Source organism: Mizuhopecten yessoensis, unplaced genomic scaffold (assembly GCF_002113885.1).
Source record: "Mizuhopecten yessoensis strain PY_sf001 unplaced genomic scaffold, ASM211388v2 scaffold4701, whole genome shotgun sequence".
Taxonomy (NCBI): Eukaryota; Metazoa; Mollusca; class Bivalvia; order Pectinida; family Pectinidae; genus Mizuhopecten; species Mizuhopecten yessoensis.
The window spans coordinates 470,971-615,149 of NW_018405678.1; the positions used below are offsets into that span (position 1 = coordinate 470,971).

Sequence of the window (144,179 nt, forward strand, 5' to 3'; positions counted from 1 at the left end):
GGAATGTTGTCTTTCCATAATTTCGAGAACCAAATAGTTTCGTCATTCCTGTTAAATATTGCATGGTTTTCGAGTAACAAGAGATTTATTACACCCGAGTGACAAGAAATTATGCAATAACTATCTTACTTTATACTTACCGACTCGAATGCTGAAACAATAAGTGAACCAACTCACCTAAACAACCTACTGTATGATTTATCTGTACCATAGTGAGTGAGTACTTATCAGTACCAGGTAAATTTGGGTCACTCCTTTAATATTTACATTTGCATGGCATCATCACAATATAAGCTATTTGAAAGTTGTTAATAGGACTTTAAATGCCATGCATCACGAGACACAGTCCATTTTGAGAAATGGTCCGCTGACACAATGTACGTATTTCCTTTGAACTCAATCAAATCAGTGGAAACTATTTCTCACGGGCGACTAGGCGTTTCTGTTTCAATCAACGGCTCCTTTCTATTACTGTTTTGCGTTATTAGCTCCTTAATTTCAGTGTTCATACATGGTCGGAACAAAGATTCTCGAGTGCGGCTTTTGCACCCGATCACTCCGAAGTGTGAGCTATGAATGCGGTTTAGCATTCGTCTCAATGCTTTGGTAACGATAATCTTTGGTCCTTTGAAGATTATTCTGTCGCTGCATGATATTTCCTCTCTAAACGGCAAGTAAGCTATAATGTCAGGTGGAACATTATGTTTCGATTCAGGCAGAACTTGGAGTTTTTCATCCATTTTTGTTGCTTGTTGGAATTCACTGTATTTTTCTGGCGACATCGGCAGATACGCGAGCGTGTTCACAACTAGATCGGGAATTAAATCGTCACCCGCTCGTTTATGAAAGCTCGGCTGAGTGTGTCCGCTAGAAACATCGTGTTCCCCGGTTTATAGGTAACGTTGAGATTATACTGTTGCAGCGAGAGCACGATTCTTTGTAACCTTGCCGGTGCTTGGTGAAGTGGCTTCCCGAATATGGATTCTACCTAACTACAGTCACAGTTCTACCTGGTTTCTGATTAGAATGTCTTCAATGATGGATTCACAGCCGATCAATGTAACGGCCCTTTCACTGATCCATACCATTAGGTATGCCCATTTGTCACTTTTGTCTTTGGATTTGAGGGGTCGAGAGATTATGAATTGCAGGTAATTTCTGAAGGCCTTCCAATCGCCCCCGAGATGTCATTTTCGAAGTTCATTTCCTGCATAGCGCTGGCCAGCGTTTCCGTTTTGTTTCTTATCCGTTAACCGTCCTTTTTACTTACTTTACCGGTTCATTCATGAGTCCATCCCACTTCTTAACACCATGTATGTTGTGTTTTGTATTCAAAGTACTCCCAAGATGGCTGACATTTTATAAATCACGTTTATTAATCTTCGTCCCATAGAGGTTTTACATACATTAGATTCAGAGCAGATACTATAGGGTGATGCTAAATACCTGTTAGCTAATATAAACAAAATGACCGTACATTACACGCCTATAAATAACCGCAACTCCTACCACTACACCCCCTCCTATTTATTATTAAGACGGTTTCCATATTGCAGTGAGTCATTCAATGTTAACTTTAGGTACTCAATACTTTAAAACAGTCTGCCGTTAGACGGAGTATTTTTCATGAGCATGCATTGTTGAATATAGATCAGATCCGCCTTGTTTGTTGGCTTGTGGCAAACCCTTCAATATTGACACAAAAATACAATACAAGTTAAAAAGGAAAATTTATTTGTAGACAATCAAAATTCAAGTGACAAAGAATATACTGAATAATACAAAAAGGACTAAAGTAGCCCGAGAGGTCACCTATACGATTGTCTATGTGTTGACAGGAGTTGTCTCCCTTCGACTGATTGACAATGTGTATATGAGCAGACTGTTTGAATTTTTTTTTAATACAGAATTTTAAAGACAAACAAGAAACATGTATTTTATTGTTCTCATATGTAAAACTGATATGTTATAGACATTTTAAAATGCTTCCGATAACAGGCCTTTATTCCGAATATTACTGAACGCAAAGCATAAAAACTGTTTATAAATTTTATAAAACTTAGATTTTTACCATAACAGATGATATTAATGACTTGAAAATGTAATTACTGATTGCAAAATCAGAACATATAACAGAATGAAATTTATATGTTTTGATAATAGTTAATGCTGTTGTCAACATTTCTTTACATTAAAGTTCATGTAACAAAATGATAACAAACTAAAAAGTGAAAATTGTAAAACTAACAAATGTCACATATATCAGAGTGACCTTCATTTGTTGAAGTAGTGGTTGACCTCGAACATCACACAAAGGTTGCTTAATGTGAAGTTCGTCAAAGGTCAATGGACGTCATCACGAATGAAGGAATGACTAATAATATATGTCCTTTTACGCTGCTGTTAGGAAATAAAAAAACAAAAATACAATAAATCTCAATTATAACCACAGTAGGTGACTTAAACTGATGATCTGTATACATATTAAAACAATGAACCAACCCGGTCTTTAAGTAAAACATAGATGGTCACGAGAATGAATTTATCAAAATAGTTATCCATTTGAGCATATGTATGAAGCAGTAACAGACATTTGTGTACATAATATAAAAATAATTCGTCATTAAAAAAACAATAAATAACAATCCTTATCACAGTAGGTTAAATAAACAGATGTATACACATTAAACCATTGAGGCGATTGTCATTTACTAAAACACATTAACAGAGAAAGTCACTATAATGACTACCAAAAGAGATGTCCATTTGAGCAAATGTGTGAAGCAGTAACAGGTTTTTGTGTATATACTATAAAAATAATTCGACATAAAAAAATACAATAAACCTCAATCCTAATCACAGTAGGTTACATACACTGATTGATCTGTATACATATTAAAACAATGATGCAACCCGGTCGTTAAGTAAAACATATTAAAGCCCGAGAGGTCACCTATACGAGTGTCTATATGTTGAGATGAGTTGTCTCCCTTCGACTGATTGACAATATGTATATGGGCAGACTGTTTGAATTTAATACGATTGTTTTGATAAAAAGGGGATGTAGTATTACTTCTTTATATTTCTACAAATATAAATAGCTTTAGAACAAAGCAACGAACGTTGCATTTATCATAAGACTGTCTATTCACAATTTGTTTAGTGCACAAATAAATGTCCAAAGTTAGACTTTTGTTTTTTTTGAATACAGAAACAAAAACATAAAAAATACTATCCACGTACAGTACCAATGGTTCTGATATCAATATTTACGGACAGTATTGACGCTTAATATGAAAACAACCATTGTGCTTGTAAACTGTTTTTAAAAACTGAATTCTAAGGAAAAAACAATTGTAGTCACACTTTTATTTGATAGTGCTTTTGTTCAGTGGACTCGTTATCTAAGAATCGAAATCCAGGAAATGTTCAAGTGTAGTAAAACAGTTTGTTAAAGTTTAAAATCATGACATTTTATTGAGAATATCATCAGAAGTTATACAAATCATTGGAAAAAGAAAAAGCAAATCAATCATTTCAAGTGAAATACAAACTCTGAAATCCTAATCAAAAATAAACAAAAATCAAAATAATATATTACATAAGTTCAATAATCCAGACTAATTTTAAAGACAAACAAAAAACATGTTTTTTTTTGTTCTCATATGTAAAACTGATATATTATGGACAAATTTTAAAATGCTTCCGATAACAGGCCTTTATTCCAAATATTACTGAACGCATAGAATAAAAAACTTGTTTATATATTTTATAAAACTTAGATTTTTACCATAACACATGAAATTAATGACTTGAAACAGTAAATACTGATTGCAAAATCAGAACATATAACAGAATGAAATTTATATGTTTTGATAATGCTGTTGTCAAAACTTCTTTACATTAAAGTTAATGTAACAAAATGATAACAAACTAAAAAGTGAAAATTGTAAAACTAACAAATGTCACATATGTCAGAGTGACCTTCATTTGTTTAAGTAGTGTTTGACCTCGAACATCACACACATGTTGCTAAATGTGAAGTTCATCAAAGGTCAACGGACGTCAGCACGAATGAAGGAATGACTAATAATAATTGTCCTTTTACTCTGCTGTTATGAAATAATAAAAAACTATAAATCTCAATCATAATCACAGTAGGTTAAATACACTGATTGATCTGTACACATATTAAACCATTGAGACAACCAGGTCGTTAAGTAAAACATATTAACAGAGATGGTCACGATGATGAGTTTCCCAAAATAGATATCCATTTGAGCATATGTGTAAAGCAGTAACAGAAATTTGTATATAATCTATTTGTATATATTCACGTAGATAAGCTATGGTATTGCTTATCTTGAATAATTTGAATATCTTTACATTTGTTATTACAGAGTTAATGACTTATTAGCGAATCTTTAGCTTTAAAATACGAACAAAATATGCCCTTTAATTCTTATATTTTAATGGAAAATTATTTTATGAGCATCTTGAGCACGTACACGTACCGATTGTTCTGATATGAATATTTACGACGCTAAATAGGAAAACAACCTTTGTACTTGCAAACTGTTTTTAAGAAGTGAATTCTAAGAAACCAAAATTTTAGTCACAGTTTCAGTTGGTAGTGGTTTTGCTCCGTGAACTCGTTATCTAACAATTGAAATCCAGGAAATGTTCAAGGGTCATAAAACAGTGTGTTAATGTTTAAAATAATGTAAATAAATAAATCAGAAGTTAAATAAATCATTGGAAAAAACATGGATAAAATCATGACTAAAAATAAACCAAAAAAGCAAATAGTTTTTATCACGTAAGTTCAATAATCCAGACAAACAAGAACCATATTCAAATTTCAATGGAAAATTTCTTCTTGAGCATCTTGAGCCACCATCTTGGATTGTTAAACAAGACATCTATTGCTATTAATTATTCGAAAATCTACGTTGTCTGTAAATGACCAATACATTTTTTTATGTAGACCTGAAGTTATGAGACTCTTTTATCGTTGAACTTCCCAAGACCTTCAATTGAAACTCCCATAGCTCATATATGCTATTTGCATGAAGGTCCCATAGTTCAAATATGCTAATTGAATACATGAAAATAATACATTCTAAAAGTGGCCCCAATGTTCGAGCTAGATAAGTTTCCTGTAAATGTTTCCTCATAAGTCGTACATGTTTACAGCATCAAGGTGTTGTTCAGATTCTAACTGTTGTAGAAGGACGTCGTGTGATATCTTTCACTGCAGCATTGCATGTTGTGCAAAATGATATTTTTGCCAAGTCCACCACAATGTTGTACATTTTTTCATATAGCGTCTTATCGTCTAGCTTGTGCACCAAATCTTTAGCAAACTTCACTGCTGGCAAGAAAAAATAATGAATGATTTTTTCTCACAAATATATTCATATCTATTTAGTATCAAAAGTTACTGTTTAAATATAAGCAATAGAGCAATATGATATTACCATCTGATGATCATATGTATATTGATATGTTATTCATTCCTAGTTTCCACTGCATACCAATCCATTACCCCATCAACTATTCCCGTAATTATTCTGTTGTACATATTACTTCATTCTTGTAGCTAGTGTTGAAAAGTTGATTATTAAGCAGGTAACAAATTTACATAAGTGTCACGACACTTGTTTTTTATTTCTATTCTATATAACATGTACTTCGATGTATTGTCAAACAAAATTTGAATAAAACAAAGATTAAACCAAATATAAGCAAGAGGTGGGAAAAAATGTGCCGTCTCCTGGAATATCCGTCTTGCCTTTTTCTTCAAGTTCAATTAATATAAAAGTACAGCTAAGTAAATACTGTAAACATGTTATTTCGCGTTATTATAAAACATACGGAAATACAAATAATTTTACAAATAAAATTAGCTTTATAATATATAATATAGTTTTATATTTTTAATGAGTAGGAAACATCAGTGTTTTAGACGTCTCAAATGAAGACAGTTGGAACATTAAACGAAATATTTGTACTCTCCTAACGATCTATTGAGATCCTTTGCGATCAAATGATATATATTTTATACAGTTAACGTAATTGTTTTTAATATCAGCTAATTTCGTTTTTTTATATGAATGCATAGTAAAATGCCTTGCCATATGAAAAGGGTGGGATTGATAAGTGTAAAAACTGTATTAATTGTGGTATATATGATTTTAAATTCCAGTTGCATCATAATTTTGTATTATTTACTTACATTCGTTGTTCTCCTGTTTTGGCGATTGTAGACGATACAGATTAAGCATAAACTGCTCGTTGCTATTTTTAGACACTCGTTCGTCTGTCTCGTTAATCCCCGATTGCCGTAGTAAACTCTTTCGTTGTGTAGGTTTTAACATTTTGGATATTTCTTCCAAAGCTTTTGTAACTAATAAAATAAATAAATAATATATACAATCTAGATGATAAAGTAATCGATTCATGGAGTTTGTAATTCTTACAGCATTAAATTACATACGAAATGCAATAACTTAATCAATAATTAGAGCTTGTTTCCGCACATTCTATTACACGTAAGCACTTCTCACCCTATTTCATATAAGGCATACAACACCAATAGTAGTATTGAATTTATAATTGGACAAGTCAATATTCCTTCAACATGAAACATTCCGGGCTTATTTTCATCCAACCATAACAATTACGATGAAAAATACCTGTATGAGCAATGTAAGAAACCTTTTATGTTTATTTATCCACTGCATTAAAACCCTTTGTACTTAGATCACGAATATGACCTACCTTTATTATGATGAGCATTTTCGGCTTGCACAATGGACATATCTGTGGCCATGTCTCCTGTCTGAACCTGTTGTGTTACCATCTTTACACTGACTTGGATTTTTGCGTTCTGTCGGGTTCCGTTACCATTCGATTTAGCCAGTCGTTGCTCTTCAGTTCTTTGCAGAAGTAAAGACTGTAGTCTCTCTACTTCGGTTCTCGAATACTTTTCATCTGCTTGTAGTTTTGAAATTGCTGTTATCTGCGATTTCGTTGTAGGCTTTTCCATTCTTTTACCTGTAAATTTATTATTTTATTTTCATATATTTTTAAATCAATCAAGTCATCAATTTCATACAAGGAAAGCAAAACACAAGTTATTGTACTTAATTCTGAAAAGAGAATGCCCATATATGTTTACGCGATGCTATTACACATTTCTAATTTTGGTGGCGAACTCTATTGGCGAGTATAACGTATAAATAACATCTAAATCGTATTGAGTATCTTTCCTCCGATGGTATAACAATATAGATGTTTATCAGTATGTCCACCAAATGGTTTTGTTTTCAGCAATATGTTAACATTTAAAAACATGCCAGAACATCTGACGTACTTTGACAACTGTTTTGACGGATTTGAAGGGGGAAGTACTATTAGGCTCGTTTAAGGAGTTTCCACCCTTCGTAATACACATGTTTTTCTTTTCGTATTTTCTTGTCGTCATTTCCGTATTGCGTATCGGGCATTCCATTACCGTGGTGTAAATTATAGTAACACCGGGTAAACAATAGTACACTTGCGTGACGATGATATGTCAACACCCGATATCGAGACTGAACTTGGAAATGTGTAATCACACGTACTTCAGAAATAAAACTTATGATACAAAGACATTAATTAACTCACGGGCAAACACTGACATATGATCAGACGACTTCCAAGAAGGTCGTATATGAGGCGCATGGAATGCAGACTGATGTGTTTTGTTTACCGACCTCACCTGTACGTATCACGTGCTAACAGTAGTTCACAAGCTCTAATTCGCTACGACTTTCGTTGTCGAGCGAGTTACGCTCTGGCAGATAAATCGGTTCACAAATGCAATTACAATAACTCTGTTAAAAAGTGGTTTGTAAAATATCAAGATCCCTATAAAATGCAAGTGCATGTGCGTGCACGTAATAACGGCATACCATGCGATAGCCTATGGTTACATATGTACCTGACATGTTAATATACCATGCGTAAGCAGGCTATGGAATGATGTCCAAAGTGTACATGATTGAGAGTAATTTTGTTCCATAAAAGAACAGTAAATTGACAATTAAATCTAGTAATTTAAATTACTTCCGTCGTTTTTTGGTATAGTAAAGAAAATAAGTGTCATTGTATAAATTCTATCCCTCTGCAAAAAGTTCCGTTTTTTTTCAAGGTAGACAACTCTCATCAGGATCAAAATTATTGTAAAATGTAAAATAAATTAATTATAAAGACTTTGTGTGCATTTGGTTCAATTTTTCAGTCTTTTTGTATGAAACTATGTGTCCTGTTTGCTTTTAGCTTGTATTTAGTAACTGTTATCCATACAATTTCAATAAAAAACGCTTTTTGTAACATGTTGTAGATATTTTATGATAAATAAAATATTTGTAGGGTTGATTAGCAATGTTTCTTTTCATTATTTTATTGTTGTTATAGTTTTGAACAATGCCACACGCTCAAAAAATGTAAAAGTGTTGAATTTGACAAAAATTCAATATTTCNAGACAACTCTCATCAGGATAAAAAAAAAATGTAAAATGTAAAATAAATTAATTATAAAGACTTTGTGTGCATTTGGTTCAATTTTTCAGACTTTTTGTATGAAACTATGTGTCCTGTTTACTTTTAGCTTGTATTTAGTAACTGTTATCCATACAATTTCAATAAAAAAAACGCTTTTTGTAACATGTTGTAGATATTTTATAATAAATAAAATATTTGTAGGGTTGATTAGCAATGTTTCTTTTCATTATTTAATTGTTGTTATAGTTTTGAACAATGCCACACGCTCAAAAAATATAAAAGTGTTGAATTTGACAAAAAATCAATATTTCGGTATTTTTTACAAAAAAAACCCAGGTTATCGGAATGCTTAGATTTTCATAAAATCATCTCTACATAGTGACATAACCATTATGTGAAACTTTCATTGAATTCTGCTGGCTAATTGCGAAAGGGTGGAGCCTCCTTAAATGATATTTTTTCTGATCCTTACAACCAGATACTAAATGAGTGTGTATAGGACAACTGTAGTTAATATTTTACTACATCATTATTATTCAAAAATAATTAATTATTACCAATTATACCAATTTTGATAGAGTCAAATTATATTGCATTAATATACAATATTTTATAGGCAGATTTATAGAAACTAATTAACTGTCATATACCATTGGCGATATTCCACAAATGTAGTAGGTCTTTTCCGTGTCTGCTTCCGCCAAATTGGGAAAAGACTTTTAAATAGATCATTTCTCTCGGACAATTTTTTAAATTGACATTAAATTTATTAAATTTGCATCACGGTTTTACCTACCAATCAAGGGTACTTTTTGTTCATCAACGACTATATAGTCAACTTTCATGGAATTCAGCACGCTTCTATCTTCTGGCGAGAGGTCATGCAGCGTTTCAATAGCCTCTTCGGGCAGCATAAAGGTGATGATTACACTGTTTGAAGGTTCAAAGCCAACTAGTGCCACATCTTCGTGCCTTACACACAGTAATTCTGCCACAACGCTTCTTAAGTTTTCAATTTCTCGTCTGTTTGTCTCGGAACCTTTGATGTGGAACTTCACATGTTTAAACCCATGAACTGAAATCAATTAGACACTTTTTAAATGTTACTGTTTTTGATTTTCTTAAATGATCTTATTCATTAAAATATTAATTAAATTCGTACAGTTTATAAGATTTTATATTTTTTTCATACCTGGCTTTGACTTTGACCTGAGGAAATGCAATGGATGTCTCCCACACTCTTTAGCAATCTTTACCATTTTCTTGTATAGATCTGTCCTGTTGATGTGCCATAACATGGCTTGTAAATGTAGGAGATTGTTGCAACTTAAAAATTCCGAATCCATCAGTAACTGAAAGAACATGAGTGGACTTTCGGCTTCTGTCAACGCATTTCGTCCGATAAGTCCGTCTTTAATTGAAAACAAAGTTGCTACATTGATAATGATAAATGTTACATCGCAAGAAAGTGACTCATTCTAGTTTACATTATTTGACTGTTTTGAAAACACATACACACCTTTATAGAGTTAACAATCTATTATTCATAGTATCAAACTGGGAAATAGGTAAGTGGATTTGACGAAATAAAGTAAGGAAAACATATACACGATCAAGTAAAGCCTCATTAACTTATCGTAATGTCAAAGATTGTTTAAAATTCTGTAATGCATTATCTTTAAATTTCAACTGATACAATAACAGTTGACTGAATGTTGTTTTTTTTCCTTTATTTTTATGGTTATGTCTGCAGAATTTCAATCTCAAACTGATTTTGTGTGGACCTGCAGTTTGTGATACCGTGTGACCGTCATGAAAACACAACTGGAAGTTTAGTATTTGTTATTTTCATTCGTTTTGATATATAGCTCCCCTTCACATGGTTTTCACACCTTGGCGAGTTACGTAAATGCCCCCGGGCGGGGGAAAACTACGGTCCTGGTACAAAGCGGCTATGTTCACCTGTGTTGCCGAGAATGTGTTCTAATTTTACATGTGTCGATTAAGGTCGTTTAAAAAACACCGAAAACAACATTTCTGAATTTAAGAAAGTATAGACAGAAAGATAAGCTTATAGATGTAGCTAGAATATAGAAACATACTAAAATATCAAGTTTATATGTTTAAACACGAAACCGTATATATTGTTAAGCCATTCCTCAATTTACACCAACCACGATTTTTATCGCACAACGTTCGTCGATCGTCCGCACAAATGTGAGCAAGCAATGATCGTTCAATATGTTACCGTTCGCACTTCGTGCACACATCGTGCGCACACCGCACATCGTGTAACGTTGTGCGATCCCACAACTGTAGCAAATCCTTTATCACCTAACTATAAACAAGGTGATTGTTACACCCGAGTAATGTTACGTTGTTAATTCATCTTAAGCTTTTATGTGCAGTTTAATTTCAGAACGTGTATTTTTTTGTGCTGATTATCCATCAATTTTCATGATACTAAAAGAAACAATACCGAAAGATTTTACATTAATATTGCCTTTAAATTTCCTCCAAACAATGCTACGATTAATGTTAGTAGAAAATTACTTACTTGTACAGTAAAATTTCATTCTTGTCAGATCTTTTTCTGTAAGTGACTCAGCGATTTCATCCAATGATTTATTAAATCTCCACTGGCGTGATATCAAAGAATCAGTCACGTCCATCTTTGTTTCTAAGTTTGTGTATGTAAAAGAGAATTATCAATTAAAGGTAATATTTTGTTGTTACCCTGGATCTTGTTTTGTAGATTACCTTGACTGTATGAAGGAACTGCTATTGTTAACTGCGGCATTGTTTTTGTTAGTGATTATTTTCTAACAATTAGGCATTTTTATATTAATAATGACATCCATCTCAACGTTGACATTTCGTAACTGTTATTTGTAGTAAATAGCTAGTAGAATGATTGCAAACAATTACTATGAGATAAATCTTGTAATTTGTGAGATTCTGATTTTGTGAAATAAACTAATAACTTAAATATGTGCAATTGAAATTGACTTGACTCACGACATTTGAAAAATATGTCTCGCGAAATTTTTATCAAATGTTTAGTTTTCATATTCAGCAAAATTACACATTGTACGTACCATTAAAAAAACAAGACTGCAATATACTATAATATTCACTAAAATTCATATTGACAATGATCATCACAATATTACCTGTATTATTTTTGAACATATATCCTGTTAAATTAAAAATGCAGAATTAAGCTTCTAGTAACATACATTCAGTTAATTTCCGCCAGTACCATTTAGAATGTTTTTGATTCGTAATGTATATTGGTAGTACTGTTATAATATGCTATAGATACTATTCTACAATTCCATAACTTTTTAATTCAAAATAATTTAACACGAAAACGACATTGTAGTATTTGCTTTATGCAATGCAGGAGCTTGGGTGCCTTTTAGACATTTAGCTTGATTTGGAAACATTCAAACATTGCTTTAGTATTAAAAAGACTTGATTTATTTGAGACCCTAGGCGAAATTCTTGTAAACTATACTAAAATGAAATATTTTTCATATGATATGGTTCAAAAATATACATGTATCAAAGTAAGATCCGGTCATCTCAGTCCATGGTTAAAACTATGATCCCTTCGAGGCAAAAGCCAGATATAGCCCGATCTCGCTCCGTTACATCTAGTGTATGTATTAGTCTTATCCAAGCAAACAAATATGTGATCGCAAAACTTATACCTTCATTAGGCTGGTTGTCTTCTGTACGTTCTCTATCTGTCGCCGATTCTTTCTTGTCATGTTTTTCATAGGGTTTGGCTCTTGCTTTGCCCGAGGAATGTCCTTTTTTTCTAGGCATTTTGAGGTGTTACTGCTTAAGTTAAACATATCAAGTTCATTCATTATTATGAATTACAATTGGTACTTGCGTTTAACGGAAGCTTGAATAGTGTTGACTACTCCTTGCGTTTGCTAAACCAAGTCAATGTTCACGTACAACAATACAAAAAATATATCTACACGTCAGATTTGCCTGAACTTAGGTACTATAATTCGACCTTAACATTTAAAAATGTAACTATGAAATCACTTTTAATCAATTTCCCGTTATGTTTTTAACCGTTAACTGACAAATGATTAATCAAATAGTACCTGCCTTATTTCCAAAACAATATTCACAAAGTATTATATATACTTACATTTGTATTGGTGTTCACAAAGTACTACCTACCAGAGCCCGAGTGTGGCAATACCAACATGAAGTAAATTTTGCCTCTATATACGTCATGTGACGTCACGTGCACCGTAACAGGAATGAGCAATGCAGTGGATATCATTTTTTAAATAATTTATGAAACACAAAATAAAAATATGTTTACATGTGCTTAAAATGCTATTTTTAGCACTTATGGAAGTACCTTTCCTAGGCTATAAAGTAATATAAACACCTGCTGGATTCGTAAAATAAGCCATAAAACATTTTCATTACATGTACCTGACCGTGTGGTTAAAATCCTGTATTAAACAAACACGTATGTACAATCCAGAGAGATAAATGCTCATGTAACCATAACAACACTCAGGCAAGTATAAACATGTTTATAGTTATCTGAAAGCAAGAAGTTAACTTACCTTTTCCAAAAACAGAAAAAAAATCAATATCACTTCAATTACTATATTTTTAATACGAATGTGATTCAACAAGAAGCTTGTTATAAAAAAAAAATCCTCAACAGAGTTTTGAAAAGACTGCAATATATTACATGGGAGATTGTGTAAACATTAGTCGTTTAGCTTAGGTAATATTTTACCGAACGTTCAGATTTTACAGACATATTTTTTCTTTTTTCTTTTAAGACATTACTCATTTTAAAGGAGCAAGACGTTATAACAGAAAGCTACCCTTTATGCTTTTCGATCTTTAAAAAAAGAAAATGTATTGAGCCGATACAACACTGCCTTTTATTTTAAAAAAAAAACAAAAAACTTTCTTTCGCCATTTTCAAATATTTAAATTCTTTATATCTTATAAGTTCTTAATCAAGATCTTAATAGGAAACATAGAAAAAAGGTAAGTTATTACATATTTTGAAACAAATTTGCACAAGCAAATCCTTTTTATCTTATAAGTACGTTAATGAGTAATAACCCCACTGAAACTGGTACAAATTATACTTTTCCATATAAATCAGTATGCGAAACATACAATCCGAACGGTGACGTCACGCGAAAGAGGGCATCATGTCATCAAGTGCATTTAGTAATCGCCCATAAATGCGAGTATACAAAATAAATGAAAACCACAATACAAAGAAAACATTGATAGATAATGATCAAATAGAAGCGAAGACAAGAATATTGCCAACAAAGGAAACAGAGTATTATCAAAGTTGGAAAAAGAAATATACAATGACACAAAGATTGTTGTTTTATGAATGAAGTTTACATGATTCCGATTTTAAGTCAACCTGCAATTTCCATTTCACCTTGTTTACGAGAGCTCGCGTCACCTGCTAAACATTTTAAGTACGGACAACTAAATGCCACAATTGATAGTAAGGTAAATGTAATATGATTTATAGGTACTAGTACTTGTATCGTACGAAACCAAGGACTGAAACAAATATTACTGAAAATCATAAAATCATGTTTAAATATCACACGTAGACATCCAGATATTTAAGTATTTCAGTGTGCAAATTCGCGCATGCGTACACAATATATGAGAGTCGAATAGTAATTGATCAGATTACAGATTTTCTACTTATATAAGTATTATAATTGGCCTGAAAAAAAAAATGTTTACTCGCTCTTCATTTAAATCTCCATATAACTGAATAATTGAATCGTTTTCTTATCGTATTTATCTATTTTGAAAATATGTCGATGGAACTTGAAACGACATGGAGTCGGCTATATGCTATAAGAAAAGCAAGCGTTTTATGAATGTATTCTAGTTAAAGGAAAGGTCTCTATAAGGCCCTTTTTTGGGCCCCGGTATATTCGGATTTTCACCTCCTTATTTTGTTCAAAGATGTCCTATTGTATGACATGCGGAAAAACTAAAGTAAAACTTTGACCGAAAGTGGGTTTCTGGGGGTACCAAAAGGGGTATGGTAAATCACAAATATAGTTTGCTGTTTTCAAAATGAGCTTAAAAACCAAAATAATACCATTTCTTTAAAACATGTATAAATTAGACAAGCATGTGTAACGGAATGAAAAATGACAGAAATTCAATCGTCACTTAAAGATTGCTTATATAAAACGAAGGATTACGTCAGGGGGGTCTTTTCGGTCATTTTCAATTGAAAAGTAATTTGTTTTCTCAATAATTTCCTTTCTAATTAATATTTTGACTTGAAATTTACAACTTCACTCATTTAAGTAGACTTACACAAATTGCATATTGACTACATACTTTCCTTTTGTTTTATACTGAGTTATGGCTTCTAGACACATCTCAAACTTGACTTTTTCAAATATCTCTCAATTTTAAGTGAATTAAAAGGTGCATGACACGCTTTATATGCTATAAGTATAAGATATCAATTGTTAGTGTTGTATATTATATATATCATATAATATTTGCGGAACACCTGGGGCTGAAGTGAGTTCCAGGTCCTGGTTTGTTTTTTTGCTTATCAAAGTTAACTTACAAATCAAAAATGGCATTTGTCACCACAACTACTGTAAAATTATTGATTTAATATATGAAGTTTGATTTGCTGGTAATTTTAAGTCTTCTAGCCTCAAGGAAAGTATCTGCTTAAATCGTTAAAGTTAACCGATTTCATTGTTTTATCAAATGTTCTGCCTACTTGCAATGTTTATCCGCTGATTGTACATAAAAGGCATTTGGGGATAAGCATGTAACTGGGCATACAGTTTAGTTATATGATGATATTTAATTTGTGAAAGTTTCATACTTATCCCACAAAGCCTTTTTACTTAAAAACACATTTTCCTGTGATTTAGAGTACAAGGACCAAAGTGCATCTCCTTGCCTAACACCAAATATTTCCTGACAATACTAGTCTATATGAATGTATGTAGATTAAACAGGCTCAGTAGAGTATTGATAGTAGTAAGAGGGGCGTTTGACATGCTACACTGACCAAAAGTCAGATAGTTTATGCTTTGAAAACGCAAAGAGAGACTAAGTTGTTCGTTCAAGTTAATGCTAGCAATTAACAGTTTATCCTTTTGTTGATTTCATACGGTTTATTTGTTACATTCAATGCTAGCTGCTACTCATATTATTTCTTAATTACTTTTCTTCCCTTTTTGTTACATTACATTAACCATGCCACCAGTGTATGTTGTAAAAAGAGCCAAACTGCCAACATTCCAAAAATATATGATGAACAACTTTTGACCTATCTGAAAGAAAAAGTGAGCTAAATAAAAACTAGTTACCCTGTGTTCAATGTATGTAGAAAACCCTTTTATGAGTTAAAAGATATTCCTACATGTACATCCCAGCCCGAAGTTACCGTTTCCACTGAAGTAAATAACACTCATTGTGACTTGTTACGTGTTCAAACCATAACTCTTCTAATTCCGTGGCAAAGCTATATTGATTGTTGACCGTGGTTTTTGTGACGTTACTGATNTCAGTTCTCGGGCTTATTGGTAGCAACGCAGGGATTGTCCGTGCAGTCAAACTTGCCGTTTGGAAGCGAATTCTCAAATGGACAAGCCGAATATGGTTTTCCTGTTGACGTGACGTCACACGTGGACGTCCCGCACGAGGTCGATCGCCGACGTGGCCAAACTGTTGATGTCGTCTCCACAAATCCCGGATTGTTTTTCGACGGACAAGAAAACGTGTAGAGACAACGGCTTGGCCCATACCAGCTTGAAGTATACCAATAATCCGGAGGCGGTCATTTTCATTGAGCCTCGGCATAGCATTAATCACAAATTAAAAAGTTATAATGCTGTTTTTACTGTTCACTGGTCTCAACAGAGTGACCCAACAGTTGAAAAATAAACTTTCATTGTCGAATTGGATGGCTGGTCAACTTCTATAGAGAGCAAACTGCACGGGAAAAACTGTCATTAACACACGGATAGTATGTATGTGTAAAACTCGGTCATGTGTGTGAATTTTTATTATATACAGTTGGTAATACATGTTCTATAACAATTCTCCGCATGCACAGTTTCTTAAATTGCGTTCGCAAAAATTATAATAAAATGGTGGTACGAACATAGCACCACTGGAAATAGCAGATTTAAAAGTAGTTAAAGATTGCAATGTTCTTATTGTATTGTTTAACGAATTCCGAAGACGTAAACTCGATGGCAAAAAAAGAGGAGTTGCTTGAGAAGAAGATATATTGTAATTATATTGGTTCCGTAAATTGTACCGATTGTTGTTACCCGCTGTGTTTGACAAAAGGGCCGATAAATAGCTGGGGGTTAAGTTGTTTTTCATTTTATATAAAATATTCAATTTTCGCCTTTTTCTCCTCTCTGATCATGTTTCTGAACCCGTTTCAAAATATAGTGAATCATTACTTGTATAAGAAGGAAAGGGCGATATATCAAATGATGTATATTTATTTATTTATCATTTATTGTTTTGTAAAACTTTGTTACACCAAATATTGTTTAATTTTGGGGCATGGAAATATTAATTGTGAGGATTTTTATCATTTCACAAAAATGATGATTTCCAATTCGTATATTTAAAGAGGGCACAGCAAAACACTGCATGGGCAAATATTACATGTAACTTAAGACTTTCAAACATAAATAAGCTATTGGATTTGGAGATGCCGCTGACTCTTGGGGTAAACAGTAATCAGTAGTCAAACATAAAGCCAATTAATTGTGTAGGTATTGCTATTATAAGGATGCAACACAGTAAAAGTGTATCCTCATCAATAAAAACCCAAAGATTGACGGACTTACGACGTGTTGTAATAGAAGCACCACAACAATATCACAGCGACAAGATAGCGGATAATTGAACTTTTAGTTATCTTCAAGCATAACTTCCGTCGACTTTGAATTTCATGCCAATGCTTTCCTTTTCAACTACGGAATCATTGCATAATCTACATGTACAAAGTGTTACTCGGGGATGAGGGGTAGTCTAGATCTCAGTGGTAGAGATCAGGTCGGTCGGGAACAGTTTCACAAAGCGGTACAACTATATCGGTACCAATCTTTCTAAAACAACCATTTTCTAACATACTTTCATAAAAATAAATCAATTACAAAAATATTTGCAACAGGTCGACCGAGGTTTGGTAATGTGAACTCTGGAATCCAAAGTCAGGACGGACGAAATGACACAGCAGTTCATGATTTTTTTGGGCAGATTATGATCAATTTCTTAATCTTTATTGATATTGTTTTAGGTTTAAACATATTTCATTGCTTCTAAATTCAAGCAAGAGGATTAGGCACAAGAAACGACAACTTATAGAAGCCCTCTCCTCAACAATTGTACCACAACAATGTGATAGCGACAATAGACATATATGTACATTTTTATACCATAAAACGAATTAGGAAATCGGAAAAAGGAAAGAAACAGGTTGAAAGTGCAGGGAAATCACAATAAAATATCATATAGCATTTCTTCTGATATACAACAATATAATGTATACGAATGTATAATATGTCTGCCTGGCACATACCGGCTACTTCTTCTGTTCAAATTGTCCATGTAAATATAACCTTGCAGTGTTGTACATTCAAGTTCCTTCTAAGTATCGTTTCATTGTGCCAGGCAAAAAAAAAAAAACATTTATTTTTATAGTTCATATTACAAAAAATTACTTATGGCATGGTGGTTCAGAAAAGGTAGTGATAGGATTGGGTAGGTTATAGAAGGACAAGAAATGAAAGGATAGACTAGACTAGACTTTAGTATACGTTAGTGACGCGTCATAAGCCTTTCATGTTACGTCATTCCTCCATTGCATCTATCAACATTTTTTCGATAAATTTCATGAATTTGTTTGACATCCTATTTTGATACTTTACGTACAAAATTCTCTACGGTTCTGTTATTGAGATATCAGTTGTCATCCCCGTATCAAATTTACTGTTGACGTCTTTCCTATAAGAAATGGGTTATAATATCGACTTAATCAAAGGAAGCTTTGGATAATTCTGCAGATGTACGCAAACTGTCGTTAAAATGGGACAAACAACGAATACAGGGAAATTTATTGAAAAAACCCTAATATACAATCCAAAGGGATATTGACGTGACGTTGAAGACTTATACTTGAATACATGTACGGCACGTCATTGTATAAAACATCTTTCATACATTTCTACATATTTTCTGCAAAACATATTAAAGTCAATCTGAAAGATTATAAAAACAAAATTTGATATACCGTGAAATAGAATTTCCCACATTTTTATTTGATATTACTTTTATATTTTATCTTAAAATAAATAGCAAATGCAGATTTTTTTTTTCAATACAATCAGGATACAATTAAACATCAACAAGAGGCCCAAGGGCCTTAGCGGTCACCTGAGTTATATCANCCTGCATAGATATTAAGCGAAATATTTTATCATTTCTTCATAATCAGCTAACAAAATATTATTGCAGTATTTTGAAATAAAAATGATTGTTTATGAAATCAATATTTCGTTCAATTTCATCACAAAGTTCTTCATAAAAAAAATCATAAAAAATATATCTAGAAATGCATAGAATATATCGCAATAAAAAGTCCGTCGCTGTTACCATCCAAGTAAAATATTGAGAAAATACTGTACTTTTGGCCCCTACTTGTATTTTGTTGGTTTAGACACACTCGTCCCCTACGTAATGCCCACTGGAGTTTATTTATTTTAAGTAAACACAATGCGGTAACCATTTGTTTCCTTTTATGATGTCTGAACCTAAACTTACGTGAGGTTTACGACAGGTATTTGTTGGCGTATGTTATGTTCGGTTTTGGCCGTAATTTACGGGTACCCATAAATTATTTACGTGCACTCGTAACTTACGTGTGCGTCGTTAAACGGACCACAAAACTTCCGTACGGTTTACGGGTACCCGTAAATTTACGTTTGATTTAAACATTAAAAATTTAAATAAATTAACTGGATATATATTCAACGAGTTTATGTTTCGGAATAGCGTAATTCGTGCTGTATTAAAAAGTTTACATTCTAAGAAAAAATGGCCAACATCCTCACAGGAATGTCCACAAGTGCATGATGGATTATCAACAATATTAACACAGAACAAATCATTTTTCAAAGAGCGCATTGATGTCTGAGTTTCGTACGTAATATGTACTAGCGGAAAAAAGAAACTGTGCATGACTAAAATGTGTTATAAAAATAAATGTGTATGACGTAGAACAACAAGGTTTTCATGGACAATTTATTTCTTATTTACTAACAGTTGCATTCCATTTTCCACGTTATGGAATCAATAAGTTCCGCTCAGGAGTGACGTAAACACAGGAGGGGTCAATACTGTGTTCACAAAGTTAATACGAGCTGTGTGTGGCCTGGCGTTGTCCTGCTGTAGCGTAATGGGACGTTGCTGCCCTTGCACGAATAGAACGACGTGGGTCCGGAGGATCTCGTCACGGTAACGTAGCGCGTTCAAATACCGTTAACAACCACCAGAGGCGTTCTCCCGTTGGCTGTGATGCCGCCCCAAATCGTAACGCTGCCTCCGCCGAAAGAACGTCGTTGTACCACACACACGTCACGGAAACGTTCTCCAACGCGACGATACACTCTGGAACGGCCGTCACTACTATCCAGGTGGACTTGCGNATTTACATGCGCGTCATGAAACGGCACCCAGGCATTAATGAAATTTAACACATTCAAAATATTTCTCGTTCGCGCTTATATTGATAAATAAAATATTTTTGTTATAACTATTATTGTAATTTGCGATGCATTCTATATTATAATATTTAACTAAAATATCAATTATTTAAATTAGTGGTTACTACTTTTACAATTTCCAGATTCCCTCTCCCCAATTTCGTTTACTTTATTGCTATACCTTACTGGCAGTTATTCTGCAGTGCCTATTTTCAAACCATCGGTCACCTGAGGTCTGACTGTTTGTCATCTTTTTTCAAATTACGAGCTTGCATTGTAATTGTCCCATACCAGATCACTTTCACTGTCATGTCGAAGGGAAGTGAGAGTTCGGGGCATATTGTCACACATTTCTCCATAGTTGATGAACTTTCTGTAGTTTCAGACTGTAACGGAGGATTTGTTAAAAAGAACCTGTATTTGGTTAAATGTCTTTAAGTGATTGAAGTACATCATTTGGCTGAAATCAGGCAAGATAAAGTTGGACAGTTATTCGGAATAACAAATACATTTCTAACTTTACTTTCCGGAGAGGGGGGCAAAGTAAAGTTAAAAAGGTATTTGTTATTTAAAATTTAAAAGAAATATAATGTAAAATGTATGCCGGTGCCCAACTTTTTAAAAAAAAAATGCACGTACAGGGGGTGCCACAGAGAGTATTCACACAGAGTTTGATTAAGATTGAAATATGCATTCAACCCAGGATCAGGAACATAGAATTTAAACGAAATTTCAATTTGACAATTTTCGGTATAGGGTCCCGGGGGTCTGGAAACCGTGCCGGTGCCCAACTTTTGAATAAAATTGCACGTACAGGGGATGCCTCAGAGAGTATACCGTGTTTAATTGGGATCGAAATAGGCAATCACCCCGAGCCAGGACAAGGAACATAGAATTGGAGTTTCTGTTAATTGTCAAGTAAATAATTTGTCTCTGGTTGGCAAAATTTAAATTCTTTAAGCTTTTCTTCTTCTAATGATTTAAAGATGAAGTTTGATATGTTGGTTATAAGTTCTGTATTGTCAAATGGTAATGTGTTCTTTCATAGGCTATAACTGGATGGCTTTTTTAACTTGTTATTGATCAGAAGGCTGTGTATGAGTTATATGTTAGTTTGGTCGAATTAACAAGTTTACATTTTACTGTGATCTGTGTGTTTTGTTCTGTTTTTATATTTCCTTTACTTTTGTTTTATTAGACATTGTACCCAATATTTTGGAATGGCTTTTTTAACAATTGATATTTCTGAAATCCATTTAGCTTTATTTTTCTGTTTATTTAATATGTATTGACTTACTAGCACATCCCCATTTTTATTGATTAAGTCATTCATAGTACGAAGTAAATTTGTTTCTTAATTTTATAATTTTAATTCCCCATATATACTGCTATTTCCTTATCCATGTATTTTTTTAGTAACAATCTTGTCTACTCCTACCTTATCCAGGATTCAACAATTTCCTGATAGAATGGGGGAATTTTTAGTTATTTTGTGTTGAGATTTTATGTTGTCTAAATTCATGCAAAATCATGTTTTGGCACCACCAAATGCTGTAAAATGGAGGTTTGGCAATATTTTCAAGTTAGCAGTAGTGTTAACTAATATTCGTTTAACCCACTTATTTTTCGAAGTTTCAAAATTGCATTCTAAATCTGGAATGTTCAATCCCCCCTTTTCGCATTAGCTTATTAAGGTATTGCGCTTTATTTTTTCCTCGCTTACCATTCCATATAAAAAAAAAATATTGAGTTCTTTAGTAACTTCATTGTTTGAATCTATCACTTTTGCCATGTATGTTATTTTCGGTATAATAAGAGGTTTTATAATCTGTATTCTTTTGATAATGGCTAATTTCCTTTTTTCCATTGATTCAATTTGATTTCTATGTATTTGTTTGTATCTTCCAAATTCTTATTGAATCAAATTTTTTTTTCTGTTCCAAAATATATCCCTAAAGGTTTTTTGGGCTTTTTTTTTGTCTTACGAACGATGTTGTATTTTCCGCTAACTGTGTAATTTTTTATGGGTTTTCTGTCCATTCTTATTCTGTTCGCTAATATTTCTACTGCTATCACAAAAATGTATGCTGACAATGGGCATCCCTGTCTTATTCCTCGTTGTATATTCAGTGGCTCAGTCAACCAACCATTATTAGTTACAAACTTACAATTTCCATGTACAAACATTTAAAGCAATCTATGATTGAGTTCCCAAAACAAAATTATTCTAGAGTACCCATTCAATTGTATCAAACGCTTCAGCGAAATCTAAAAAACTAATTCCTGCATTTATTTTACTTTGTTTCAGCATATTTAATTATATCTTCTATTTGTCTCATGTTACATCTAAAAAATACTTTTATAATACCGGTTTGCTCCATGTGTATAAATATGGCTGCGTTTTGGGTTTATCCGTGTTGCTAAGACATGTGCAGTGTTTTTGTAGTCTACGTTAAATTAAGTAATTAGACGCCAGTTGCTCAAACTTAATGGGTCTCCTTTTTTGTATGTAAGGGAGATCATTCCTGTACTCTGTGATACGAATAGCCTCCATTGATTGAAACCATCATTCAGAGAATTTAATACTTAACATCTCCAATATCACTCAAAAACTCCTTGTAGAATTCTACAGTTAATCCGTCACTTCCAAGAGATTAATTTCATTACGTTAATAGATTCAGTGCATTCTCTTAATGGTAACATGCATTTACATTTGTTCTTTTCTTCATTTGTCAGTGCTCATATATATTTTGTATTGATATAATCTGATACTTCATTACTTTTTTGTATTGGTTGATGTGTAAAGTCTTTTGTAAAATGTGTGTTCTATGTCCAGTATCTTTTTCTTTTTCAATAAGCTATTGTTTATTATCCAGCACCCTGATCCGTTATTTCAATTTCCTGTTTTTTATGTTATTGAGATTGACAGATGGTCTGTGTATTTCATTTATGCTGGTCGAATGTCTATCGATTTTATTCTGTAACTTAAGTTTTTTGTTGTTAACCAGTAATCAATTCTGCTTGCTTCTGTTTTGATTTTTATTCTCCATTTGTTCTGCATTGTGTTGGTGTAGCGTTCTCCAAATACCAACTAAATTGTGGTGTTTTATTAAATATTATAAATTACATACAATTTTGGGTGTTTATTTGCGTTTTTTTTCTATCAATTTTTGACCATGTTTTGTTGACGTCTCCACCTAATATACATGTATCTGTTGCATGTTTCAGCTAAAATTGTATGTTTGTTTGAAAAATGAAATCCTACGTACTTCATAATTTAATGTGTATATGTTTACTTCCATGGTATATATTTCTTCATTAATCTCAATATTGATCAATAATATTCTACCTACTTTATCATAATGGTGACTAATGATGTTATAATTTGTTTTTGAGCCAACAGCTATGGTCAACCCTCTACAGTCACTTTGTCCAAAGCTATTCTATACATTTTTTTCCCATTTTTCACCTAATTTCTTTAATAATGCTTCATCAAAATGAGTTTCTTGTAAAAATTAAAAAAATCTGCCTTCTGATGTTTAAACCATATATATATAAACGTTCCCTCCCTTCTTTGGACCTCGGGCCTTGACTATTCAAGCTCAATAAATGACTCTCACTGTTACTCATGTTAAGGTGTTATACACAAAAACTATGTTTGTCTTTATAACTATTTGGTAGTATTTCACATACTATAAAGGTTCTTTTTTCACATTTGATAAATTTTCCCTTGTTATGCACATGTACACACGTGGGTATATAATTAAACTATACTGCCCGATGTTTTTACTTTTGATTTGTACGTTCGCGATTATGACAAAACCAAATTGAATGAAAGTCTATACGTTCAATGTCTACGTGTTCTGTTTGTATGGTAAAACTTTCACTTTTAGACGTTGATGTGTGAATATGTAACTATGTGAGTTACATTGGGTATTGAGGAACACAAGCGATTTTTCGCCAAATTTCAGAACATTACAGAAGAATAAATTGCAAATATATGACTCTAAAAAGTCGCAATATCATTAAATGTGTTGTTACGTTATACTTATTTAATTTGTTCTAAATCATTTAATTTACGTCCCTGCCATATCGAATCATCCTCCGATGTCAATGATTACGCAGAGTGATTTGTGTTTGTCCTGTCTTCGGCTTAAATTAGTAAAGAATAATATTAAGTATGTACTTCATGCCAAGAATCACACTATCAGACGAGCCCATTGAAACAAATTGGAAATGTATAGGTGTTGCTCCTGAACCCTAGCTGCTGTTATATTGACTAGTGACATGTAATAAGTCAATACGAGTTACTTTCCTTAACGCTGTACTGTCTAACATCACGTAAGTAATTTAAACGGCAAATTGCGGTATTTTCCACAAATGCAAACGAATAAAACTTTGCTTATTATTAGAGAATGATATTTGCTGTATAAATCAGATGAAGTATCGCTTGGCTTGCGAAAACCTCGCCGGGCTCTCGCTTGGCACTCAACTCATTGCTGGGTCGAAATCTGTGTGATTTAATTGACAATATTTAATATTTTCCACAAAGGCAATCACGCTGAAATTTTGCATATAGTTAGACAATGGTATTTACTGTGTAAATTATAAGAAATAATAAGGAAAAATCACTTAACGAATTGCTTGGCGTGCGAAAACCTCGCTGGGCGCTCATTCCGCCGCTTGGCACTCATTAGGGTGACCCATATTGTCCATATGAACGCGCAACATTGTTCCTACCCGTTGTGGGCCTTTATTTTGTTCGACGAAAACTACGGTTACAAGAGCCTTATGCATCTCCACATGAGTAATCCATTCTTCTTTACTGGGTTCTGAGCTTCCAAAATATCATTGTTGAGTACGCTCACTGGTTTCACTAGAACAAAAATACAGGGTTTCTTATTAACAAAATAGAAAATAAGGTACTGTATATCCATAACAAAATATTCAGGAAAAGCTCAAAAGTAAATGGACCTTTTTTAATTAATCATCCGACTTCACTCTTTTTGTTCAAAATTTTATCTTGATAATTTCCCTTTAAATATATATATATAACAGTGTATTAAGTAATATATTTCACGCGTATAGTTAATATTTTGATACCTTTCAGGAGAGCGCAGGTCAGATCATTTTCATTTCATTTCATCATATTTTATTAAGTAAACAATAGGATTGAACAACAGGCTAGGCCTATATAAGTTCTCTCCTATGGTTGACATGACAAAGACATACTAAATTGTACCTTTAAAGTAAATATTATCAATATTTATCATTCCTGTAAGCTTGGTTGAAAACCAGATATAATTATGCAGTATTAGTATTATTTAATGCAGTCATTTCTAAATTATGACTGATGTACATGTGATTATCAATAAGATATTGTGAAGCACTATATATATAAAGTCATAATTGTATATAATTATACATGTAATTGTAATTTGGATTCTGCATACCAGGTTTTTGTTACAAATCATTAAATTTATTTTTCCTTTTTTTACAGGAATGTTCTAGGTCATGGATATTAAGCAGAAAGCCTTATGTAAGAAGACACCAGGATAGAAACAAAACTCTGGACAATTTGATGTGAAAAAAAAAATCAAATACATAGGTCCTGTAAATGTGTTATTAATTTGATACATACAATTCATACTACAATGTAGTTGCGGGAACCGTAGCTTCTATGTCCGATTTTTTTTTATTGTTATCGGACCATAGATGGTATATGGTCCGATAACAATAAAAAAAAATCGGACATAGAAGATACGGTTCCCGCAGCTAACTACAATGTACATACTCCAAAGACAAATATTCCTATCTTTGCTTCTTATTCTGTATTTAAAATCAATGTAAATTTTCAAAATGTGTTTTATTCATTTTTTTTCTCTCCCGTTATAAAATGACTAAAATACATAGTAAGTTAACTTAGTAAATATTAATAACTTTCCAAGAATGTATTTCTCTGTGAATCTTCACTCAGGAATTCTGATTCAGATTCATATTCAGAATCTGATATTACACTTGTAGTTTATTCTCAAATTCAAGATATAGATATGTTTACTTGTATTATGAATGAGAGTTCACAGAACTACAATGTATTAGATTCCAAAATCTGCATACATATATTTTTAGCGGTATGGACAATAATATGACATAATTTTGCCCTTTACGCATTAAAATAGGAATAGGCAAAATGGGGTGGGGGAATGGAGTTCTAACTTCAAGTGAGCGAAATTGCAAAATTTTCACCGGGAACCCCACATTTTTTATGCTTACCGAAAATCATATATACTTGGCTGTCTTCTGTAATAGTTTTATAAAATTGACATGGGTTTTGATTGCATTTTTGCTTGTTTTTAATGCATGCGTTCGATGTAAATTTGTTAAAATTACATTTTGAAGAGAATAGATGGCCATGAAAAATGCATAAATATACCAAATATAATCATTTTTGTTTTATTTCTGCTTTTGATAGTACATCACGAGATGTGTAAAAAATATTCAACTTTGTGGTAACTCAAATTTTGCAAATATTATAGAAAACAAATTTTTACTTAATTTTCATATTTTGGGGGAAATTTGCAGAAAAGTAGCTACCTTACAGCTGAAATATCTCAAAAAGTAAGTCGAGAACCCCTTTTTTTCTTTTCATATATGGAATCTACGTAAAACATGCAAGAAAATAAGCCTAATTAGAAAAAAGTGACATGTTTTTTTCCAAAAGGATGGACCCACCTTAAACGACTTCTTCTTCTTAACCACTGATTGGAATTTAACTAAATTTGACTGAAAGCATCCCTAGGTGGTGGGGACTCAATTGTTCAAATAGTTGGGCTGACCCCCCAGGGGGCTGAGGGGCAGGGCTAAAAGGGGGCAATTAGGCTATAATGATTTAAGCGACTTCTTCTCTTGAACTAAGTAATGGATATCAACCATATCTGACTGGAAGCATCCCTAGGTGGTGGGGATTAAAAATTGTACAAATAGTTGGGCTGACCCCCCATGGTGCTGGGGGCGTGGCCAAAAGGGGGCAATTAGGTTATATTGCTTTAAGCGACTTCTTCTCTGGAAATAAGTGATGAATATCAACCATATTGGACTGGAAGTATCCCTTGGTGGTGGGGATTCAAAATTGTACAAACCGTTGGGGCTGACCTCCCAGGGGGCCGAGGGGCGGGGCCAAAACGGGCAATTTGGCTATATTGCTACAAACGACTTCTTCTGTAGAACTATGCACTGGATATCAATCTTAATTGATCAAAAGCATTCATGGCAGGCAGGGATTCATAATTGTAAAAATGGTGGGGCTGACCCCCCGGGCTAAGGAGCGGGGTCAAAAAAGTTTATAACTTGGTTGAGATCTACACTGTATGAACCATATATACAATTGCTGAGTATAAAGAGAAGAATGCACATTGGCTTCCAGAATGGACCTAGGGTCTAGTCCCACCCTTAGAGACATAGTCCCTGGGTCATAAATTTAAAACGGTCGAGATCTCCACCCCAAAATTACGCAAACAAATGCTGGGCATAAAGAGACAAATGCAGTCATTAATGCAGAATGCAGAATGCAGAATAGACCCTTGGGTCTGACTGAACCCCGACGGACCTAGTTTCTTAGTCAGAGCTTGAAAACAGTTGAGATCCCCACCGTATAACCATATTATACACAATTGCTGAGTATAAAGAGATGAGTTGACATACGCTTCCAGGGTCTGCCCCACTCTTGGAGACTTAATCCCTGGGTCATAACTTCGAAGTGGTTTAGATTCCCACCCAAAAACTGTATACACAACTGTTGGGCATAAAGAGACAAATGCAGTCATGATATTAAAATTGACCCCAGGGTCTGCCCCACCCTTGCAGGCCTAACCCCTGGGTCATAACTTAGAAACGGTTGAGATCCACACATCAAAACTATCAATACAAATGATGGACAAAAAGAGACGAATGCAGTCATAATATTAGAATTGATCCTGGGGTCTGGTCACAACCCTAGTTTCTGAGTCACAACTTGGAAACAGTTGAGATCCCCACCCCATAACCATACATAAACTTGCTGGCCATGAAAAATCTAATACAGATATGCTACATATTCCCTTGGATCTCATTTGAAGAATATTTTGCCATAATTGCTTAGATATCCAGGTGAGCGATACAGGCCCTCTTGGCCTCTTGTGTGCATCGTAATACTTAGTAAAGAACATTTTCTTTCATGTAGTGCTTTAATAATATATTTATCATCCAGAATGTGTGAGTTCGATCGAACGTTTTGTGAAAATCTGAATGTAAAATATAGACTTTTTTATTCTTATTGTTCTTGTATACCAAAAGTTTTCATACTATAACGAAGTGGTGTTATTTCAAATATGTATGCAAAATTTCAGACAAAACAAAGTGGTGGGAAAAATACAATTCACAAAACAAAGTATCCTGTGTACCCAAAAAAAGTGGTGAGGGCATAAGACACCTCCCTGGTGTCCACCAAAAGCAATGCACCTGATTACAGGTAATTGATAATGAAATTCGTTGCAAGCCTACGATAACCTTTCAGTGCATGGAAGGTCACAAAAAAATTGCGTGATTGATAAAGTTTTTGTTACCAACCAATTTTAAGATCAAATATAATATATTTTTTTATAATTTGTTCTTATACATTTCATAATCAGACTTTCGTTTTTACATTGCTTTTAGGGGATATTTCATACTCATTTGTTAATATTCATCCATAATGAAGAGTAAATGTATTGGTGAAGGTTGCCATCGTATCTTCGCAAAATCTCGTAAATGTACACGAAATGTAAAAAGATCCATAATATAATGGCTTTTGGATATACTCACTAAAAGTGGCTCAAATGAAGAATTTAGTATTTGTCCGAAGTGAATCTGAAACAGAACGTTTTGAAGATGAAAATGCTAGACATTTTCCACTCTTAACAATCAAGGACCTGTTTTACGGGTCCCGTTCACATAAGAAATATTGTCTTCGTTTTAACAATTGTAGTTCGAAGGGAAGTAAATCCACAATTCTGCAAAAACGTGCCAGGCATCAGTTAATTTACACACACAAATTGTAGTGTTCTGCGTCATCACGTGTATTCTCATTTCTTCTTCTTTTTACATGAACCCTTGTACACAGGTTAAAATATAAGGAAGAGAGTCTTTGAATTTCCAATTATAAAAAAGGTCATCTAAATTAATTGATGACCTTTTTGAAGTGTCGTTCATCGTAAACCTGCATTACAGTTTGCAGCTCAATTAAAATCAAACCCTAAAAATCCTGCTTTCGACCAAGTATTCAACCCAAAATACCAAAACATATTTACGCAAAACCAAAAACTTCTGCCAACATTTGGTATCCGAATTTCAAATTTCCTGCAAGAACTCAACATAACGTTGGCTGACATAGCTGAATTTAACATATCTGATGTTCCTCCGTGGACCATTCAAACACCTGATTTTAACTTTACATAACATGAGCGAGGGAAATCAAATGTTATGCCCGAAGAACACAAATCCTTTTTTCCGGGAATGCATTTCGAATTACCCTTCTCATACACAACTTTTCACCGATGGTTCCAAAGAAGGTGAGAAAGTGGCAGCAGCCTGCTGTACTGCTAATACTTGCACTTCAGTTCGACTACCAGACGGCGCCTCCATCTTTTCTGCCGAAGCATGCGCCATTGGTTTGGCCCTCGACCATATCGATGAACATCGCATTAAAAAGGCGATCATTTGTTCTGACTATCTATCTGTCCTACAGAGTTTACAGTTACGAGATCCTAAAAACACACTCATACAAAACCTTGCTCTTCGAAGATCTCGTATCTTAAATAAGGTAAAAATACCTTTACTATGGATTCCGAGCCATGTCGGAACTAAAGGCAACGAATGTGTTGACAGGGAAGTAAAAAAAGCATTAAATCTCCAACAAAGAAATATCAAACTACCATATACAGATTTTAAACCTACTATTCGTACAGCTATTAAAAATGAATGGCAGCAACGCTGGTCTCTCGAGATCACCAACAAACTTTTTAAGGTACAACCGAAACATCTATTCCAAGTCGGAAAGATCGTAGAGAGGAAGTTGTCCTCGCTCGGCTCCGTACTGGGCACACATATCCTACTCATTCGTTACTTTTAAAACGAGAAGATCTACCTTCAAGCCACGCATGTGACACTACATTTATGGTGGAACATTTTTTAATAGAATGTTCCGATTTTAAACACATTCGTGATAACTACTTTCGAGTCCCGGATATGAAAACTCTTTTCAGCTCCTTGGACTCGAAGGCATTATTTAACTATTTGAAAGACATCGGTCTATTCTTTAGACTCTGATGTCTTTTAACCCACCTTACCCTTTTTGACGTTATATATAACACATATTCCATATCATCTATTCGTTATCTCTTTTATTATTTAAACCCCCTTTTTATTTTAATTATCTACACATACAATGCGAATGCTTTTAAAATGAACATTTTTATCTTCGCTACTCACATGTTTGTTCAAAAAAATAGATAAATAAATCACCATGGCCCTAAATGACCACAGCCGTCGATGGGCCGTTAAACATAAACAAACAAACAAACAATCGTTCATCGTATCAAAGAATCAATCAGCCTTCACTCTCATTTTTTGTCTCTTGGATGACACTGACAACAAAGCTTGGACAAGTCGGTCAAAGAACCGTTTCTCAAAATCCATTCATACTTTGTCACTTTTCTTTCTTCTTCAGTATATACCAAAACTTCACGAAATGCTCTTTTACTGTTTTGGGTTATGATGAAAACTTATATCTCTTGTTATTAAGTGTTCCGCTCTTTTTGGTATTTCCCTACCTGGTATTTCAAAATTCTTTCATTCAAGCATTGAATAAATCTACAGTTCCAGTGTTCCCTGGTCCTTACCATATGAGAAGGGAACATATACTTTCATACTGTACTTTATTCTTAGAAACATTCTTTGGAGACAAAGTGACTGCCTTAATAGATGGTATATATATTCATATTCACAAAAGTGCTGACCATAAGCTTCAGAGTATCTTACGGTGGCCAGAAAGAGCGTTGTTATCTTAAATTCATGAGCATAGCTCTACCTGATGGCTACATTTTGACACAGTAGGACCATTCTCTGTAAAGCCAAAATGATGCAAGTATTACAAAAAAATATCATGGACAAGCTCAAATGGTTGGAGTTAGACGACAATGTAGTCGTTCATCGTGGCTTTAGAGATGTCCTGCCAATGTTAAAAGCATTTGGTAGTAATACCAGTATGCCCTCATATCTATAGATTGGTCAGAACCAACACTCTGATCTACAGGCTAACATTAACAAAACAGTTACTAAACCCCGATGGATTATATCATGGCCGTCTTAAGCATTGGATATTTTTAGGACTCAACTATTATCAAATTGCTTCATTGATTTAATTGAGGAAGTGCTAAAAATAGTGACTGCATGTCTAAATTGGTACGGGGGCCAATTTATCAAAGATCACCGGAAACTGACAGAAAAGACAGAGAACTTGCACATCAAAAGTTTCTACTTACAAAAACAAACTGTTTGATTCAGAGGGGGAAAACAAATAGCTCTCTCCAAGAGAACTCAGTCAGAGTTCGTAAAGATTATGTATCAGCACTCTCAAGACCTCATTCATTGTCAGATTTGTTCCAGACACAAAAGACTGACTAAATATAATGTCTGGATTCAGTACACTTCACCAAATGATAATAATCCAATAAAAGATTACTACTGCCAATGCCAAGTTGATCAAAGAAATATAGGAATGTGTATTCATGCATCAAGTATACTTTATTATTTTGGCTATCATAGCAATCTTCAAAATCCAAAACAGTTGCACCCAAGGTGTGTATCCTTCAATGCATTGCTAATTTTCTTTTGATTCGAGAATCACCAGTTTAAAAACAAACTCACAGCCTTGCATCATTATTTTCTTCCTCTTTTTTTAAAGTCTGCCATTCGAACACATTTCATACTCTTGCATCTTGCAAAACATTATGTGTAAATGTCATCAGCTGTTAACAATCTCTGAATTCCATTAAAGTTGTCTATGAATCTGCCAACTGCTTGGGCAGTAAAATAAATATTTTGGTGGACATCTTGAAAGGAATCAAACATCGAATCTTTTCCAAGCATCTTCTCTGTTGATTAAATACTCATTCCATCCAAACTGGAACTATTGTTTTCTTATTTGCTGTCGGTTTTTAATCATAATGATTAGACTATACATATAGTCATGAATTTTTATGTATTAACCATATAGTCATTTAATACCTTCTTTGAATATGTTCCACCAAATATTTTGGATTATTATTTTTGTCACTTGTAGTTCAGGACCTAGTTCATCAATAATCAAAATAATTTTGGTATACAAAAGTTATAAGATACTTTTATTCTTAGATGAATACATTTTTTGTCTGGAAATATCATTGCTTGAGATGGCTTCTGGCTGTTGACTTTTCTGTACATATCTGATAACTAACGAAAGCCAGTTTTTGTATATGTAAACTGTAGTATATGATCCCTTGTTTTGGTTGCATCATAAATGATCCTTCAGTGCATTGCTAGTTTGACAATATTGAGAATTTCAGTTTTATGCTTATACAAAAAATGAACCAACTACCCATTTTAATATTAATGGGTGTTTTTGTTGTGATAAGGTTTAGGTCTACACCTCACCAAAAGAAAATGAAATCACAGGAGGGGCCATTTTGGAAACCCCTCCATTTCAATATTCTAATTACAAAATATCTCGTGCTGCATTTACAGTGACACCAACTGTAGTAGGCATTGAGTTATTTTATATCACACAGACGGCACATGAAATATATTTATTCTGTTCGTACATCGAAGGGAACCACATTGCACCCTAACTGCGAAAAACGATTTCCCGTTATCGTTGGTGTCAGCCCCGCCGTCCAATGGCTGTGCATGTTCGTCCACACACACGTACTCGGAAGCAGCTTTATGTCCATAGTTTCCTGCCGCCAGTGATCCACTGTACGCCTTCGTCCAGCCGCTGTAGCAGGTCGTCCTCGCCGGTATCATCACAGAGGAGACAAAAGACGTAGATCTACAGACGGCACAGGGAACCTCTTCATTTCGTGAGTTCAGTCCGAATGGCGTTGCCGTATTTTCAGCATTGTATTCTGCGCCGTACATTAATGCAGTGTAGTCATCATATGGCATGTTTTTGTATGGTCCCCACACCGGATCCCGTGGTAAACAAACAAAGTTCGCCGCCGCAATCAGGTGATCAAACCAGGACCCGCCTGTGTACCCTACAGGGTGTTTAAAGACAAAATAACACAAGTAATTAATATCATTACTGGTCTTAGTTGAAAACTATCTATTTTGAAAGTTGCTCTGACTTTTGAGAAAGGATGAGTGTCTATAAGGCCCTTTTTAGGCCCCGGTATATTCGGATTTTTACAAACAAAATTGGAAGAAAAGAAATTAAGAAATAATATGAGTAGCAGCTAGCATTGAATTTAACAAATACACCGTATGAAATCAATAAAATGATTAACTGTTAATTGCAAGCATTAACTTGAACGAACAACTTAGTCTCTATTTGCGTTTTTAAAGCATAAACTATCTGCCTTTTGGTCAGTGTAGCATATCAAACGCCCCTCTTACTACTATAAACACTCTATTGAGCTTGTTTAATCCACAAACATTCATATAGACTAGTAAAGTCAGGAAATATTTGGTGTGAGGCAAGGAGATGCACTTTGGTCCTTGTACTCCAAATCACAGGAAAATGTGTTTTTAAGTAAAAAGGCATTGTGGGATAAGTATGAAACTTACACAAATTTAATATCATCATATAACTAATACCTATGCAAAGTTACATGCTTACACCCAATGCCTTTTATGTACAATCAGCGGATAAACAATGGAAATAGGCAGAACATTTAACGGTTAAAGCAGATACTTTCCTTGAGGCTAGGAGATTTAAGATTACCAGCATATCAAACTTCATATATTAAATCAATCATTTTTTAGTAGATGTGGTGGCAAATGCCATTTTTGATCTTTGATAAATAAAAAAACAAATCAGGACCTGGAACTCACTTCAGTCACAGGTGTTGATATATATACTATATAATACTAACAATTGATATCGTATACTTATAGCATATAACTGGTGTCCTGCACCTCTAAATTCAATTTTAAGATTGAGGAGAGATATTTGAAATAGCCAAGTTTGATATGTGTTTAGAAGACATAACTCCGTATAAAACAGAAGGAAAGTATGTTGTAAATATGCAATTTATGTAAGTCTACTTAGATGAGTAAAGTTGTAAATATGAAGTCAAAATATTATTTATAAAGTAATTATTGAAAATTAAAACACTTTTCATTTGGAAATTACCTAAAACAACACACTGTCTTTATCCTTCGTTTTATTTAAACAATCTTCTAAGTGTTTTCAAAAACAGAAAATGGTACTATTTTGGTTTTTAAGCTCATTTTGAAAACAGCAAACTATATTTGTGATTTACCCTACCCCATTTGGTAACCCCAGAAACCCACTTTCGGTCAAAGATTTACCTTTGTTTTCCCGTATGTCATACAATAGGACATCTTTGAACCAAAAAAAAAAGGGGGGGGGGCTGAATAAACCCGGGCCCAAAAAAGGGCCTAACAGACGCTCAACCTTTGAAATGTTTTTTTTATTAACAGCTTAATTATGTAAACTTTGTCCGAAATATCTTATCATTATTTGCCGTTAATATGTAGGGAACCAATATGAAAACGGATGGAAACTATCCGTCTTGAAGTCACATACCAGAATAAACAAGGTCTGTCAAGTTAGCAGGACAGTCGGTCCTTCCCCAGCGAACAAACGTGGCTCCCCCTTTATCTGAAAGGAAATGACTATATAGCAATTGGACTTTCGGAACTCAAAAAATATAAAATCAATAATACAAAAGTGTTTTGTGTGTTGTTTCTACATAAGGACAAGTATAATAAGAGCGTAGCTCTCGGGCGCCGAAGCTCTTTAATGGTAACACATGCGTGCGTAAACAGAGTTGCTTCCCCTTTCTACCCGTTGCCTTTAATTTTTTTCGTCCTGAAGTAGACGTCCAGTGGGGAAACAGAAAGTGCATCCTTGAAGCAAAGACAATTGTGTTTCAACCCATACATGAATATCTTCATATAGTGAAAGCAATCTTCAGGTTTTATACTTGTTTATTTAAATAAAAAATAATATACATTCCGAGTGAAAAAAGTCTATAACATAAAATGTGATACTAACAGGCATGAAACTTCGCCCAGAGATTATCATACCATGACGTCACAAGCATGTCACTATCCATCGGCCTGCATCGGTTATTTCCGGAAGGATGAAAAATAACCGGAAAATTCTGGAACTGATGTACGTTGCATTTATCTCTTTGTCGGTGCTTCAAGACTTTTTTTTTTATTCCATTTCCACAGGCACAAAAAGTAAAAATTCGGATATTTTCCGAAGATCTTTTTTGTCATCAACCCGGTTCTGTTGATATTTTAACCGGGATATACCTTAAAAAAGAGATCATTTAAAATTTCATCACCTTTTGATTTCCATATGTTGAGAATATGAACGAAATAATTAACATTTTTGAAAGTCTGGATATAGTCTTTACATTATTTATCCATCGCCACTCATAAAAGAAGCAGTGGAAAATGCATTTATGTCGAAATCAACCATAATTGTCCAGAAAACGAACCCGAGTTCAACGCCCTTTTTCAGCAACGTATCACTTTTTCACAACGCGTGCGGATTTATAACTAGTTACAGACAGAAACTGTAATTTTATTTGGCATCATTACCTGTCAAACCTCGATGACAGTTACAAATTTGATATTCAATCCGGTGTTTCAGGATGGAACAGTAATTGAGACTACATATCGATATAAAGAGAGTTTTAGTTACATCAAAGTATTACAATGATTTCTTTTTTTAATATCGTTTTTTAAACTAACATCTCTATACATTTACTTCAAATATGTAATATGCACATTGAAACGGAATTGCTACTTTTTTACAGTCAAACGTGTAACAAACTGACAGCTTCAAATGATAATACATAAAAGCCAAGCCAATCACTCACTACCATATAACTGCACGATAAGATTTTTTTGAAATATTAATTTGGGCCCGAACAGGTTCGACCAATAATACCGTAGCAAGGTCGGCTCATGTAGTAAACATATAAAAAGTCGTAAAATTGGCGGTAAAATCTGACGTTGCATGCTTTATGACGTCATAATTAAGCTGAGTCCAATGGGCTGAACTTACCCGAATGCCTGTCCGAACTTACCCCATGGCGGGGCTCGTTCGGCCATCCGATCTTCCGACAGGAAAAGTTATATAATGTTCAAAAACGGACGTGCTGCCATACTTCCTTGAACAAAAAGGGCCGAACTTGCCACGGTCTCCTATTATTATGTCGGTCTTAATCTCATTGGAGCTTGTGTTTTATTGTTATTCCTCGACTAGCCGAATTTAAATAAAGTTTATCTTATCTCATTCTGAAAGTTGTTTTCAGAATCAGTAAATAACAGAGATCAACAAAAGCTACGCTCTTTTAAGGCTTTGCTTTTTCATTTTATTACTTGGCATAATCGTAATTACACCAAAATGTCGTATAAACATAGAAACTATTTCAAACATATTCCCAGATAATACCCAATTAATATAATATATGTTTTCCTGTTAAAACCATAATAGATACAAATTACCATTCATTTATCCTTTGACGATAGATTTGATGGTTATGACTGATTTACTGCATGCTTGGTTTGTGAAATTGTAGTTTCCTATGTGTGTTCTTACATTTTTGAATTAGCTTTCTAATTTCATAAGACATTCATTATTGTTCACTAGATCTTATTGTAACATTTCGTTCGGGACACACTCATTGGCTATTTATATATATAACGGTGTCTGTAAAGCGTTTAGCATTTAGAATTGATATCAGAAATATTCATTAAAGAAATTTTGACGAAGCTTTCCTGGAGATGAGTCAAAATTAGTTGTGTTTAATAATTTCGTTCTGAATAGTTTTGCTTTTTGACGGGTCAAAGGTCAACGGCGATTTCGGTGTCAAAATCAGAAAAAAACTCGTACTTGTAATCCAGTATGAGCAGTTCTCGTCATTTCAAATTCATTCTAACAATTTGATGTTTATTGCGTTTGACCTTTTTAACGAACGATGACAACACCGCTTCGATCAATGCAGATATATAATATTATCTACCTTGATTGGCCTGATAGAGTCGTTGTTCCAGTGAAAATATTTTTCATTCTGTGTCTGTAGTTCAGCGTTCTGGTTCTGTAACTTAGCGTTCTGCGTCTGAACTGTTGCCCGTAGGGTCTGTAGTTCACTAGTTTGAGTCTGATCAGCGGTCTGTAGAGTCAGCAGTTTCCTAGATTGAGTCTGTACAGTTGCCCATAGGGTCTGTAGTTCACTAGTTTGAGTCTGATCAGTGGTCTGTAGAGTCAGCAGTTTACTAGATTGAGTCTGTACAGTTGCCCATAGGGTCTGTAGTTCACTAGTCTGTGTCTGTAGTTCAGCGTTATGTGTCTGTACTGTTGTCTGTAGGGTCTGTAGTTCACTAGTCTGTGTCTGTAGTTCAGCGTTATGTGTCTGTACTGTCGCCCGTAGGGTCTGTAGTTCACTAGTTTGAGTCTGAACAGTGGTCTGTAGAGTCTGTAGTTCACTAGTTTGAGTCTGATCAGTGGTCTGTAGAGTCTGTAGTTCACTAGTTTGAGTCTGATCAGTGGTCTGTAGAGTCTGTAGTTCACTAGTTTGAGTCTGATCAGTGGTCTGTAGAGTCTGTAGTTCACTAGTTTGAGTCTGATCAGTGGTCTGTAGAGTCTGTAGTTCACTAGTTTGAGTCTGATCAGTGGTCTGTAGAGTCTGTAGTTCACTAGTTTGAGTCTGATCAGTGGTCTGTAGAGTCTGTAGTTCACTAGTTTGAGTCTGATCAGTGGTCTGTAGAGTCTGTAGTTCACTAGTTTGAGTCTGATCAGTGGTCTGTAGGGTCTGTAGTTCACTAGTTTGAGTCTGATCAGTGGTCTGTAGAGTCTGTAGTTCACTAGTTTGAGTCTGATCAGTGGTCTGTAGGGTCTGTAGTTCACTAGTTTGAGTCTGATCAGTGGTCTGTAGAGTCTGTAGTTCACTAGTTTGAGTCTGATCAGTGGTCTGTAGGGTCTGCAGTTCACTAGTTTGAGTCTGATCAGTGGTCTGTAGGGTCTGCAGTTCACTAGTTTGAGTCTGATCAGTGGTCTGTAGGGTCTGCAGTTCACTAGTTTGAGTCTGATCAGTGGTCTGTAGGGTCTGCAGTTCACTAGTTTGAGTCTGATCAGTGGTCTGTAGGGTCTGCAGTTCACTAGTTTGAGTCTGATCAGTGGTCTGTAGGGTCTGCAGTTCACTAGTTTGAGTCTGATCAGTGGTCTGTAGGGTCTGCAGTTCACTAGTTTGAGTCTGATCAGTGGTCTGTAGGGTCTGCAGTTCACTAGTTTGAGTCTGATCAGTGGTCTGTAGGGTCTGCAGTTCACTAGTTTGAGTCTGATCAGTGGTCTGTAGGGTCTGCAGTTCACTAGTTTGAGTCTGATCAGTGGTCTGTAGGGTCTGCAGTTCACTAGTTTGAGTCTGATCAGTGGTCTGTAGAGTCTGTAGTTCACTAGTTTGAGTCTGATCAGTGGTCTGTAGGGTCTGCAGTTCACTAGTTTGAGTCTGATCAGTGGTCTGTAGGGTCTGCAGTTCACTAGTTTGAGTCTGATCAGTGGTCTGTAGAGTCTGTAGTTCACTAGTTTGAGTCTGATCAGTGGTCTGTAGGGTCTGCAGTTCACTAGTTTGAGTCTGATCAGTGGTCTGTAGGGTCTGCAGTTCACTAGTTTGAGTCTGATCAGTGGTCTGTAGAGTCTGTAGTTCACTAGTTTGAGTCTGATCAGTGGTCTGTAGGGTCTGCAGTTCACTAGTTTGAGTCTGATCAGTGGTCTGTAGGGTCTGCAGTTCACTAGTTTGAGTCTGATCAGTGGTCTGTAGAGTCTGTAGTTCACTAGTTTGAGTCTGATCAGTGGTCTGTAGGGTCTGCAGTTCACTAGTTTGAGTCTGATCAGTGGTCTGTAGGGTCTGCTGTTCACTAGTTTGAGTCTGATCAGTGGTCTGTAGAGTCTGTAGTTCACTAGTTTGAGTCTGATCAGTGGTCTGTAGAGTCTGTAGTTCACTAGTTTGAGTCTGATCAGTGGTCTGTAGGGTCTGCAGTTCTTCCTGGAGGTGGGTCATCTGGTCTTGGAAGTAGCTGGGGTCGTTCAGGAGAATCCTCTTGCTGTGGTCTTCAGAACCACTTACATAACACAACAAAACGAACGAGGTGGTAACCACCAAACGGACTAAAACATTAACGGACACCATTTTACGTCTGTACTGTCAGTAACCTACTGCACCTATGACCACTGCAATATCCACAAGAGGTTATCAGTAAATGTTCAAATGTCAAAATTTATCAAGAAAGGACAGGAAATACCTTACATAATTCGGTCACCGCTGCAAGTAGTTCAACTATAGAGTTTTCAATGTTTTTTAAGGGTTCGTATTCAATTAAACCTATTGCTGTATGGTGAAAATGAGTTTAATGAAGCAAGTATATATCGGAACCTTTCTATTCAGCTATTTCAAAATCACGACAGTGTTAAATGAAATGTCCATTACGGCAATTTCCGTTGAAGTATTCCTTTACATCCCAAAATTATATATCTTTACAAAACATCATTATTACATGATGATGGTTCGTCTTTAATTTATTTACTAGAGTTGTACAAAAAATAAGCGTCGAGTTATTCAATTATAAAGTAGAAAATACATGTCTTTCGTGAGTAAAGATTAATATTTGCTTTGCATACTCTCTTTGCTATGCATAGACAGTGCATTGGATGTTGTGAGAATATATCACGTTTTGGTCCCGTGTCCACTTCTGTGACGTCACCGATCTGTTTGTTATAATACTGGCTTTGAACATCACGAGCTTGTGTAAGAGGAATATAATCACTACATGTTAATAAAGCATTACTCGTATTAAAAATGTACATATAAGTTATGAATGTTTTAACATGCAATGTTATAAGAGACCGACCTGAGAGAAAACTCGTGCAGGTATACGTAGCATACGTTCCGGATTGGATCACCTGATATCACCTGTCATATATTATTTGAGGTGTATGGTGACTTTATTTTTGTTGTTCGCATCATGTGCAAACGATAACAGACTGAATTTAAAGGACGGTCATATAATATCGTAGCTTGATTTTAAGGTATGTTACGATACTATAGCTAGATCTGTAGATCTATCTACATTTATTTTTAAATTGCATTTTCGAGTTTATTGATAATGGACATAAATTAACAAGTATAACATCGGGCATGGTCCAATATAAATATGCAGGTAAACGCCTTGTATATGTACCTAGTGTATTTCTCGTCACTTACGTAAATGTCTGATGTGAAAATGTCTCAGATGTTGCATACAGAAGCTATATATCGACATAAACCCAATTTACAAACAGGTTAGATTTAATTGTTTACATAACTGTCATACAGTATCTCCGATTAACTCTCTGTGTCAGACACAGGCCCGGCAAAACCTTTGGTTACTCATTAACATGATATTTACCTGTTCTGTTACCTGTTAGTAAGACCACGATTTCTGACAACAACAACTATACAGTTTCTTTGATACTGTACATGTGTAACACGCATGGTGAAATTTGACATTATGCAAAATATAGCATACCTACAATGTACCTCATTTCATTATTCAAATATTGTCATTATGTAAAATTGGTCAACCAATGGTATCAAATCTACGGAAGAGAATTAGGGCCGTATAGAAAAACAATACATTTTGTTTTCTACGTGTTAATAACTCGAAAGTTTGACTTGTTAACTCGAAATGTCAAACAAATTGCACATAATGTCATTTTTTGAAATTATTAGTCAAAATAAAAAATGTCACTTTCTGAATAGTTCAAAGATTCTTAAAAGAATTTATAGAGCATGATGAGTGTAGTGGTACATCAGAAACATCATACATTGTACCCATTTATCAAATTTTTTTCGAAATTCGATATGTATTCAATCTCAATGTTTAACCAAAATTCGACGAACAATACCCGGAAAAAATGAGAAAGTATGTCCTATTGATTTCCGTATCACTGCAAAAATCGGTAACTAAGTTTTGGAAATTTTCTTCTTCTGGAGTGACTATAGTTTTGAAAAGAAGACCATACGTTTATGAGAAATAATTCAGATGAAATCAACTAAGCATAATCACAACAGTGTTTTGAGCGGCGCTAGACCGGGATTCGAACACTGTACTTTATATTGTTATACTGTCGCTCTGACCAATTGAGCTACCTGGTCAATGAAAGTATCCGTCCTGGCCCAACTTCGTTACAGTCATATCAAAACAGGAGTAAAGAGGAAGTTACAGTATATAAAAATAAAACACAGTGCAGTGGGACGGAGATTCTTAAATATATCTCTTCCTGAGGTGCCTCTGTAAAAGGATTTATAGATTAACTATCATTATTAAATTGATCTGTATGCCAACGCAAACTTAAGATTTTGCAATTTATGACCTTTTTTACTGTGGTACATTTAGGAAATGCACAATATTATTTTCTACATTGATTATCTCGAGCGCTCGATTTATTATTTGGAGCGATTGACATATTCTGTCAGACCAAGATTTCAGCATGGCTTTCAAATGTCTTACAATGACGTCGTTTTCTCATGACGTTAGGCTAAATGAGGGGAGGCTCGATTATTTTGGTGTTTTAACTTCATCTAGTTAAAGTGAAATGATTAATGCTATTCCCTTTTTTCCTATAAAGCCTGTTTTTTATGTCGTCTGGTGTGATTTATTACACTTTATCTAGTGATAAATCGAATTTAATCAACTTGATAAAAGTAATATCTTTCACACCAAGACCATTTTTTCCAGCAGAAAAACGGTAGCATTTGGTTACGTAGACCAATAGCAAGGTACTTTTGTTGTCAAGTTGATGTCCTGAAAATATGTTACCAAATATTACGCTATTACATCTCCACCTTTTTTCATGCGTTTTTGTCCTTACAGGTTAGTTTTTAAATGTGATTAATAGAAAATGTAATGTTTTTCCATTGAACACCATATAAATTTTACTCGTATGGCAGAAGATATCGATATTTCACTCGTGATTCGCAATATCGGTATTTAGCCATTAAACATCCATCCTGTCTGTGTGTTTTAGTCTATTGACGTGAGAATGTATGTTTTAGTCTGTTGACCTGAGAATGTGTGTTTTAGTCTGTTGTCGTGAGAATGTGGGTTTTAGTCTGTTGACATGAGAATGTGTGTTTTGGTGTATTTAATTAATTTGTCTCCTGAGTATATCTTTGACTTTGTAAATGAAAAGATGTCTGAGAAGGAACTAATGAAAGAAATTACCGCAGAGGTACCCATGGTAAACACTGTGAAGTATGGACAACATTCTTTAATTTTCGAAGCCGACCGGGCTCAGAACAGTCTCCCTAAGAAATTCCGGAGAATTGAAAAGTTCAAGGAGTTCAGGATGCTGGTCCACTCCTGGAATAGCCCCATCTGTCTTTGCAATATCTGCAAAAACTAGAAATTAATCTGCGTGTCTCTGATACCGAAGATGTTGGGTTGTTTTTTTTAATTTGTATAATGCTTTTATTTCATACTTTGCTTTCATTGATCTAATTTATACTGTTGCATCATTTCATTTATTCTCTATAATAATGTTTCAGTACATAATTAAATTTACACCATTGATATCAGTATCATCTTGTATATCTTTTTGATAAAATTGTGACTTTTCCCCCCGTTACATTTTTCAGAACTAATTCATACTACTGGTTTATATTTTGTCAAATTTTACTCTGTGCTATATTAGCTTTGTGTATGTTGTCCACTTAACAGTGGTTTATGCCCCTGCAATCATAACAAGCAAAACTCGGACAACAATATGAATGAAAATGGCCACCAGATTGGTGACATTGAATTTATTAATATCAATAGAGCCAGACTAGGGCTCTTAGCATAAAATCAATAATATATGGAAAATTATGTGAAAAATTGAATAACCCAGTAGCTGCCACCACACACGCATGGCAGCCACTACTACATACTATAACAGCTAGCCCAAGTGGGGTTGTCAAAAAACGCCAAACATTGGTCAATGGTGGGGTTGCCAAACCCATCTTTACATGAATACTGCGAGCCGGATGCCCCAACCCTGTTAATTAGGGGAGGTAGGTTTACCCAATGCTCTGACCAGTCGGCAAGTGTTGTCTCTCTTCAACATAAACTAGCAACAACCTGTCAGGTTACAAATTATATACATCTAATGATACACGGTACATAGTAATCTTGGACAATGTTATTCAACACTACATCTGAACAACCTAAGCTCCGTCAAATTAAAGAAACAAAATATTGACGACATAAAGGGTTGGAAGATGGGTTTAAACATTAACTATCCTGAGAGATTGATGAGCGTACAAATACAGTGGCTGCCTGATACGAGGATATGTCCCAGAGTGAGATAGCGTCACCTCTGATCCCCTGACCAATCAGTGACCAGCCCCAGAAACCCTGACGCTGTCATCGGCAGCCAATCATTGAACCGTTTGTTGTGCCAACAATTCAAGCTCCAAAATTTACATTTAAATAACAGTAAATCTACAAAACTTGTTATGACATTACGAACATAAATTAAGCTAATTGCTTAGCTGCCTTTTATGCTCCTGCACTCTTAACAAGCAAAACTAGGACAACAATATGAATGAAAATGGCCACCAGATTGGTGACATTGAATTTATTAATATCAATAGAGCCACACTGGGGTTGCCAAAAAACGCCACAAAGACCTTCATGAGGACTACTCATGAATCTCTTCCCCACTGAAGTTTGACTTTAGTCGTAAGTAATAAGTGTGTGATATGCAAGTGTTCACTTTCAATTTATGCCTTCTTTGAGTATCTTATTCTTTAAATTGCTTAGCTGTGACCGCATTTCATGCTGTTTTGGTTGTTATGAATTATATTTCCATATCAACACTGTCCTTATTATACAATTATGGACTTTTGTGCTGGTGAATATGATGTGATATGAACCTGAAAGAGTGATATCAACCGAGGCGAAGCCGAGGTCAATATCCACTTTTTCAGGTTCATATCACATCATATTCACCAGCATAAAAGTCCATAACTGTTTTATTATATGCTTCAACAATAAAATAATACAGAACAAAATTAAAGGTTCTGAATTTTGTAGGCAAGCCTCCGTGTAAAATTTAGCCAGGTTTTAATTCAACAGTTCAGCATCGTAACTTTCGTCTAGTTTTTTTTTTCTTAAGATAAGCATGGAGGACATGCACTGCGTGTTCAATGGCAATTTTTATGTAAGCAGCATCTTTATCCTCGAATAGTTTTGGAAATTTTCTGATGTAACGGAGGAGTAACGTTCGCCAACAGCCATCTTCTAATGTCGCTTGACAAATCGCGTTCCGGTCTAACTGCGCATGCGCTCCGACAGGTTCCGGGGAATTTCCATATAGGCTATATTTAAAAATCGATATTCACCGGATAACCAGTCTACATGAGTTTTTGAGGACTGGTCACGTGTGTATGATCCGACCAATGTGATTGCGAGAAATTATCATGCATATAATAATATTGTTTAATGTACCTAAAGTGTCATGACTTGGGACCTCTGTAGCTAGGGTTTTACTTAAAAATCTGAGATATGCTTCTTTTTTTCTTTAAATAGGATTTGAATCTGTTTATGAATACGTTGTATGTGGTTATCCTGTTTCATGTGGTATTATTATTGCTTTATTGTTTTCCATATATTTGTTTGTCACAATGATAGTTCATAAAACATAACGTTTCTTGTTCCTGTGTATGCGACTCTAAGTATAGTGTCTTGTATCTTGCTAGTCTGTTGACATAAGATTGTGTGGTTTTGTCATTTGACTTCAGAATAGTGTCTGTTGACATGATAATGCGTGGTTTAATTTGTTTTCTTCAGATTGGCTAGGTTTAGTCTGCTGTCCTTAGAAATGAAATAGTTATTTCATCATTTTAATTGTTATTCAATTTAATCTAGTTTTATGTATTGCATTAATTATCTTGTGAATAAATGATGAAATTCCAAGAGGAAAGAACTCTTATATAATTCTTCCTTTTTTTATTTATTATGACCATAAGCTGGCCAGGTTGCAAAATTAATTTTATTACAACCAACATTATTTCATGAAAACACTGAGCCAGATACATAACATATAACAATATGATTACCCTCAAATGGAGTTTTGATAATTAATATGACATTGTTTGATTTAATGAAGTTTCGACGGGCGTACATGTATTATGTTCCTGATAAATTGTACTCTTATTCATGCGTACAATTTAAACTTATTATGAAGTAAGTTGGAAGGCAAGATAATATGTCGAGCGCTCGAGATGATTAATGCAGAAAACATTTTTGAGCATGTCCTTAATGTACCACCGTAACATTTTAAAAAGACAAACAGACGGAAACATTTCTTATTGACTCTCTGAATTAGACCTTTATAAAGTAAAAATACATTTCTTCTTTTTAACAAAACGACAATAAGGGTATGCCTACCTATCATTTAAAAATGCATGAACAGAGAAAACTATATCTTACAAATAAAAACCCTGTATGGTTATTTGCAAGAATTTTTATTTAATTCTATTTCATACAAACAACACAAGAGAGATATTTATTCTGTTCGTACGGAGGGCATCTAAGGGAACCACACTGCGCTCTAACTGCGAAAAGCATAACACCATCATCATTGGTGTTAGCGCCGCCGTCCAATGGCTGGGCATTCTCGTCCACACACACGTACTGGGTAGCAGCTTTGTGAACATAGTACCCCGCCGCCAGTGATCCACTGTACGCCTTCGTCCAGCCGCTGTAGCAGGTCGTCCTCGCCGGTATCATCACAGAGGAGACAAAGGACGTGGATCTACACACCGCACAGGGAACCTCTTCATCGTTTGAATGTTGCCCGAATGGTGTTGCCGAATTGGGGGAACTGTATTCAGCGCCGTATATTCTTGAGGAATAGTCAATGCTGGGCAAATCTTTGTATGGTCCCCACACCGGATCTCGTGGTAAACAAACAGTGTCCGCCGCTCCGCCAGAATGATCATACCAGGATCCGCCTGTATAACCTGCAATGCGTTAAAACTTTAAAAAAAGATGAGACTCTTAGAAACTATATCGACATTGAAACAGGTGATTCATTTTGTGTTAAAAATGTTATATCAATTTAAATAACAAAATATTGCAAATCCAAACAGGGAATGATCGAAGATATTCTTCCAAAGTCACATACCGGAATAAACGAGCTCTGTCAAGTTAGCAGGACAGTCAATCCTTCACCAGCGTATAAACGTGGCTCCCCCTTGATCTAAAATAAAATAGTTTAAACGAAACTGAGACGTAAGAAACACTGCAAACATAAAGACACTTATTTTCCTACATAGTATTTGCTGAGTTAGAACTGATAATTTTCATCTGAACTAATTTTGTTAGCGCCGAAATATCATACAAAGGATAAAAGTCTGAAAACCCAATTCGCTTATGATAATCAAACAGATACAAAATAGAGTCCATAGTTCCATAATAACCATTTAATACTATGGCATAAACAAAACCAACAGAGCACTCTTATGAGCATCATCGAATACATCGTAAGCATATAACATATGTGTATATGCAAAATAATAGGAAAAATAGCCGGGCTTAGTAACTGGTCACGAATTTTACCGTTTAACGACGGCGAAAGGATTGAAGTTAAAGTTGTCATTTTAAAGGAAGTCATTGCAAACTGATTTTCCAGATAGAGCTAAATACTTAATTTAATTGATTAACGATGTAACGTTACTTTGCTGTTTAATTTTGTGTTAATTTGTTTCTAAAATCAGCTAAAATTATCTTAGCTTAGCTTCCATTCTGTATCATAAAGTGGTAACTAGATGCTTATAACAAAATGGGCTGTACATAAGGTAATTAATCATAAAAAATGGAACCATTTAATAACATGAAAAATAGTGGGTATGAACAGGAAGCAGCACCTTGGTCAAAGGAATATCAGGTCATGGATGACATCGTGATAGGAACGAGGGTGTAAACTCCTCAAAACAGACAGTTTTATGGTATTGTTGTTTCGGAAGGAGAAAGTAAGCTTAGGCGTTACATTTGAAATCAAATTGCTGCACGTGCCTCATCAGTTACAGATGTAAGTACAATAGCAGACGGTGTGTTTTAGAACTATATGTTTGATGTTGTAACTCTATATAATCTGTGCGCACGTAGAGCCCCTGTCGTGTTCAAGAACTATGTTAAAAGGACATTAGCCTTAATATAAGAGAGATTTTGGGGAGAGAGCCTCGGGTATGTCCCTTGATTGTCGAGGACACAATGTGTAGAAGTAATAAAAAGTGTACAGTTGTAATTTAATGTTCCTTATGCTTTATCCTTTAAAATTTCTTAACATAACAAATAGTGATAATAATGCATGGACCAATACAAAATATTAATACTATTTACCTTGATTGGCATTTGAGAGTTGTTGTTCTAGGGAAGAGATTTTTCCATTCTGTGTCTGAAGTATAACATTCTGTGTCTGCACTGTTGCTTGTAGAGTCTGTAATTCTGCCTGAAGGTGGGTCATCTGGTCGTTGAAGTAATTCGGGTCACTCAGGAGAATTCTCTTGTTGGGGTCTTCAGCACAACTTACATAATACAATAAAACATACGAGATGATAACCATCAAACGGACTAAAACACTAACGGTCACCATTTTACGTCTGTCCTGTCAGTAAATTACAGCACGTATGACAACTGTAATATTCACAAGAGTTTATCAGTAAGTGTTCAGATGTCAAAATGTATCAAGGAAGGACAGGAAATGCTTTACATAATTCGGTCACCGCGACAAGTAGGTCAACTATACAGTTTTAAGGTCATAGGAGTGTATTGATAAGCGAAATAGGAAGTTCATCCCTAGTTGAAAATCCAATGTAGGGAGACATTATCACAATTTCCGCATATTCTAATGTTTAATATTAAACTGATGAATATTGTTTGTTGTTTATTGACAGAACAGTGTGTTCTTTCAATATTAAAGTATTTCAAAGCAATCCAGGCATTAATTCAGTGTCTGTAACGTGATCTGTATGGTCTGCAGTACACTAGGTTGTGTCTGTAACGTGATCTGTATGGTCTGCAGTACACTAGGCTGTGTCTGTAACGTGATCTGTATGGTCTGCAGTACACTAGGCTGTGTCTGTAACGTGATCTGTATGGTCTGCAGTACACTAGGCTGTGTCTGTAACGTGATCTGTATGGTCTGCAGTACACTAGGCTGTGTCTGTAACGTGATCTGTATGGTCTGCAGTACACTAGGCTGTGTCTGTAACGTGATCTGTATGGTCTGCAGTACACTAGGCTGTGTCTGTAACGTAGCCTGTATGGTCTGCAGTACACTAGGCTATGTCTGTAACGTGATCTGTATGGTCTGCAGTACACTAGGCTGTGTCTGTAACGTGGCCTGTATGGTCTGCAGTACACTAGGCTGTGTCTGTAACGTGACCTGTATGGTCTGCAGTACACTAGGCTGTGTCTGTTACGTGGCCTGTATGGTCTGCAGTACACTAGGCTGTGTCTGTTACGTGGCCTGTATGGTCTGCAGTACACTAGGCTGTGTCTGTTACGTGGCCTGTATGGTCTGCAGTACACTAGGCTGTGTCTGTAACGTGGCCTGTATGGTCTGCAGTACACTAGGCTGTGTCTGTAACGTGACCTGTATGGTCTGCAGTACACTAGGCTGTGTCTGTTACGTGGCCTGTATGGTCTGCAGTACACTAGGCTGTGTCTGTTACGTGGCCTGTATGGTCTGCAGTACACTAGGCTGTGTCTGTTACGTGGCCTGTATGGTCTGCAGTACACTAGGCTGTGTCTGTTACGTGGCCTGTATGGTCTGCAGTACACTAGGCTGTGTCTGTTACGTGGCCTGTATGGTCTGCAGTACACTAGGCTGTGTCTGTAACGTGGCCTGTATGGTCTGCAGTACACTAGGCTGTGTCTGTAACGTGGCCTGTATGGTCTGCAGTACACTAGGCTGTGTCTGTAACGTGGCCTGTATGGTCTGTAGTTCATTTGTTTGAGTCTGAACAGTGGTCTGTAGGGTCTGCATTTCTGCCTGGGGATGGGTCATCTGGTCTTGGAAGTAGCCAGGGTCATTCAGGAGAATCCTCTTGTCGGGGTCTTCAGAACAACTTACATAACAAAACAAACCAGGTGATAACCACCCAACGGAATAGCACATAGAACGTATGACCACTTTAATATTCACAAGAGTTTATCAGTAAATGTTCAAATGTCCAAATGAATCAAGGAAATATGGCAAGTCAAGTTGTCATGACAAGGAAGGACAGGAAATGCCTTACATAATTCGGTCACCAAGACAAGTAGTTCAACTATCGAGTTTAACATGATTTTCAAGGGTTCATATGCAAGTTAAATCTAGTGTTGCATGGTGAGAAAGTATATAATTCATTTAGCTATGTCAAAACAAAGACAATGTTTAAATGAAATGTTCATTAAAGTATGTCCCGTTGAAGTATTCCTTTACATAACAAATATACATATATCCTTATAAAACAATATAATTACATGATGTTGTGACCATTTTAACATTATTTCTACAGTTGTTTTCTGTACATATGTGCAAGAAGATCAATGTTTTCATCTTAATAATAACATGAGCAGCTTAACTACAAAAAAAAACAATTATACGATGCGCGGACAGGTTGTGAACGATGTGCGCACCATGTGTAAACGATAACAAAATAAAGTTAGAGCCTACGCACGTCTGTGCGCTTAATGGACGATCATGAAACATATGGACTTGATTTGATGCTACGATATTGTAGAAGCTAGGTTTTAATATATATCTATCTATATGTATGTATGTATATCTACCTATATTAATATTTAAAATTTTGTTTTTGCGTTTATTGATAATTGACATACATTGACAAGTATAACATTTGGCATGGTCCCATACACATATGCAAGTAAACGCTTGGTACATAATATACCTAGGGAATTTCTCGTCACTTACGTTACTAACCGATGTGAAAATGCCTCAGATGTCTACAACAAAAGCTATATATATTGACAAAAATGCAATTAACAATACAATTATACAGTATCTCCTATCAACTCTCTGTGTCAGGGACAGGCCGGGCACAACTTTGATCACTCATCAACATGTTATTTATTGTTATGTTACCTGTTACATTGTAGTCAAGCCCCGATTGCTGACAGTTTACAGGTGTTGTTATACTGTACATGTGTAACAAGCATTGTAAAATTGGCATTCTGTAAAATCTATCAACATATTATATCAAATCTACGGAAGAGCATTAGGGTCATATAGAAAAGAAACCAATAAATTTAGTTTTTTACATGTTATTAACTCGAAATTTTGACTTCCTAACTCGAACTGTCAAATAAATTGCACATGGTGTCATAATAACAAATGTAACTCTTACGAATAGTTCAAATATTATAAATAGAAAAGAATTACAGCACGATGAGTGTAGTTTTTTTAAGTGGTATATCAGAAACATTACATCATTGGGATTATACACATTCAGTGACTTTAAAAAAAAAATTAAGGGAAAATCACCTGCTACATGTACTTCTGCAAACTATTTATTACAACATTATAGAAAGATAGATCTGTATTTAGTCTAAATGTTGACACAAAATGCAGCAAACCAGACCATGAAACTGGGGAACTATCAGCCGTATTCTAGAATGTATCATCTGTTAACAAATTGTTGGAAACTTGGTTTTTCCGGCATGGTTATAGTTTTGATAAATCATTTCTGAAAAGAAAAACATGCATCGCGGGACGTTTATGAAAAATATGGGCGCAAATATCAGCAGGGCTAGACCGGGATTCGAACATTGGACTTCAGATTGTCATATTATCGCAATAACCAATTGAGCTAGCTGGTCAACATAATTGGTCCAACTATGCTACAGGTACATGTATATCCAAACGGGAGTAAAAGGGAAGTGACTGTTTATACGAAAACCACAGTGTAGTGGTACAGAGATTCTTAAATATGCATCTTCCTAATGTAACTCTTAAAAGATATAATTGAAGCAATAAAAAGATTTTATTATATATTAACTATTAACATACAATTGATATTCATGACAAAGACAGATTAATATTTTGCAAATTGCGACTATTATATGCAAATTTAAGAAATGTCAAAAACTTTAAAAGTAAAATGGTTATAGACATTTAAAAAAGCAAGTACATTATGACCTTGCACAGATACGAATCAGATAGCATAGATCATTTTTGGGTAATCAAAGATAAAAGACAAAGAGATGAAATTATTTCTTATTGTCTCCTTTAGATACTTTTTCTACTCGTGCAAATCATGAATACAGGTCTGAACTACGACTTGTGAAAGTAAAAATATATTAGCTTTTATAACAAAACGAAAACATGGGTCTGCCTACCTATCATTTATGCAGGAGCAGGTGGTCCTCGTGACGGTAAATCATTTTAAAAAAAAGTATTTAACAGATAAAAATCCTTAGTGGTTATTTACATCAATTTTATTTGATTTTATTTCATACAAACAACACAAGAGAGATATTTATCCTGCTCGTACGGAGGACATCGAAGGGAACCACACTGCGCCTTAACCGCAAGAAATAACGTACCATCATCATTGGTGTCAGCCCCTCGATCCAATAGCTGGGCATGCTCGTCTACACACACGTACTCGGAAGCAGCTGTTTGTATAAAGTACCCTGCCGCAAGTGACCCACTGTACGCCTTCGTCCAGCCGCTGTAGCATGTCGTTCTCGCCGGAATCATCACGGAGGAAACAAAGGACGTGTATCTACAAACCGCACAGGGAACCTCTTCATCGTGTGAATTCAGTCCAAATGGTGTTGCCGTATTATCAGCATTGTATTCCGCGCCGTACATTAATGCAGTATAGTCAGTATTATGCATATTCTTGTATGGTCCCCACACCGGATCCCGTGGTAAACAAACATGGTTTGCCGCCGCACCAGTGTGAGCATACCAGGTGCCGCCTGCATATCCTACAGGGTGTTGAAAGACAAAATAACACAAGTCATTAATTCCTTTGCTGATCTTATTTAAAAAATAATCATTTAACAAGTTGCTCTGATTTTAGAAATATTTTTTTGTTAACAGTGAAACGAAGTCCGGAATATTTTTTTTCAATTTGCCGTCAAAATATTGGGAATCCGAAAGGAAAACAAAATGTATTCGTTTCGAAGTGACAAACCGGAATAAACAAGGTCTGTTAAGTTTGCAGGACAGTCGATCCTTCCCCAGCGAATAAACGTGGCTCCCCCTTTATCTGAAAGGAAATGGTTATATAGAAATTAGACTTTTGGAACTCAAGAAATATAGAATCAACAATACACAAATGTTGATGTTGTTTTTTCTACAAGTATAATCTTACTTGGCATAATCATAATTACACCAAAATATCGTATAAACATACAAACTATTTAAAATATATTCCCAGATAATACCCAATAAATATAATATAAGTTTTCCTGTTAAAACCATAATATTTACAAATTACCTTTCATTTATCCTTTGACGATATATTTGATGGTTATAACTGATTTACTGCATGCTTGGTTAGATTCACTTTTGTTAATTGTACGACACTAGATTGTATATGACGTTTTGTTTATTTTATGACTGTTGCTAGGATAGGTAACAATGGTTAGTGCATGTCGATAACGTGGTTGTTATGTTTTGTTTATTGTTTGATAACAGTTTGAATGTAACCGTTAGATTATTGTGTAACTTAAGCTTGAAAATGAGAATATTTCTGACGACAGTATATAGTTTAGCAGGTTTTATGATCTATGATATATGATACTGACACAATTGTCCCTTAGATACATCCGTATCTGAATTTCACCCAGTGATTACGAATTTGTGTAGGTGCAGCTTCCTATGTATTTGATTACATATATGAATTAGCTTTGTTTCATTAGACATCCTCTGTGGTCCACTAGATCTTATTGTTTGTTCGGGACACACTCCTTGGCTATATATATAACATTGTCTGTAAAGAGTTTAGCATCTGCAATCAGAAATATTCATTAAAGAAATTTGGAGGAAGCTTCTCCTGGAGATGAATCAACATCAGTTTTGTTTCAATGTTGTCCTGAATACTTTTGCTTTTTGAAGAGTCAAAGGTCAAAGGTAACTTAGTTGTCTTAAGGGTGTCAAAATCATATTAAAATGTAAAATAACGTGTACTTGTAATCCAGTATGAGCAGTTCTCGTCGTTTCGAATTCATTATAACAATTTAATGATTATTGCGTTAGATCTTTAGAGATCCAAAGTAAGTAATAATTTCGTTCTGAATAATTTTGCTTTTTGACGGGTCAAAGGTCAAAGGCAATTCCATTGTCCTAACTAGTGCATAAGTGTCAAAATCATAAAATAACTTGTACTTGTATTCCAGTATGAGCAGTTCAAATTCATTCTAACAATAAAATGTTTATTGCGTTTGACCTTTTTAGATCCAAAGTAAGTTTTTTGATAAAACAAACAACGACAACAACGCTTTGATCAATGCATATATATAATATTATCTACCTTGACTGGCCTGATAGAGTCGTTGTTCCAGTGAAGATATTTTTCCATTCTGTGTCTGTAGTTCAGCATTCTGGTTCTGCAACTTAGCGTTCTGCGTCTGAACTGTTGCCCGTAGGGTATGAAGTTCACTAGTCTGTGTCTGAACAGTGGTCTGTAGAGTCTGTAGCTCACTAGTTTGAGCCTGAACAGTGGTCTGTAGAGTCTGTAGCTCACTAGTTTGAGCCTGAACAGTGGTCTGTAGAGTCTGTAACTCACTAGTCTGTGTCTGAACAGTGATCTGTAGGGTCTGTAGCTCACTAGTTTGAGCCTGAACAGTGGTCTGTAGAGTCTGTAGCTCACTAGTCTGTGTCTGAACAGTGGTCTGTAGGGTCTGTAGCTCACTAGTCTGTGTCTGAACAGTGATCTGTAGGGTCTGTAGCTCACTAGTTTGAGCCTGAACAGTGATCTGTAGGGTCTGTAGCTCACTAGTTTGAGCCTGAACAGTGATCTGTAGGGTCTGTAGCTCTGCCTAGAGGTGGGTCATCTGGTCTTGGAAGTAACTGGGGTCGTTCAGGAGAATCCTTTTGTGGAGGTCTTCAGAACCACTTACATAACACAACAAAACGAACGAGATGGTAACTACCAAACAGACTAAAACACTAACAGACACCATTTTACGTCTGTCCTGTCAGTAACTCACTGCACCTATGACCACTGCAATACTCACAAAGGTTATCAGTAAATGTTCAAATGTCAAAATGTATCAAGGAAGGACACGAAATGCCTTACATAATTCGGTCACTGCGACAAGTAGTTCAATTATACAGCTTTAAATGCTTTTTAAGGGTTTGTATTCAAATGAAACATATTGCTGTATGGTGAGAATGGGTTTAATGTAGCAAGTACAGTCACTGGCCATAAGTATTGGCGCATATCGGCGACGTCATATTTGTTTATGCTAAGATCTTATAAAGGAGGGAATATTTAAAAGTGGAATATCTCAAAAAATTAAAAGAGGTACTTACATGAAATTTTCAGTACTTTGTTATCTGTCCCCTAGCTCTAGTTACACTTCGTAATCTCTTTGGTAGTGAATTATATAGGTTCCGAATATAGCACAAAGGCAAACTTGACCATATATCGTTCACAACTCTGATCATATCTGCTCTGTTTTTAACCTCTCCCAAACGTTTCAAAAGACGGGTTTTTATTGTTTTCCAAACATTTTCAATCACATTGAGATCTTTGTTATCTGTCCCCTAGCTCTAATTGCGAAATGTCTCGCGACCACAGGCCATAAAGTTTCATCTAAAACGGAAATATATACTTGGTATCCAAATTTAAAGAGTCTTCTTTTAACAATTCTTGATGACAAATTAACTATTGCGTCATTATTTTAAAGTGTTGTTACATCATTTAAAGTTACACTCCTATTGTTTTTTTACAATTCGAGTGATACTACGATCAGACCTGTCAGACGATTTTCTGAACCGCCCACTTCTTGGTAAATTTTCGACTCTTTCCCTTTCACAAAATCGCTTCAAAAAATTCTTTACGGTTCTTGCTTTAAGTTCTAACAACCCTGCATTTTTTCGAGCCGAAACATCACTGTTAGACAACTTTACAATGTCTTCTTTAACGGCTGGGGTTAATTCACGGCTTTTTGGAGCCATTGACGGGCAGACGACAATATAAACACATAGGAAGGGGAATAACTCTTTTTGATTGTATACGCAATTTCCTACATCCTACACATTGTTCCGGTACTGGTTTTGTGAGAATACGTGTTATTTGGGCAAAGATACAGCTGAAAACGATAGGAATACATTTTATTCACTTAATGACGTCGCCATTATGCGCCAGTACTTATGGCCAGTGACTGTATATATCAAAACTTTTCTTTGCAGTTATTTTAACACAAAGACAGTGTTAAAAGAAATGTCCATTAAGGTGTAATCCATTGAACTATTCCTTTACATCAAAAAAGGATATATCATTAAAAAACATTGTTATTACATGATGCTGTTACCTTTTCAATATATTCACTACAGTTGTTTGCCGTATGTATGCGGAAGTGTTTTTTTTTATTATAAATATTACAAAAAATTAAGCGGTGAGTATTCAAATTATAAAGCAAAAAATACATCATGACGTCAGAAACAATTTTGCTTCTCGAATATTAACTTGAATTCCCTGCTTGGCACAACACCAGCTTCTCTGCTGGTGGAGTTTACACGTTACAGTTGATCCTCTATCTGAGAGTTTTGTCCAAGTATAAGTTTATTCCTGAATATATGTGTTACCCTCATAAATAGAACAGTCACTGACTTTAATGGAGTCGCTATGACATTCATTTGTGAAATATGCATGTCTTTCCCGATTAGATATTAACATTTACTCGGCTTCCTTGCTTAACACTGTATAGACACTAAGGTACGTGTTGTAAGACAGACAAATACTGCGCTAATAAACACTGAAATATTCACAAGAGGTTCATTAAGTTTTTCTTGTGTCGCCATTATATTATAGTTTGGATTAGAACGTCCTTCGTAATAGATATCAATATTTGCTCCACATCCTCTCTTTATCATGTATAGACGATGCAATACACGTTGTGAGAGGATAGCAGGATTTGGTCATGTGGCCACTATTGTGAAGTGACCGATCTGATTGTAACAATATTGAGTTTGTGGCGATCTCAAGCATTATGATTTAAGGGGGGGGGGGGGGGGGGGGGGTCGAGTTTATTGAAATGTAAATTGTAAATACAGGAATGGAAAATTGTTTTATCTATATTATCTATTTATATTTTTAAATTGTGTTTGCATGTTTATTGATAATGGAAATAAATTGTCAGGTACAACTTTGGGCATAATCCAATGTACTTTTTGCAAGCTAACATTGTCGCCCTGTACATGTACATGTCTCTAGCGGATTTCTAGTTACTTACGTACCTGTCCGATGTAAAAATGTTTCATGTGTCTCACGCATTAGCTAGAGATCTACAAAAACCCAATAAGTAAATAGGTAAGAAGCAAAGTTAAAATGCAATAAGTAAATAGGTAAGAAGCAAAGTTAAAACGCAATAAGTAAATAGGTAAGAAGCAAAGTTAAATTCGACAGTTATTCGTTATTTGTTATTCGGAATAACGAATAGGGAGTGACACCGAGAGTATTCACACCGAGTTTAATTACAATTTAAATAGGCATCCACCCCGGGCCAGGATCACTTACATAGAATTTGAACGAAATTTAATATTTTGACAACTATCTAGATTGGAATCCCAGGGAGTCAAGAACCCGTATCCGTAAATTTTAAACTTGAGCAAGTTGGTGGTACTATGCAGATTACTGCGTACACTAAGTCTACTAAGTGGATAAAAAAGAACTATTCTAAAGAAGACATTTCTCCTGAAACTATAAAACGGCCATACATACCTACCACCTTAGATTTTTTTTCAAACACAAAAAGGGAGTAAAATATTTGTATAACTGTTTGTGTCAAAATAACACAACATCTACTGGGAAAAGGAAATGGGAAGCAATGTTTGATTTTGATGAACAAATATGGAGAAAAATATACTTAACACCATTCAAAATTTGTAAAAATACAAAATTACAATGGCTTCAACTTAGAATAAATCAATATATTCTAACTACAAATTCATATCTTTATAAAATAGGCCTTGTCGATAGTCCACTCTGCAGTCCTTGTAATACTGAGAATGAAATGATAGTTCATACATGATGGGAATGTGAAAAAGTACAGTTGTTTTTGACAAGTTTTGAATTTTTGTTAGATTTATGATTCATTTCCTTTACTTTCAACAAAGAGTCTTTTATCTGTGGATTTGATGAGGGAAAAAACAATGTTGACAACTTAATTATTTTAGTTATGAAGCAATATTTGTATAACACAAGATGCCAGGAAAAGAGCATGTCTTTATCAGCTTTGAAAACCCTTATTAAAGAAACATATCACACTTAGAAATATATAGCTACTGGTAAAGGGGAAAATTATCTTACCATCTTTAAGAATGAATGGAAAAACTGAAAAAGATTACTGGTCTCTACACAAAATATAGAAATACTTAGATGTTTCATTCTCTGTAAAAAATTATAAGAGATATGCGATTTCCATGTCTGTCCTCTGCATAGACATGTTTGCCTGGTGATCACTTCCTATATTGTAACTGATATCCTAACTTGGTTAACTTTTTGAATATGATAGGAAGTTGTGTTTTTTTTCTGTAAGAGTTATCGCCCTTTGTTATCTCGTTGCTTCAGTCTTGCTTGATTTTGCTCTCAACAAAACTTGGAATATTCTGCTATTATGACTTGTAGTCTCTTAAGTAGCATTGTTCCTTATTGAAAATTTTCTCAAGTATTTTCATACAAGAATCTATGTCTGGAATGTGGTGTACTTTGCCTTAACATGGTTCAGAATCATATACTATGATTCATTCTCAAGTTGGGCGAATCTTGGTATGATTGACTATCAATGCCATATTTGTATATCCTCTATAGTGATATCTATATTCTACAAATATTTACAATATATAGGTGTATGGAAATATAGTTGATACAAAAACTGGTCAAAGTCCCTGGCAATATTAATATGAATATAATATTATAATAAAAATAACAATAATGAGAGACTTTACTCATGAACGAGTTATTTCCTTTAATAAATACATCAAAGTCCTTTGTCATGTCAGTATGTACCCTTTTCCTCTCTTATTCAAGTTCTCTTTCTCTATGTTGATTCAATTTTTCCTTTAATTCTTCTATCTCTCATTCTTTTCTTTCTTAAAATCAGTACATATCACAATTATATGCAGTTACCCTATTAACTACATAGAACATAAAAAAATATGTATCTTTAATATTGTGTTGAATATTTGCTAATGACTAGAAATGGAATGAGTGTGTGTATGTTGTATGGAAAAATGAATTGTTAATGTATGATGTACTGTTAAAAAATCTTCAAAAATAAAAGAAATTAAAAAAAAAGTCTTATGGATAATCTACGGATATACAATGTACGAAAAATTGGGGGTGTTATATCAAGCGTTCTTTGGCGTAGAAGATCTAATACTAATACAATGCTCTTCTTCATTCTCCATCTTGGCCTATACCTATATCAGTCAACACAAAGACTAGTTTCGGCTGTCTCGGTCAAACTAAGGAAGGCCAAAACATGTGTAGTGTTTTTAATACCCAGAGTACTTCAGACTCGTCTGATTCAGCTTCTCATCTTTACATTGATGACAATTCTGGTCATCGTACTCTATCACACATTTGATTATTTCAATTCAACAAGTGTCCAGTTTACTCCCATTCATGTATAAGTTATATCTTAGCCTCCCATGGTTGAAGAGTTAATATGTCACGGTTGATTTACTGTTCCAGAGTTTCTGCTCTACATGTTTTGGATGTTTTACATATATTATTGTTGTAATTTGATTGTCAGATGTTTCCACATTATATTTTTAATCTCCGTTTTACAAAATTTCACAGTCGTTATCAAGACCTAGGTTCAATGTCAACCACGATCACAAACTTATTATCTCTATCACCGTTAGCGGCCGACATACTTTTTTTCTAGATTGGACGGGATCCATCGTGACAGTAGCCACCTGTCTTTTAGGAAAATTCCCTTTATTGAATGCCTGATTGAGGGGATTCAGAGTTTCCGTTTGATTAAGCGTCTCCTCAATTTCTGTTGAATCTTTCAAAAACCGATTTTGAGATTTTGTACTTGAATATTTACTTTTTCAACGTTTGTGCTTTTATAACTATGTAATTATATTGATGTTACATGTTATGTGTACCAAAGTGTCAAAAGGTGCTTAGTTCATTAAAGCATTTAACTGTTTCAATTGTCATTTATAGGCAATAGGAATGCCAACTTGGCAGAGACTAGACTATCTCTTGTGGTATGATAGACAAACATCTTATAATGCGTGCTTAATGTTTTGTGTTTGTTATAAGAATATATAATATGTAAACAAATGGGTTTTTTTCTGATTGATAACTGATTTGTATTTTTCAATTATGATATGTCATATTAGTTGTAATACATGTGTATAAGTACCGAGTGTTCTTGAGTCCTACTATCTAGATCTCGAGTCCGACCGTTCCTGAACTGGAATAAGATGCTAATTGCTATGTTATGTTTACCAATTAGGGGTGTTCGCTGAAATGTGCTATTTACGATAAAAACGATGTTTAGTGATATACTTCATCTGCGTTTATGTGATATTCACTTTGTTAACGGCTAGTAAATAACATGCTGTTGGATATATTTCCATACTTTAGTAACAACACTGACTGGTTTGGTGTAGGGTATCTTCGTCCCTACGGCACAGCTAAAACAATTCTTAACATCTCTTTATTGGTCTTTTTTACCTTCGTTTCAACTTTGTTGAAATATACACTGGAATCATTTTACATGTATGTAAATAGTAGTCATGTATCACATTTTGATTTCATTATCCACGAACTAAAGAGTAATTAAATGATTAAACAATTTTAATGTCATGAAATTTTATTAAAGTAACAAAACAAAAACATTACATAATATGAATTTGAGCGAAGTGCCTTTACTTCTCCTCAAGAGAGGATTCAATATCTCATTTCACATGGTGCAATGAATGAAAGGACATTCTAATACTTCCATTACAAGACTAAGATTTACTGATTCGTGTCTGATCATTCTTTATTTTCATTTTCTTCCTTGCGACACTTCAGCTGTTACGCGGACAAGCATTTTTATAAAACCCATGCTGCAACATCTTGTAATGCCTATCTATGCAACATGCTGATAATGAAACAAAGTGTGTGGGCATTCGGCTTCAAGTAAATCAGCATACTTCATTTAATGAATCATCAGCACGTCAGACCTTCTTTTCATTCATGACCGTTTCTGTTTAGTCGTTGCAGCACATAAATCTACCGCGCATTTTACCATTGGCAATATTTCTGGACTTCTGAAATTAAGCAAACTCATTTGCATAAGTTTCGGTTAAAAATGATAAAAAAAACCAATAAACATTCTGAAGACACATCTGAAAATTGTTCGAACCAGATCAGGATATCTGTTCCAATATTTTTATTCTATCCTTGAGATTTCGTTAGTACAAAGTATAAATAAATCAAAATGCTTTATGAAAATATACTGTTTGTATCAATTTTGCAACCCGTTTATTTATATCATAAATAGTACAGAACGATATTTTTATATATCTTTTTATGTTCATTTACAATACATTATAATGTATTACCGATGGACGATGTGAGAGATTTCTATAATCGTGTAATCTCCAGGTAAGGGTCATTTTGATCTATGGAGTCCTGAAAAAAAAATGGCGCTATCAACAATGTAAAGCTGTTAGTTAGAATTACACAGTTATTAAAATAAGATTTCTGCTGGTATTTCGAAGTATTGAAAGGTATCTTTGTTTTGTAGTTCATTATCAACTGATGAAACAAAAATGTTCTAAATATTACATAAATGACACAAGCGAAACAAATGCAAAGTGAGAAATATAAAAAAAACACGTTTTGCTCTTTGCCAGGGCCCGTGATAAAAAGCCGTGGAACAACGTTCACCTGTCATGCTATTTTTGCGATTTAATCAAGGTCAGTAAAGTTTATCAACGCTTATTGTGAATTATCTTGTTTTGAGAAAACATCTATACTATATACATGTACACACAAATATAAATTGCATGGCCACATAAAGATCAGTAGCAACTCAATCGAATCTAGAAGCTTGAACTTGCTAAACGGACTGTATATATATCCGACAGTTACTTGCTATTCAATCATTTTTAATTTATAACAACATGAAAAGAATTACAGAAAAGCTTGAAAATAACGAAAAGAAAAGGGGATCTTACCATCAAAATGATATACTTTTTACTTGGAGGTGTTATTTTAACACACGCACCATCAGTTTATTAAGGACAATATACAGGTCAGTGAAAAATGTTTTTTTGGAATATACCAGTACTCATCAAATACATATAAATTACTAGCAGGGAAATGTGATCGTATGGTGATATGAGTGGAATTGAAAAACTTTCTAGGGGCATTCCAACAAAAACACACTCTTAAATTGCAGTGGTAAACTACAAATACATATGAACATTTTTTTTTATTGCAATTAAGTTTCATTTAAATAGATAATGTTCATTATGATACCGCCTTGTATATATCACAAATAAGTATAGCATTAAGCTTTGAATTAAGGGTGCTTACCTCCATTAAAACGGTCTTGGGTTTACTCATTTCCTTCATCATTAAAATTTGTTGTTCGGAAATTGCACTTAGCATTTTTAAGGTATTTTTATAAACCTCTTCCATGTTCCCCTACAAGATAGATATGCATTTATGTATAATATAAATACATATAACATCACCGAAACAAAAGATGAAAATTGAAATCGAATTCAATACAAAACGACACCAATAAAGAGAAAACTAAATCTCTAGAATGGTAAACGATTTATACCTGACAGAATTACATGTTTGCGTGTGTGCACATATGCGTACTACATATATGTATACAGTACATGCACACTGTTGACTGTTTTGACTAGTTTATCACCCTGAATCCCCTTCCCTTGAATTCTCTTCTCATCCTCTCTCCTTCTCAGGGTAATTGTATGTGTGTTAGATTTCGTTTGGAAAAATATCTATTAAGTATTAAATAAAGTTATTAGAATGGTATTTCATTTTATTAACAAAATTGCTGAAATCTTCAATAATATTCACAGTTTGGAAATATGTGATATCAAAGTTTTGCTTTTCACACAAACAATGTACGTATTAAACGTGTCGCAACGTTTCAAGACCGACTGATCCTTTTGTTAAGCTATGACTGATTGCAATCATATCATCATATCGTAATATCATTATCAAAATTGCTGAAAATTTATAAAAAAAAAAAATATCTGGGTGGAAAGAAGAAAAAGAAGAAGAGAAAACATTACATAACATTCATTCTGAAAAAGGGACTATGATTGTACACAGTCCTTAAGTGACACACACATTTGTTTATATCGTATACATATTGAAAACAGCGTGACATTTAACCATCCCGAGAAGTGTTTCTTTGGAATACGAGTTTTGAAGGCTTTGTGGATACCTCTATTGGGTATCTTTATAGAGTTGCAAGTAAAACAGTAATTATAAATAGTTCGGTTTTACCGACAATTTTTGAAAGTGTATTATTTCAAATATCACGCTATTCTACAAAACGAATATCTCACTTGAAAAGACTCAAATGATATGTATCATGGCCTTTCAAATTTGTCTTTAAATTTATGTGTATACTGTTACGTGACACTTTCTATAGACGTTGAGTTCCTGGAACAAAAGTATACCGTAAAAGATGATGGAACGACGTTTTGAAGCAGAAACGTGTTAACAAAGAAATTTTATACAATTACCAACCCACCAGTTTGTGTTCCATGTCATTAAAGTGATGTCTTAATTTGTAACAACAGCACGTGGCACGGCTATCGGGGGTTGCAGATCCAACGGACGTACGGCGACTACATATCCGGGGCGAGCCACATGGTGAATGTTCTTCTTCGATACTGGAACAAAGTCACGTGTCAGTAATTCTAAAATATTCAGTCAGTATTTTTATCTTAATCATCCCACAATATTATGATATTCATAAAGTGACATTAAGATGTTCACTGGTAAATGTTTACGCATTACAGTGCCATTATATTTTATCATGTTTGCATGTGTAATTAAGCAATAACTTAGTATATCTAACTCTGTAAATCTATCAGTAATGCTCGGAAACATACCGTTAATGCTGTCATACTTACTTTGTGATTTTATCCGGTAATGTGAAGGATTCTGGCCATTTTGACGTACCTTGAAGAACCCGGATGTAATTTCGATATGGCGGTTGGTACAATCCACTAAGGCCATGGAATAGACAAAATTATTCAAATGGTAGATATTGCACCATATGACAGCAAACTGTTTCAAATTAGAATTTATTGTTTCAGTAATAGATATATTTTGAAAACAAAAACAGCATTGTTCATTTACAAATATTTTGCGTATATTTTTCAGTTCGAGGCTGATAACTAGATACCATGAACGTTAAAATTGAACTACTGATTTCTGCAAGAAAACCAAGCCCCGTATTCGTAAAACCGTCATCAAACTCAGATTACGTACCCTAACTCGATTCATATTAATTGTTGTCATTACTTAATCGAAGGATGAGGCTTAATACTTTTCCTATGGTATGTATTGACTGTATCATTCAATCTCAGTAAGTTGTAAGAACGCTGATTTGAGCACGTAACTTGATTATGATCAAGGAAACGGTTTTATCAATGCGGGGGTCATGTCATGTCTCTATATTTGTCCAAACACAGTTATCACCAATTATTGCAGAATGGTTTTACGGTAAGTATACTATCTAGCACGTCTAAAAAATTGTGTATATAGTAAGTGTGTAATAAAAAATAGAGTGGAATACTGGCACATCTGATGTATACATTTCTTATACCTTTTTACACAAAGAATAAAGGCCACCATGCATTTTCCCCTCAATCAATTCAACAATAAGAAACGCATTTTAAGAATGTATTTTTAGAATAAGTTATTGGAGTACTTACACATTTGAAAGGTAGACAAGAACCCATGCCTTGATATTAATCTAAAAGATTTTGATTTGTTAAATAATCCACATTTGATGTATTTCAGGGGGTATACTCGAACACATTTCTTACAATTTACAAAAAGAATGGACCATATATAATACGTCATAGGATGCAATTATCAAAATAGATAAAGAAGTATCATGATATGATTGCATAACCTATATGTGTATTTCAATCGGTAGTCAAAGACACGGCAATTTTGTTTCGACATATAAAAATATAAAATGAATTTTAAAAAATAATAGAATTTTTTACTTTTATCAACTCAAAATCCCTTTTAAAATTGGTGCATATGTTTGATTTTTTTAGTTATTGAATTTAGTCCATGATATTTCAACTAAAACACTGCATATATAAAAAGCATCACTACAGCAGCGTAGCCCTCACTATACCTGGACGAGTTTTCACTGTTAGGGTTAGTAACTGTGTCGGCACAATTTTCGTGACTGTTAGTTGACATGGTAACGGGTTGCTGTGGTGTAGGGTTTCCTTGCATAAGTAGGTTTTGAGTATTAGTATTTGAGACAGGTGATAACAAATCAGCACTAATCACATTCGTCGAGGATAAACTGTCTCCAGCCTGAATTTTCTGGGAATTCGTTCTTGAGCACATCCCACATTCTTCTACAATTCCAATCGTTGCAACATTTGTGTTATGTTCACTTGAACTCTGCCTCTGGCACAAGTCGTTCGGATTTACGCTTAGTGATTGTGTTAGTAGTTCAGCCGAACCGACACCTAGTGTTTTGTTACTACTATCATTCTCTATAGCTTCACAAACTAAAGTTCCATTCGGATTGCCTCTGACGTTTGCCGATAGATTTGTCTCTGTGTCATAACCTGGATACATAGGAGTGGAATGGGAATTTTCCACTGGATGGACCAAACTTGTCTGGTGAATTTTATGTTGACTTTTATAGCTCTTTCTTCGACTACGTTTACCTACTAATCTTTTGACACTATTAACAAATTTAGATTTTCCATTCAACCGATTTTCGTTTTCTTCATCAAAATTCGAAACTCGAATTCCAGGCAATCCTCCTTGCTTATTAGGCGACGCTTTTTGTGAGGCGGTTATAATCGCACGAAGTCCTTTACACGGGGAATTTGGCGACCATAGATGTCCCGGTGATAGATTTGCGTTAGCTAATTGTTTTGTCTGTTTGCGATCCTTTTCTATTTCCTTTAACCGTCTTTGTCCATAGCATCGGATAATTTGCTGTAAAGCAATAACAAATTTCTATGTTTATAGTGTTTAGAGAAAAGTATATTACAGAAATATTAGTCAATGTTAATTTAGAGAATGACGTAGAAACTGAGTCCCCACATTCACAATTTGTCATTTATATAAATAGTGCATTACTATGTTATATGTATGCTTTGTAATGGTCCAAAATCATTTCACCTTGTCGATGCTATTCAGTTTTATATCAATAAGTAATAGGAGAAATTCTGTAAGGGTCTTTCAACTGTTGACATTTAACATTCGGACATTTTGTAGCGCTCTTGGTCATCTTTTACATCCTATCTTGACCCTTCGAACCAAACCACGATGAGAAATATCAAATGACAGTATACGACTGTGGAATGGACCATTCACTACATTTAATTAGTATTCAGGAAATCGTTATGTGAAAGCAGAACCAACATTAACTTACTGAAACAAACGTGGATTATAAATTAGTAGGCTGAATATACGGAGGCTTCTACGTTTTGCATCAAATGGGATCAGACGCCATAGCAGACCATTATCTTCAGTCACTAGAGAGGTTGATACTTCCAATAAGAATGCATGTAGAACTTTACAAATAAAAGAGTAGGACAATATCGACGTCTGTGCCATTCATAACAGAATGACACCAAACGATAGCCTAATCAATTTTGTAAATTTTGTCATTCAACTGAGACGATTTAATAAGATTTCATTCATAAAAGACAAGTCCAAAGTTCAGACCTTTATCAGTTAAAATCTGCTATGGCGTCTGTGTCGCTTCCTGTTATACTAAAACGTACAACTTCCGGGGGAATCTATGTGCACGACATGACATACTACAAATACTACTAAACCTAAACCATGTGACCTACGTGTGATACCTGATACTGTTCTTGGGTTTCTTATCATCAATGTCCTTAACAACATTTCCATTGCACGGATTGTCTTTGGCCGAAAATTTCAATCTTTTTCTTCCATATTCCACTAAAATAGTCTGCAGATTGATATGCTTTTTATGTACATGGTCATGGAAGCCTCTTTTGCATTTACTTTACATTCCTGCAATTAAAATTTACGAATCGACGCGAATGTCGTTTTTACTCTTATTACCCACGATTCAACTTTATGTTGTCTTGATCATAAAATATTATCTTTTGTTGGATTTAACATTCCAAAAATAAAAAAGAATATGAAATGATCTTAGACAATAAAATAATTATTAATGCTATAAATCTATTAAAATTATAAAGTCAACGATACTTTAAACTATAAACTGTATGTTTCCTTTAATGGTTGGTTATTTGTTCCATTTTCTCTTTTCTTTATTCTGTATTACAGTAGGTAGTAAACGAATGAAAGGCAAGTATCGGTAATTCATTCCGTCGTCTCTCCAGACATGAAGACGAAGGGACGATAAGAAAAAGATAGCGAAGTGCTTATATTCTTTCCTATTCTCCACGTTCTTTGTCTTTTCTATCCTTCGCCTTCTTCGTTTAAAAAGGGAGAGAACGAAGTAATGTATATTATAAATGTTTGGTCCCTTCGCCTTGCACAACGATGAAATGGCACAATTCAAACACCATAAACCTGCGAGATAAAGTTTTCAAATACATGCCAATTCAAGCTTTGTTCTTCTCAGTATAATAAATTTTAAAAAAAAAGTAAAACAACCTGAGCGCTGATCATTTCAAGATATAACCGACTTGATAAGATGCATATTTAGTTTTAATTGGGTTTTTTTCTATATCAGGTATAATTTTCTGGAGTGCGGTAGTAAATTGTACCTACCTCCGCCTCAGGGTGATCCTTGAGGGCCTCTAACACATCCTCCCGAGACAACCCGAATAGTTCCGAATAGCCAACTGATTTTACGTCGGCCGTTCGCCTGAAAGTTCGCAGAAAGATTTAGTAAAGAATAAGCAAAACATATTTAGTCATGATGTTAGAAAAGCAGTGTGTATATTCAATAACTTAATTAACAATTCGTTATCGACATCTGTTAAAACGAAGGGAAAGAGATCAGGAACAACTACAAAAAACAACGGAGGAGCGACAAAGTAATCCGGGTTCTACAGGAAGAACAAGTGTTTTCTACACCAGACATCTGTTATTTCAATTTTGGAGGTAAGAGCACCACTTAAAACACCATATATAATTATTATTATTTTATTAATTCGTTAAACCCTCAATTACTCTTAGAAATATAATATGTTGAAGGGAAATATGTTAACGGAAAAAATACTATCTTTAGAATATCCCAAGCCATTTTTTTTGTAACTAATTTATCTTATTTAGAACTGTTTATTACTCAGAAGAAGGACGTGTTCAGACGGTGTCATAGTGTGGCCATGACCCACTGATAAGAAGATCAAGGAAGTATGTCTGTCACGCCTCCAACAAGGTTATTAAGTTTAAGTACAACACGTCCTCGTTATAAGGAAGCTTATTGTACATGTATAACAACCTAGTATTTCAATATAAATCCACCCTGAGGTATGAACTGACAGAAAAAAAGTTGTTGAAAGTAAATTAGAAAACAAACTCTTGAAAAAAGTTCAATATAAATAAAAATAAAATACATACCATGTCCACAATAAATTTAAGAATATTGCAAGTCAATCTCAACAATACATAACACATAAATCAAAAAACAATACTTCCATGTCTTAATCAAACATGTAGTCGAAAGCAAATCTGAATAATATCACAACTGATTAATTTGATAATGTTCCAGTAAGATTCCATTTAAAATTAAATAATAACTATTTTCCAATTATATCATGATAATATACATAAAATAATAGTGTTAGATGGTAATTCCAATATCATGCTTTAATTCCATATACACACATCACAATACTACCGTATAACAGTAAACTGAAAAATATCTCCATATCGGGGGGATTTGTCACTTACTGAAAACAAAGAAAATGTCCGAGTGTTATGAGAAAGGACACACTGTTGGGCCAGGAATTGACAGCTAGGACACAATGCACTGCTATTGAAAGTGATTTCAAATATTGCTGAAATTATGTTTTGTGTGAGCTTTAGTCCTTTATGCATGACTGAAAGCGTAATGAATACTTTCTTAATTATATTAACTACATTAGGAAATGCACAATGCTTTCATGTCAAAAGATCTTCGGAGTTTACCTATCAAACTATCGTCTTTGGTGCTTTCGAGAGTAAGTATACCTTTAGATAGAACCCGCTTTGATATAGCATTTGAAAGTGAAACAGAATTGCAGTGATACATGCCATAACGCATATATCCCGTTATTTGGAAATAAGATATTAGTTACCTGTTTATACCGGCATCAAGATTAAGAATACCAATCTCTCCGAAAAAGTCTCCAGTTCCCATTTGAGTCAAAATTGTTCCTGTTTCGCTACAAAGAAATAAGATATGATAAAAAATATAAAACTGTATCATGTTCACTTTATCATCATTTCGCGCAAACAGTTCGTTTTTGTACATTATCTTCCTATGATACTACAGTCGAACCTCGTTATCTCGAACTCCTTTAACTGAAAGTTTTTCCACGACCCCGTCGACTTCAAGATAACTAGGTTCGACTGTATATTAAACATATTTTTCGTATGATTGCTTATGTGATAACTGTACTGTTGATTACTTTTTTTTAATTTAATTTTTAATTTTAACATTGAAATTAATGCAGTTTAATATGTTGAAATCTTTATTGTGTACAAAATTATCTTTTTTTTACCCTTCGCCTCTTTTTTAGGCCTGCTAATTCCAATTTCTCATCCAGAGTTACCTATCTTTGTATAACATAACTGGAAAACTCGTTGAGCAGAGTCAATGTTTCTCTATATACAAATTTGTTATAAAACCTATCATCCCTTTTTAAAATCATTTTCCAAGCCAGTTTTATATAATGCTTAATATTTTTAGAAGAAATTGTTGTTTTGGTAATAATCATCACCTAATAATTTCAACGAGACCATCAGCTATAATAAACATCTCCCGTGCTACTTCTCCACGTCGACAGATCAAATCTCCCGGGGTAAAAATGTACGCCCTCATCTTCAGCACCAGGTCATGAAGAAATTCCGGCTGGCACTCTTGAAATATGGTTACCTGATTTGAAAGGAAAGTGTGTAAAAATATTATAAATAAAGATAAACAACGAAAGAAATCTTTCTACAAAAAGTCTTGTTCTACCTTAACAGGATACAACTATGTGATCTAATTTTATACTGTATCAGATAGTGTCATAAGAATTGTTTTTTTATATATACATATTTAGTAAGTCATCTTTAATAGTGATATATTTGAAGTTTTTTCTTTTGTCTTTACTTGATAATTTGTTAGTAAAATTTGATTTCGTAATTTGGAATTTAGCGAGCATGATTGATCGGTGTAGACGAAATAGGTTATAAATCTAACTTCTGTTATATGTGAAGATACATATATGCAGACCAGCCTTTGCCGTAACTTTCATAGTGTGTAAATCAACAATGACTTTGTTATGAGCTATACAGACACAGTGAATTGTTTAATCTAAAATAGTTTTCTTTTTAGTTACCATTTCATGAGGACGAATATTAAAAGAAAATATAAAATGAAAGAAAAGTTTCGATAGTACTTTGAATAATGAATTGATTTACTGAAAGGAGGAAACATTTTCATAATATTTTAATTATATCTATATTAATTCGTTGTTTCAATCACATATTTATACCGACCGTGACTGGAAAATATGCAAATATTTTCTCAACATATATCTACCTTATATCTAGTGTTAATCTAATGTCAATTTCGTGAATTAATACATATTTTGAGAAAATCATTTTAAATTCTAAAGATTGTTGTGCCTGTAAGGATCAGTTAATATTAATATTAATCCGTTATTAAGTCAAAATCAAAAGATGCGTTTTAAAGTAACTCTTTTTCAACCTTTTTTCATGCATGAAAAACCTTTTTTGTAAACACAATCGTTTGACTGTCTATGTATAAAGAAACAATCAAAAGCAGCCTATTTCATGAAAACTGATTATTTAGATACTATTGATAGAAACGTCAATAAATGGGCACGTACCTTTTTCAGTGTCTCGAGGTTTACATGAATGGCCAGCTCAGTTTTAAACTTATCAGGTAGCATACCTAGAGAATTGATGTCAGATCCCTTCATCCTGCCACTGTTGTAAAAAAATGTATTAAGTTAAATGTTATATATAAATGTCATGAAACTACACGTAGATAACAATTGGCGATTATATTTGCATAATATTTTGTATGACTATAGGTATAAAATAATCGTGTTATTTCAGTATGTGTTTCTTGAACCATAACGCTTTTAGTACATATAAATCAATGACATATTTTTGTGTATTCCATCATGTAATGTCACGCATTGTGACATCAAAGTTAAGATACAAAACATGAAGTCACAACTCTGTGAGAGTGCATTGCAGACGATAGATATTTAACATACATGGCGTATTTGAGGTCTTGCAGATGGTCAAAATTAAATGCTTTTCTAATTTCATGCAAGGTAATGTTATTTAAAGAGCTCTTATTCGTTTCATTTGATATTAGAGTGATAAGCTCTCATCAAACTTTTCCTTTATCCAAGAAAAGCCTCACATAAAATAAATAAAACCTCTTGACTCATTTTATTATTTCAGATGTCATTTGTATATCATATTACTCAGAATGACGTCATATTGCGCGCTGATATGTCTTTCATCATTATTCCTGTGAGATGAGTCCATTGATATTGCAAAGATGCACTTCAATTGTTAAAGTCAACATAATGTAACAGAAAACAATTAGATGTAAAACAAAAGTTTTTGGTGACAGATGATTTTCTGCAGTATTTTATCATAAAGAATAAAATATCCAGTATCGTTGTTGCAGCTAAATAAAATTATATCAAACGACTACCATAAAAGGGAAAAACTATTTCATTTCAACGTTATCATAACCGTGATAAATATTACTGCAACGCTGTTATTACATTTTATAAAATAGGTATAGCGTGACCGAAATTATGTAGATTCCGTTATGTAGATTTTTTCACATTTATTACATATACAATAATGACGACTAAAGAGTAATAACAAAAGCAAGTAAAGATTTAAAAGTTGTGGATTCATAAGCTCAAACATTATAATAGCATCCTGAAATGATAGTTCCTTTACCCTTCCATCGTTACACGTAACCTCTGCGCATTGCATAATTAGCAATCATACAATAAAACAATAATAAAAATGTTGAAATTTACAAAGAAATAAATACCACAATGATTAAATATAAACCCCTCAACAAGTTTCATTTCCTTATACATGTTTCATATTGCTTATTTTCCTTTTTGATAACATGTTTCAGGTCATATTCCTTCACTTACTTTTTTTTCTTTTCTGTTCTTTTCGTATCACCTTTGTACCGTTTTCACACGAAAGTGTACAACTTTGTTCACGTTTCAGAAGCTGAGGTAGTATAACCGTTTCCACACATATCTTTACCGACTTTGTACACATTTCGGAGCTGTGGTAAACTTACCACTTCCAGATGCAATCGCACTGTCGTTGTACACATGTCTGAGCTTAGGGAGACCGTTTTCAGATGTAATCGTACATTTTTTGACCACATTTCTTTTGTGTGGAGACTTACTGTTTCCAAACGTAATTGCATCATCTTTGTGAACATGTTTGAAGTTTCGGGACACTTATCGTTTCCAGACGTAATCGTACCATCTTTGTACCCGTTTCTGAAGCTGTAGGAGACTTACCGTTTCCACACGTAATCGTACCATCTTTGTACCCGTTTCTGAAGCTGTGGTGGAACGTTGTGCATCCTCATGTACAGCTTAGCCCCATCCTACATCAGACATAAAACTTTAAACATCTTAAATCGGTAACCATAATATCATATAAGTCTACAGAGTATACTGACTACGTTTATGTTATTTCCATAAACCATTTTGTCCTCATACAAATTATACTTGGGTGCCAATGATTGTAAAATTCCATATGTTTGACTTATGATATGATCATTTCGTATTCCAACTTACCAGAAGCCTCTCAAATTCCTGTCTACTGGCATTTCGGTTTGTTATAACATTTCCCACCTGTCCTGAAAACAATAATTAAACATGTTTTATATTCATCTACAAAAAAATGTATGTTTGTAAAATGTTTATCGGTTTGCAATCACCATAATGAAAATATCTTCTCAAAAAACGCTCATTCATTCGTCTCAGAAAACTCATTAACTTAGTTACACTCGTGTGATAAGCATAATTCACAAAATTTAACCTAAGCAATGAGCGTTCTAAAAAGTCATCGATATTCTGTCACACTCATAAATCACATAACTTCACATCATCTGCATATCTATATGGAAATTAATATATTGTGCAGGATAACATTATTCCAACACAAATACTCCGTTCGGAAAGGACGATTTATATCTTCGCCACACATATCCACAGGCATGTAATAAGTCAATTTACTTCTCTTACTTTCAGTTTTGAATACATCGATTTTGCATTAACAGTGTATACAAAGTTTTGGTATGAATGTGAATTCTTTTAATACATCCTCCAACGTTAAGGTACTATTTACCCGGTTGAAAAGAGGAAAGGATCTACTGATGTATATATGAAAATAAAGAAGAATGTCACGCCCTCTCTCTGATTAACCTCTAATATATAAACGAATTAACAAGCAAAATGAGATTTAATTTAACTCTGCTTTTTAGTCTCCCCCTCATATTTGATGTCCTCTCAGTCCGTTACTTACAGTTTTGACATTAACTTCTTATTACGCATTGCGTGCCAATTTTTCGGTTTATATTTACCTTTTTCATTTTACTTTTCGGCTTTTTGTCGTTAATTACTTCTTTTTTTTTATTTCAACTTGAACAATTATAATGTAAAGCCTATCTTGGTTCTTTTATCAGTGCAGAAAAAAACTTCCACATAAGACTTAATTAACTGTAGCACGTTACTGACAATGCTATGTATTATTAAACGCAATGATAGCCAGATCTTAACTTTTTAAAATAGCAAAGTTATGTTATTCTACACGCGTTATAGATAAGGAAAGCAGCCCCTTTAGAACTTCCTTATATGTGAGGGTGTGTGTTTGAGGTTGTAAACGTGTTCTGGTTGTCATTGTTATTTATTTTCAACGTCACGTTGCTGACGTCAACTTCAAAAATACACAAAAGTGGCTCTATGACTGCGAAAAAAATTACATTTAACAAGCATATAGAAGGATTTTAAAAGAAAAAATATCTATCTTTCCAACGGTACTAAGTATTTTTTTGTACATCAACTAGAAATGTGGTTTTTGATGCAAGAAAGTTTGGTGGGGTCGATTTGTTGACATCGAGAGCTTCCTCCCTTCTCGTACATTGGGGTTGGCATATTTACTGAAAGTCGATCTAAACTCCTAAAACATGCAAAATTACTTCGAACACCTCAATTAGGGTCCAAATATAACTGTAACAAATTCTCAGGTCTCTGTGCTGTACACTACCAACTATGCCATGAGACGCAATATACACTGCTGCGATTTGGAATACCAGAGGAGTTGTAGATACTTTTAAGATATAGAGAGCTTGATTTGGTAACAAAAGCCGGTATTTCTAATCTTAAACAATTACACACACGAGTGTCTAAACATATTTAACAAACACAGCCCATGAACATTGATTCGAATACTTTAAAAAAATTACATGATTGCCACGCACTTAGGCTAACAAATTTGCACGATACTTTCCTCTAGCTTATTTTCCCCCGACATCTGTTTGCAGACAGCTGCATCTGAAACGTTCTATTCTGTTTTTGTTACTCAAAATATCTAAGGTTTGATACTTGTCATTCATGTCGGCTTGGCTTTGCAATAGCTCTATTAATCATTCTTACAGTACAGAACAAACACAATTGATTCAAGTGCAGCACGACGGTATCGTATGCTCTGGAATATTAAGTTTAGAACAGAATTGTTGAACGTCGAGCAATTGGAAAACAAACAAAGAGGAATTTCGAAATCAACGTGAAAGAAACCCTGTTATTTTTTTTGGCAAACTCATAGTATTGATCAATTAAGAAAAGCATGCCAGATTTATAGGACTTCTTGTACATTATTAGAAAAATAAACTTTCAAGTAAGTCTTTTTCATTTCTGTTCATCCAGATTGATCGTAGCCAATAACCGAATGGTAAAGCTTTGCAATCACCTCTTTGACGTTCGGTATGCTACTATGTGTACGTGACAAAAGCCGTTACCCCCAGATACACCAGTTGACTTGACCCAATGAGTATAGTTCAGACCAAATCCATTTTAGTTAGGGATAATAACAATATGTTCTTTGATCATTGTCAGTCAGCCGTTCCGTTTCATTGGTTTGTCATGAGAGTGAAAGATTGTCAGTGAATTAAAAATATCACCTGCATGTTTTTTATGCATAGATTTCCTGGTCATCTGTACATTTTATAATTCACTATAAATAAATTTCACTTGTATGATTATAATTCAACTTTTTATATAGCTATATGAATGAAAAATATATAATAACAGGTGACAAGGAATTCGAATACTTCAAATCAGCTTAATAGACTTTCAAATGTAACTTGACACTTTTGCAAAATCTTATTTATTAATGTTACGTAACCGATAATCACCATGCGCTGTTGTTCTATGTCGCATTGAAATTCAGGGTCTAGTTTTAAAGCCCTAAAATATAAGGTGCCCTGTTCTTATTAGATGCTCGTCAAACGTATTATAAGAATTGAGTTGTTCAAAGAAGCTATTTTGCAATTTTGCACTTTACCTCAATATGTAGATTTACTTGTCTACATAGTGAAGACGTTCATAGAAAGCAAATACATAATAGCATGTAGTTGTTATTTCGTTGATTAAAAAAATTCGTTGATAAAATAAAAATAAAATATGAAGGACAAAATTTCATTTTAAAAGTCTGCACTAATGTAATATTTGAATTGGAAAACAGGCAGCAATTTGTTCGTTATGTGGGGCATGTTATCAGATTACAAGGATCCAATAAAACCAGGATAGCCCTTAGATTGACACCCCAGGGGAATAGACCAAGAGGCAGACCTAAGACCACCTGGCGCAGAACCATCGGATCTGAACTGAAAGAGAATGATATGACCTGCAGAGAAACTGAAACAAAGGCAAAAGACAGAACTGGATGGCGAAAATTTGTGGCGACCTTATGCTCCGGCCGGGGCGAAGGGAAAGTAGGTAGGTATCAATCAGAATGATCCCATTCACAGAATCAGGTAGATAGCAAATGATTGGTCGCCCGTTGAGAAAGATCAGCAGAAACATTCCTTACTTTGACGTTACGTAGATCAAGGAAATATCAACAAAGTTTGGATTCAGCAATGTCAATAAATGTCACCCCTTAAAACGCAATGGACCTTGTGTTAAGATTGTGGTGTGTCAAATAGAGTACGTGAGGGGAAACGGCTTTTGTCACGTACACAAAGATTTACCGTTCAGAGTTTGGCTACGATGAATCCGGATAGGCTGTATTTAGGTTAGGCGTATTTCCTGATTCTATGAGACATATTGTGTTTGATATAAACAACAGCAGATCATTGGTATAGGTTGCATGCAGACATGTGTTTGTTAAGTATTGTATGATACAGTATTCTCGTTATTGGCCGATTTAATCTATTGAACGTGCGGTCTCTTACCTTCCTTGTAAAAAATGACTAATCGATTACAGAATAGAATATTTACAAACAATATACGTCAGAAAAATACCTATTCAATGTGATAATAAACCCTTCTCCGTATCATCTTCGTGAAAGAAAAAAAATGATATAAGAAAAATATCAAATGTGAATATATTACAATTTACTGAGATTTTTTAATAAAACAAAAAAGTGTTTTAAACGAAAGAAAAGATTTCAGATACGATTTTGAATTACGGTATCATTTATACCACCTACCGGTAGCATGATAGATTAAATACCATGGGTTGTCAGTATAAGAAGAAGTTGAGAAAGACTTGAGAACAACTTGAGAACAACTTGAGAACTGATCTACCCATTTCAAAGCACTTTGGAACGTATTTCTCAAAACAGAACGTCTGCTCGCGTCAGGTGAAGTCCGAAACCGGAAATAATTTCCACACAAAAAGGTATACGAGGGTATAAGAAAATAGTCCGTCATAAACAGATTAATACAAAATCACGAAAAAATATTGTGAGAATAACAACACCATTTCAGCGTAAATATGCATATGGAAAAGCCAATAACGATCAGATATTTTTTTTTAATTATTTTGTTCTACTTGACTTTAAGGTTCATGGTATTCCTCCGCGCAAATCTTCTATTTGTTCACATTTGCCACAGGCCGAGGATTTGCGATCGATGACAATTGAGCCTGGAAGTCGTTTGGAAAATATGGTGTGAAGTTGACTTTTTTTAATGAAGAAATATATAAGGTAGTAGTATATAGATGATAAACAGTTTATCACACAATATTTACAGGGTTTGTCGTTCGAACAGTTTTCTTATCGCTCACATGGATAATATCTCGAGTCCACCTGCGATGGGTTTTCGATTATATCCACGTGATTGCGATAAGAGAATGTGTTTTCACGACAAACCCAGAAATCACAGTGTGAAAATAAATGAATATCAATGTTCATACCTGTGTAATTACATCAACGACATAAAACAAGAACAGCATTATTAAGTAACGAAACAAGGGTTCGCCAGCCTGTTGGCAGTAAAACTTCATCTCTGAAACAGGCTCTTGAAAAGCGATTAGCTTTCAATTCAATTCATTGTACATAACTAATAAGTACAGCAATAGGGATGAGGTAACCGGTAGATCAATGACCCTTCCAGCATTATTAAAATGAATTCAAAGAATAATGACAATAGATTGTGAAAGTCAATGTCCTTACCGACAATTGTGGCGAAGATGAAAACACCGATTAGGTAACTGACTATGACGAAAACATACCTGAAAGATAATTAAAAAATAAATTAAGAACACATAACATATTTATATACTAAGGTTATCTAGCTCATGTCTTTATTGAAAGGTTTTTCAACACTGCTATCGAAATAAATTGCACAACCCTTACCTAATGAAACATTTTATTTAAATCCAAAGCGAAAAAGCATGGAAGTAAGAACCCTTGTACTATATAGAGGAAGACAAGAAAAAACAACCATTCTCATTATAGTTTACAATTTAAGGTTTATTAATAAAAATGCCATAACGGGATCGGAAATCATATTTAAAACATTGCGGAAGCTTTGCAATAGAGTTGCTTATAACCATTTGTAAGACGCGCTTAATCGCATCTGAAAGCCTTCGTAGTGGCAAATCTTGTTAAAGCATTATACCCCTAACAATATATACCTGCATTAGTAATTTCGAAATGTTTAAGTTTCTTTCTAATGATCTGACAACATGAAATGCAATACAAGAGATAATATGTAAAGGGCGAAAATTTTCAATTGGATCGACTAGTTTGAATTTAAGCAGTTTATTTTTATAGTATAAGTAGTTGATTTTAGTTTTAAATGGGAACATGCTACAGTAAAACCTCAATATATTGTCCCCCGTACCATTTGCCACCTCATTTATCGCTTACATATTTTAACGTAACTTTTTCTTGTTTTCTGAAGAATTCCTTTCTACGTTGCCCTCAATTTATCTCCTTCACCTATGCAAAGCTAACTTTTTCTTAGACGAATGGTGGTAGCATAACGTGCATGCCTTTTAATTAAATATAATCATCGTAAAAAATTATATGTTAAATCTACTCATATGGGTTTTTTTCAAATAAGCAAAATAATTTAGAATTCTATTTCTGGTGTCAGTCAACTAGTGCAACTTGATATAAATTGATTCTGACATCAATAAATGCGATAGACAGATGGATCCTGAGCAGGGGTAGAACAGTTAACATAATATATAACTCATCTATATCTAACATCCCAAAATGAAAATTATTTACCCTAAACTAAAATCAAACATTTATTACTAGTATATCACTAAATAGTGCGTATCATACATTTCATCGTTTGTAGAAAAGTTTCGGCAGATAGGTATGCGAGCAGTCAAATGAAAGAATTCAATACGGTTTTAGATACACTCATTCCTACACAATTCATAGCAATTTCCTGGTGACAATTAACAAAAACATATCAAAACCACAAAACAAAAAACAACAAAAAGGAAAAACCAGCTACCACAGCGTACAAAACTAAACACAAGTGTTAAATCAGGATGTGCAAATCAATGCTAAGTAAATCAAAACAATGAACGTAATTCAGTGTTACACAGAGGGAGACGTGAACTGTCCATGCTGATACCACCATTCATGTTTACAGAAACGAAAACACTGTGAGAATTTGACAACAAATACTTACGCTGAATAGGAAAGGCGAGCACTGTAACACAAAAATCTCACCGTGATATCTGTGTGATGTTTTCTCTAAGTGACGATTACCCTAAAGTTTCACCTTCTTATTTGTTTGATATTATTTACAGTAGATGCTGACGATTCCTTATACAATAATACACAAGCCTAACTGATATCTGTGCGATGTTGTCTATATTAGTGACAATCCCTGTATACAGTACAAACCTGCCCGTGATATCTGTGTGATCTTTTCTCTAAGTGACGATTACCCTAAAGTTTCACCTTCTTATTTGTTTGCTATTATTTACAGTAGATGCTGACGATTCCTTATACAATAATACACAAGCCTAACTGATATCTGTGCGATGTTGTCTATATTAGTGACAATCCCTGTATACAGTACAAAACTGACCGTGCTATCTGTGTGATGTTGTCTATATTAGTGACAATGCCCGTATACAGTTCAAACCTGACTGTGATATCTGTGTGATGTTGTCTATATTAGTGACAATCCCCGTATACAGTACAAACCTGACCGTGCTATCTGTGTGATGTTGTCTATATTAGTGACAATCCCAGTGTACAGTACAAACCTGACTGTGATATCTGTGTGATGTAAAACCTGACTTTGCTATCTGTGTTATGTTGTCTATATTAGTGTCAATCCCCGTATACAGTACAAACCTTACCGTGCTATCTGATTGATATTGTTTATATTAGTGACAATCCCCTTATAAAGTACATACTTTACCGTTCTAGTTGTGTAGTCTAGAGTATATTTTGTGACTAACCCCATGCATATTGTTTCAAAAAGCTTACATATCAATAAATATTTAAATAAAATTATTCATTATTCAAACTAACTTTTATGTTAAAATGTACATTGCAATTTTGTGGGGGGTTTCTTCTTCTATAAAACAATACCAAATCAATAATATTTCTTTAAAACAAATGCTACTATTAAGAATTAACTCGAAACCATGTCATACTAGCGTAGCTATCTATATACAGATGTGATTGCTCAACATTGTTATATTTTTTGTATGAAAGGCAAAATAACAAAAACGAAATAATGGAAATCGCAAAAATTGTGGTAATGAGTGCATCTGATTTTACTGAGAGGTTCGCGGGTAAAAGCAACGTTTTCAGTCCCGTGTGCCAACTATTTGATCTAACAAAAATATTAGATAGTCTTCTGTATGTCACAATAATATACAATAGCAACGCATTCCTGATATAGAAGACGCATATTTACAGCTCTGAACTTAAAGTTATAAATATTGATTTTTACAAGCAAAAAAACTAACACGTATATGACAAAAATTACTGTTTCTAAAAAGGAATATTTACTTACTCCCAATTAGTTTCCGGTGGTGGAAGGTCACCTATCGTAGTTAGGGTCAAGGTCGACCAAAACAGTGAAGCTAGATACTTCCGGGTCACCGATGAGAACTCTCCTATTGGTTTAGGGTACGACCAGTCCCCTTTGAAATCTTCGGCTTCTGATATAAGGTAATAAAAGGCAGCAAACCAATGAGAACCGAGGAAAAGTATATGCGTCAGATTGGCTACACGAAAGAAATTTGGATACGCCGTCCGTGATTCTAGCATGTAAAGGAACCGAAACGTTCGATACAGCTTGATGAATCTTGGGAATCGCACCATTGGGTGTATTCCAATGAAAAACTGTATAAAATCCAATGGAAACAAACACACGAGGTCCAAATAGAAATATTTTGTTGAGATATAATTTTTGGCAAGTTTTACGGAATCAAACACCATAAGTCCTTGATCTAAGTACCCTGTACGGAACTGACAAACGATATCTAAAACATACACAATGTCGCATACGATGTCGCACGTGATCCACACGAATAAATGGTTCTCGTGTATCTCTCTAAATGCTTCACGTGCAATGCACGTCCATAGATTATAGAGCACGGCCACCGTGACTAGTCCTGTCCAATACAACATCAGGTTACCGTCCATCCGAAACACTGTTCGATGTTTTTCTTTTGTCTCATGTTTGCTTACATTTTCAGTGTGGTTTTCGACAGGATTACAATTGGATTCTACCCTATAAGGCTGTCGTGTTGAAAACTTTTTCAGAAATGAATCTTCACGTGTCACAGTGGACTTTTTCTTTGGTGTTACGGCGTTCGTGACCTTGACCGCGTGCCGGAGACTGCGCCATCCTTTGCCTACCTCCTCTTCCTCTTCCGTACCCGGGTTTGCTGTTTGTCCCGTGCGACGCCCTAATCGGGACATTAGGTTTCGAGTCTTTGACCTTCCTGGCGAACTACTAGAGATGGAAGACGTACTTGTCTTTCTTTTTTCCTTTTTCGATCGAACTTCCGGGGACGGTGTTCCCGCAGGAGTTTCTACTTCCGGTGAGGACGATAACTCCATATCTATGCCTTGTGCATCTCTTTGGTTGATCTCCAATTCCATGATAGAAATTATTTTCGAAAATGTTACTTTCGTATTCAAAGTTCCAATCATCTAGCTCTTGTTCGTCGATATATATCCTATGTATAATAGCAGTCCTGAAAGCTTCTGAATGTCATCTTGGTAGCGTCTTCGTATAATTTAAGGAACTTCAGTTCCTCGTTAACGCTGGAACGCTGAGTAAACACCTTTTTCTCGTCTGCCGGTTATATATTTATCACGTGTTGATTGTTTTCGGTCATAGTATACCCGTATTAAGGGCCATTTCAGTCTGTGTCTAGTCTCATTGTTTTCTTCTATCTGTTATACTAACATAAGCGTAATAGAAGGTAACATAGCTACCCTGCTTACCAACATCGACAAATGTAAATAACTAGTGTTAAAAAACAGATAACGTATATACGGTCTCTCATCGTTGTATTGTTATTACTATTTCTGTGGTGAGTTTTCAAATCGATCGCAACATTTCATTTTATTTATTTTTAATTCTAATCACGTTTAAAATTTCAAGTGTTATATAATTATCTTTTGGCTTCGATCAATCTAAATGATTTTCAGAATTGCGTATATGAGCAATATCCATATAGAAAATCCTCATTCAAATGAAATCATTGGTCAGAACGGTTTTGTGGTGAAACAATTGTCTCAGTTGTAACATATTTTAAAAAGTCTCTTTTAAACTGCAGCGCCGCCTCGAGATACAGTGAGTACAGGAGATAACTCTGTAGAGCTGTTCACATGTTAAATGACGCACAGTTGCACGTGTTTCTATTTATATATCCAAATCAGCATTCGGGGATGACAGAGCGTTCCTGGTTAAGTTTTCGTTCTTTCTACACATCTGCAAATAGAGACAAAAACGGTTAGATAAAAATCCTACAATATAGATACAAAATAAGGACAAACACGGAAAGATAGAACGCCTGTAATATAGAGACAAAAACGGTAGGATGGAAAGAACACCTGCATTATAGAGACAAACAATGTCAGATAAATTGTCTGCAATAAAGAGACAAAAAACAGTAAGACAGATTGTCTGCAATAAAGAGACAAAAACGGTAAGTTAGAAAGGTAACAATATAGAGACAAAAACGGTAAGATAGAAACCTAACAATATACAGACAAAAACGGTAAGTTAGAAAGCTAACAATATAGAGACACAAATAGTAAGATAGAAACCTAACAATATACCGACAAAAACGGTAAGTTAGAAAGCTAACAATATAGAGACAAAAATAGTCAGATAGAAACCTAACAATATACCGACAAAAACGGTAAGTTAGAAAGCTAACAATATAGAGACAAAAATAGTAAGATAGAAACATAACAATATACAGACAAAAACGGTAAGATAGAAACCTAACAATATACAGACAAAAACGGTCAGATAGAAAGCTAACAATATACAAACAAAAACGGTAAGATAGAAAGCAAGCAATATAGAGACAAAAACGGTAAGATAGAAAGCTAACAATATACAGACAAAAACGGTAAGATAGAAAGCTAACAATATAGAAACATAAACGGTAAGATAGAAAGCTTATAATATAGAGACAAAAACGGTAAGATAGAAACCTAACAATATACAGACAAAAACGGTAAGATAGAAAGCCAGCAATATAGAGACAAAAACGGTAGGATAGAAAGCTAACAATATACAGACAAAAACGGTAAGATAGAAAGCCAGCAATATAGAGACAAAAACAGTAAGATAGAAAGCTAACAATATAGAGACATAAACAAGAAGATAGAAAGCCTGCAGTATAGAGACAAAAACAGTAAGATAGAAAGCCTGCAATATACAGACAAAAACGGTAGGATAGAAAGCTAACAATATACAGACAAAAAGGTTAAGATAGAAACCTAACAATATACAGACAAAAACGAAAGATAGAAAGCTAACAAAANAAAACACTAAGATAGAAAGCCTGCAATATAGAGACATAAACAGTATGATAGAAAGCCTGCAATATACAGACAAAAACGGTAGGATAGAAAGCTAACAATATACAGACAAAAAGGTTAAGATAGAAACCTAACAATATACAGACAAAAACGAAAGATAGAAAGCTAACAAAATACAGACAAAAACGTAAGATAGAATGCTAACAATATACAGACAATAACGTAAGATAGAAAGCTAACAATATAGAAACAAAAAGGTTAAGATAGAAACCTAACAATATACAGACAAAAAAGGTTAAGATAGAAAGCCTGCAATATACAGACAAAAACAGTAAGATAGAAAGCCTGCAATATAGAGTCATAAACAGTAAGATAGAAAGCCTGCAATATAGAAACAAACAAAAGTAAGATAAAAAGCCTGCAATAAAGAGACAAAAACAGTAAGATAGAAAGCCTGCAATATAGAGACAAAAACAGTAAGATAGAAAGCTTACAATATGGAGAGAAAAAACAGTAAGATAGAAAGCCTGAAATATAGAGACAAAAACAACAAAATAGAAAACTAACAATATAGAGACAAAAACAGTAAGATAGAAAGCCAGCAATATACAGACAAAAACGGTAAGTCTGTGTGATGTTGTCTATATTAGTGACAATCCCCGTATACAGTTCAAACTTAACCGTGCTATCTGTGTGATGTTGTCTATATCAGTGACAATCCCTGTATACAGTNCAGTAAGTTAAAGAGCCTGTATGATAGAGACAAAAACAACAAAATAGAAAACTAACAATATAGAGACAAAAACAGTAAGATAGAAAGCCTGAAATATAGAGACAAAAACAACAAAATAGAAACCTAACAATATAGAGACATAAACGGTAAGATAGAAAGCCTGCAATATAGAGACAAANATGTCTATATTAGTGACAATCCCTGTATACAGTACAAACCTGACCGTTATATCTGTGTGATGTTGTCTATATTAGTGACAATCCCAGTGTACAGTACAAACCTGACTGTGATATCTGTGTGATGTAAAACCTGACTTTGCTATCTGTGTTATGTTGTCTATATTAGTGTCAATCCCCGTATACAGTACAAACCTTACCGTGCTATCTGATTGATATTGTTTATATTAGTGACAATCCCCTTATAAAGTACATACTTTACCGTTCTAGTTGTGTAGTCTAGAGTATATTTTGTGACTAACCCCATGCATATTGTTTCAAAAAGCTTACATATCAATAAATATTTAAATAAAATTATTCATTATTCAAACTAACTTTTATGTTAAAATGTACATTGCAATTTTGTGGGGGGTTTCTTCTTCTATAAAACAATACCAAATCAATAATATTTCTTTAAAACAAATGCTACTATTAAGAATTAACTCGAAACCATGTCATACTAGCGTAGCTATCTATATACAGATGTGATTGCTCAACATTGTTATATTTTTTGTATGAAAGGCAAAATAACAAAAACGAAATAATGGAAATCGCAAAAATTGTGGTAATGAGTGCATCTGATTTTACTGAGAGGTTCGCGGGTAAAAGCAACGTTTTCAGTCCCGTGTGCCAACTATTTGATCTAACAAAAATATTAGATAGTCTTCTGTATGTCACAATAATATACAATAGCAATGCATTCCTGATATAGAAGACGCATATTTACAGCTCTGAACTTAAAGTTATAAATATTGATTTTTACAAGCAAAAAAACTAACACGTATATGACAAAAATTACTGTTTCTAAAAAGGAATATTTACTTACTCCCAATTAGTTTCCGGTGGTGGAAGGTCACCTATCGTAGTTAGGGTCAAGGTCGACCAAAACAGTGAAGCTAGATACTTCCGGGTCACCGATGAGAACTCTCCTATTGGTTTAGGGTACGACCAGTCCCCTTTGAAATCTTCGGCTTCTGATATAAGGTAATAAAAGGCAGCAAACCAATGAGAACCGAGGAAAAGTATATGCGTCAGATTGGCTACACGAAAGAAATTTGGATACGCCGTCCGTGATTCTAGCATGTAAAGGAACCGAAACGTTCGATACAGCTTGATGAATCTTGGGAATCGCACCATTGGGTGTATTCCAATGAAAAACTGTATAAAATCTAATGGAAACAAACACGCGAGGTCCAAATAGAAATATTTTGTTGAGATATAATTTTTGGCAAGTTTTACGGAATCAAACACCATAAGTCCTTGATCTAAGTACCCTGTCCGGAACTGACAAATGATATCTAAAACATACACAATGTCGCATACGATGTCGCACGTGATCCACACGAATAAATGGTTCTCGTGTATCTCTCTAAATGCTTCACGTGCAATGCACGTCCATAGATTATAGAGCACAGCCACCGTGACTAGTCCTGTCCAATACAACATCAGGTTACCGTCCATCCGAAACACTGTACGATGTTTTTCTTTTGTCTCATGTTTGCTTACATTTTCAGTGTGGTTTTCGACAGGATTACAATTGGATTCTACCCTATAAGGCTGTCGTGTTGAAAACTTTTTCAGAAATGAATCTTCACGTGTCACAGTGGACTTTTTCTTGGGTGTTACGGCGTTCGTGACCTTGACCGCGTGCCGGAGACTGCGCCATCCTTTGCCTACCTCCTCTTCCTCTTCCGTACCCGGGGTTGCTGTTTGTTCCGTGCGACGCCCTAATCGGGACATTAGGTTTCGAGTCTTTGACCTTACTGGCGAACTACTAGAGATGGAAGACGTACTTGTCTTTCTTTCTTCCTTTTTCGATCGAACTTCCGGGGACGGAGTTCCCGCAGGAGTTTCTACTTCCGGTGAGGACGATAACTCCATATCTAAGCCTTGTGCATCTCTTTGGTTGATCTCCAATTCCATGATAGAAATTATTTTCGAAAATGTTACTTTCGTATTCAAAGTTCCAATCATCTAGCTCTTGTTCGTCTCGATATATATCCTATGTATAATAGCAGTCCTGAAAGCTTCTGAATGTCATCTTGGTAGCGTCTTCGTATAATTTAAGGAACTTCAGTTCCTCGTTAACGCTGGAACGCTGAGTAAACACCTTTTTCTCGTCTGCCGGTTATATATTTATCACGTGTTGATTGTTTTCGGTCATTGTATACCCGTATTAAGGGTCATTTCAGTCTGTGTCTAGTCTCATTGTTTTCTTCTATCTGTTATACCAACATTAGCGTAATAGAAGGTAACATAGCTACCCTAATTACCAACATCGCCAAACGTAAATAACTAGTGTTAAAAAACAGATTACGTCCTTATAGTCTCTCATCGTTATATTGTTATTACTATTTCTGTGGTGAGTTTTCAAATCGATCGCAACATTTCATTTTATTTATTTTTAATTCTAATCACGTTTAAAATTGCAAGTGTTATATAATTATCTTTTGGCTTCGATCAGTTTAGATGATTTTCAGAATTGCGTATATGAGCAATATCCACAAAGAAAATCCTCATTCAAGTGAAATCATTGGTCAGAACGGTTTTGTGGTGAAACAATTGTCTGAGTTGTAACATATTTTAAAAAGTCTCTTTTAAACTGCAGCGCCGCCTCGAGATACAGTGAGTACAGGAGATAACTCTGTAGAGCTGTTCACATGTTGAATGACGCACAGTTCCACGTGTTTCTATTTATATATCCAAATCAGTATTCAGGGGTGACAGAGCGTTCCTGGTTAAGTTTTCGTTCTTTCTCCACGTCTGCAATATAGAAACAAAAACGGTTAGATAAAAAACCTACACTATAGATACAATATAGAGACAAAAACGGTTAGATAGAAATCCTACACTATAGATACAAAATAAGGACAAACACGGTAAGATAGAACGCCTGTAATATAGAGACAAAAACGGTAGGATGGAGAGAACACCTGCATTATAGACACAAACGATGTCAGATAAATTGTCTGCAATAAAGAGACAAAAACAGTAAGACAGATTGTCTGCAATAAAGAAACAAAAACAGTAAGATAAAAGGCTAACAATATACAGACAAAAAAAGTAAGTTAGAAAGCTTACAATATAGAGACAAAAATAGTAAGATAGAAACCTAACAATATAGAGACAAAAACAGTAAGATAGAAAGCCAGCAATATACAGACAAAAACGGTAAGAGAGAAACCTAACAATATACAGACAAAAACAGTAAGATAGAAAGCTAACAATATACAGACAAAAACCGTTAGATAGAAAGCTAATAATATACAGACAAAAACCGTTAGATAGAAAGCCAGCAATATACAGACAAAAACGGTAAGATAGAAAGCCCGCAATACAGAGACAAAAACGGTAAGATAGAAAGCCTGCAATATAGAGACAAAAACATTAAGATAGAAAGCTAACAATATAGAGACATAAACAAGAAGATAGAACACCTGCAAAATAGAGACAAAAACGGTAAGACAGATTGTCTGCAATATAGAGACAAAAACAATCAGATATATTGTCTGCAATAAAGAGACAAAAACAGTGAGATAGAAAAGCTAAAAATATACAGACAAAAACGGTAAGTTAGAAACCTAACAATATAGAGACAAAAATAGTAAGATAGAAACCTAACAATATAGAGACAAAAACAGTAAAATAGAAAGCCAGCAATATACAGACAAAAACGGTAAGAGAGAAACCTAACAATATACAGACAAAAACAGTAAGATAGAAAGCCAGCAATATAGAGACATAAACGGTAAGATAGAAAGCCTGCAATATAAAGACAAAAACGGTAAGATAGAAAGCCTGCAATATAGAGACAAAAATGGTTAGATAGAAAAGTTAACAATATACCGACAAAAACGGTAAGATAGAAAGCTTTTAATATACAGACAAAAACGGTAAGATAGAAAGCCTGCAATATAGAGACGAAAACGATAAGATAAAAAAGCTAACAATATACAGACAAAAATGGTAAGATAGAAACCTAACAATATACCGACAAAAATGGTAAAATAGAAACCTAACAATATAGAGACAAAAATGGTAAGATAGAAAGCTTATAATATACAGACAAAAACAGTAAGATAGAAACCTAACAATATACAGACAAAAAAGAGGTAAGATAGAGAGCTTATAATATACAGACAAAAACAGTAAGATAGAAACCTAACAATATCGAGACAAAAACGGTAAGATAGAAACCTAACAATATAGAGACAAAAACGGTAAGATAGAAAATATTATGTGATCTACAATGTTTATATTAGGAACCATTTTGTTGGCTTGATGACAAAATTGGGTGATCCGGTAAATTTTAACAACTGATATATTTATAACGATTTAGTTGGACCTTTAACATATCTGTCCTGAAATTCCGATTCACTCCGATTCTGCTGAAGAATAACATTATTTTTGATAAATTTTGCCTTTATATGCCCTACGTACTGTACTTCTTATTCATATTACTAATCCAGAAAGCATTTATCCTCGAGGTGGGCAGATTCATTGTAAGTTAACATGTGTTGTATACATTTCTTACGGTGATAATTTTAAAATCCTGGGCCATGATATTTTGCTTTTCTTTTCAATAATTAACAACAATTCAAGGTTACATTAACTTGTCAATGGGTTAATAAAGTTTAACACGTGCAGATATTTCTGAAAATTGTTTAAAGCCATTATTATGTTACTACGATGAACATTTACCAGCGCCTGATAATAACATCGCATAAACCACACCATTACGCAGGATATATATTCCAATAAGGTTTCAAATATTTAAATGTTTATAATCTAAGTGAGATTTTTTTACACGGGAGACGAAAACGTTGTTTTTTTTATATATATATAAAAACCTTTGAGATTACAGATGAAAAAGACTTACCACAATCCTGAATTCTCTAAGCACATACACACTCCAGGCGTTAGTTAAAGTTCAACATAAATAAATTCCACGCGGTATAAAGCTTCAATTTAGGTCTACGATCAATGAAGGTTTAACATATTAACATAAACCAACCGTTATTAATCAGTCCTTTAAACGAATTTCAAAATAAGAGATAAATAATGTCATCTAACACAACATTTGGAATGTGTAAATATTCATACAGCGGGTAGGCATGTGATTTGAGAGGACAAGACACCGCAGGCTCAGAACCGCTCTGTCTAATGCACTGTAGCGTTCTGTTAGAAAACCGGCACAGGAAAAACCACGGAGAAAGTCGATAGAACGCCTCTAATCCACGGGCAAGGGTATTTTGAACAGGGCTAATATAGCGTTGACGGATTAAATATTTTGGGGTTGACTGAAATGAGAACCCCGGAGGCGTCACAGCCGAAAGTTGCTATACGACATAATTGATAGATCTATTGATTTCATTTCCTTTTTATAAAACACATCAAACTATGTTGAAGAATACATCCCTCAACTGCTCATATTGCCGTCTCATCTATTTAGAATATAAGACACTAAGTTACAAGCTTTCTGTACAAGGTCATACAATCGTACAGGATACAATGGTATACATATATATTTGCGTGTGATGAGAGAGAGTTTCCTCGTCAACGACGGCAACCCGAGATAAATAGCAGAGAACGGAGCGCATAAATTGTTTACGTTGGTCTAAATTAATGAATAAATTACTGGACTGCCAAGGTCTTCGAAATGATGGGTTTCGATATCATCAATATTGTTAGTATTTCGATTGAACATATTATCATAAGCGGTATACCAATAACCGTTACATGTACGGAGTGAAGTCTTTACTTAACGGATTCTTCAGTTAGAACATGAATGCATAAATTTCAAAATATGACTAATCCTAAGCAATGTATTGCTGTGAAGCGGTGTAGCGACAATTGCTTTAAATGGCAGAGTGAAGTGTTTATCTATTGCTTTATGCAAAATAAGGTTTAAATGTTTTCCATCATAATTCTTTATCTATGGTGAATGTGTAGGCTTGGACTTGATCAAGGTTCTAACTGCTTTTTAAATAACTTGTATGTACCATTCCCTTATAATGAAATGAGCAGGGATGCCCGATTTCCTGTATACAAAAACAAACAATATTTTGAATCATTGATCTATGTCAAGAGGCGCTTGTTATCGGTCTCATTCAGAGGTTTTAACCAGATTAGTCAAATCAATCATGAAATGAGATTCATCGTCATAACCCGTGAGGCAGGACATGCGTGACCATCCCCACTAGTGGGAACTCCCACGTGGGGGGAAAACCACGCCCAGTTTATAAATTGCATTCACAACCATTCTTCAGTAATGTGTTGGAGATGGATTTGTATAATATCAAATAGTAACGTCAACTTGTTCTCGCCAAAATCATTACATTGGTTTATATAGTGTAGGTCAAGATTAATATATCTTACTGAAATGGTATTGTCTGATTGGGAATACCAATTCGTTATATAACGGTAATATGTAGTTTATGGGTCATTTGGAGAAAACTTTTCGATAGCAAGCTAGTTATCTTAATATGATTCATATATCATTTTCTAACAATCAGCATTGATGACAATCTTTTACTTTAACGCTTTGGCGGCATGTATTCGTTCATAAAGCTTGACTGTCTAAAGCATTTTCCATTAGTTAATTGATTTCATTACAAGTCATTCAACGTAACTTGTTTCACTACTAACGGAAAACTACATCTGTACGTTGAATGTTTTCATGTATTTGGTCATTTTTGTATTGTTATTTCGTATCGCCATGTGTTATAGCATTTATACAATAATAACACATTTATACAACATTCATACAACAATCATACAATCATAACACGTTCATACAAGCATTCATACAATAACACACGTTCATACAATTATAACACATTCATACAACATTCATACAATCATAACACGTTCATACAACAAACACGTTCATACCATTCAGACAATAATAACACGTTTATTCAACATTCATACAATAATAACACGTTCATCAGTATAAAAGGTCCATACAACATCCATACAACAATAACACACGTTCATACAATTATAACACATTCATACAACATTCATACAATCATAACACGTTCATACAACATTCATACAATAATAACCCGTTCATACAATATTCATACATTAAAAACACGTTCATAAAAATAAAATGTCCATACAACATCCATACAACAATAACACAAGTTCATACAATTATAACACATTCATACAACATTCATACAATAATAACACGTTCATACAATAATAACCCGTTCATACATAACACCCATACAACAATAACACGTTCATACAATTATAACAAATTCATACAACATTCATACAATAATAACACATTCATAAAAATAAAATGTCCATACAACACCCATACAACAACAACACACGTTCATACAATTATAACACATTCATACAACATTTATACAATCATAACACGTTCATACAACATTCATACAATAATAACCCGTTCATACAATATTCATACAATAATAACACGTTTATACACCATTCATACAGCAATAACACGTTTATACACCATTCATACAGCAATAACACGTTTATACAACATTCATACAGCAATAACACGTTTATACACCATTCATACAGCAATAACACGTTTATACAACATTCATACAGCAATAACACGTTCATACACCATTCATACAGCAATAACACGTTTATACAACATTCATACAGCAATAACACGTTCATACAACATTCTACACTTTCACAATAAGTTTGATCTAAATATTTTAGATAAAGTGTCAGGGAAGTTACATGTTATATAACTACACAAATACCCTACTGTTCACATTTACCAGTAATTTGGTCCAGAGAAGATGACTTATAACTACAGGTTATTCAATAAACATACTTCTCCTATAGAAATTGATGCTACATCATAGAGGTACTATGGTAAAGCTATCAGACAGTGCAATGATATCGTCCGATTTACGGTTAGTTAACAACTGTGATGTAGGAAATTAGCATACGGTATATTCCAACTACCGTTGTCATTCCATCTCTCGAAAAGGCTCAAGAATGGCCGAATGATAACTTTATACATTATATATATATATCTGCTACCACTTACCTGAACAGTTACGGCCACAATAAATTTACAGCTGTCTTTTTATATACTTAATCCGCCATGTAAACCATCCAAAACGCAAGCTTCAAAATACTGGTACATCCTAAGTTTGTTATGTAAATCCTCTGTGTAAGCTTATGTTACTTATGGTAAGTGCCCCTTTACGGAGACCTCTTATGAAAATCACAGGCCCACTCCACTTTCATTTATCACTGTATAAAAACTGAATAAATGGGTATACTAACGCTAAACAATATATCAAACAAGTTTAAATGTAATTTGCGTCCGGCAACCCTGCAAAATCATATTTGAGTATCACCTGTATTGGTTGTGTTAAAACAGCGGGAAACTTAACATCAAGCCGTACACGTCTAGGGATGTTGACACTGAACAGCTTTACATGGGAAATACATTACTTTTCAATCAACAGATATGTAATTTTGTTACGACTTTTTCAAGTTTCACTTCTTGTTATGTATACGGGCATTGCATTGCATTTTCTGTGCAGGACTTTTAAGAACTTTAGCATACAATATGATATACAGATATATGCTTAAATTAAAATAAGTGAAGTATCCCGATCACTGAGACACGTGTTATATCAGCGAGAGAAACACCTTTGTCATGGAGAGCCACAGGTAAGTGGAAAGCGCTAAAAATGCTTGAACTAACATCTGGAAAAGGAAACTTAACAGTTTGATGATAATAATAATAACTTATTTTAAGGATGTATGGTATATTACTGTATAGGTAGTGACTATCATTGTGTACTGTATCAACACACTTTAAGGCTGTATGTACATTACTATATAGGTAGTGACCATCATTATGTACTGTATCAGCAAAGACTTTAAGGCTGTATGGTACATTACTATATAGGTAGTGACCATCATTATGTACTGTATCAACAAACAATTTAGGCTGTATGGTACATTACTATATAGGTAGTGAGTATCATTGTGTACTGTATCAACACGCTTTAAGGCTGTATGGTACATTCCTATATAGGTAGTGACTATCATTGTGTACTGTATCAGCAAAACACTTTAAGGCTGTATGGTACATTACTATATAGGTAGTGACCATCATTGTGTACTGTATCAACAAACACTTTAGGCTGTATGGTACATTACTATATAGGTAGTGACTATCATTATGTACTGTATCAGCAAAGACTTTAAGGCTGTATGGTACATTACTATATACGTAGTGACTATCATTGTGTACTGTATCAACAAACACTTTAAGGCTTTATGGTACATTACTATATAGGTAGTGACTATCATTATGTACTGTATCAACAAACACTTTAAGGCTGTATGGTATATTACTATATAGGTAGTGACTATCATTGTGTACTGCATCAACAAAACACTTTAAGGCTGTATGGTACATAACTATATAGGTAGTGACGATCATTGTGTACTGTATCAGCATACACTTTAAGGCTGTATGGTACATTACTATATAGGTAGTGACTATCATTGTGTACTGTATCAACAAAACACTTTAAGGCTGTATGGTACATAACTATATAGGTAGTGACGATCATTGTGTACTGTATCAGCAAACACTTTAAGGCTGTATGGTACATTACTATATAGGTAGTGACTATCATTGTGTACTGTATCAACAAACACTTTAAGGCTGTATGGTACATTACTATATAGGTAGTGACTATCATTGTGTACTGTATCAACAAACACTTTAAGGCTGTATGGTACATTACTATATAGGTAGTGACTATCATTGTGTACTGTATCAACAAACACTTTAAGGCTGTATGGTACATTACTATATAGGTAGTGACTATCATTGTGTACTGTATCAACAAACACTTTAAGGCTGTATGGTACATTACTATATAGGTAGTGACTATCATTGTGTACTGTATCAACAAACACTTTAAGGCTGTATGGTACATTACTATATAGGTAGTGACTATCATTGTGTACTGTATCAACAAACACTTTAAGGCTGTATGGTACATTACTATATAGGTAGTGACTATCATTGTGTACTGTATCAACAAACACTTTAAGGCTGTATGGTACATTACTATATAGGTAGTGACTATCATTGTGTACTGTATCAACAAACACTTTAAGGCTGTATGGTACATTACTATATAGGTAGTGACTATCATTGTGTACTGTATCAACAAACACTTTAAGGCTGTATGGTACATTACTATATAGGTAGTGACTATCATTGTGTACTGTATCAACAAACACTTTAAGGCTGTATGGTACATTACTATATAGGTAGTGACTATCATTGTGTACTGTATCAACAAACACTTTAAGGCTGTATGGTACATTACTATATAGGTAGTGACTATCATTGTGTACTGTATCAACAAACACTTTAAGGCTGTATGGTACATTACTATATAGGTAGTGACTATCATTGTGTACTGTATCAACAAACACTTTAAGGCTGTATGGTACATTACTATATAGGTAGTGACTATCATTGTGTACTGTATCAACAAACACTTTAAGGCTGTATGGTACATTACTATATAGGTAGTGACTATCATTGTGTACTGTATCAACAAACACTTTAAGGCTGTATGGTACATTACTATATAGGTAGTGACTATCATTGTGTACTGTATCAACAAACACTTTAAGGCTGTATGGTACATTACTATATAGGTAGTGACTATCATTGTGTACTGTATCAACAAACACTTTAAGGCTGTATGGTACATTACTATATAGGTAGTGACTATCATTGTGTACTGTATCAACAAACACTTTAAGGCTGTATGGTACATTACTATATAGGTAGTGACTATCATTGTGTACTGTATCAACAAACACTTTAAGGCTGTATGGTACATTACTATATAGGTAGTGACTATCATTGTGTACTGTATCAACAAACACTTTAAGGCTGTATGGTACATTACTATATAGGTAGTGACTATCATTGTGTACTGTATCAACAAACACTTTAAGGCTGTATGGTACATTACTATATAGGTAGTGACTATCATTGTGTACTGTATCAACAAACACTTTAAGGCTGTATGGTACATTACTATATAGGTAGTGACTATCATTGTGTACTGTATCAACAAACACTTTAAGGCTGTATGGTACATTACTATATAGGTAGTGACTATCATTGTGTACTGTATCAACAAACACTTTAAGGCTGTATGGTACATTACTATATAGGTAGTGACTATCATTGTGTACTGTATCAACAAACACTTTAAGGCTGTATGGTACATTACTATATAGGTAGTGACTATCATTGTGTACTGTATCAACAAACACTTTAAGGCTGTATGGTACATTACTATATAGGTAGTGACTATCATTGTGTACTGTATCAACAAACACTTTAAGGCTGTATGGTACATTACTATATAGGTAGTGACTATCATTGTGTACTGTATCAACAAACACTTTAAGGCTGTATGGTACATTACTATATAGGTAGTGACTATCATTGTGTACTGTATCAACAAACACTTTAAGGCTGTATGGTACATTACTATATAGGTAGTGACTATCATTGTGTACTGTATCAACAAACACTTTAAGGCTGTATGGTACATTACTATATAGGTAGTGACTATCATTGTGTACTGTATCAACAAACACTTTAAGGCTGTATGGTACATTACTATATAGGTAGTGACTATCATTGTGTACTGTATCAACAAACACTTTAAGGCTGTATGGTACATTACTATATAGGTAGTGACTATCATTGTGTACTGTATCAACAAACACTTTAAGGCTGTATGGTACATTACTATATAGGTAGTGACTATCATTGTGTACTGTATCAACAAACACTTTAAGGCTGTATGGTACATTACTATATAGGTAGTGACTATCATTGTGTACTGTATCAACAAACACTTTAAGGCTGTATGGTACATTACTATATAGGTAGTGACTATCATTGTGTACTGTATCAACAAACACTTTAAGGCTGTATGGTACATTACTATATAGGTAGTGACTATCATTGTGTACTGTATCAACAAACACTTTAAGGCTGTATGGTACATTACTATATAGGTAGTGACTATCATTGTGTACTGTATCAACAAACACTTTAAGGCTGTATGGTACATTACTATATAGGTAGTGACTATCATTGTGTACTGTATCAACAAACACTTTAAGGCTGTATGGTACATTACTATATAGGTAGTGACTATCATTGTGTACTGTATCAACAAACACTTTAAGGCTGTATGGTACATTACTATATAGGTAGTGACTATCATTGTGTACTGTATCAACAAACACTTTAAGGCTGTATGGTACATTACTATATAGGTAGTGACTATCATTGTGTACTGTATCAACAAACACTTTAAGGCTGTATGGTACATTACTATATAGGTAGTGACTATCATTGTGTACTGTATCAACAAACACTTTAAGGCTGTATGGTACATTACTATATAGGTAGTGACTATCATTGTGTACTGTATCAACAAACACTTTAAGGCTGTATGGTACATTACTATATAGGTAGTGACTATCATTGTGTACTGTATCAACAAACACTTTAAGGCTGTATGGTACATTACTATATAGGTAGTGACTATCATTGTGTACTGTATCAACAAACACTTTAAGGCTGTATGGTACATTACTATATAGGTAGTGACTATCATTGTGTACTGTATCAACAAACACTTTAAGGCTGTATGGTACATTACTATATAGGTAGTGACTATCATTGTGTACTGTATCAACAAACACTTTAAGGCTGTATGGTACATTACTATATAGGTAGTGACTATCATTGTGTACTGTATCAACAAACACTTTAAGGCTGTATGGTACATTACTATATAGGTAGTGACTATCATTGTGTACTGTATCAACAAACACTTTAAGGCTGTATGGTACATTACTATATAGGTAGTGACTATCATTGTGTACTGTATCAACAAACACTTTAAGGCTGTATGGTACATTACTATATAGGTAGTGACTATCATTGTGTACTGTATCAACAAACACTTTAAGGCTGTATGGTACATTACTATATAGGTAGTGACTATCATTGTGTACTGTATCAACAAACACTTTAAGGCTGTATGGTACATTACTATATAGGTAGTGACTATCATTGTGTACTGTATCAACAAACACTTTAAGGCTGTATGGTACATTACTATATAGGTAGTGACTATCATTGTGTACTGTATCAACAAACACTTTAAGGCTGTATGGTACATTACTATATAGGTAGTGACTATCATTGTGTACTGTATCAACAAACACTTTAAGGCTGTATGGTACATTACTATATAGGTAGTGACTATCATTGTGTACTGTATCAACAAACACTTTAAGGCTGTATGGTACATTACTATATAGGTAGTGACTATCATTGTGTACTGTATCAACAAACACTTTAAGGCTGTATGGTACATTACTATATAGGTAGTGACTATCATTGTGTACTGTATCAACAAACACTTTAAGGCTGTATGGTACATTACTATATAGGTAGTGACTATCATTGTGTACTGTATCAACAAACACTTTAAGGCTGTATGGTACATTACTATATAGGTAGTGACTATCATTGTGTACTGTATCAACAAACACTTTAAGGCTGTATGGTACATTACTATATAGGTAGTGACTATCATTGTGTACTGTATCAACAAACACTTTAAGGCTGTATGGTACATTACTATATAGGTAGTGACTATCATTGTGTACTGTATCAACAAACACTTTAAGGCTGTATGGTACATTACTATATAGGTAGTGACTATCATTGTGTACTGTATCAACAAACACTTTAAGGCTGTATGGTACATTACTATATAGGTAGTGACTATCATTGTGTACTGTATCAACAAACACTTTAAGGCTGTATGGTACATTACTATATAGGTAGTGACTATCATTGTGTACTGTATCAACAAACACTTTAAGGCTGTATGGTACATTACTATATAGGTAGTGACTATCATTGTGTACTGTATCAACAAACACTTTAAGGCTGTATGGTACATTACTATATAGGTAGTGACTATCATTGTGTACTGTATCAACAAACACTTTAAGGCTGTATGGTACATTACTATATAGGTAGTGACTATCATTGTGTACTGTATCAACAAACACTTTAAGGCTGTATGGTACATTACTATATAGGTAGTGACTATCATTGTGTACTGTATCAACAAACACTTTAAGGCTGTATGGTACATTACTATATAGGTAGTGACTATCATTGTGTACTGTATCAACAAACACTTTAAGGCTGTATGGTACATTACTATATAGGTAGTGACTATCATTGTGTACTGTATCAACAAACACTTTAAGGCTGTATGGTACATTACTATATAGGTAGTGACTATCATTGTGTACTGTATCAACAAACACTTTAAGGCTGTATGGTACATTACTATATAGGTAGTGACTATCATTGTGTACTGTATCAACAAACACTTTAAGGCTGTATGGTACATTACTATATAGGTAGTGACTATCATTGTGTACTGTATCAACAAACACTTTAAGGCTGTATGGTACATTACTATATAGGTAGTGACTATCATTGTGTACTGTATCAACAAACTCTTTAAGGCTGTATGGTACATTACTATATAGGTAGTGACTACCTATATTTAGAGCATGTCACGTTGCAATATAAATAAAATCTTTGATCGGGTATTTTAAGAGTGATACGTCAATAGGGGAAATCTTTAGGAGCTCGGTTGATACTGGTAATTACACCAAATATTGTGGAATACTTGACTTTTAGTTCCTCTCACAGTAAATCATTAGTATTAAAATAAGAATAAAATCAAGATTCTATAACTGAACATTTACGTTGACCATTATGCATGTGCACTCGTTCTTGTAACACTAAATATATATACTAGTCTTCGTGTTTTGTTTTATCTATATTTTTACCGTCACATGGACATTTAAAACTATTTATCTCTATATATATTCTACAAGTATATCTAATTGTGACATTGATCAATTGATTCATTATTGTAAATCTTCTTGTATGATTTTTATTACAACAATTACCATTAGAGGGAGGCTCCACAACCACAGGATCTATAGTATACCAAATTAACAAGGACACTGCTGGTCCTGGTTCAATACACGGATGCTCTGTATCTGTTATGAAAGCCAAGAATAGGCAAATTGTCTATATTTATGTAAAATCTAATAACATCACATCGATGCCCACAGTGTCCGTATAAATCCTCGCTGACCGACACGATGGTTTTTTTTATTAAAGTATTATCGTATAAACAACGGGTTCCGATTTTGTCCCTGTATTGTTGCTGTTGTATACAAAGGGGCTCTCCGGCAAGTAGTGGTTGGTTCTCATAGTTTTCTTATTAGAACTGCTTAATTTTGGATTGGATTACTTAATTTGCATATAGTATAAGGAGAGATAGAGAAACATGACAATCAACCGCTTCGAATTAAAGGTCGATTTTCCTCCAATAACGTTCGTATTATATCTAGAAAATCATATTTTTTTCTTGAAATTACACGTCTCCTGTTCACGATCGGGAAAACACTTGCCATGAATGATGACGTCTCAATGGAAGGTGACGGTGCATAGCATTGTTACATGACGTCATAATAAGACGATTGGCCAATGTTATAACTATAATGTGTTACCCATTACAGGTGTAATTTATAACCAAATGTTTACCATCGTATTGCATTACCACTATATAACTCTAAAAAATTCAGTTGGCATTCATTAGACTATGAATGCCATGTAACGATTGTTGACGTCATCATTATTATGACGTCATAATTGTTACGTTGGATCCCGCTGCCCCTCCCCGGGCGATGGCTGTTCTATTCATTGAACATGTATCCACGAAACATACACTATTTTAACTAAATGCTGAAAAATAATGAATGTAATTGAACTTTTAAGAAGATTAACAGATTCCATAAATGGTAAATATAAGTATTGAACTGCTTTCAGTTGGCATTCATATTGCCTATGAATGCCAACTGAAAGCAATTCAATGTTTAAATATGTTTACCAACTAATAGCAGATTTGTCCCAGCGTCGGGAATGAGAAAACGTTTAGTGGCTTTGGGAGAAAGTATAATACACCATAGCAGCAATGGAGGGACACAGTCGGAACCCATGCTATTATTACTTACACCCTCTGTCATCTTCCATTGAGACCTCAAGATTCATGGAGATTGTTTCCCTGATCGGAAACAGGAATAATGTATTCCAAAGAGGAACATATGTTTTTTTCAGATACGATACGAACGTTATGGGATAAAGTGGTCCCCAACCTTGTAATGATTGATTATCATGCTTGCCTAACTTTCAGCTGTTAACAGACACTTCGTACAATTTGAAAATTAACTAGTTCCGGTTAGATTGTCATACTTACATGTACCAACACACTGGGAACCGCTATTTATCATACAATATGTACTTATGTTTTTGTGCATAAACTCGTCAAATATAACGTTTTGTGACGCCATAAAATTATAAGGAAGTGACGTTACGGCCTTTCCGATTATATTATGACGTCATAATGGCGGCAATGCATATCAAGCTACGTTAGCGGGAAACTAAGACCTCAAAAATGACCAGGAAAACTATTTTTTCTGTATTTCCGCAAAACAATCTTTATAATTTGATTGACAGATCGTTAAGATTGATTCCATTTCATTTGAGATAGTTTTCAATTCAAGTTCACCTGAGGCTCGCTAAGGTGAAAATTACTTGGACTCGTTTTATAGCACTCTTTATGAAATGAAAACCCGAGTGTTAGATCTTATATAATCATATAACTAACATTACAATATTCAATTTTGCGTAGTACTTCAAAACCACTCGTCACGCTTGCAATATCAGGATGTCTATTAAAATCGCTAAAGGTTTTAAAGCACTAAATTCAACTAGCTAGATGGTCTGCAGGGTATCATTATTCCTCCCCGGAAATAGTGAGGTAATATTTCAAATAAGGCTATTTATATTCAATGTAAGAAATCACGTGCAATGCAATTTGATATGTCGATTTCGGTATAATTGCATCCTGTACACTTTACTGTACAAAGGTTTATGTTAAAACTTACTAAACTATCCGTGTTTTATGTAACACGCTCATCACAGACTCAATCAAATCTATCCAGTACATGTCCTCAGCTGTAGGAACCCATTCATCTAAATCGAAATAACATCACACACTCTTTATAAAATGGACAATATTTCATTTAAAAGAGTTCATTCAATCCTGTTTGGAATCCGACATTGAGAAGAGAAAAAAAAACATCTTAAAATACGTCTCGGATAACGACAGGTCATATGGATACTGAATTCCAAATTTCTGACGCATGCACTAATTTACATAAGATTGTTTTCTATAGACCATGGTATTGATATCGAATGCCATTTGAACACTGTATATGCAATGGATCCAGTAAATGTTCATTTAAAATTTGGTGCATCAGTCCGTTTTCTATTTCTTTGAAGAACGTAATCGATTACAATCAGGTTTATCTCAAAGCTCCTGAGATGCATTTCTGATAGATTTTCCTGTTAGCTGAAGCTCAAGAAATAATTAAACGTGACTTCGTTTTTACAAATGAAGTGACCTCTTTTCGTGCAGGCAATTGCATATGTGTTGGAATTAAATCAACCGAAAGGGATACTTTATCGTTGCATGATATTAGTAGTATGGTAGCACACGGAGGAAACATATAACACTCCAATCATCCAAAAGTAGGCTATTTGGACATTTACATGGAGATACCATTGACGTACCTCGGAACCCCTGGTCTTATTCTCCTTGTTCATTTCAAGGTTTTCCATGTTAATCGGGGTTTTTTTATCGATTTTGAGTTTGAATATTTTTTGTTAACACTTCAGTATTTTCCTGTCGTTTTTCGCGACCATCGTACTGTGTGAGATTGGACGCTAATTCTACCAGATCACTTAGTTTTACCTTAGTTTGGAGATTATTAAATATTTCCCTTTGTCTTGTGGTCTCCTTGACGTCTAATATTGAATCTGAGTTGCAATTACATGTATTTCTCTCTTGTGTATTGCATGGCACTACTTTTTTCCAGATCAGTTTATTATTTACATGGACTATTTTTCGTCAAATCGTACCAAAAATATCAGAGCAAAATGTATACATTCTACTTATCATTCTTTTTACATCGCTAGAATAATCTTTATAAATGCCAAGTAATCAAATAGTCTTAAATACGGCTCGGTAGCTAGTGTCATCTAAACTGCTAACTTCTATTTTGATCATCTACCCGAGGAACTGTATATATGTTTATAATGTGACAAAGAATGCCTGCCCGCGTATTGATTTGACCATCAACATGTCATACATGTCAAAAACTATAGACAGAGAGTAAGTGTGGGTCTAGTTTGTTTTTTTCCTTTTCTAAAATCAATTTTATTTCATCAAAGATACAATATGATTAGGCATAGGCATTGCCTATTAAAGCCCTTTCCAGAATGTGTTCCTAGTGGGTGCTGGGAATAAAAGTATAACAAAAATATTCCAAATATTTCATTGGAGTCGATAGGCAAGTTAGGCCTCTTTCATATCCCCAATACAGAAAATAGATGAAAATTTGGGCACATTGGTCTGGTTTTAATATTAGCACTGATATGCAATAGTCTTAGTGTAGGCATGACAATATTTTAGGACAGTGATTGTTTTGCAATTTCGGTGATACGAATCAGCGAATTCAACCCAGGTGATACGATGAATCAGCGTATTCAACACAGGTGATAAGATGAATCAGCTAATTCAACACACAACGAACATTTCTAGGAAGATTTACGTAAGACACAAACACGTGATTGGACCTATGAAATCTCTTAATAATTCAAATTTACCAAAAATGAATAACACTGTACTATACAGCTGTATAGTCATTATCGGTCAAACTAAGGATTAAAAGATGGAAATCCAAACTGATCTAGCTAATAAGCACACGATGCTTAACAGTCGTAAAACTTAAACTTCATTTCTTCCAGAATAACCTCCGCTACGTAAAGCTATATACAAATATACTCTATATGTTTCATGTATAATTAGTTGGATATGATGGGGAGATTATTGTGTTAATATTTTGGATTTGTGACAGGGATTAATCAGCGATCAAGATATGGGTTTAATTAGTTTGTGCTTAACGTCCTCTTAACAGTTATTGTCATTTAGGGACGAGCCAGGTTTTTGGGATGGAGGAAAGCCGGATTACCCGAAGAAAAACCACCGACCTGCGGAAGGTGCCTAAAGATTGCCCCACGACAGGCCTTTAAGGGGTTGGGGCATCATACCCCAAGAAAACCCATAATTACTTTGTTTGTTTCTTCGTGATTTACGTCCTATTGTCAGTTATGGTCAAATAAGGACGTGCTAGGTTTTGGTGGTGGAAGAAAACCGCAGTTCCCGGAGAAAAAAACACCACCCTATGGCTAGTTCCTGGCGGTTGCCAACGTACATTTGTAGGTATCGAACCCGCGACCCAGTGGTGGAGAGCTAGTGGTTACCAGAATGTCAGACGCCTTAACCACTTGGCCACCGCGACCTCTACCCATAATAATAAAATGAAGTAAAATCTTGATAAAACGTCTTTCGTTCATTTACCATCTTAGTTACCGCAAACATATTTCAAAGTAATATCATCTTGTTTCTTAAAGAGAAATTGATGCGTCCCCCACCCCACCCCAATATCATCGAACTGTTTTAGGACAGCAACTTTTCGCTATACAAATATCGGCATTATGACTTGGATTCAATGCACTGCCAAGGGTTAACAATTACAGCATGTGCTACAAATGTTTATCTGAACAGGTTTATCGAAAAGAACACCAGGTTGTAGCAATGCATGTCATGATTTACACATCGTGTTTAAGAAAGAAGAAAAAATATAAACCAATATTCTTTCGTGTTTAAATTAAACAGTGCATACATATGGTTCTGTTTTCTAAGCCAACAACCGACAGTTTATCGACAGAGAATTATTTAATGGTATTCGCCAGCTTATTAAAACCGTTAATGTACAACATCTTTAAAGAAATAAAGTGGTTCCTTGAGCAGACATTTAAAGAGGTTATAGACCAATTGCGTCACAGCAACCGCAGCCGACAGATCCATACAATGCTGGATAATAACGTTAAGAAACACAGACGAGAAAGGACTGTAAATATTGTATTAGATATGTACGAGGACAGTTCCATTTTAAATGTAAATACGCAGTCTATATCATTACCATTACTATAACTATTTAGTGGAATGCTGATGGCATGCGAATCATTAATGTAATTCATTTCTCGACATTCTGAGAATGATTGAATTACGTTATTATGAAGTAAGTATGCATTCTGGTGTGTCGATTTATCAAAATTATATTATAGACACAAAATGCACAAGAAAGGAAAGACATCTGAGTTATAATGACTGTGTATATATAATATTTAAGGGTTACGTCAACATACCGGTTAGCTGTGTTGTAAACAGGGAAATATTCTCTGTAGTAATATTAGCTTGATTTTACGGTACACAAATATCAGTTATAGTAACAAAATAATACCAAACCAACAATCTCGGTAAAGCAAACCGCAAAACCGATATAATATACACAAGTTCTGATTGTAATTGGGACCATAACAAAGCTCGCCAAAACTGTTGTCGCGAAAATTAATAATACAATGAAATTAACCTTTGATCAAAATCAGACATAGAGATGAACCGTATGCATCACCTTGGCGTAACCTTTGATCAAAATCAGACATAGAGGTGAACCGTATGCATCACCTTGGCGTAACACCTGTGAATGTGTCAAACAATCAGAGGTCCCGGAAGCCATATTTGACGACCGATCAGAAATTAAAATTCGTTACGCACATCTGCACATGCCCACACATGCGTATTTGAAGTTTCATAAGTATCTGACAAATATTTAAGGATTGACCTTCATTTTCACGGCATATACGGTAGTATGAACGCAGTTGGCAACGACCATATTCTATGGTGCGCGTTAAAATGCTACATTGCGCAGAAAAAAGTCGAAAAATTTGAAGTCGAAATTCCTACGAATGAAAAATTGTGTTCTATTCATATCAGTTTAAGAATACATTGAAAATTCAAAACGATTTAGTTACAAATATATTAAAACAAAAGTAAATGTACTTATATATCACCTGCACGTGGTAAGTATTGTGGTACTTTGATGACGCAGTGGATCGCATCCGAAATAGCAGGGAGCCTAGCCAGCTCGGATCTCTTAAGGGAGCCAAGGATGTGTGATATTTATACTTGTTGAAAGCGGACATTATGGTGCGGTGCGTTTTAAAGATCTGATGTCGAAATTCCGCAACCCGGACTATGTAAAACCCGAAATCTGGAAACTTATTCATTGGAATGTATTTTCTCTAGAGTAATTGTACTTATACGCGTTTTCTTGTTCTTAAGAGAAAAGATAGGGAAGATATAGTCACAATTTTAGATAGTCTATACGTCACATATCACTGCAAGTTGTCGGTTAAGTTTTCATAAACAGCGCTCAATGGTCACAATGACATCTTTTTTAACAACTTTCAAACAAGACATTTATATATAGTTATTTAATGTTTTTCCGTGTTATTTGTGAAATTGTTAAACTCGCAATACTGGTACATGCAGTTGATCATGTGTATTATATCCAGAACCAAGGGGAAAATTGGTTCAACTTATCATGAGAAGACATTAAATAGCTACTTTATTACATAAATACAAACAGCATAAAAACGAAAGATTTTCAAATTCAGATTAGGTTTTACTCATGGATGTCCAATACATGTACGATTTAAAACTCTGAAAAATTTGAAACCTTTCTGCGTGTTTTGCTGTAATATTCACAATAACGGAAGAAAATCCTTATAACATTTTGACAGTCAGACGACAAGTAAACACAAACTCAGACAATGACAATTGATAGTTTCAAACTAAGGTCCTTTTAACCATTGTAACGTGACGATCACGTGACCGGAAGTTTATTTGTTATCCGGCCGTGTAATAAAAGGTTATATCGCATGGTCAACAAATATGTAGTTAGCATGAGAAATGACCTTTTAGTATAAAATCGTTTGTTAGCGATGCCTTTGTTAAGTGCCTTTTGCATAGTTTAAATTATCTACAACTATGACAGATGAACGTAACCCACACACACACAAATGATAATTCCGTCTTTGCGTATTGCAGAGTTATCTTCTCTTGAGAGCAGGTATTGATTGTTACGTCATTGATTCGTGTGAGAAAATTACGTCGTTTTCTCAAAAATTGATGACGTTACTCTCACAAACAAATGACGTAACAATCAATACCTGCTCTCAAGAGAAGATAACTCTGCAGTACGCAAAGACGGAATAGATACAGTAGGCCAACATGAAGTATACTACATCATACAGCTGCTTCGTCCTTCTAGGACTCATAGATGATGCAAGGGGTCAAAAGTTGGAAATCTAAATTATCTTAACTACTGTTGAAACAGAGGGGCAAGTGCGTAAAACTCCTTGATTTATAAACAAACAAAAATAGGGGAAAACTGGTTGATTTCAAATATGTATTCTGTAAAGAGTGCATATCTTGAACCATGTCGATACTCAAAAGAGATAGTTTTGCCATCAATCCTCGGGTACTGAAAAATACACCAGCTGAGTCTACCACCTTGTGTCCTAGAAAGACGACCGTAGTACAAAAACACAAACACACACACCAACATAGACACACACATACACTCACACACACACACATACACTCATACATACATACACATACACACATACACATTGTACACACATATATGCACACACATACACATACATTAACATACACACCAACTCTCTCTCACACACACACACCTACATACAAATATACACATACATAAACATACACACTAACTCTCTCTCTCTCTCTCTCTCTCTCTCTCTCTCTCTCTCTCTCTCTCTCTCTCACACACACACACACACACACACACAAACATACACATCAACTCTCTCACACACACACACACACACATACATAAACATACACATCAATTCTCTCTCACTCACACACACACACACCTACATACATACACACACACACACACACATACATATACATACACATACATACATACACACACACACACACACACACACACACACACACACACACACACATACATAAACATACACATCAACTCTCTCTCTCTCACACACACACACCTACATACACATATACACATACATAAACATACACACTAACTCTCTCTCTCACACACACACCTACATACACATATACACATACATAAACATACACACTAACTCTCTCTCTCTCTCTCACACACACACACNACACACACACACACACACACACACACACACACACACACACACATAAACATACACATCAACTCTCTCTCTCACACACACACACCTACATACACATATATACATACATAAACATACACATCAACTCTCTCTCTCTCACACACACCTACATACACACACCTACATACACACACACACATACACACACACACACACCTACATACACATATACACATACATAAACATACACACTAACTCTCTCTCTCTCTCTCNACACACACACACACACACACACACACACACACACACACACACACACACACACACACACACACACACACACACACACACACACACACACACACACACACACACACACACACACACACACACACACACACACACACACACACACACACACACATACACACACACACATACATAAACATACACATCAACTCTCACTCTCACACACACACACACACACACACACACACACACANACATACACATATACACATACATAAACATACACACTAACTCTCTCTCTCTCACACACACACACACACACACACACACATACATACACACACACACCTACTACACATATACACATACATAAACATACACATCAACTCTCTCTCTCTCTCACACACACATACATACACATATACACATACATAAACATACACACTAACTCTCTCTCACACACACACACCTACATACACATATGCACATACATAAACATACACATCAGCTCTCTCTCTCACACACATACACACACACACACACACACATACATACACATACACACACCTACATACACATATACACATACATAAACATACACACTAGCTCTCTCTCACACACACACACACACACACATACATACATACATGTGATTGCCTCCTTTATATTTGGAAAAAGATACAGTATGCCAAAACTAAATAAGAAATAAAAGTGGTATTATGTAAATGCCATGTCTGGTGTATCGAGGTTTAATTATGTAATGCAATAGCCAGCACATGATTAAATTAAATAAGTATATCAATTAAACTGTAACTAATACATATTGCAGTTTTACTGTAAATAATCTCATTTACGTAAAATACTGATTTTAATTTTAATGATACAAATGACGATGACGAGTATTTAAAAGGCACGTTCTTCTCTTGATTAAAATAAAATCCCTTAGATATTGGAATTCGCAATCGACCTACATCGCAATTGGAAGCGAAGATATATAGCTCGCTTAATGCAAGCCATTTACAGTATTATTCCCAGCGTGCAGGATTATACATACGAGTGAAAGCAGTCACATATGAAACATATGCATTGCGTGCATTCAGATTAGGCTTTGCAGTAGTATTCTTCGACAAACCAACAACCTGACAAAACCTTGTGATGGGATTCACATAAATATAACTAAACAGAAATCTTCTCTGAAGTGAAATATAATTATGTTCATCTTTTTTATTGTAATGGATAGCGGTGTAATTCATTGGTACTGTCAAACAACACAGCTGATGAAAGGAAACGAATTGAAAATGACTCAATTACCAGAACGAACGATTATCAAACAAAAATTCATTCCCTTATTTGGGTGTATCTCTTTAAGGTCAATGTTACCAATACGGTGATTAGATGCTCGTTAAAAGATCCTTTATATAACAGTATACTGCCTTCACGTTATATTATCAGCGAGGAAGTTGTTTACTTATGTTACAGAATACACTTCCTGTTTTGATCCACCGTCGATTGAGTAGTGGCTAATTGGGTATTAATTGCTTTTAATGAACGAAAGGTTTCTTTCATCTCCTTGGTTACGTTAACGTCACGATTTAAGTAATGACATCAAATTACATTGACGTTTACTTCAAATGATTACCAATATGGAAGGGTGAAAATATTGAGGAAGAAGGGGCAACAAAGGTAGACAAATGAGGGTGGGAATCTGGATAGATGGCTGATCAAAGGAATGGATGGGAAAGCAATAGAAGCACGCAAGAAAAGGAAGGGACTGTAATTTAATGGACTAGGGATAACGGGAGGGGGATAGGTGGTTGAATAAATGATAAAGGGGTGAAGGGAGATGTCGCTGGCTATGAAGGAGGAAGGGGAATATATCTTAATAACATATTTCCCTTTTAACATGTATTTTTGGTGGATATATGTCAACATCATTGCAAAAATGAGATATATCTAATTATATTTAAATCGTCAATTTGTTAAGTCATAGTCAAAGCCCATTGGTCGAAGCTTGTTTTATCATACCATTTTATTTGTATTTCTTGTGCAAAATGAGATATTCTAGATACCTAATTGTATTTCAGTTCTGAATTAATTACTTTTATTCAACGTCTATTGGTCGAAGCTTATTCAGCATGCCACTTTATTTGTATTTCTTGTGCAAGATCCTATACAAACACTTCCAGAAGAAATTGCGTTCATATGGTTTTGAACGCTATAGAGTTACAGGTATTTTGACACTAGATAAGAACTTAACATTTATGTGACGTTCGGCAGTTAAACACTGCAATTATTAGGGAGTACCTAAAGTTAATTCACTAATAACAACCATTTTAGAAATCATTTCGGTATGAACGCATATCGGTTTCATAGATATTCGTGTTAAATTTCAATAAAAAGAAAATGGATTAAAATACGCCCACTGAAAGCCTTTGATTAAAACACTACGTAACAGCATTGATCAGCAATATAACAGTATATTCTGACGTCATTGAATTTGCAGTCGTCATTTTATTGAAGAATTTATATCATTACACAAAATGAAGCGATGACATAAAACCGTTTCCCCCATTTTGTTAAGGATCGACATTAACATAGGTAATTCTACTGTTTTTCATGATATGAAATATGGGTAATGCGAGTTTAATAACGGTCATTTATACCGTTATAAACTAGTAACCACACTGGCACACATGTCCCTCACTTACAATGAACCATTTGTTTAGATACACGAAACACGAAAATGTCAAGCGTTTCCACCAAAACACATAGCCTATAGATGTTCATATACACACTACTTCAGAAAAGTAAAATGTCAGCGGAGAAATCTACCTTCTTAATTGAATATTCGAGAATATATTAAAGTTAAACGGACTCTGTTGACAGTTTGTACATATATTGTATTTCAGAGGTTTCCCCGTTATGCAGGAACTTCGAATATAATGACAACACAGGGGGGATGTGAGACCACAAGGTGGCTGTTGGGTTTTGTTTACAGAACCAACATTGTCCTTGTGTGTTTACAAAGCTCTTCTGTACATAAGTTGTTTACACTTACCATGATACTCTGACATATATGTATGCCTCGACGCACGAAGCCAACAACAGTCACCTCTTACTCATATGATCGGTCAAATATCAATGTAGGTTTAAAATCGAACACACGTACACGTTAAATATAAAGACGGAATACTGTATCAATGTGGGCTTTATGAGTAACATTTAAATATACATTCGCATTAATAAAGGGTATGAAAGAAGGTGAACATAGCCATCATGTCTTTTCATTAAAAGGCTAACTTGTTACCTTATTTCATTATGACCAGGTGTGAAATTAATTTGTAACTAGGTGAAACTTTCCATTTCCTTTTCCATACAATGCTTCCCTCTTTTCATTAGCAACCTTGTATATAATCATCATTTTTCACGATTTTTTGTTTTGTCAGTCCTTCGTAAGTCCTTATCACTTGACGAATATATTAATCTACAACCTTTTTAACACCAAAATGTATGGGAAGACAACTTAATGTTAAATACGTAAAATTGATATCTTTGTTAACTAATGAATTATCTAATAAACACAGTATATATTTAATAATATCCTATTTTATATGAGATATTTATAGTGCATATAAAGATATCTCAAATTCAATTAGATATATGATTAAATAAAACAGACAATCTCTTCTCAGTTATGATGTATCTAATACACAGTATTTATCCTCATTATTTTTTATATCTCTATAACATTTAAATATATCTTTATTTGAATTACCCCCCCCCCCCCCTTTTTTTTTTTTTTTTTTTTTTTTTNATATCTTTAGATACCATAAGTATGACGTGCTCACACAAAAATCAAAATAAAACAAAATGTGATTTAAAACTCACCTTCCATTGGCAACTTGTAAATAACAACTGTTACTGACACTCAACGACTACTGCGATTTCCCCTCAATGGTTTCATTACCGGTTTGCTACAGGTACATCCAAATTGTGTGAACGATTCTATGCGTTTGAATTTATAACATATCAATTACATACTTGTCACTTGTTAATACAACACACGTGTTTCCGTATGAATTGTTGTTTGCATTCCACGGAATCACAACAAGAATAAGTCCTCATATCTAGGAATCTAGCATGATCGGCGTGGTTCGTTTTAAGATTTATAATTCTTCCGTTTTCTTGTGCATGCATTCCATAACAAAAATTCAACACTTTAACACCTATTTACGAGCATCGATCCATGTGATCTTCTGCATAGCGTATTTCCGCAGTCCTAACTACCCAATGACATCCAGTCGTGCAGTACGGTTAAAGCTTCCATCCTATATCAAAATCCTGTTACTACCGGCCTTATGCTGCAGTAACCTTTCTCTATATGTGTAGATATGCTGTATTCGCTACCTGTGTACCTTCACCAACTCCGTGTTATGTACCACTACCTGACTACTCTGTGAACGTTTTAAATGTATTAACTCGGTCTTGCTCAGTATTCATTTATTACTTCATTTTTTATTGTGACGTCACAACGCTCTTTGCCATAAAAAGTATTTTCCTCCTGACAATTTTAATCTATCTGTTTTAATGATTTGACATTAGTTAGCATCTAATATAAAAATTAGGGATCTCTAGCAATATCACTTTCTCGGGCTCACATAACCGCATATTAACCTTAACTGTAGCCCATAATTGATAATTATTACAAACCTGGTAATTTTCAAAACAAAATGTCCGACTGTTTTATTACTTACATGTACCTGGTGAATATAACTATAGTGATACAGACAGCTTTCAGACCATGCAATACATTTTTTTTTGCATTTCACTCTTGCTTTTACAAAAAACCTGCCTGTATACTTTCACTAACTTCATGCTATGTACCACTACCTGACTACTTCTGTAATCGTTTTAAATGTATTACTATAGATCAAATACGGCATTTATAAAGCATGTGCTACATGTTCATACGAATATCGTTATTGGCTATATTTATTTATCGTTAAATATTACACTAGGTTTGCATAACCCACATAGTGCACGTTTAGTCATTAAAAATATAACCTTTTATTATCTTGTAAGCTACTGTTATTGTAGTTTATATTGACCAATATCAATTCAATGCACGTAAATAAATTCAATGGGTAAATTGAAATATTTCATGTTTTTATATCTAAAAATCAGTTAATTTGTAAATTGAAATAACTGACTACTGCATACGAAGCGCAAATTGTTAATTTCATATTTTAAAGAAAAATACCGATATGTTGATATTTTAAATGTGATTTATGCTGTGGTAGGCCTGGAGAACATTACTGATACATAGTACGGGGTGTACTATAAACAATATTCAAGTTTACTTTAAAGTTGTTCATATGAGGACTTCAACAAAATCTTGTGATCAAGTACCATTTCTTCTCGAGTACGTTTTCAATATAATGTAACTGTCAGTATTGTATGTGAAAATATTGTAATAGTTGTAATTGTGATTGTCGCTACTGTGTGTGACTTTCAAAACTGTGTGTGACTTTCAAAACTGTGTGACTTTCAAAACTGTGTGCTACTATCAAAACGGTGTGCTACTATCAAAACGATGTGACTATCAAAACGGTGTGCTACTATCAAAACGGTGTGCTACTATCAAAACGGTGTGCTACTATCAAAAGTGTGTGGGTATATCAAAATTGTGTGCGACTATCAAACCGTGTTACTTTAAAAACCATTTGAGATTATCAATACTATTTGTGACTGTAGTATAACACTGCCAGGATGTGACTTCAGAACTTTGTCTCACTAACTGTGCTGTGTGTGTGACTTTCACTATCGTGTGTTACTACCAGTCCTGTGTACGACTGTATATAAAAGTAAATTAGGTTTAGATACTTGTTTACTTACATATATTTGAGAAAGAAAAATAAGATAACCGAAATAACATCCGGTCATGCTCAATAGAAACCTGTCTACCACTTCTGTATATTCAGGTAATACGTATCACGTGTGGGACACTCATTTAGAAAACGTGTTTCTAACAGGACCATGCTCAATAGATTCTAGTTCTTTACCTTTATTTTGTGTAAGCCTTACTATGAACTGCGTGTAAAAACAGTGAAATGACAACAGACGTTCTAAATCGTTATGTAATTTCAATATGTCACATGACATCATTTCGTTCTCATGTTGATGAGTGGATGTCTTATAAAATGTATTATTGTTTATTTTTGAGCCGTTCTTTCGTATTCCAGATAGGTTTTGTTGCTTTTAAATCTGTTCCTTATTGATTTGGTTTATCTAGAGGAAAAAATATCAATTTTACAAATGGAAACTTGGAAATTTTGCGATTCAGTGAAACATTTAGGATCAAAACCTAAGCAAACCTTATAAGATGACTCGAAATTCTCCATCCCAGGAACGAAGTTCCACACCTCAATATATATGATAGACTCGTTCTGTCGTACTTTGTTGTGCTGCACTTTCGTTGTGACAAAAACCTATATAAAGCTGTGGCAGTTGACACAGTGACTACCATTAAGGATGCTGTTGTGTTGTAGAATAGCATGCTCTGTCCTGATAGCATCGGTCGATACAGGAACAAGTCGCGAGGCCGTGTGTTTACACTCACGTTGGTTAGGTATCATGGATTGTTTACATGTAAAGGATTGTATACTTTAACAATATCTAAGCAATATATGTATTCATTAGATTGTAAAACCCCCAAACCCACTCTTACAAATAGCCTTTTCATTGTTATAAGCTTGCTAAGTTCTTTAAACAATTTTCTTTTATTTATATTTCATATTATTTTTGTATTGTAAATATTTCAAAATCGTTGTCGTATGATCTTTTGGTGATTTTGGTTCAGGAGAAAGTACAATCTGATGTTGATCAGACCAGAAGGTTTGAGGTAGATCGAGGAAGTTGTATAACGATAGTGTATACATCCAAAGTGTTGTCATGGTAACATACAACAGATATGTAAAGCGTTTTATTAGATGACGCACATTTGTCCAACATCCTCATTGGTTAGATCATAATCACGTGGAGGAACGGGATTTGTGATATTAACTCGGTGTTTCTCAATATTCATTTATGATTTCATTTTAATTGTAACGTCACAACGCTCTTTGCCATCTAATATAACAATTCCGTCTTTGCGTATTGCAGAGTTATCTTCTCTTGGGAGGAGGTATTGATTGTTACGTCATTGGTTTGTGCGAGAAAATTACGTTGTTTTCTCAAAAATCGATGACGTTACTCTCACAAACAACTGACGTAACAATCAATACCTGCTCCCAAGAGAAGATAACTCTGCAACACGCAAAGACGGAATTAGGGATCTCGGTTAATATTATTTTCTCGGGTTCATTAAACCTCATATCAACCTCAACAAAAGCCCATAATTTATAAATATTGCATACCTGGTGAATTCGTCTGAAATATTAGTTAGTTTGATTACATACCTAATTACAGTGAAACAGACAGCTTTTGGGCCATGCAATACAATGTAATATATTTCACATTTCGATAATACAAAATGCTGTTGAATGTTCATATTGAATTATTTGACATATACATTTGTCGGGGTATTTATCAATGTATTAATTCACAATAAACTATTGTTCTCTATTTTTCTGACACAATTTTGTATGTATCGAATCATAGTACACAGTAGGAAATGTGAATTTAAAAGGCTTATCGATGAACAGATATCAGCATTACAGTGCGAGTTGTTCTCGTGGTCACAGAACACACCAAACAGTATTAACACGGTACAATGACGGCGTACCAAAGGTCATCGGGTACACTTAACTCCTACACAGGGTGACGGGTGTAGAAGTGTGCTAGTAGGACCGGGGTCAAATATGATCTAGGTTCCCTCGTAAACTATTAACGAGAGGGTAGAAAACATGTGAGCGATTTGTACATGACGTGTTTAGGTGTGAAAGACATGTAGGGTTAAGCTGAAAAAACTATAATTTACGTGCTTTCTAACTGAAATACCATGCCGCAGGCACCCAACACAGCATTCCGCCCGGTCACATTATACTGACAACGGTTGACCCAGTTGTTGCCATTACCTTCAATGCTGAACGTCAAGCAGGGAATAACAACTACTTGGTTTGTTTGGTAACACACCAGGATAAAGACTGGACGTGAATATTGTACCGTACCTTCGACAATACTGTAGACATTATACAGTTTTAGATATTTATAAGCTTTTTATTCTTCATTCACTTTGTTTGAAAGAAAAGGTGCGCTCTTAAACTTTCCCGAATCGAAACCCGAAAGTTTTCAGAATGTTAGCTACGTTTTGGTTTATGGTACATACCCAATGAAATACACAACGACAAAATGACGTCATCAGTTCATTAGGCTATCATCAACGGTAAGTTGAATGTAATAACCTTCCTGATAATTACATGTATAACATAGATAACAGCGAAATAGAAAAAAAATGTCCATGCGAAGAGCAAAATAGAAATTCAAATTCGATGAAAGAAATCATTAACATTACTGAGGATATAATGTAACAAATATTATGACATTATGAGCTACCATCGGAGTTGAATATTAGAGTTCCGGAAGCATAAACGTTACCGGTATCACATATTTCCCATGTGGTAACATAAACGTCATGGGTCATATACGGGTTGTTGTTAATATGATTGTCGATTTCAATTTATTGTCGATTTAAAAAAAAAAAAAAAAACGTCGTTTATAGGACTATGAACATTGTACGGAATATCTTCTGACTCGGCCTGCTCATTTCCGGTTAATGACGAAGAATAGTTATATTGTGATATATCTGTTAGCTTTTTAACCCGTTTGAAAAACCCACTCACATTGCAAAATAAAAAATAAATAAATAATAAAACGTTATCTTACCAAGAGAACCGATTAACTTTGCCAATAACAAAAAAGTATCAAGTTTGCCTTGAGGTATAATATTTCGAAAAAGTCAAAACTATGACCTAGTCTTTTTCTAGGATGTTTCGTGCCTGTTTCATTTATTATAAGAGATCAGATCATAGTTCAGAATTAAAATCATTTGGAAAATAAGACATGACTTTTTTAAACATAAGGATCACATATCAGATCTCCCACAAAAGTAGCGATTAATCAATATTTATTTATCAGATACCATTTTTTAGGTAATCCTAGATTAATTTCCCTTGCCATAAAGACGATATTTCTTGCTTAATATGTATATCACTAGGACGCTAGTTCCACTGTTTGGCCATGGTCTTCGTCGCCACAATTAGTCTATGTATTATTCGATATTACTCTAAGGAATGACATTTTATCATTTATACTGTCATCTTAGCTTTATCATTATGAGGCAGAATTAGGGATTTGCTTTTGTGTCCTCTATTTAGGGACACAAAAGCGACCAAACAAAATCTGCTGCATCCCTTGCAATATTTGGAATCTATCTATTTCTTTCTACTTCCAACTACCTTTTATTTCCTAGCGCCTAGCTTGGCAATACCTCATGGCTTTAATGTTGAACGTTCACCTAGTCGAGGACGGCAATGGGTTCTGTCTCCAAGCCGGGACGTACCAAAATCCTTAAAAATGGTAGGTGTTATTCCCTGCTTAACGTTAAGCATTAAGGGTAGTGGCAACAACTGGTTTACTCATTGTTAGTACAATGTGACCGGGCGGAATGCTGTGCATGATATTTCAGTTATAATGCAAAATTAAAGTCGGCATCAGACCCGGCTATCACAAGGAGGCAAGTACACAAACATACCCTGTCTCCGGCACACATTCACACATGCACGCTTACACAACACACAGAGAGGTATGTCCTTAAATAAACTTAGATGTTAATAGGACGTTAAACCAAAGCAAACTAAATCAAACCAATCATCAATGCTTTGATCGTTCCTCTGTTATTTAATTGAATGATACAAACAGGCATGTTTCATACACAAACGTCGGTACTACTTTATTTTATTTTGAAAACATTCTAGATATTTACATTTTATCGAGGCTATGACGTGTTGAAATGAAAATCTAACTATTTTAAGCAGGTGCCTATGACAACGCAAACAAAATCAAAATCCTTTTTATCATACTACTAAGAATATATTTTTTCTGTTAGAAATATTTCAAAGTCTCTATTTATAATTCCGGTCTATAGTCGTTGAAGTGGGGTTACACTGCTATGATTTAACGGATTTTATCTTAACTAAATAATTAATGATGATATCTAACGAGATAATACGGATAATAGGCAGTAGATGTCCTATAGTCACTGCAAAACACAATGCTTTTGATGAGTAAGGACATCGATTCCTCGAGTGATTGTCTCTATGCACACATCAGAACATTGTATTTAGAAAGCCTCATCACAACAGGCGCCCGTTGTAAACAATACAAGCGTTGTATTAACCTAGAGCTCATCTCCGTAATGACACTGATCATCCACCTCAATCAGTTAATGGTTTATTTAATGACGTAGCATGTTGACTGAAGGAAAAGCGTGATTCTGAGGAACGCTGTTAATTGTCTGCTAACGTATCATCATCTGAGAGTCGAATATGAGGGGTGAGATAACATGTTGTCATCAGTGGCAAGTGCAACTAACATAGAAAACTACTTGTTTAAGAGCTTTTCTGAAGCTTGCTACTAAAACAATTCTTTTTATAAAACGAAGATGCAATATTCAGTACATAGGAAATAAATCTAAGATTAATAGAATCTCCTCACCGACGCTAGAGTATGTTGAGGTTACACAGTGTAAGATAAAATCCAAATACGTGTCTAATAAAACAAAATGTAAGTTCGTGATTGGTAACTTATTCCCAAATCAGAAGATAAGAGGTACAATACATCACTGTTACAATGGCAGACCAACTTACCTGATTAAGCAACCAATCTTCCTTAGCAAAGGGTATCCGAATCTATTCTGTCCTCTAAAACTAGATTTCTGCATTCATAAGTTAAACATACTACTAATACCAGATCCTCGGCTGTTGTGTGATGAATTGGAGTAAGATCTGGTGGACAGCTATTGTGTGTGTTCACAATGTAACGGAGATTCCTTCAATCTAACAACCGCCGGTATATATCGGCCTTCGCAATAAATGGGAAGTGTCAGTTATCACAATAGCGAACAGTCCTGTGATAGGGAAGACACGAAGTGACCGCAATATATATTTGTTCAACTACCCTCCTTTTTCCACATATGACCTCAGCACTATTATACAACGACACATAACTATATATCACTATTATACGACACATAACTATATATCACTATTATACAACACATAACTATATATCACTTTTATACAACGACACATAACTATATATTACTATTATACGACACATAACTATATATCACTATTATACAACGACACATAACTATATATCACTATTATACAACGACACATAACTATATATCACTATTATACAACGACACATAACTATATATCACTATTATACAACGACACATAACTATATATCACTATTATACAACGACACATAACTATATATCACTATTATACAACGACACATAACTATATATCACTATTATACAACGACACATAACTATATATCACTATTATACAACGACACATAACTATATATCACTATTATACAACGACACATAACTATATATCACTATTATACAACGACACATAACTATATATCACTATTATACAACGACACATAACTATATATCACTATTATACAACGACACATAACTATATATCACTATTATACAACGACACATAACTATATATCACTATTATACAACGACACATAACTATATATCACTATTATACAACGACACATAACTATATATCACTATTATACAACGACACATAACTATATATCACTATTATACAACGACACATAACTATATATCACTATTATACAACGACACATAACTATATATCACTATTATACAACGACACATAACTATATATCACTATTATACAACGACACATAACTATATATCACTATTATACAACGACACATAACTATATATCACTATTATACAACGACACATAACTATATATCACTATTATACAACGACACATAACTATATATCACTATTATACAACGACACATAACTATATATCACTATTATACAACGACACATAACTATATATCACTATTATACAACGACACATAACTATATATCACTATTATACAACGACACATAACTATATATCACTATTATACAACGACACATAACTATATATCACTATTATACAACGACACATAACTATATATCACTATTATACAACGACACATAACTATATATCACTATTATACAACGACACATAACTATATATCACTATTATACAACGACACATAACTATATATCACTATTATACAACGACACATAACTATATATCACTATTATACAACGACACATAACTATATATCACTATTATACAACGACACATAACTATATATCACTATTATACAACGACACATAACTATATATCACTATTATACAACGACACATAACTATATATCACTATTATACAACGACACATAACTATATATCACTATTATACAACGACACATAACTATATATCACTATTATACAACGACACATAACTATATATCACTATTATACAACGACACATAACTATATATCACTATTATACAACGACACATAACTATATATCACTATTATACAACGACACATAACTATATATCACTATTATACAACGACACATAACTATATATCACTATTATACAACGACACATAACTATATATCACTATTATACAACGACACATAACTATATATCACTATTATACAACGACACATAACTATATATCACTATTATACAACGACACATAACTATATATCACTATTATACAACGACACATAACTATATATCACTATTATACAACGACACATAACTATATATCACTATTATACAACGACACATAACTATATATCACTATTATACAACGACACATAACTATATATCACTATTATACAACGACACATAACTATATATCACTATTATACAACGACACATAACTATATATCACTATTATACAACGACACATAACTATATATCACTATTATACAACGACACATAACTATATATCACTATTATACAACGACACATAACTATATATCACTATTATACAACGACACATAACTATATATCACTATTATACAACGACACATAACTATATATCACTATTATACAACGACACATAACTATATATCACTATTATACAACGACACATAACTATATATCACTATTATACAACGACACATAACTATATATCACTATTATACAACGACACATAACTATATATCACTATTATACAACGACACATAACTATATATCACTATTATACAACGACACATAACTATATATCACTATTATACAACGACACATAACTATATATCACTATTATACAACGACACATAACTATATATCACTATTATACAACGACACATAACTATATATCACTATTATACAACGACACATAACTATATATCACTATTATACAACGACACATAACTATATATCACTATTATACAACGACACATAACTATATATCACTATTATACAACGACACATAACTATATATCACTATTATACAACGACACATAACTATATATCACTATTATACAACGACACATAACTATATATCACTATTATACAACGACACATAACTATATATCACTATTATACAACGACACATAACTATATATCACTATTATACAACGACACATAACTATATATCACTATTATACAACGACACATAACTATATATCACTATTATACAACGACACATAACTATATATCACTATTATACAACGACACATAACTATATATCACTATTATACAACGACACATAACTATATATCACTATTATACAACGACACATAACTATATATCACTATTATACAACGACACATAACTATATATCACTATTATACAACGACACATAACTATATATCACTATTATACAACGACACATAACTATATATCACTATTATACAACGACACATAACTATATATCACTATTATACAACGACACATAACTATATATCACTATTATACAACGACACATAACTATATATCACTATTATACAACGACACATAACTATATATCACTATTATACAACGACACATAACTATATATCACTATTATACAACGACACATAACTATATATCACTATTATACAACGACACATAACTATATATCACTATTATACAACGACACATAACTATATATCACTATTATACAACGACACATAACTATATATCACTATTATACAACGACACATAACTATATATCACTATTATACAACGACACATAACTATATATCACTATTATACAACGACACATAACTATATATCGCTATTATACAACGACACATACCTATATATCACTATCATACAACGACACATAACTATAAATCACTATCATACAACGACACATAACTATATATCACTCTTGCACAACGACATATAACTATATATCACTATTATACAACGACACATAACTATATATCACTATTATACAACGACATATAACTATTTATATAACTATTATATAACGACACATAACTATATATATAACTATTATACAACGACACATAACTATATATCACTATTATACAACGACATATAACTATTTATATAACTATTATATAACGACACATAACTATATATATAACTATTATACAACGACACATAACCATATATCACTATTATACAACGACACATAACTATATATCTCTATTATACAACGACACATAACTATAAATTACTATCATACAACGACACATACATATGACACAATCATACAACACAACACTGTATATGACACATACCCACATGTCACTGTAATACAACGACATACACCGACACATCATTATTAAATAAAGATACTCGAATATCATTATAAACACATATTACCCTTTGCAACATGACATAACTATATATCACTTTAAACAACGATACAGGCCTTCGTGTGTGTTTATATACAACGAAACAAAAATCGCCTAAAGAGCCCCAAGATGGGCGAAAGCGCTAAACGATTATACTAGTCTTCGTGTTTTGTTTTATTTATACAACGCTACATATCGACACATAACTATTATAAAACGACACGTGAATACATATCACAATCATATAACGACATATATCACTATATACAACGACACATAACTATATATCACTATTATACAACGACATATAACTATAAATCACTATTATACAACGACACATAACTATATATCACCATTATACAACGACACATAACTATATATCACTATATACAACGACACATAACCATATATATCCCGGGTTTAACACGATAACTACCCACACATTCTAAATTCTCAGCAGCATTTGCGTAAGGCTTTGGAATTTGCACTGTCAATATTTCACAGATGACAATGAAAGTGGTCTCAAGTTTTAGCTGAAATTGTAACCACATATACAACAACATATACCAAATATCATTATAAAACACCAATACATATCACCATAGCTTGTTTGTCTACATACTTTGATATATCATATTTCATTGGTGATAAACAAGTTGATTTCTACAGCAATAATGAAATGGCCATGCATCCATAACAGTTGCATAAAGTTGCATGTCTGCATACTTTGATATGTCATATTTCATTGGTGATAAACAAGTTGGTTTCTACAGCAATAATGAAATGGCCATGCATTCATAAACATACAGCTTGCCACTTTGTCCTGTAGATTTCCATTCATGATTAAGGTAAGTGGTCTGAAAAAGCTTCCAAACAGAATTATGCCAGAACTCATTAACTTGATACTGAGGGAAGTTACATTTTGACGGTAATAATGTCCGACATAATATTAATTGATTCGTGTTTCCTTTTTTTCTTCTTTTTTTAGTATTAGCAGTGTGTGTTTGTTTTTTGTTTGTGTTTTGCCCATGTTGGAACCACTGTTGTCTGGAGATTGACGCTCCAGCTTCGATTCATAATGCATTTTATACCACTTCATACAATGCCTGGGTGGGCCAACTTGTTAGAGTTAAAAAAAACTCCATCAAATTTTTTTGGCCAATTATTTTATATCTCGTCCCACCTATTTTGCCTATAACATTATATTTTAATTCCAATCTAAAAAAAAAATGTTTTTGGCATTTTGCTAAATGCTATTAGACTTTGGCATTTGAATAAATGCTCTATTACAACAATAACTGTCTTAGTGTCATTTTTGGCAAGAACTAGCAGAGTTCTCCGGTGTGCTGTAATTTCAAGTAGAGCACATACACACGATGTTATAATGCACATGTTATTTTATAGATTCGATTAGAATTGACGATACTGTTATAGACAATTTATGTATTTACAATGTATATATTGGCTATATTAACGTCATTGTAATGGCTATCAACGCAACTTTTATCTGTAAAATAGCGTTATTTTACTCTTACACACTTGTGCCAGGTTGTCAATGCATCAATCTAAATCGTCTGGGAATACACATTGTAACAGTAAGTATGTGTTGTGTTTTTTATCACTGTGTTTTTATATCGTCATGTTTTACCAGGGAATCGACGAGACTGTACATGTAGCCTTTGTTATGCCTCAGCCATTTAATAGGCGGAGGTGGGGGATGGGATATGGTATGGGATATGTCCAACCCGTTCCGTCTCGTCGTAATTCATTGTCATGAATCTATCGGCTTTATTTTAAACAAACTTTCAACAAACTTCATATATGCAATGGTCAGTTATGAGAATATGTAGGATGAATACGTTTTACAGAGTCTGAAGATAAACGCTAACGTCACTTGCTTTCTATAAATCAACCATTGCTATTGTGCCAACGAATTCATTTTCATGAGTCTACATACTTCATTTCTAAGCATATTTTCATCATACTTGACACAAAGATCATGCACAATGTGATTGTCTCGAATCACGCTATATTTCAAGTTCCCAAGGTTAATGCCAAGGTCGCGTGTTACCTTGAACGATTTGGTATTTCGGGGGGTGTAAATTAAAACTGCTTTTACTACCTATGCAAACAATTAATAATAATGCATGGGTAATTCATATCTTACACACGTTTTTTTAGACTGTATTCATAAAGTCATTGTTTTCGTATTTTCTTCGTATATTATAGCTCGATGCATTCTCTGTGTAGGTATTTCCATCTTCTGGAAATTCCGACATCCGACAATCATAAAGATCATCAAACAGTTTGTTTGAAAGCGATCTGTAATGTTAATTTCAATATCTGTCTTTTTTAATATTTTCATTGATGTGCCTTTTGGTTCCCTTGTCGATACCCTAGTTCTCCGTTCTGGGACGTTATATTACTTGGATTTGACATGGCAGTAAATTTGAAATCTTAAATTATCATGTACTTTTGTTTAGACTTTTATGATCAATGCATGTGCTAGTAAATACTTAAGTATATTGACATATACTGTAGCAATGTTTCTAAGGCCGAAATTTTCATTTTCACAGTTACATAATTGGCGACAAAAAACTTCTTTTCGGAAGGAGAAGGAGAAGATTTGTCAATACAGGAAATGTCCTTAAAACATTACATTACCAAATGTGTGAATATCCTATATCAAAAGTGTGTTCTTAAAGAACATTGGCGACATTCTATATTTCACATACAGACATTTATCATTCAGACGCATATAATCGATTGGTTCACCAAGTTCTTCCCGACGATATAAACAATGTCCAAACAACGGTTTCAAACCACACTTAGAGGTCACAAAAATCTGTCCCTAATGCCTATAGATGAGCCCGTTCCTTTCTAAACAACGTAATTAAAACAGTGTCATACACTCTGGCCCCCAATGGCTGACCTGTGGTGTGCAGAATCTGTCGAATCTCACCCATCCAGAAACAAATGCCGTTTTTAAGTTCCACTGTCAGTAACCAAGGATTAATTATACGGTAGTGTAGTCTCATACATCAGCGTCAACACCAATCTTCTATAAACAATGGTTAAAGCAGACCGGCCATAGATCGCTACATCAGCGTCAACACAACGCTTTTATACACAAATGTATAAGCAGACCATCCATAGATGGCTACATCAGCGTCAACACAAAGCTTTTATACATAAAGGTATAAGCGGACAATCCATAGATGGCTACATCAGCGTCATCACCAAGCTTTTATTAACAATGGAATAGGCAGACCATCCATAGATCGCTACATCAGCGTCAACACAAAGGGTTTATACACAAATGTATAGGGAGACCATCCATAAATGGCTACATCAGCGTCAACACCAAGCTTCTATAAACAAAGGTATAAGCAGACCATCCATAGATGGCTACATCAGCGTCAACACCAAGCTTCTATAAACAATGGTATAGACAAACCATCCATAGATAGCTACATCAGCGTCAACACCAAGCTTCTATAAACAGTGGTATAGGTGGACAATCCTAAGATCGCTACATCAACGTCAACACCAAGATCTATAAACAAAGGTTAAGGAAGACCATCCATAGATCGCTACATCAACGTCAACACCAAGCTTCTCTAAACAAAGGTATAAGCAGACCATCCATAGATCGCTACATCAGCGTCCACACCAAGCTTCTATAAACAAAGGTTAAGGCAGACCATCCATAGATCGCTACATCAACGTCAACACCAATCTTCTATAACAATGGTATAGGTGGACAAGCCTTCGGATGCAACATCAACGTCAACACCAAGCTTCTATAAACAAATGTATAGGTGGACAATCCTAAGATCGCTACATCAACGTCAACACCAAGCTTCTATAAGCAAAGTTTAAGGCAGACCATCCATATATCGCTACATCAACGTCAACACCAAGCTTCTATAAGCAAAGTTTAAGGCAGACCATCCATATATCGCTACATCAACGTCCATCCCAATCTTCTATAACAATGGTATAGGTGGACAATCCTTCGGTTGCAACATCAACGTCAACACCAAGCTTCTATAAACAAAGGTATAAGCAGACCATCCATAGATCGCTACATCAACGTCAACACCAATCTTCTATAACAATGGTATAGGTGGACAAGCCTTCGGATGCAACATCAACGTCAACACCAAGCTTCTATAAACAATGGTATAGGTGGACAATCCTAAGATCGTTACATCAGCGTCAATACCAAGCTTCTATAACAAAGGTATAGGTGGACAATCCTAAGATCGCTACATCAGCGTCAACACCAATCTTCTATAAACAATGGTATAGGTAAACCATCCGTAGATCGCTACATCAACGTCAACACCAAGCTTCTCTAAACAAAGGTATAAGCAGACCATCCATAGATCGCTACATCAACGTCAACACCAAGCTTCTATAACAATGGTATAGGTGGACAATCCTTCGGATGCAATATTAACGTCAACACCAAGCTTCTATAAACAATGGTATAGGCAGACCATCCATAGATCGCTACATCAACGTCAACACCAAGCTTCTCTAAACAAAGGTATAAGCAGACCATCCATAGATCGCTACATCAACGTCAACACCAAGCTTCTCTAAACAAAGGTATAAGCAGACCATCCATAGATCGCTACATCAACGTCAACACCAAGCTTCTATAACAATGGTATAGGTGGACAATCCTTCGGTTGCAACATCAACGTCAACACCAAGCTTCTATAAACAAAGGTTAAGGCAGACCATCCATATATCGCTACATCAACGTCCACACCAATCTTCTATAACAATGGTATAGGTGGACAATCCTTCGGATGCAACATCAACGTCAACACCAAGCTTCTATAAACAATGGTATAGGTGGACAATCCTAAGATCGTTACATCAGCGTCAACACCAAGCTTCTATAAACAAATGTATAGGTGGACAATCCTAAGATCGCTACATCAGCGTCCACACCAAGCTTCTATAAACAAAGGTTAAGGCAGACCATCCATATATCGCTACATCAACGTCCATACCAATCTTCTATAACAATGGTATAGGTGGACAATCCTTCGGATGCAACATTAACGTCAACACCAAGCTTCTATAAACAATGGTATAGTTGGACAATCCTAAGATCGTTACATCGGCGTCAACACCAAGCTTCTATAAGCAAAGTTTGAGGCAGACCATCCATATATCGCTACATCAACGTGCACACCAATCTTCTATAACAATGGTATATGTGGACAATCCTTCGGATGCAACATAAACGTCAACACCAAGCTTCTATAAACAGTGGTATAAGCAGACCATCCATAGATCGCGACATCAACGCCAACACCAAGCTTCTATAAACAATGGTATAGTTGGACAATCCTAAGATCGTTACATCAGCGTCAACACCAAGCTTCTATAAGCAAAGTTTGAGGCAGACCATCCATATATCGCTACCAATCCTTCGGATGCAATATTAACGTCAACACCAAGCTTCTATAAACAGTGGTATAAGCAGACCATCCATAGATCGCTACATCAGCGTCCACACCAAGCTTCTATAAACAAAGGTATAAGCAGACCATCCATAGATGGCTACATCAGCGTCAACACCAAGCTTCTATACACAATGGTATAGGGAAACCATCCATAGATCGCTACATCAACGTCAGCACCAAGCTTCTATAAACAATGGTATAGTTGGACAATCCTAAGATCGTTACATCAGCGTCAACACCAAGCTTCTATAACAATGGTATAGGTGGACCATCCTTCGGATGCAACATTAACGTCAACAACAAGCTTCTATAAACAATGGTATAGGGAAACCTTCTATAAACAATGGTATAGGGAAACCATCCATAGATCGCTACATCAACGTCAGCACCAAGCTTCTATAAACAATGGTATTCAACGTCAACACCAAGCTTCTATAAACAGTGGTATAAGCAGACCATCCATAGATCGCTACATCAGCATCCACACCAAGCTTCTATAAACAAAGGTACTTCTATAAACAATGGTATAGGCAGACCATCCATTGATCGCTACATCAACGTTAACACCAAGCTTCTATAAACAATGGTATAGGTGGACAATCCTCCGGATGCAACACTAACGTCAACCCCAAGCTTCTATAAACAATGGTATAGGTGCACAATCCTAAGATCGTTACATCAGCGTCAACACCAAGCTTCTATACACAAAGGTTAAGGCAGACCATCCATAGATCGCTACATCAGCATCCACACCAAGCTTCTATAAACAAAGGTACTTCTATAAACAATGGTATAGGCAGACCATCCATAAATCGCTACATCAACGTCAACACCAATCTTCTATAAACAAAGGTTAAGGCAGACTCTTCTATAACAATGGTATAGGTGGGCAATCCTTCGGATGCAACATTAACGTAAACACCAAGCTTCTATAAACAATGGTATAGGTGCACAATCCTAAGATCGTTACATCAGCGTCAACACCAAGCCTCTATAAGCAAAGTTTAAGGCAGACCATCCATATATCGCTACATCAACGTGCACACCAATCTTCTATAACAATGGTAAAGGTGGACAATCCTTCGGATGCAGCATTAACGTCAACACCAAGCTTCTATAACAATGGTATAGGTGGAAAATCCTTCGGATGCAACATTAACGTCAACACCAAGCTTCTATAAACAATGGTATAGGTGGACAATCCTAAGGTCGTTACATCAGTGTCAACACCAAGCTTCTATAAACAAAGGTATAGGTGGACAATCCTAAGATCGCTACATCAACGTCAACACCAAGCTTCTATACGCAAAGGTATAGGGAAACCATCATAGATCGCTACATCAGCGTCCACACCAAGCTTCTATAAACAAAGGTTAAGGCAGACCATCCATATATCGCTACATCAACGTCCACACCAAGCTTCTATAAACAATGGTATAGCTGGACCATCATAGATCGCTACATCAGCGTCAACACCAAGCTTCTATAAGCAAAGTTTAAGGCAGACCATCCATATATCGCTACATCAACGTCAACACCAAGCTTCTATAAACAAAGTTTAAGGCAGACCATCCATAGATCGCTACATCAACGTCAACACCAAGCTTCTATAACAATGGTACAGGTGGACAATCCTTCGATTGCAACATTAACGTCAACACCAAGCTTCTATAAACAAATGTTAAGGCATACCATCCATAGATCGCTACATCAACGTCAACACCAAGCTTCTATACACAATGGTATAGGGAAACCATCCATAGATCGCTACATCAGCGTCAACACCAAGCTTCTATAAGCAAAGTTTAAGGCAGACCATCCATATATCGCTACATTGATCGCTACATCAACGTCAACACCAAGCTTCTATACACAATGGTATAGGGAAACCATCCATAGATCGCTACATCAGCGTCAACACCAAGCTTCTATAAGCAAAGTTTAAGGCAGACCATCCATTTATCGCTACATCAACGTCAACACCAATCTTCTACCAAGCTTCTATAAACAAAGGTTAAGGCAGACCATCCATAGATCGCTACATCAACGTCATCACCAAGCCTCTATAACAATGGTATAGGTGGACAATCCTTCGGATGCAACATTAACGTCAACACCAAGCTTCTATAAACAAATGTTAAGGCATACCATCCATAGATCGCTACATCAACATCAACACCAAGCTTCAATAAACAATAGTATAGGTGGACAATCCATAGATCGCTACATCAACGTCAACACCAAGCATCAATAAACAATGGTATAGGTGGAAAATCCTAAGATCGCTACATCAGCGTCAACACCAAGCTTCTATAAACAAAGGTATAGGTTGACAATCCTAAGATCGCTACATCAACGTCAACACCAAGCTTCTATAAGCAAAGTTTAAGGCAGACCATCCATATATCGCTACATCAACGTCAACACCAAGCTTCTATAACAATGTTATAGGTGGACAATCCTAAGATCGCTACATCAACGTCAACACCAAGCTTCTATACACAATGGTATAGGGAAACCATCCATAGATCGCTACATCAGCGTCAACACCAAGCTTCTATAAGCAAAGTTTAAGGCAGACCATCCATTTATCGCTACATCAACGTCAACACCAATCTTCTACCAAGCTTCTATAAACAAAGGTTAAGGCAGACCATCCATAGATCGCTACATCAATGTCAACACCAAGCTTCTATAAACAAAGGTATAGGTGGACAATCCTTCGGATGCAACATTAACGTCAACACCAAGCTTCTATAAACAATGGTACAGGTGGACAATCCTAAGATCGCTACATCAGCGTCCACACCCCATATATCGCTACATCAACGTCCACACCAAGCTTCTATAAACAATGGTATAGCTGGACCATCATAGATCGCTACATCAGAAGGTATAGGTGGACAATCCTAAGATCGCTACATCAGCGTCCACACCAAGCTTCTATAAACAAAGATTAAGGCAGACCATCCATATATCGCTACATCAACGTCAACACCAAGCTTCTATAAGCAAAGTTTAAGGCAGACCATCCATTTATCGCTACATCAACGTCAACACCAATCTTCTACCAAGCTTCTATAAACAAAGGTTAAGGCAGACCATCCATATATCGCTACATCAACGTCAACACCAAGCTTCTATACACAATGGTATAGGGAAACCATCCATAGATCGCTACATCAGCGTCAACACCAAGCTTCTATAAACAAAGGTATAGGTGGACAATCCTAAGATCGCTACATCAACGTCAACACCAAGCTTCTATAAGCAAAGTTTAAGGCAGACCATCCATATATCGCTACATTGATCGCTACATCAACGTCAACACCAAGCTTCTATAAGCAAAGTTTAAGGCAGACCATCCATATATCGCTACATCAACGTCCATACCAATCTTCTATAACAATGGTATAGGTGGACAATCCTTCGATTGCAACATTAACGTCAACACCAAGCTTCTATAAACAAATGTTAAGGCATACCATCCATAGATCGCTACATCAACGTCAACACCAAGCTTATATACACAATGGTATAGGGAAACCATCCATAGATCGCTACATCAACGTCAACACACATCAACGTCAACACCACGCTTCTATAAACAATGGTATAAGCAGACCATCCATAGATCGCTACATCAACGTCAACACCAAGCATCAATAAACAATGGTATAGGTGGAAAATCCTAAGATCGCTACATCAGCGTCAACACCAAGTTTCCATTAATAAGGATATAAGCAAATCATTCCTAGATCGCTACATCAACGTTCCCCATGTAGTAGGTGTTACGTGAATGCAGCCTCGAATCGTCGTCTACAGAGAGATTCACACAAATCAAGATAGTTTTCCATCGACAACAACTACACATGATATTTTTTTTGTTTCTCATCATATCATGAAATAACATTCGAAAAGAAATATAACAGTCATTATATTGGCTTTAGTGGTCGTCGCAAATTCTAACTATTCCTGTTTGACTTCAGATAGTTTATGCATTGAATGTAAAGTCTTGTTATAACAAATAATAAGATACTGTTATATTTTACCGATTTGTTTTCATAAAAGTCATCGATACGGAATGCGTTTTTCTATGCGTTCCTTGTGTTCTATACCGTAACAAACAATCTTATTGATATCACATCAACAAAGAAAGACCACATTCTAAAAGCATGGTTAGTTTGAGATAGATTAACGCAAATAAAATGCAAAAAGTATTTTTCTCCAAAATATTCAATTTCTAATGTAAAGCTAGATCTATTATGCGGATTTAAAACCGTTTATCTAAGTATAAAAACCGCTAGGAGTAAGTAACATTTTTAAATATGTGTTTTCGATTCATTTAACTTAACATGCTTGTTTCATTGATATTTCAGAACAAATTGTTTCCTTAACATTCATTTATAGTTTGCCTGGAGGGTGTTAAGTAATGAAGAAAATCGTTTAAAACATAATGACAATATAAAACTTACTTTAAAAAATCATATTTAAAAGGAGTAAAAAGATTCATATATCAGCATCAACACTTTAGGTCAAAAATTTAAATAAAAAACAGTAAGATAGGAACCTTAACCTTAAGGCCCTCCGCACCAGTAGGCGCATAAAGCCTCCACGCTTTCTTTCCAAACCAATATGTCTTGCGCTGATGTTTTTGCGGTGTTCCAGCTTACTCCATCCGAAATGGTTGCGCTCTTTTTCAACCGTTCTTCGCCAGGTCGTTTTTGGTGTCCCTCTGGCTCTTTTTCCTTTTGGTACCCATCCCAAAGCTGTTGTACAGTTATTTACTCTTTCTCTCCTCAAGATGTGACCAATCCAGTCCCACTTTCTTCACCTTTTTACACAGCTGATGCCATTAATGTTGGCTAGCTCTTTAATTTCTGTACTTGGTGTTTTTTGTTGCCATCTTTGCTGTCTCTCAATATCCTTCTGAGACACTGGTATAAGAAGGTTTGAAGTTTCTTTTTTTTCTGCTTTTGTAATTTTCCAGGTCTCACAGTCGTACAGTAATACAGGTATAACAAGCGACTTGAACACATGTATCTTTGTCTTTCCTTTCGGCGTCAGTGGAATGCCACTCTTGCCTTCTGTAGCCTGTTCTTGATATCCCTACTACCTCCTTCTACTCCGTCCATTACAGAACCAAGATATAGGATATATCGCAAGCAAACCAATAAACAAAAATCCAATTTTAACCCCTTTCGTACAGCTCCGTTTGGATGTTTATAATAAATTGTTTCGTTTAGAAATTAGGGCACATTTCAGAAAGTACAAGCTTACTAACAAAGTGTTCCATTAAATAACTTGTTATTAGAAATTTAACATGTACGTTTCGAGACAGTTACAAGAAGCAGTTTTAGTGTAATTGACGATGTGTATATGTCTGTTAGATAAAAAAAAAATCACAAAGAAAGAATAGGAAAAGGTTAATTTTTCCGACGAAAGCGTGTTTCTGTTTTTCAGAATATATCTTACCGTGTGGTAGGGGGGAAAAAAACATGAAAAATTCATCAAAACTGTTTTCAATTGGCGGTGAAACATTCAATGAGTGTAACTTGTTGGTAAATGTTTGGTGCAAATGGTATTGAAGTCCTAAAACAGTATAGAGGCAACCTAAATTCAGTCAGATACGAAACCGAAATTATGAACGATTTGAACGTTACTTCAGAATGTATAGTTTTCTCAAATAAAGATTATATCATAATTCCATGACAAGATTTTTCTGAGGAAAATGGAAAGATGAAAAGAGCATACTTGGACTTATAGAAAACACAGATACATAGAGGGTGGTCGAGTGGCATAGTGGATAGTTCACTCGCCTTTCACCAAGTCGGCCAGAGTTCGATCCCACAGGCGGACGTCAAAAGGTATGGGGGTCACCTGTCCGACCACGTGGGTTTTCTCCTGGAATTCAAGTTCGCTCCCACATTAAGACGCCCGCGCGCTAACATTCGGGCCAACAAGAATGACATGTTTAAGTTGAATAACTTGTTTCAAAATTGATGTAAACTAAATAAAGCTGATATAAAACAAAGAGGTAAATTACAGGAATGTATATTTGTATCGTCTGCATGACAACAACACGAAAGGTGGTTACAAACAGCATACGGAGACAAAGTGAACACAACACAACACGAACATTTTGATGGGTTTTTAACGTTGTCATTTGGAAATCATCGCCATCATCTGTTATTTCAATAATACGATATATCTGGTTAGCAGAAAGACTGTACCAAAAACGAATATTTAATTTGATGGAATGAAATTGACGCAACCGATTTAATGTTTATTTAAAAATAAATTAACCGAATATTCGTTTTAATGGTATAAAATTGATACAACCGATTTAACGTTTATTAAAAACGACGTTGACTTGTGGTATCTGAATAAAAATAATAATATATCTGTGGGACAATAGCTTAGATCCTTTTCCATGTATATGACATTCGTTAGGTGGAACAGTACACATATACTTAGCTTGCTGTACCTAAACAGAATCATGATGACGTCAGCTGTGTACACGGCCTCCCGTCTACCGTTCTATCGCTGAAGTCCGTATAGGACGATCATGCAAGGACATGTATAGTTCTGGACAAACGCTGTCAAAGTCACCAAGCTTCTACGACTGAGTACTTGATGAAATTCGACTAAACACACCGGTATACAATGTATACCGGAACACTTTCGCCTAGTAAAATATTCGCCCTTTGCCGATGTATGTTACGTACAAACATTCGCTGTCATGATAAATTCGCCTTCATTGGAGAGGGCGAAAAAGGCGAAAAAATCATTGCGGCGAAAATGTCACGGTGTACAGGTTTTTTTATGTAATACCCAACACCAAAAGTGACGTGTTCGTTACTTCATTTTTTCAATTATAGGGGTTTGGGTTTTTTTCGTTTTCGCGGTGGGAAGATTGCATTTTAGTTGGTTTGGACTTATTTCGAGGACATATAAGTTTAAGGACCAAAGTAATAAAGACCAAAAAAGCATTCCTTACCATCAGACAGTAAATCCTCTACATATTTTGTTTCTCCTGTCTTCTCTGTCTTAGCGGCAATGTTTTCCCTAGATAATTAGCTCCCTTTGATCTTTGCTGCTGCGAGGACACTTCACACTAAACAAAACAAAGACAAAAACAAATCAGAAACTATAATAAGGGACTAGTTCTCCTAATACCGTCATCATCCTAATGATTACTCCAAATAACACCCTACGACCTAAGTACTGTAACTGTATCATACATGTATGGCCATGTCTCACTCCATGTACAGTAATGGTGTCTTTACCCTGCCACTGAACTCTGGAAATCTGCTGAGTAACTAAAACTGGGCAACAAACGACACATTTGGTCCTATGTGAATCAGATAATGGTCAATTTATTTACACTCCAAGCAAACAAAATAAGAAACTAATACTATGATATATTACATTCGTCTTGTCCAATATTTGGCGTTTATTTTGCGTATCTTGTTATGAAGATGGCCATACAAATCAACTTTTTGCTTATTTGGACGAATTCATTGATTTAATGACTGTCTTCGAAGCATGGATGTGGATACAGGTGTGAGTAATTATATGATATATATACTATCTCGGAAAGCAAAGTGCAGGTCAATGATAGACTTATCCTGGCACCCGATCTTAATTATAACGAAATGTGATAATCCTACAGCTTACTTAACACTTAATTGAAACGCATGGTCATTTCTTAAGTTAGCTACTATTAAGATAGTAGTATAATATTTATTCTGCGTCGATGTCAAAGAAAAATATTTGGGATGAATTGAAGAAATTTTAAATCGATGTGTATATCAGTATATGCAAACTGAAAACATATTCGGATTGAACGGCACTTTCTCAGCTTCATGATGGTATTAACGCAAATCGGTTACATAAATATGACATAAAATATACCGAAATGAACATTGAAAAATTGCCGTTCAATCCTTACTTTAACATTCTAAATTTTTAGTTATTAATTTCCTAAACATAGATGTTCCCTTATAATTTTAACATACGAGATTCATGGAACAGCCTAACGTCACCAAAATATGTGCTTCCATCGGTTGTCTCATGCTGTGCGAGGCGCAGGGAGAGGATTCCAAATAACTCTGATAAAAATGCGTTCATTGCTCTATGAACACAATTTCTTCTGGTTATACTTAATGTTAACTGAACAATGATGTACGACTGCATTAAGGATCCCTGACCCACTGCACTGTGGTTTTTCCTATGTGCAGTAACCTCACCTTAACTTATGTACTGGAGACATGGGCTCTCCTAATGTTCACGCCTGTAAAGCTAACCATTCTGGTCAGTAATTGTATGGTCAATCTTACCGCCCACGTGACAATCTATAAATGTAAGAGCTTTTCTCTCTCAGAGACCAGGCCATGTCACTCTAAGGAATCTACTAATTGTACCAGAACATAAGTTGACGTATAAATCGCATAAAACACTTGCCGACTGTAGCTCGCAACAGCGGATAACAACTAGACTAAGCAATCCATTATGTGTTCATATCGAATACAAAATCCTGTCTCTGCTGCTATACTGCGCTTTGATTAGATATGCTGTGTTTTGAAAAGAGATACATTCGAAACTGACGAGAGCAAATTGTGGTTAGGCTTGTTACAAAAAAGCACGATATCATTGCTCAATTATCGTATATGATGAAATTGATATACATGTTGTTTGCTCTTGTTCGGTAACGCACTGGTATATATCAAGTTTCGTCACACAGGGCATATTTTAGCAAGAGGCATAGAGGGCCTGTATTGCTCACCTGAATAGTTAAGCAGTCATAGCAAAGTATTCTCATTAGATAGTATACCGTACTACAAATATTTCACTCACAAACTTTATCAGCTCCATCTGTTGAAACTACCAGCCAAATATTATTATATGATTCTATGCTTTTTGTCATGTACTTTTGTATTCAAAATCAATTTGTATGATAGGGTGATGAAATAAAAAAAATAAAAAATGTTTTCTTTATTTTTCTTTTAAAATTTCAGTCTGTTCAGCTCACACAATTTCATGCAACTTTTTCTTTTTCTTTTCTTTTTTCCTACTTTTTTTCTGTTCAGCTACCACAATTTCAAACCATTGAGAACTTTTATTTTTGTTTTGTTTTTTCTACTTGTTTTCCTTTTTTTTCTTTGTTCATTCGAGTCAACAAGTTAAAGAGGGCCCACTGTGTTAGTTAAAACAAGATGGATAAACAATAAACAAAGACGAAGATATATATTTGTTAGTTTAAACAATCCAGTTCAACAGGAAACAGCGATAGTCGAACACTTATCGGTATCTGTCGCGTTATGATATGTCGGATGAATACAGTTGAAGCTGACGTATGTCTACGCACATGTAGCACTTGTGTATCAATATTTAACCATTAGATACAGCTGAGCAATTGAATGTTAACAAGTTTGTCACAAGTGCCAACTCGAAAACACCAAGGACCCAATTATACGAAGAACAACTACAATGTATATCATGATTGAGGCTGCAATCGAGACTGTTACATACACAGTCAACGCTTGTCAAGTGCCCACTCGTAACAATTAAACACAACATGATTTCGAAGAAGCTGTACAATGGATTTCAGTGACAAATCAGGCAATCAAAACTCATACATTCNCATTATCTCTTTATATAGTGGGGTACGTGACCCCAATTTAGAATGCGACACTCCTACTTCCCAAGATACATAACTATAGCAAGTTTGGTCAACGTACATGTAGGTGAAATAACATGAAACTTATGCCTTGGACAAACTTTGGTTTAAAAATAAACAAAGGGCCATAACTCTTTTTATAGTTAGGCACGAGACCCGATTTAAGTGCGAGAGATTCCGCTTTCCTAAGATACATAAATATGGTAAGTTTGGTCAACGTAGCTGAAATAACATGGAACTTATGCTCCGGACAAACTTCGGTATTAACTGTAGACCAAGGGCAATAACTCTGTATATAGTGGGACACGAGACCTTATTCCAGTGCACTGCACATCTTCTGTGGTGATGCAGGTTTATTTCAAGTTTGATCAAGATTTCTTTAACGGGCCAGACAAGAATTTACTGAAAAAGTTTTATTTGACCTTTGACATTGAGGTGAAGGTCACAGTGACCTAATTCTAGTACACTGCACACCTTCTGTGGGTGATGCATGCGTACCTAAAGTTCCATCAAGATATCTTTAACGGTTTTAAAGTTATGGCCCGGAAAAATTGCGATTAGAAGAACCAGAAGAACAAGAACAAGAACCAGAAGAAGAAGAAGAAGAACCAGTACTAATACAATATGTCTTCCTTCAATCGAAGGGGAGACATAACAAGATCAAGCCCTATAAATAAAGAGAAAATGATTTCGGTACATCTGCAGAAGAAAGTTTTTGAAATATTGGTTAGGTTTCCCGTTCGGGCTTTGCCTTGGCTCCGAGGTCGGTGTGGGAACCCGACAACCTGATACCCTCTCCCTCAAAGAATGATTCTGACCAAGTTTGAAAAAAATAAACACGGACGACGCACAACGCACGACGCACTACGCATGAAATGTGTTTGCAATAGGTCACTTGAGCCTTTGTCGAAGGTGATTTTAAAATGCAATTACTAAATCCAATGTAATTATGTTATAATTCTTGCTTGTCTAAACTGACATAGGTTTTATAGTAAATACGACAGAAAGTCATTAATCATCGCCTATGTAACACGATCTTACCAACATTGACACAATGTCAACTGTTCAATAAAAAATACCTATCTTGAATAGATAATTACCAAAATGTCTACAGGAGTATACCTCAGAAGATGATTGATAACCATTCGAGTCAACAATATTGTGTTTTTGAAACATTCCAAGTTAAAAAGGCCCACTGTATTAGTTAAAACAAGATGGATAAACAATAAACAAAGACGAAGATATANTCATGTACTTTTGTATTCAAAATCAATTTGTATGATAGGGTGATGAAATAAAAAAAATAAAAAATGTTTTCTTTATTTTTCTTTTAAAATTTCAGTCTGTTCAGCTCACACAATTTCATGCAACTTTTTCTTTTTCTTTTCTTTTTTCCTACTTTTTTTCTGTTCAGCTACCACAATTTCAAACCATTGAGAACTTTTATTTTTGTTTTGTTTTTTCTACTTGTTTTCCTTTTTTTTCTTTGTTCATTCGAGTCAACAAGTTAAAGAGGGCCCACTGTGTTAGTTAAAACAAGATGGATAAACAATAAACAAAGACGAAGATATATATTTGTTAGTTTAAACAATCCAGTTCAACAGGAAACAGCGATAGTCGAACACTTATCGGTATCTGTCGCGTTATGATATGTCGGATGAATACAGTTGAAGCTGACGTATGTCTACGCACATGTAGCACTTGTGTATCAATATTTAACCATTAGATACAGCTGAGCAATTGAATGTTAACAAGTTTGTCACAAGTGCCAACTCGAAAACACCAAGGACCCAATTATACGAAGAACAACTACAATGTATATCATGATTGAGGCTGCAATCGAGACTGTTACATACACAGTCAACGCTTGTCAAGTGCCCACTCGTAACAATTAAACACAACATGATTTCGAAGAAGCTGTACAATGGATTTCAGTGACAAATCAGGCAATCAAAACTCATACATTCCCAGAACTACCGTAGAATGTCAAAGTAGTGTTGACATGCCGTAGCATGCCTAAATATGACGACAGGCTGTAGTGACCCTAGAAAGGATAAAAAGATTTCATGAAATATCACCATACAGTTATAAATATAAAAAGGTTTCATGTATTATTGTCATGCAATTATAGATATTGGTAAACAAACAGTAACATCGGTTACTTTGAGTAAATAACAACTTGACTTTAACTATGCGGTGTTTTTGATCCTGTCAGTAGGTCGTTGGGTTGTTTGGTGATGTTATATCAATAATTAATGCTTTTATACGCTATCATGTGTTATGTTATAACACATGGATATTCTTGTGCAGTTTAACAACTTAAACATTTGCAGAAACGCTAGATAATGTTTATGCTTCATACCAATAAAACATGGTGTCACTATGGACTTTACTTTATATCTTTAATGATGATACGTACATTACAGCGTCACTATGGCTGGTGAGAGGATACACTCGCGCTTGTTTCTAGATCTATCAATATCTAGATAAACCTTTGTCCATGTCAGCTGATAGTGTTTGCTAAAAAAATGTTAATTGCAAAATTGAAGTTGAAATAGCCAGATGTTGCTGTACATATATTACATGGTTAGTCAGGGGTTATATGTATATGCAATTGGACAAAATCCTGTTATTCCTACAGAAAATGAAGGAATTTGAAGAGTTTGCTATTTTTCCATTATTGGACCCGTCCCCTCTGCCCCAAGGGGGGTCTGACCCACCGTTGATTCAAAATTAGTTCCCCTTCACCCAAGGATGCTTTAGACCTAATATGGACATAATCCTCCTACAGAAGAAGAAGAAGATTTTTAAAGAATTTGCTAAATTACCCCTATTGGGCCCCACCCCTTAGGCCCCAGGGGGGTCAGACCCGCCATTGATACCAAATTGATTCCCTTCCCAATACGATGCTATTGTTCAAATTTGGTCAAAATACCTTAATCCTAATGGATGAAAAAGGATATTAAAGCTATTCCTCTATATCCCTTATTGGGCCCGCTCTCACCCCCTGTAGAACAATTGGTTCCGTCAACTAGATAGCTCAATCGGCTAGAGCAATAAACACAGCAGCCCTAAGTTCAAGATTCCAATCCGGGTCTTGCCCCACCGTGTTTGTTAAACTCACAACACTGTTGTTCATTATATTTTACTTATTACATCTTGCCTATTTCTCACATAAACGACCCGCAAGGTATGGTTTTCTATACAGAAAGGATTTAAAAAGCTATAGTCATGCCAGAAAATATAGTTTCCAATACTTTATTACGGTTTTTGGCCGTGGGACGAGGATCCTTACGCAAGGTTAAATAGGTTATAGAGTGGAACCTGCGTTAACTGCTAACCATATAATATTAATCATGCAATGATGAGCGATATATAGGATCTTTAATGAGTTTTCGTTTCATTTAAGATTTTATGAAACGAGTCTTGGGAGCTTTTATTTTTTGCGAGCCTTGGCGAGCCAAATTAAAACTTCGAGACAAGTTTCATAAAAGCTCATATGAATTTAAGATTCATACTTAACTGATGAATTTCATTCCCAAAATCATTGCATAGAGTTTTTTGTTCCTTACAAGTATGTTATCCACTAATTAATCATGTCTCAATATACCAGTTATGTTAACTCTTAAGGATAGGAAACACATTTTATATCCAAGCCGCTTTACTCATGAAAGAAAAAGGATTAAAAGCAGCCATGTCTATATTATAATGGTTTCGTTTCTGGCAGTGAATTGAAAATAATACATCTGCAGAGGTCAATGATAATAGTCGAAAATGTCAATTTATCGCTTTGGCGTGTGTTGTATAGATAACTATTTCTGCATAATAACGGTTTTTCATTCTGTTTATGCAAATATTTTATAGGAAAGTTCCACGAAAGTCAAATAGTGGTTATGTATATGTTTTTGTGTTTTGATTAAAAAATGTTTTATTGCCTTTATAATACAACGGGATTGGGCACAGGTTATACAATTCATACAAACTCATATTTACATGTGCTCTGTATTTACCTACTCTTAAATCATAACACGAACACCATAGCATGATAATAATGACGTAATTACAATTGTGTTGTCATAATCATAACACGAGCTGAAACTAGCTGTTTTCTGTTTTCTGTCCGCATGACTATATCTTTGATAAATCATCTCAAATCATGAAAAATAATAAAGAACAAATAAACAGGAAACATCAGCAATAGTGTTTTTAGTGTAAAAACTTCAACGGGTCTATACCGGGATTCGAACCTAGATCTTCAGATTATTATACTGTCGCCCTAACCGACTGAGCTAACTAGTCAGCGGAAGTAGGCTGACCCAATGTGCTTCACTTATATTGTAGATAGGGGTCCTTAACATGATAAAAGCCAATGTGGATGTTACATAACATTGTATTTAGTTAAGAACCACCATTATAATATCAAAGCGACAATGCAATAATGTATTGTCTTCGTGTTTCATTTAAGCTGTCTATTCCTTATCAGAACGTAACAGAACTGTTGAGATTCCTGTTCATGGCCGTGTAATACAAATACGCAATAACTCGCTGTGACAGCAAAAAAAAAAATTACGCTTTGCTTTAATGAAAATCTTTTCAAAAATATTAAACTTTGAAGATGCGTAAATTGCAATATGAGGTACTCGTATGGCTATTCAACAACCTTCAAAGGTAATGAAAACCACTTACGTGTCTGGCCTCATATAATCCAAAAGGTTTTGTTACTTTATTGGCAAATAATGAGGAGATGAGGAGAACGTCCACAGCTCCATCGATCCCTCCCTAGTTATAATGAGTCACATCAGTCCTCCCTACCTACAAACGAAGCTGCACTTGGAATAGGAATCTGTCGGATCAGTGAAGGAAAATGAAGGGCGAGCAATTGTTAACATATGCTGAGCCTTATAATACGTTAACAAAATGTATTGAATGACGTTGTTGTTTATGTTTTTTAGATAAAAACACACACAAAAAATACAAAATACTCCTATTGGGTTAAAAATGATAATTGAAATAACATTAGATGTCAACTTCTCTCCCACAATTCAACAAAAATGACTTAATACACCATACGATGATGTATCGGTCGGGTGCTGCTGGTATAGTAGCACACGTGACCTATGACGGCATGAAGTCATAACGCCCGAACTTTTATTGCCCTTTTGGTAGGGAAACATGATTGTTTGATTCACTGAAATTAATAATGAAGATAATCACGGCTGATTTTATAGAGATTCGTAATTGGGGGTATATGACGGGGAAAAGCGACCGCTGGAGGCAAACATTACGTTTTATTTTAAGTGATTTCATCCATATAACCCAATCATCACTTAGTTCCGTTTTGCCAAAAGAGACAACAACATGTCCGCTTTTGGTAACGTTTTAGGATGAATGGGGTCATGTTATTTACTTCAGGGTTTTTTTCATTCCACTAAATTCATCAAGAAAAATTTGTGAAGTCTGAATGTTTAACCGGAAATCAGAACTAGATTGTAATACAATAATAATTAGAATAGAGTAGGGACAAGAATATCCGGAAGTTTATTCTTATATCAAAAATGAGAATGTATACTTATTTGTTAATATATATGTATGACGAATATTAATACTTGATCGAATATTTTGCACAGTATGTATATTATTTAAAGGCGATTCTAGACGCCCATGTACATTGTATGTATATATATGTACATCGTATTA

At 34.6% G+C, this 144,179-nt stretch overlaps 5 protein-coding genes across 11 annotated transcripts; all 5 read right to left on the bottom strand.

Annotated features, from left to right (window-relative positions):
• Positions 1-37,615: 37,615 nt before the first annotated feature.
• Positions 37,616-39,805, bottom strand: LOC110449597 (GRIP and coiled-coil domain-containing protein 2-like). Its single transcript, XM_021496551.1, has one exon. The coding sequence runs from the start codon at positions 39,803-39,805 to the stop codon at positions 37,616-37,618; it is 2,190 nt and encodes a 729-aa protein (XP_021352226.1).
• A 6,367-nt stretch (positions 39,806-46,172) lies between these two features.
• On the bottom strand, positions 46,173-48,313 carry LOC110449599. The gene is made up of 2 exons (XM_021496552.1): positions 48,042-48,313; positions 46,173-46,660 (listed from the first exon to the last, which is right to left on the bottom strand). Exons 1-2 carry the CDS (start codon positions 48,292-48,294, stop codon positions 46,173-46,175), a joined length of 741 nt encoding a protein of 246 aa, XP_021352227.1. The 5' UTR covers positions 48,295-48,313.
• A 3,832-nt stretch (positions 48,314-52,145) lies between these two features.
• Positions 52,146-55,842, bottom strand: LOC110449600. The gene is made up of 4 exons (XM_021496553.1): positions 55,726-55,842; positions 54,191-54,698; positions 52,850-52,924; positions 52,146-52,640 (listed from the first exon to the last, which is right to left on the bottom strand). The coding sequence occupies exons 1-4, from the start codon at positions 55,840-55,842 to the stop codon at positions 52,153-52,155; spliced, it is 1,188 nt and encodes a 395-aa protein (XP_021352228.1). The 3' UTR covers positions 52,146-52,152.
• Positions 55,843-60,717: 4,875 nt separating this feature from the next.
• On the bottom strand, positions 60,718-92,917 carry LOC110449613 (cyclic nucleotide-gated channel rod photoreceptor subunit alpha-like). 7 transcript variants are annotated; one of them, XM_021496581.1, is made up of 16 exons: positions 92,839-92,917; positions 80,836-82,770; positions 79,489-79,509; positions 78,009-78,067; positions 73,126-73,187; positions 72,844-72,932; positions 71,149-71,248; positions 70,033-70,187; positions 69,388-69,474; positions 67,874-67,970; positions 65,265-66,091; positions 64,021-64,116; positions 63,636-63,777; positions 62,435-62,545; positions 61,456-61,525; positions 60,718-61,161 (listed from the first exon to the last, which is right to left on the bottom strand). In XM_021496581.1, exons 2-15 carry the CDS (start codon positions 81,981-81,983, stop codon positions 61,478-61,480), a joined length of 3,042 nt encoding a protein of 1,013 aa, XP_021352256.1. In that variant the 5' UTR covers positions 81,984-82,770; positions 92,839-92,917; the 3' UTR covers positions 60,718-61,161; positions 61,456-61,477. The 7 variants fall into 7 exon arrangements, with proteins under 7 accessions (XP_021352256.1, XP_021352255.1, XP_021352260.1 ...); XM_021496580.1 differs by lacking the exon at positions 92,839-92,917 and adding an exon at positions 89,662-89,742; XM_021496585.1 differs by lacking the exons at positions 65,265-66,091; positions 92,839-92,917 and adding exons at positions 66,967-67,079; positions 89,662-89,742.
• Positions 85,605-86,705, bottom strand: LOC110449601 (cyclic nucleotide-gated olfactory channel-like). Its single transcript, XM_021496554.1, has one exon. It carries the CDS (start codon positions 86,703-86,705, stop codon positions 85,605-85,607), a length of 1,101 nt encoding a protein of 366 aa, XP_021352229.1.
• Positions 92,918-144,179: the final 51,262 nt, after the last annotated feature.

Coding starts and splice junctions, on each gene's coding strand:
- LOC110449597 (XM_021496551.1), bottom strand. CDS start 39,805: ATGGTGTCCGTTAATGTTTTAGTCCGTTTGGTGGTTACCACCTCGTTC.
- LOC110449599 (XM_021496552.1), bottom strand. CDS start 48,294: ATGGTGACCGTTAGTGTTTTAGTCCGTTTGATGGTTATCATCTCGTAT. Junction 46,661..48,041: donor ACTCTCAAATGCCAATCAAG/GTAAATAGTATT, acceptor AACGCATTGCAG/GTTATACAGGCGGATCCTGG.
- LOC110449600 (XM_021496553.1), bottom strand. CDS start 55,842: ATGGCTCCAAAAAGCCGTGAATTAACCCCAGCCGTTAAAGAAGACATT. Junction 52,925..54,190: donor ACTCTATCAGGCCAGTCAAG/GTAGATAATATT, acceptor ATTTCCTTTCAG/ATAAAGGGGGAGCCACGTTT. Junction 52,641..52,849: donor AACAGACCTTGTTTATTCCG/GTTTGTCACTTC, acceptor AACACCCTGTAG/GATATGCAGGCGGCACCTGG.
- LOC110449613 (XM_021496581.1), bottom strand. CDS start 81,983: ATGATTGGAACTTTGAATACGAAAGTAACATTTTCGAAAATAATTTCT. Junction 72,933..73,125: donor AGGAATTTGAGAGGCTTCTG/GTAAGTTGGAAT, acceptor TGTCTGATGTAG/GATGGGGCTAAGCTGTACAT. Junction 70,188..71,148: donor ACCTCGAGACACTGAAAAAG/GTACGTGCCCAT, acceptor CTTTCAAATCAG/GTAACCATATTTCAAGAGTG.
- LOC110449601 (XM_021496554.1), bottom strand. CDS start 86,705: ATGGAATTGGAGATCAACCAAAGAGATGCACAAGGCTTAGATATGGAG.